The following is a 143,515-nucleotide window of genomic DNA, read 5'->3' as shown; positions in this document are numbered from 1 at the left end:
CACACACACACACACCAGTACAGCACACACACACACACACACACACACACACACACACCAGTACAACACACACACACACACACACACACCAATTCAGCACACACACACACACACACACCAGTACAACACACACACACACACACCAGTACAGCACACAAACACACACCAGTACAACACACACACACCAATACAGCACACACACACACACACACACCAGTACAGCACACACACACACACACACCAGTACAACACACACACACACACACACACACACACCAATACAGCACACACACACACACACACACACCAATACAGCACACACACACACACACACACACCAATACAGCACACAAACACACACCAGTACAACACACACACACACACACACACACACACACACACACACCAATACAGTACACACACACACCAATACAGCACACACACACACACACACACACACCAATACAGCACACACACACACACCAGTTCTACACACACACACACACACACACACACACCAGTACAGCACACAAACACACACCAGTACAACACACACACACACACACACACACACACACACCAGTACAACACACACACACACACACACACACACACACACACACCAGTACAACACACACACACACACACACACACACACACACACACACACCAGTACAACACACACACACACACACACACACCAGTACAACACACACACACACACACACACACACACACACACACACACACCAGTACAACACACACACATACACACACCAGTACAACACACACACACACACACACACACCACTACAACACACACACACACACACACACACACACACCAGTACAACAAACACACACACACACACACACACACACCAGTACTACACACACACACACACACACACACACACACACACCAGTACAACACACACACACACACACACACACACCAGTACAACACACACACACACACACACCAGTACAACACACACACACACACACACACACACACCAATTCAGCGAACACACACACACACACACACACAAGTACAACACACACACACACACACACCAGTACAACACACACACACACACACACATACACACCAGTACAACACACACACACACACATACACACCAGTACAACACACACACACACACACACACCAGTACAACACACACACACACACACACACACACCAATACAGCACACACACACACACACCAGTACAACACACACACACACACACACACACACCAACACAGCACACACACACACGAGTACACCACACACACACACCAATACAGCACACACACACACCAGTACAACACACACACACACACACACACACACACACCAATAGAGCACACACACACACACCAGTACAACACACACAAACACACACCAATACAGCACACACACACACACACACACCAGTACAACACACAAACACACACCAGTACAACACACACACACCAATACAGCACACACACACACACCAGTACAAAACACACACACACACACACACACACACACCAGTACAGCACACACACACACACCAGTACAGCACACACACACACACACACCAATACAGCACACACACACACACACACACACACCAGTACAGCACACACACACACACACACACACACACACCAGTACAACACACACACACACACACACACACACACACCAGTACAACACACACACACACACCAATACAGCACACACACACACCAGTACAACACACACACACACACACACACACACACACCAGTACAGCACACACACACACCAGTACAGCACACAAACACACACCAGTACAACACACACACACACACACCAATACAGCACACACACACACACACACACACCAATACAGCACACACACACACCAGTACAAAACACACACACACACACACACACACACACACCAATACAGCACACACACACACACACACACACCAATACAGCACACACACACACCAGTACAAAACACACACACACACACACACACACACACACCAATACAGCACACACACACACACACACACACACACCAGTACAACACACACACACACACACACACACACACACACACCAGTACAATACACACACACACACACACACACATTCACACCAGTACTACACACACACACACACGCACACACACACCAGTACAACACACACACACACACACACCAGTACAACACACACACACACACACACACACACACACACCAGTACAACACACACACACACACACACACCAGTACAACACACACACACACACACACACACACACACCAGTACAACACACACACACACACACACACCAGTACAACACACACACACACACACACACCAGTACAACACACACACACACACACACCAGTACAACACACACACACACACAAACACACACACACACACACACACACCAGTACAACGCACACACACACACACACACACACACACACACCAGTACAACACACACACACCAGTACAACACACACACACACACACACCAGTACAACACACACACACACACACACACACACACCAGTACAACACACACACACACACACACACACACACACACACTCACACACACCAGTACAACACACACACACACACACACACACACCAGTACAACACACACACACACACACACACACACCAGTACAACACACACACACACACACACACCAGTACAACACACACACACACACACACACACACACCAGTACAACACACACACACACACAAACACACACACACACACACACACACCAGTACAACGCACACACACACACACACACACACACACACACCAGTACAACACACACACACACACACACACACACACACACCAGTACAACACACACACACACACACACACACACACACCAGTACAACACACACACACACACACACACACACCAGTACAACACACACACACACACACACACCAGTACAACACACACACACACACACACACACACACCAGTACTACACACACACACACACACACACACACACACACACACACCAGTACAACACACACACACCAGTACAACACACACACACACACACACACACCAGTACAACACACACACACACACACACACACACACACACACCAGTACAACACACACACACACACGCACACACACACACACACACACACAAGTAAAACACACACACACACACCAGTACAACACACACACACACACACACACACCAGTACAACACACACACACACACACACACACACACACACACACCAGTACAACACACACACACACACGCACACACACACACACACACACAAGTACAACACACACACACACACCAGTACAACACACACACACACACACACACACACCAGTACAACACACACACACACACACACACACACACCAGTACAACACACACACACACACACACACATACACACCAGTACAACACACACACACACACACACACACACACACACCAGTACAACACACACACACACACACACACACACACACACACACACCAGTACAACACACACACACACACACACACCAATTCAGCACACACACACACACACACACACCAGTACAACACACACACACACACACCAGTACAGCACACAAACACACACCAGTACAACACACACACACCAATACAGCACACACACACACACACACCAGTACAACACACACACACACACCAGTACAGCACACACACACACCAGTACAACACACACACACACACACACACACACACACACACCAATACAGCACACACACACACCAATACAGTACACACACACACCAATACAGCACACACACACACACCAGTTCTACACACACACACACACACACACACACACCAGTACAGCACACAAACACACACCAGTACAACACACACACACACACACACACACACACACACACACCAATACAGCACACACAAACAGATTATGGCCTGTTTGGCCCCCCGTACACATCCAATTGCCATGTCTCATTAGACTTCAATGAGAACGAATGGGCGCACATTGTGTGGTTTACATGCAAGGCTACACATTACACGGCTGTGCATGAGGATGGTGTGTGATACGTTGTTGCCAATTAACCACAGCAGTAGCAAGAGCAGCTCTAGCAGAAGGAGTTCATTCATTTTTAGCTTTAAATTATTTTCAGAGCAATCAATATTTGTAGAACAATTAACAGAAATGTTGATGGTAATGCTTTATTTACAGTTTTTTTCATTGATTTCATGTAATTTTCACAAGCAAGTAGTACATTTTCAAAACTCTTAATACTAATATCACAACAGATAATTAAAAATGCACCTTTTTCAAACATTTCAGCATATTTTCAATTATGTTAGTACAAAACACAAAATCACAAAGTATTCCTTTCACTACAAATAATAAGTGTTTCCTCTATGTAAATGTTTCATTCAGGGTAACTGTCTTTCATAATACTATTACTATCAAACTTTTCATTTGCATCTCTTCTTGTTCAGTATAATACATTTATCTATCATTTAATCCAACTGAACTTAATTGTTAATCAGTTAATCATTTGGTATGTCTACAGATTTTCAACTGGTCTGATCATTGTGTGTTGGTAAGGTATAAACTACAAATTGCTTTAAGAGCTTTCAATCAGGACAGACCAATCATAATAAATCCTAATTATTACAAATTTCTTTCACCTGCTGATTACAGCTGAATACCACATAAGTAGAACTGTGTGTGAGCATTTGAAATGGGCAAACATAGTGTCACGGTCTCCCCTGCTTCTACCTTAGTTCACCACCAGAGGTCTCCCTCTCCTGAAGACTAACTCTAGTGCTTCTCCTTTCCTTTGTCCAGTTCAACCAGTTCTTCCACATTCTTTCCTTCCAGGTGCACCTGTTCTGTCCTCCTCTCCTGTCATTGGTTAGTCATTCATTCACCTAGTTCAAACCCCTCTGTTTCCTAGCTTCTTTGCGAAGTCTTGCATTCTCGCCCAGATCAATTCTGAGCCTTGTTTCTTGGTTGCGTAACTGTGTATTTGACCTTTTGCTACCCTCTCTCGTTTACCCCTTTTTGGATCTCCCTACTAGCCTGTTCGCCTGATCGATTGACCTTGGACTGTTCTTGTTAACTCTCTCTCGTTTTGCCCTTATTGGATTATCTGCTCCATATCTAAGCCTGCACTTGGATCCTTTCCTTTGGTCCTTGAGGACGTCACACATAGAGCAGGATTGAGTGGAAGAGAGAGAGGGATCAAAGAGGTGAGCCTGGGCCTAGACAAAGAGGTGGTCATCAGAGCAATGTAAGCAGAAGTTTTTTTTTTTTCAAAACTCTAGACACAAAACTCAAGACAGTCATCCCTTATAACACAGGCTGTCCAATGTTCAAAACATTGCATTGTGCATTCATATCTTTAAAGAAACCTTGCACTTGCAGACTTGGTTCAAATAACTCCTTTATCATGAAATGCCATAGGGACACACAAGATACCGATAGTTTCACTGTGTAGTTGTTCGTACAATCATTTAAGTATTGTAGTACACAATATGTTCAATTATGGTACTACACGTAAATACATCACTGTAAAAGGACAAGTAGAGCGAACACAAATCACAACATAGGAGTCTTTGAATCAAAGCACAAATAATTAGCTATAAAAGTGCGGGAAAAACAAAACAAAAAAAAAAACTGCAGTGTTCCTCACCTGGCTTACTGTAAAAAGCAAAGCAAAGGATTGATTACTGTACTTCTATATCTCATCACCCCTGTTTTGTGGATTTGGCCATAGGTTCTCCTCCACATCACGATGGATGTGTTCATTAGCCAAGCATCTTGGGAAGCGTCTTCGGGCACGGCGCATCCAGGCCTGACACTGGTCTGCCGTGATGTCATTGCATGTGTCATCCATGGCCTGGAGAAAGGTGACTTGTTCGTGAGGGCACCTGTCATATACCTTCCACCTCCATGTGGAGAAAAAATCCTCAACTGGGTTAAGGAAAGGAGAGTGTGGGGGTAAGTAAGTACAGGGTGCTAAATTGTGGATGGGCCTGACACCATGCTTGCACCATTTGAGCATGGTGGAACCTGACATTATCCTACATGATGACATCGGTCACGCCATCAGCTCTACAGACCTGATTTAGCTCATCAAGGAAGGTTACAAGGAGAGCTGCATCATATAATCCAATACGAGGTCTGCGTCCCACCACACCATCTTCCAATAGACGCACACATGGTGATGTTGGCCCCACGTTGTCCAGGGACTTGGACGATTGCCCGCTGGCCAATGAAATTCCGACCTCTTCTCCTTGTCTTGGCCAGGGTGAAGCCTGCCTCATCCAAAATGATGAATTTGTGATGGTTCTCATCAGCATCCAGCTCCATCACCCTCTAAAGACATTTTGGAAAGAGAATTACTGATTTACACTGATGTAGAATTTTGGGGGAATTTTTCACAACAAGCATCTTGAAACTGAACATACCTGAACATACTCCGTGCTCAGCTGCTTCACTCTGTCTGCATGTCTTTCAAAAAGCACACAGTATCGCTATTTTAGAGACACCTGCTGCCTTCTCAGCAAGCGTGCAATAGTCAGCACACTGATGGCTTCCACATTGTTGAACATGTCGTCATTGTCCAAGATGTGCTGACGAATGTCCGTAAGGCGAATACCATTTCTGGCCCAAACCAAATTGACAACAGCCTGCAGGTTGATCTTCTGAGGTTTGGGTGAATCATTGTAGCTGCCTCAGTCAGTGTCATGCCATGATTTACGACATGGTCTACAACTATTGCTCGGGTTTCATTGGACACTCTTTGCTGTTGCTGCCGCTGTCTTGGTCCGTGGCCTTGTCCTCTACCATGTTCCCCCAACACCTCTCAAACAAGGCCCATGGCTGCCTCTCAGAAGGGGTGCTTGTCCCCAGCCATTCCTTTGACGACCACGTCTTCCTCCTCCCACTGCTTGACCTGGATCACCTGCCGGCTCCTTGTTATCGCTGTGTTTTGAGCTCCATCATCCGAACATTTCGCCAAGAAAACTGGGAAGTCTGCTAACTATTCACTATATATCTATATTCTTATATATTTCACTTTTATGGTACAGTAAATTGCATTACTATATAGAATATTTATCTCACAATTATTGTAATTTACAGTAGTAAACTATTGACCGTACTCTGTTTTACACTCAGAATTGGCAGGAAACCAACTGGTGGTGGTCGCACACGTATACTGACTGACCAGCAAGGGTTGGCTGTGGTGGAAATGGTCAGGGCAAGGAATGACGTAAGGCTGTCTGAAATAAAGCCAGTTATTGAGGAGAGCAATGACCCCTTTGCCAATGTGGCATTGATCAGCCTTCCAACTATCGCCCGCCTTTTGAAGAAGCACCAGGTTTCTATGAAACAAATTTACCTGGTGCCTTTTGAGAGAAACTATGCCCGGGTGAAACGACTGCGTGCAGAATATGTTCAGGTACAGCACATGGTGTACTTTATGTTCAGATTTTATGTATGATACTCACAGTACTGTACTACAGACTAACAATGTCAACTATTCTTTGTAAAAGAGCTAACCAAATTATCTTTTTTTAGAGGGTGATGGAGCTGGATGCTGCTGTGAATCATCACAAGTATATTTTTGTTGACAAGGCGGGCTTTAATCTGGCAAAAAACAGATGCCATGGACATAACCTTATTGGCCAACGGGCAACCATCCAAGTGCCTGGACAACATGGGGGACACATCTCAATGTGTGCGGCTATATGTGAAGATGGTGTGGGAGACCATAGACCAGTTCTTGGATCATACAACACTGAACACCTTATGGCTTTTCTAAATGAACTTGAGCAGGCCTGTCAGGGTGAAGATATCGGGTATGTTGTTGTGTGGGACAATGTTGGCTTCCATCCTGCAGAGCTGGTTTGGGAATGGTTTCAGGCTCATCCTCGGTTCATGACCGTATATCTCCCACCATATTCCCCTTTCCTCAACCCAGATGAGGAATTATTCTCTACTTGGAGGTGGAAGGTGTATGATCGCTATCCCCATGAGCATGTCACCCTTCTTCAAGCCATGGATGAGGCTTGCGATGACATAACTGCAGAGCAATGTCAAGCCTGGATACGTCATGCCAGAAGGTTTGTCCCACGGTGCATGAACAACGAGGATATTCACTGTGATTTTGATGAAAATGTATGACCAAATGTTGAAAACAGGCTTGATGTTAGTTAATCTGAGATTATCTCCATTTACAGTAAATTGTTTACATTTTGTTTCACAATGCAACCACAGTATTGTTGTAAAATAAAATATTGTTCCTGCATAAGTGACTTTTGATGTGTTCTTTGATCATATTTTACTTGCTGTATAAATGTGTTTATTATGGCTTTTGTAAGTTTGGTTGGATAATGTGAGTGTAATATCTATTGTGATGACTGTGTACACTGTATTACAGTACAGTAACATTCATTCAGAACCAAAGGTGATTTTGAAATGTGTATCTTGCATTGTTTTCTGTTGAATTAACTGATTACTTAAAAGTAAATTGAAAGATCATACTGTTGTGTTTTGGTGATTACAATAAATGTTCTCATTACATGTTACAATAATCTTGTTTTGAAACAATTTTGTGGAAAGAAAGTATGTAGAACTGTAATGAAAGCACGAGATCAGGTTTTGAAAGAATGACTAGCTGTGTTACATGTGTGATCAGTTTGGAGTTTTGTACTAAGAGTTTTGAAAAATTACCACTTGTGAAAATAGTACCAAAGCAAATTAAAAACTGTAATTATGTAAATCAAAATAAAAAAGACCCAATGATCTTTTGACTATCACACCTGTATCCCCGGGTGTACTTTCTCTTTTCCCTGCAGGGGTGTTCAGGCAGCTGTGTACAGCCGCCCCTTATTAAAACTGGGCGATCCAGTGTTTTTGCATAATGTGATTACCTTTTAATTGTCTTATTAAGGAATATAGGCTACATATGCATATATCACAGAAGCCCTGATGAATAGGTGTAGGGACTCCAGGGATGAAGCGCTAAGTGGACATTGTCTGCCCCTGAGACACCACTGATTTACAAAATACATTGAATGGCCCCACTGGCAGTATGGGACTCCCAGGCCCTCGGCACAGAGACTCCAATTCTGTCACTAAAGCACAGGGAGGAATAGAAAAGGAAATACTATCTATCAACAGTGAGGGAAAAAAGTATTTGATCCCCTGCTGATTTTGTACGTTTGCCCACTGACAAAGAAATGATCAGTCTATAATTTTAATGGTAGGTGTATTTTAACAGTGAGAGACAGAATAACAACAAAAAAATCCAGAAAAACGCATTTCAAAAAAGTTATAAATTGATTTGCATGTTAATGAGGGAAATAAGTATTTGATCCCCTATCAATCAGCAAGATTTCTGGCTCCCAGGTGTCTTTTATACAGGTAACGAGCTGAGACTCTCTTAAAGGGACTCTCCTAATCTCAGCTCGTTACCTGTATAAAAGACACCTGTCCACAGAAGCAAGCAATCAGATTCCAAACTCTCCACCATGGCCAAGACCAAAGAGCTGTCCAAGGATGTCAGGGACAAGATTGTAGACCTACACAAGGCTGGAATGGGCTACAAGACCATCGCCAAGCAGCTTGGTGAGAAGGTGACAACAGTTGGTGCGATTATTCGCAAATGGAAGAAACACAAAATAACTGTCAGTCTCCCTCGGTCTGGGGCTCCATGCAAGATCTCACCTCGTGGAGTTTCAATGATCATGAGAACGGTGAGGAATCAGCCCAGAACTACACGGGAGGATCTTGTTAATGACCAAAATCGAGCTCTTTGGCTTCAACTCAACTCGCCGTATTTGGAGGAGGAGGAATGACCCCAAGAACACCATCCCCACCGTCAAACATGGAGGTGGAAACATTATGCTTTGGGGGTGTTTTTCTGCTAAGGGGACAGGACAACTGCACCGCATCAAAGGGACGATGGACGGGGCCATGTACCATCAAATCTTGGGTGAGAACCTCCTTCCCTCAGCCAGGGCATTGAAAATGGGTCGTGGATGGGTATTCCAGCATGACAATGACCCAAAACACACAGCCAAGGCAACAAAGGAGTGGCTCAAGAAGAAGCACATTAAGGTCCTGGAGTGGCCTAGCCAGTCTCCAGACCTTAATCCCATAGAAAATCTGTGGAGGGAGCTGAAGGTTCGAGTTGCCAAACGTCAGCCTCGAAACCTTAATGACTTGGAGAGGATCTGCAAAGAGGAGTGGGACAAAATCCCTCCTGAGATGTGTGCAAACCTGGTGGCCAACTACAAGAAACGTCTGACCTCTGTGATTGCCAACAAGGGTTTTGCCACCAAGTACTAAGTCGAAGGGGTCAAATACTTATTTCCCTAATTAACATGCAAATCAATTTATAACTTTTTTGAAATGCGTTTTTCTGGATTTTTTTGTTGTTATTCTGTCTCTCACTGTTAAAATTCACCTACCATTAAAATTATAGACTGATCATTTCTTTGTCAGTGGGCAAACGTACAAAATCAGCAGGGGATCAAATACTTTTTCCCCTCACTGTATCTATCTATCTATATCTTTAACAGCATTTTCTATTAACTTTCTGTAGTTGGAGAAAACTGGTGGAAATGAATTCTGTGAGGGACATTTTCAATGTTAAGCATGTATGCTCTCATTTGCGCACAAACTGAGCTTGTCATGTTATAACCTCTTGTAATGTTGAGTACATTACAATGTAAATTGTGTAGTAAATTGTATGTTAGTGTTTGAAGGAAAAAACTAACAAGTCACCATGGATAAAAGTGTCAGCTACACAGACACACGCTCACACACCCACTCTCTCTCTCTCACACACACAATCTTGCAAACCTCACAAGTGGAGGACAGATGATGTGAGTTAGACGCCTCCCCACATGAGGAGCGGAGCTGTAATAATGTCCTGATCAGATCCAGACAGACTCTCCTCCAGGGACCCCGCTGACACGTCTCAGGCAGGGTGTGAACCGTCTGACACTGGAGCTCAGCAAGAGAAATGGAAACTGAAGATTCAAAAGGCTGAGAGAGGCTGACTCTCCCTAAACAAACCAAACACACACCAGGGACCATGGGCCAGAGTGGCAGTGCCCTTATTTCATTAGAGCAAGCTGCTTTATCTGTGAACATTGTCTTTCCCCAGTGAAGGCTACACTGTCAATGACAAAGGATACATTGTGACGCGTCTGGCTGGGCTTAAAGAAGCTTCAATAAGATCTGACTGTTATTGACATCTGTGAAGAAGGCAGTGATTGAAGTCGATGATGGTGAGGCAGCGATTCCTGTCAGACTGAGGTTTGACAATGGATCCCGAGGTATAACAGTCCTGAACTCAGACACTCCCGGGGAAGCAGTGTTTTTTCAGCAAAGTGTGCGCTGCCATCGAGCACAGAGGGGACAACACACACACACACACGCTACGAAGATGAAAGTTTTCACACAGTAGCTGTGAATAGATGGGTCTGTGTTGAGGGGAATTGTGTGGGCCTCAATTCCCGCTCATCACCACCAGGTGCGGGTGGAGTGCAGTACATAAGACAAAGAGCTGAGCTGTGAAGAGACCCGTGTAATAATGACCCACTGAGGGGGTTATGACACCCATATTACCTGGGTGGGGAGTCGATTCTGCAATTCCTGAACTCTGATTCGATTCTGATTCCGAAAATCAACAACAAAATACATTTTTGAAATATCTCTGTCCGTTGAGATCCAAGACAGTATCAATTTGGACAAACAGAATTCAGTCCTGAACGCATCAAAGAATAGTGCTTCATTACCTGTATTTATGTTATTTAGGGAGCTGACAGTAATGGACACATTTGTTCAATGTATACAATCATTATAAAGACAGTTATAACAACTCTGAACAACCAGAACATTGTACAAGATCACACCCAACCAAGAAGTGTCAGCGAAGGGAACCGGGTTGGTGTAATAATGGTGATGGTCAGAAAGGAGAAGCTGTGTGCCCTCTCTGTGTGCAGAGGCCTCTGCGTCTCTGTGTGGGGAATATCATCTGCTCAAGAATAAATACAGTCGGAGAGAAAACACCGGAAATAACGAGACCTAGCGAGTGACCGAGAGGGTCCAGTGGAAGGTGCTTTGCCAAGCCTTTTGGACAGAAATACACAGGCACTTCCTGAACTCATGTCCAGCGTCTTTGAATACAGACACAGCTTGTCCGATTCATGAATCGCCTCTAGAGACAGTCCAGGGCTGTAACTCATCGCATGTGTGCTTTGGCTTTTGCACTGTGTGGGACTCCTGTCCAGTGAGGCTGCTGGCCGGCCTGATTCTGCAGCTCCTCACAGCGCGGGGGTGAACAGGGATCTGCATCGAGGATCTGCCGGCCGTGTTGTACAATGGCAGAAGAGAAATAGTGTAATTAGTAGTGACCATTAAGGTACAACGCTTCAGTTGAAGCAACCCTTCGGATCCCAGTGAATCAGGCAGTCAGGCCAGTCAGCGTTTCAGCTACAGGGGAGACCTTTCAGCTGGAGAGACAAGCGCTCGGGAAGAAAAATGCACAGACACAGTAGTCCGTTCTTTTATCTTCAGTTTATTGAAAGTTTCACACAGCCTTATACAGTCTAACAAACAAGTTCAGTGACAGTTACGGGGCAGTCCCGATACCTAGTTACACAACATAATAGTAATGATTCATTGGCTAAGGCATTTGGGAAAGAAAAAGTTTTGCAGTGTCCCACAAGCAGGTGCACGTCATGCCTCGTGGGAATGTTATTGTCCGAGGATGTGGAACACATAATATATTTGCGTTTCGGGAAGGGGAAAGTGTAGCACATAGTGTACGAACAACACGTCTACACTGATGATGCCCAGATCTTCCTGTCTTTTCCCTCTTCTGACCCTCTCATCCCCTCACGCATCTCTTCCTGCTTGTCTGCTATTTCCGCCTGGATGCACTCGCACCACCTCAAGCTCAACCTCTCCAAATCGGATCCCCTGTTTTTCCCCCACTCTTCCTCACCTTCTGCTGACCTCCCCATCTCGATCCCCTTGGAATCCACCACACTCTCTCCTTCTTCTTCTGCTAAAAATCTAGGAGTCATCCTCGATCCTGTGCTCTCCTACCCCCAGCACATCACCACGCTGACGCGCACCTGTAGATTCTTCCTGAGCAACATACGCCGGATCCGTCCCTTCCTCACCGACTACTCGACTCAGCTGCTCGTCCAGTCACTGGTCCTCTCCCGCCTGGATACTGCAACTCCCTCCTGGCCGGCCTGCCTGCGTCCACTACCCGCCGCTCCAGCTCATCCAGAGCTCTGCGGCTCGTCTGATGTCTCTCTCCCCGATTCACACACACTACTCCACTGCTCCGCTCCCTCCACTGGCTCCCGATACCGGCACGCATTCAGTTCAAGACACTGATCCTCACCTACCGCTGTCTCGACCACACTGCACCAAGATACCTTCAGACACTCGTCTCTCCATACATCCCCTCCAGACCACTGTGCTCCTCCAGTGCCAGAAGACTAACTCTGCCTCCTCTCCACTCTCCTTCCTCCAGAGCCGCTCCTTCTCATCCCTGGCCCCTAAGTGGTGGAACGACCTGCCCACTGAAGTCAAAACAGCCGAGTCCTTGACCTCATTCCGGCGCTTATCAAGACGCATCTCTTCCCACAGCACTTGTAATATTAGTCCTCTATCCCTGCTAGATGCACTTCAGCTTATTATGCTCCTCGCGTTCTTGATTGTTCTCCTCCTTGCTCCCTTTCCCGTAGCCCATGTCTGTAACCCGACATCTTGACAGCACTTAGCTTTCACCGTCCAGGATGTAGGAAGTCTCTTACTGTACTTGTGTACATTGTAAATTGGAATTTGTAAAATGTATTTTGAATTGCTATGTTTTAGTTAAATTGAATTTGTAATGATTGATGCCTTGTACTTCTCTGTATTTTTGCACTTTGTTTGCACTTATGTTGTAAGTCACCCTGGATAAGGGCGTCTGCTAAGAAATAAAAATAATAAAAATAATAATAATGTTTTGTGTCTGCCACAGCTGCAGGGATTACAAGCAGTTCTGTAAGCTATTTCAGCAGTGCGCATAAGACATAGATAATAAGTAAAGTTATGAATAACTCACAGTTAGTAACTTACTGGCAAGTTTCCTATATTTTCTAACAGTTATACAGTGGGTATATACAATACTTAGGAGGCAATTTTACTAGATACCACTAGATTAACTCTGAATCTGGACACACCCCTCTGAGCTCAGATCACATGTTTAACCCTGATCCCAAACCCAGTCAGTAGCCCTGACCCTTAACCTGACCTGAACCCTGTTAAACACGAGATCACCATCAGCGTTCAGAAGAATTCAGGTTTTATCCCTGTGGTCATCAAACATCAATTAACTCATTAGGAATTGGTAACCATAAGCTTATTTTAATGGTCATCAATAGGTTAATTTGGAAGGTGGGGGGAGCTGGATTTGGTTTGGTACAGTAAAAGTAACTGAATTTCTCCCCGCAGTTGACAGCTTGAGTGTTGAGGGGGTGAAGGGGACGGATCCTCACTACTGGACCAAATCATAATGTTTCCACCCATAAAACTCCTGGATTATTCCCTCACTGATGCTTTTCATATAGGCAACTTTGAAGATTTAAATAACCGCGGATTACGGGGGACACACTGCAAACTCTACATGAACACTGATGGACACGAGGAAATGTATAAATAAGCATCACCTGCAACACAGATCACAAATGACTGGAGTCACTGTAAGACACGCACTGCGCACACAGGCATCGGGACAATTCGGGATTCGACACACAAATATATTAAATATATATAAAGCGGTTGTATTTACCAGCTCCACTGTATGAGAAGGAGACGTAGAATCCGGTTGTGTGAGGGTGAGGCTGATCAGTACAGAAACGCCTACTGTATAAAGTGATACTCTCTCTCCACTTGATTGGCTTCTGAATGTGACAGGCCATTACCTCGTTATAAACCACAGTTCAATTGTTAAGTTAAATGCTTTGTTGCTTCTTCAAAAGCTACATAAAATCAGTTGTAACTTTCCTGACCCTCTCTTTCCCCCACAGAAACTGAAAAGCGATGCAGCTCTTCTGCTGAAGGGCCACTGGCTGTTAACAAGGAGACACAAGACAACAAGATCTTTAGGTTTGCACACATACACTCACCTAAAGGATTATTAGGAACACCTGTTCAATTTCTCATTAATGCAATTATCTAACCAACCAATCACATGGCAGTTGCTTCAATGCATTTAGGGGTGTGGTCCTGGTCAAGACAATCTCCTGAACTCCAAACTGAATGTCTGAATGGGAAAGAAAGGTGATTTAAGCAATTTTGAGCGTGGCATGGTTGTTGGTGCCAGACGGGCCGGTCTGAGTATTTCACAATCTGCTCAGTTACTGGGATTTTCACGCACAACCATTTCTAGGGTTTACAAAGAATGATGTGAAAAGGGAAAAACATCCAGTATGCGGCAGTCCTGTGGGCGAAAATGCCTTGTTGATGCTAGAGGTCAGAGGAGAATGGGCCGACTGATTCAAGCTGATAGAAGAGCAACTTTGACTGAAATAACCACTCGTTACAACCGAGGTATGCAGCAAAGCATTTGTGAAGCCACAACATGTACAACCTTGAGGCGGATGGGCTACAACAGCAGAAGACCCCACCGGGTACCACTCATCTCCACTACAAATAGGAAAAAGAGGCTACAATTTGCACAAGCTCACCAAAATTGGACAGTTGAAGACTGGAAAAATGTTGCCTGGTCTGATGAGTCTCGATTTCTGTTGAGACATTCAGATGGTAGAGTCAGAATTTGGCGTAAACAGAATGAGAACATGGATCCATCATGCCTTGTTACCACTGTGCAGGCTGGTGGTGGTGGTGTAATGGTGTGGGGGATGTTTTCTTGGCACACTTTAGGCCCCTTAGTGCCAATTGGGCATCGTTTAAATGCCACAGCCTACCTGAGCATTGTTTCTGACCATGTCCATCCCTTTATGACCACCATGTACCCATCCTCTGATGGCTACTTCCAGCAGGATAATGCACCATGTCACAAAGGTCGAATCATTTCAAATTGGTTTCTTGAACATGACAATGAGTTCACTGTACTAAACTGGCCCCCACAGTCACCAGATCTCAACCCAATAGAGCATCTTTGGGATGTGGTGGAACGGGAGCTTCGTGCCCTGGATGTGCATCCCACAAATCTCCATCAACTGCAAGATGCTATCCTATCAATATGGGCCAACATTTCTAAAGAATGCTTTCAGCACCTTGTTGAATCAATGCCACGTAGAATTAAGGCAGTTCTGAAGGCGAAAGGGGGTCAAACACAGTATTAGTATGGTGTTCCTAATAATCCTTTAGGTGAGTGTATATAGCCACACCAGTGAACAGTTCACAACACATCCCCAGTTCCCCACTAGATGTCACCATCACCCTTCCAGTCACTTCTCCCAGCTCCCTTCAATTAATCAATCAACATTCCTGAACACCATGTGCACTTGTTCAATCACCCTCTGCTCCCATTCACCCTGCACCTCCAAACTTGGTTCCTTGCTTCCCTCTGCTCCACATATAAACCCCTCACTCACTGCAAGGTTTTGTCAGTGTTAGCTACATCGCCGAGCAGTCTCCCCATGCCTTGTTATAGCCTTGTATCCTTGACCTCCTGATTTACCCCTTGACCACAACCTTGGACTTTCTTTGATTCCGTTAGAATGATCGCCTGATCGCCCGACCCTTGCCTGTGACCACGACCACGTTTTTGCCTTCCCTTTGATTGCCCTGTCCTGCCACGCCTGTCTGACCACCTCTATCACGCACGACAACTGGGCCCACTGTTCCATGGTGGTACATGACACATGGAATCTGCAGGAGAATACAGCCAAGATCCCAAAACAAGAGCTCATTTCATTGGCTCCGACTCTGTACTGAGAGACAGAGGTTCAAACAACTAAACGTGTCTCTTAGAAGTCAACATTTAAAACCTGTACAAATATCTGTCCGACTCAATACTGTGACAATTACAATGACACTGAGTCACTGATCTTTCTATTCCTCCTAAATGAGTAATTTATATTGTGTTGCAGTGCCACTGTGTGGTGGGAGTGTGTATTGCAGCGTGGCATCCCTTGTCAAACCCACAGATAAGAACATAAGAACATAAAATGTCCAATCGAGAGGAGCCCATCCGCCCCATCGTGCTGGTTTGGTGTCCATTAATAACTAAGTGATCAAGTCTGTTTTTGAATGTTCCCAAATTGTCTCTTCAGCCACATCGCTGGGGAGTTTGTTCAGATTGTGACGCCTCTCTGTGTGAAGAAGTGTCTCCTGTTTTCTGTCTTGAATGCCTTGAAGCCCAATTTCCATTTGTGTCCCCGGGTGCGCGTGTCCCTGCTGATCTGGAAAAGCTCCTCTGGTTTGATGTGCTCGATGCCTTTCATGATTTTGAAGACTTGAATCAAGTCCCCACGTAGTCTCCTCTGTTCCAGGCGGAGGACGGAAGGCCATCAACTCCAGTGGCGAGTTGACATGGAAGGGGGAAAGGGCCTGGTGTTCAAAAGGCGAACGCGGGGGCGCCGGGTCCTCCGGCCATGGGACCTGCAGATGCTGGGCTGCACGCTAGACTATATCAATAACGTCCTGTGGTGGTGGTGGTGGTGAGGGGACCATCTCAGCTGTGGTGGCGGATGGGGCCGGGGAGTGTCTGGCCTTCTATGAAAGTTGGGGGCTCTTTGTGCCCAGAGGGCGGAGCCGACTGTCCTACAGCCGGTCGAGGTGGTCATTGAGCGCTCAACATCAGCATGGCGGCTCTGAGGCCGGGCGGAGCATTGTTGTCTCCTGCTAGGGGGGCAGCCCGAAGCAGGGGAGGACGGCCGGTGAGGACGTCAGAGAAACACATGACCGATGACAAACCAGGGCTCTCTTTCTGTAGAACCACATGATCGGTTTGTGCTGAGTTTTGGGTTGTATATAAGGAAGCGAAACCTCGCTTACTTCGGGGGCTGTCGTTGGTTGGTTGTTGCAGAGAGAGTGCCGAGTGCTGTTATTGCTTAAAAGAGGTCAGAGCCGCCTCAGATCTGAGGGATATAGAGAGGAGACAGACTTGCAGATGCTACAGACTACATTTATTGAGAGAGAGACAGAGAGAGATAGAGAGAGATACTTAGACATACAGATAGCAAGTTAGATAGAGACAGAATTAGCAATAGATATTGTGGTAGAGTCAGCCCCAGCAGTGTAGAAACTATTCCTATTTCAAATAAAAATCTTTAAATTACACCAGTTCTCCAGTTGCAAAATCATGTCCCTCCAACACATTTGCCTCTTCAGCACAGTCACTGTTCTTGTTTATAGAAGCACACAGGTCTCTCTCCACTTCCCAATATAAAGTCTTCTTTCGCCCTGTTATATAAACCATCACTGTCCCTGTTGCACAAGCATATCTGTCTGATAAACACAATGTAGGCTTTACTCTATATCAGCATCACTTGGATCATTATTACACAACCACATGCCTAGATATATGAATAGGAAATGCATATAGATGTTGACGATATCTAGGCTATTTGAAATGTAGACTACACAAAGTTAATTGCATTTATTTGATGTTGCTACTTTGTATGACATACGACAATCACATACAAATGACTGTCTTCTATAAATTCAACATCCAGTCTTGAATTATTATTATTATTATTATTTCTTAATAATAATGCAGAACAGGATTGATTAAAAACGCCGGGGGGAAAAATGTCATGCAAAGCCCGTTTCATCAAGCCTGAATTGTGACAATGAGAGCCGAAGGGAGTCGGTGCGGGTCGCTTCTGGACGCATTATATCCGTCTGTCTATGCTGATGCCCCGCCCTGTTATGAATTCAGATGTGTGAAGGGAAACAGCTGGATGAGAAGATTGTGTAGCGATCACTGATGCGTCTCGCTGGGCTCAGACAACTGGTTAATTCGCCACGTTTAGAAACAATGAAGTGAAGTGCATGTTAGCGACGCCCTGAAATGTGTGTTTAGAGGCTCACTAATGACTATCTCAAGACCGTCATCTTGAAGCCACAGCTTTTGTTTTCTTTATCTTTGGAGCTCTTTGTGCTCCTTCATTTTCTTTCATAATCACACAATTAATTGCCACTCAACCCCTGGCCACAACAGGGACCCACAGGGCACGGCGAGATCATTTACCCAGATGTTTCAATTGTTTCGTGCATCTCCACTGGACACACACACTAATGCAATGCAGGAATCTTGACACAAATACAGGGTTAGTGACAGGGCCTAAATCACGCTTTGATTAAATCTCTCACAATGGGGTGTATTGTGCTTATGCATTAGATTTCTATTGACAATAACTCAAATTAATAAAATCTCAACCAGAACCTCGTACTGATGTGGACTCCTGCTGCCTGATCATTGAAACCTGGAGGCAACAGGACACTTACCTGACAGTGGACTGTGAAGTCAGGGAGAAAAATCATCTGGACTGCACAGGTCATGTCATTGCTGTGTCACCGACTCCTGCACTACATGGGCCGAGACACACGGGGGCATCAGAGCTCCGCTTCTACAACTTGTCAACACCGAAGGGGAGAAGACATTTGTTTCCATAGATGTTTTTCTGTTTTTGGATACACACACGTGTGTCTTTTTAGTGCAGCTGACATTCGAATATTTCACTTATACACAATTCACGCATTCACAAAGGTAAGGTTTTCCCCAAAGACTTTTATTTTTAATCCTCCGCCTGTAGCACTGATCAGTGTCTCTGTTGTTTCTGTTTTGTGAAGAGCGAGGGTCTCTTGGGGGGCTGGCAGCTCTATATTTGACCTGACCTGCAGCTGATGCAAGACAGCCACAATGTCAGACGGCGCTGGTATACCGGCTACTGCCGTGAAAAACAACAGAGAGCGCCCTGGCAGTGCTCTGCACGGCTGCTGCCCCCGCGGGAAACCCCACGACCAGAGCGGGAAACCAATGACAGCAGAGCCCCCGGGGAACAGCCGGGGTGATAAAGTGGACACCTTTCACTCCTTATTTCTGGAATCACTCTGGACTCTTTTTCAACTGCTACGGAGAATGAAGACAATCGTCCTGTGGTGGTGGTGGTGGTCTCTTGCCCTTCTGAGAACAGGCGTGGTCCAACACCGTCTCTCACAAGTCTCTCAGTTCTGCAGAAATAGACTCCATTGTTAGATGAGTACCTGACCTCTTTTCAGTTTTGAATGTCAAGACTATACATGCACCAGTGAAGTGGCTCAAATTTGAAGTGGTTCTGCCCAGCTCCTCTCATTGTCACACCATGGACAAGAACATGGTCAACCAATCTCACGTGAGATCATTGTTTTTGCTCATCCATCTCCTCTCATTCACACCATTCCTCTCCCTCTCTACATTGTTGGCATCCATCATTCCAAAGCCCAGGGGAGCTCACCTGCAGGTCTTTGATTCGTGCCCGAGTTCAGATTGCTCGTTAAACAATTCCGTTTGATAGTGTTGGCAGCTGGAGGACGGTGTGTTAATGGTCTTAGTGATTGGAGTTCGGTGTACTGAATGGCACTGTTTTCTACATGAACACGAGGTGGTGAAGGCTGTGCTTTATGAAGAGAACGGTGTTGGGTTCAGTAGAAACTGAAATCGTTCCTATTGGCACCTAAACTCATGGTCTGGGATATCGCGTTCACAGAAAAAGCTTCTGTGGGTAAATGATTGCAAGAAACTGAAAGAAGCATCTGGAATTGGCACTGGCATCCATGCTGTGTAAAAAGATCTGAGGAGATTGTGGAGCTACAGAAAGGAGTGGCTTTGGTTTACAAGGATAGTCAAGGGGTTTTCAGCTTTGTCTCCCCTCTACGAGGTGGTCCCAGAGGCGCTGGCCCAGTCAGATTCCAGGTTCCCCAAATGTAGGGGTCCCAGTTGTACGTGTCCGAGCGAAGAGCTTCTGCTGCCATTGTCTTACCTTGTTTCAGTCATGCCAGAACACTAACAGCTGAGCCAAAGTGCATGGAGAGAGCACAGAAAGTGAAGCTTTATTCATCCTCTCATTGTGGGGAATGTGACTACGGTTTCAGGGCCCGTTCTATCAGATACCGTGATGACCTGCGAGTTTAGCATATTTACTGTGCCCCCTCCTTGCCTGGTGACTTTCCTCTAAGTTTTCTGAAATCGCACCCGTTTCAGAAGCCCGTGGGGCAGGTTTTGCACGCAGGGATCTGACGTGGCAGCGACTCCAGAGTCTGTACGCATCATGGACGGCACGTCCCCACTCTGCACACAGAAGCCTGCTGGCCGTGTCCTGCGGTCCCACGCGCTGGCCGGCCCGCTCTGCCCGCTCTGCCCTCGTGGACGCTAAGCGGTTCGGCTCTCACTGCTCAATGTTTCCTTTCACTCCGTTCATCTCAGATCAGTACTAATGCAGGGAGTGCAAAAGGATTATCGGTTCTAAGTCCCTGAAGTATGGAAACTGGCTAGAATGCACAGCCTGGATCAACCGCTGCAAACGCACGTCAAGGGATGCGGAAAGAAACGACACGTAGCTGCAGCGCGGCGGACACGGCTGCACCGAGCGGCCGGCGCCGACTTTCCCTCCGAGCGCTCCCTGATGGACAGCTGAAAGGCTTGTGCCAGTAGGGAGACCTGATGAATGACAAACTGAAGGACTGGAGGCATGCGCGTCCTGGGTGATGCGATGGGTCGCACAACTCCCAGAAAAACAGGATTCATCAGAAGAACAGGACGGGGCAGCCGAGTGAACTCTGAGGAAACGGCCACACTGATTTTTCATAATATTTATTGATTCCCAGTTTCATATCAACTGGATGTTGAGGCATAAACATAGTACATTTCTACGATTTTCAACAAAAATATAACCAATATTTACAATTATTGTATTAAAAATACAAAAAAAGGGATACAGACTTCACCGGTGTCTTTCTAAAAGACATACAGGTACAAGCAGTATCAAAAGTATGAGGAAATCACCAGTTAAATGTACATTTTGCACTTGACATCACAGATTGAACTGGAATTAGCAGTTCTATGTACTACAATTACCTAATGCTTATACATTGTTTTGTGCAACTTGTTATTAGAAGTAGGACTCCGCCTGCCTATACACACACGATCGCCATGGACTATGAAGACTGATTAATGCAGATTACCCATCAATTACAAACGCAGAACTGACCATCTGATATCTGTAACAAGGAAGAGAAAGAAAAGAAAAGAAAAAACAGGATTTTTCTTCTCGGAAAGCAAGATATTAAATAAAGCACTGATGTTACACAATACAGTGAAAAAACACTGCAATCTCAATCTATCATTTTCACCTACTGATCAATGTGATCAGCTCAACGCAATCAATAAGAATAATAACAGTAACAGTAATGATCATAAAAAATAAACCGAACACTGGCAGCTCCTCGGGCGGAGGGCCGCAGGGTCGGCAGCCTTCAGGGTCGTCCCCCGGAGTCTCGGGAACACAAGCGGACCACGTCTCTCGTCCTTCTTTGTTCTTCAGTCAGTAAATAGCAGCAGCGCAGAGTGCAGGTGTTACAGGCGAGCCTTTGTGAGACATGCAGCAGAGTCTACGAGCGCAGCGGGCGGGCGGCCGGGTCTGGGGTCGCCACCGCCCGTCCTCCGTGCGGTCAGACAGGACCGCTGTCCGGCTGGCTGTCGGCGGGAGATCTGGAGTCGCCTGCAGCCATCCAGTGGAGTTAAAACATTACAAAAATGTCTAAAAATTAAAAAATCTAAAAATATTATATATATATATATATATATATATATATATATTATATGTAACATAAATAAAGTAAAATAATACTGTCATCAGGCGAGATGCCCGTTAGCCGTGTAGGCGCTCGTCCAGGGCCCCGCGGCGGCGCAGGCTGCAGGTCGGGCCGAGGAGCGCAGGGCAGCTGCGGGGTAAAAGAGTCGGCCGCGTTCCAAAGAAAAAGGTACAAAGTGTAAGAACAGTGCAGCCGGAGCTCAGTCTCGACGCGCGTGTAAACGGGGCTGGAATGGGAGGTGCCGGGAATGGGGGGCCGCGGCGGCAGAGTCACTGAGCCATTGCGGGGGTCTCCGAGCGACGGTCCGTCCAAAGTGCCAAGGCGTCTCTCGTGTGTGTGTGAGTGAGTGAGAGTGTGTTGTGTGTGTATGTGTTGTGTGTTCTTCACAGTATTTCACATGCGGGGGCCACGGGGCCCCATGCTGATGCTGCTGCTGCTGTTTTAAGGCGGAGGGGGGGGTTGAAGACCCGTCCGTCGAGCACTAAACGATAACGAAGTGGAAGTCCAGGTGTGGGGGGGCGGAGCTGTGCTTGTTCTCTCTCCAGTCAGGGGGCGTCGCACCCTCTAGGGTAACAGCCTGAGAGGAGAGCTGCGTCTCACACAGCGGACACCTGCTCGTCTTCTGAGAGAGAGAGGGAGAGAGGGAGGACAGTCAGTCTATACACCAAAAACAAAACGAAAACATAAATCATAGGTGGCATGCCGAGCTGATACTATGACACGTATGACACTGACACGGGTGGGATGAGAGCAGTGTAGCTCTGCCTTACAAGCTGCAGATGCTGTACTCCTGCGCTACTCCTGCACTACTCCAGCTCTAGTGGCGAGGCGGGATCGCTGCGTACGTCATTTCTCGATTGTTTGACGCACCGGCGACTCGCTGGTCTGACACCCCCTCACACTCACTAGCCTCTCTGGGGGGGGTCTGTACAGGAGCGGCTGCAGCTTGTAACGCAGCCAGAGAGGAGGAACTGCCATGAGAACAGGAGGCGCTGTGCCAATCCGCCGTGACGCGCTGACTCGAGTGCCGGAGACTAAAGTGCGTCGTCTGGGGCGCAGGGCAGCGTGTGACGGGTCTTGGCTTCAACGCAGAGGTGCGAGGGGCAGGCATTACACTCCTACACAGCAGCTCCTGGGCTCCTCTCTGCTGCACTGTGTGATGAAGGTGGCGGTCTTGGACAGACAGGATGTTGGTGATCACATGACTTCTCCGTGGGGGTGGAGAGGCGGGAGGGTGTGCTCAGACCGGTGATGTCATGGGGACACTGATCGGCTCCGGGGGGCCGCGGGGTCGGACCGCAGCCATCACTACAGGGACGCATGCGTGATGGGCCGCCGGCACGGCGTTAACAAAGGTCCAGAGTGCGGTGGACGTCTGTGGGTGCGGTCTGGAGGTCTGTGTGGTTCGGTGTGCATGCCGGGCAGCGCCGCGCGCACTTTACCTGCCTCGTCCTGCCTGCTACTCAAGGTCTGGGGGTCTCAGGTGTAAAAGCCACCGTCTTCCTCAGAGGAATAAGTTTTGGAGACAAGGACTCACCCTCACCCTCCTCCAACTCCTCCCCCCCGCCCGCCTCCTCCCCATCGGCCGCCGGCCCCTGCGCGTGGAGGTGGTGCAGCCGGGGGTCTCCGTTGGGGGGCCGGTGCCACTGCGGGCGGCCGCCGGCGGGCCGGGGGGGCCCCTGCGCGTGGGGCTGTGGGGAGTCGCAGGTGCGGGCCATCCGGGAGCGCTGCAGGGCCACGCTGTAGTCGGGGGGCTTGCGTCCCGGGTGCGACTGACGCTCTTCACCGAAATCCGGGATGGTCAGCGCCGTGTAGCCCGGGGGTGTTGGGGGTGGCTCTCGGAAACGGCCCTCCTTGCGGGCTGCAGGGAGGCAGCAGAGGAAAGGAAAACGGTTTAGGTTTTTAAATTCACTGCTGGTGGGGCGCAATATATTAATGTGTGGGCAGTGTGGCGGTGCCAGAGCGAGGAGCAGTGGAGGCGACAGAGCATGAGACACGGCCGCCGCCACGCTGAGGATGATGAACACGGGCAGCAGACCAGACCAGGCACCACGACAGGGAGGGCCCGAGCCCCTGGCACTCACCGATAAGCCCCTTGGCGCCGCCCGAGGGCATGGGGATGTGCGCAGGCCGCGAGTGCTGCTTGGACTCCTCGGAGGCGCTGGAAGCGATGCTGCTGGCGTCGGCGTCCGCGCTCACATCCTTGCCGCCCCGGCGCTTGATGGTCCCGGTGTCTCCCTCGGAGTCCTCGCCCCAGTAGCCCGTGGAGGAGGTGGAGGAGGCCCAGCTGCCCCGCGTCTGCCCGTGGTCCTGCCCCGCACGCAGCAGCCGGGCCCCGGGGTCGCCGTACAGCTGGGGGTCCATGGGGCAGCCGGCGGCCCACAGGCCCGGCCCGTCCGCGGAGGAGCTGTCGAAGTGCGGGTGCCCGAGAATGAGCGTCTCCCAGCTGCGCTGGTGCTGGATGGTCTGGATGTTGTCGTGGGAGCCACTGGAGCAGGAGGTCCAGCTTCCTCTGCCGCTGTCCGCCGCGTCCAGAGACACGCGGTCCCCGTGGTCCTGCGTCAGCTCCTCCGAGCTCGGGGACGACAGCACCGTGGCACCGGCGTACAGGGCCCGGCCCTCGTGCATCGAGGCGTACGAGCTGCGGAGAGACGGGGTGCGGAATCATTCACAGGCTCTGCTGACAGGGCCGTGGCGATGGGGTCCGCGGGCACAGTCCACATCCGCAGTGCCAGGCCACTGCACAGCGGCATCTGCACTCCTCCATCGGGTGCCCCAAAGCAGGTGCGAACAGCACCAGTGTCCCCCTGCGCCAAGGTGTGGCAGGTTTACGCCCACCCCGTCCCTCCCTCCCCTCTCGCCCACCCCATCCCTCCCTCCCTCCCTCCCTCTCCCACCCTGTCCTTCTCGGCTCAGCACACATGATCGAGGGCTGTTATTGTTATTTACTATAGCTGTGGCGATTCCCACCCTTCTGAATTTCCTCTGACTGTTGCGGATCTCTAAAAGCATCAATAACGCCCCCCCACCGCAGCCACGCCCTGTCCTACCCCAGGCTGTACTGGTCCGGGTCCAGCGTGGCCCGGCGCTCCATCCTGCCACCCCCGAGGCTGGAGTCGCCGGCGCTGACCGAGTGGCGCTGCCGGCGGCCGTCGTGCGCCAGGTCGAAGGACGAGTTGCTGACGATGCTGGAGCGCGAGGAGACGTCGCTGTGGCCCGAGTCGGAGAAGTTGTCCACGGTGCCGCTCGGGGCCAGAGGGTAACCTGGGCGATAGAGAGGAGACACGGGCAGGAGGGAGAGCGTGAGCTGCGGGTCTGAGTGCAGATGCCCTCACAGACCCTGACAGCTCAGTTTATTTTATTTGTTCGTGTTTCTTCCAGGCACACTGGGGGACACGGGGCAGCAGTGCAGCCGCCGTTGCCCCCGACTCCAGAGTGGGGGTTAATAGCATATTAGATATATATAATTGAAATCATATTCCTATTCCCAGTGTGATACCGAGCTTTGGCCTGTTCTGCCGCCACAAACTGACAGCCCTAAAACCCAACTGAAGCAGCCCAGGTCCTGCAGCTTAAGACAGGCTGAGTCCAGCGCAGGGACAGAGATCTCCCAACACGCTTCTCCACTCGACACCCCCAGCCTCCCGGGAGGTCTCTCCCTCCTCGTCGATCACCAGAACAGAAAAACAAAAACCCCGAAAAATAAACCCAATCCGGTGGCGCTGGGGGATGGGGGGTGGTGGTGTAGTGGTGTGACAGTGCGTGAGTAATGGGGGTCCCCGAGTAAAGGGAGTCCTGAGTGACGCTGTGGACAGCGGCGTGGGGGGTGTGCTCTGGTCCGACTAGTGAAACCCCACCTATCCCACAGGTCCGCGCCGCGCCATTGTTATTCCTGTTACAGTTCTCACTTCCCAGGGGGGCGGCTGGGCCGGGGGGGCCGCACAGCTCTGAGTGCCGGCAGGTGCGAGTTCTCAGCTGACTGCCACCTGACAAACGGGACAAGAAAACAGTTTAGCCCACGCCGCACTGCTCGGCCCCACGCCAACTCCGCCGGCATCGCTGTGCCACGGCCGCTGGGTCCGGTGCCAAGTGGCTGACAGGCAAGCGGGGTGGGGGTTGGGGAAAGCGGCTGGTTTGTCGATTTCCTGATCCAGTTTGTCGGCTTTTTTTATTTAATTAATCAGCGATATGTTTTTTTGGGGGGGCAGCTGAACACTGTCAAAGGAAGAAAATGGAGACCAGGACACAGACAGACACGCGGTCCTGGGCAGATCAGAGACACAGACGCCGAGACTCGCCCGGCTCCACGACTCAGTCCTGGCTGGGCTGATGCGCAACAGGAATAAACACACTAGACTATTCAGAAAGATCCAGCATGTGCTTAAAGGCATGACTGTGTATCATGCGAGCGGGAGACAGTCGTGTAGCGTCCTGTGATACAGGGGCAGTTTTACCCAGACTGTTCCAGTGTCCATCAATCAAATAACATAAGCAAAACAGCATGTGCCAAACACATCATAGTGGATCACAATTAGATCGCTGTCCCCAGAACAACACGGACACTCCGGAATCACATGCAGTCAGTAGAAACCCAAGTCATCAAGCACTTAATGTCATAAGCAAGTAGCCAAATCACACGACAGCGCCATCTACCAATCTACAGTCACCACGGCTAGTCAAACACAGGCACAGCTCCTAGGCAGCAGCAGGATTTACCGGTGCACAATTTCCTAAAGTGAAAAGCCGAGTTTCTAAGGGCGTGACTCCTCTGTGACGCGCGTCCTGTGTGCAGGGCAACAAGAAAACAGAGACAACACACAGTGAAACGACAACACACACATCGTTTTGCACATGACAGACAGGATGGGGGAACACGACACAAACACGTCAAGACAAGTGTGAGGTCGGGGCTTCAGAAGACAGAGAATCAAACAGGAAGTGCACAGAAGGCTCATCCAGAGGTTTTCGATAGACCACGCCCTCCTCCAGGAACACAGCAAGGACAACAACACTTCGGCACACAAGCAAGTGGGATAAAAATGTATACAAAAATCCCACTTAGGATTTCAGAGACCTCTGGATCAAAACTGAGACATTCTCGCAAAGGGATCTGGCATTTCTGGACAGAGCTGGGGGCACACAACGCCTAGCAATGACATCATCAGCATGGGACAAGAACCACAGAGTAGAGTAGGAGGCCTGGCTGAAACCTGGCATTTCACACGACCCGCAGTGTGTCAATATATCCTCTGAGGAAAAGAGTATTTCCTTATTTTTAGTAGCTGCACATTTTTATCGAAACCACAGGAAAATGAATGCCAGTCTGGCGATAACCTGCTGGGGAGATGAGAAGCGGACGGGCGCTCCAGATCTCTCTCACACCCGCTCGGTGACATATAATCCGACTGAAATACTTGGCAGCAGAGCTTTATCCTGCGTAACGCACATAATCCTGTACTGTGCTGAGATTAAACTTCCTGAGCATAAAAAAAAATACTAAAAAACTTGCTACACAGAAACATTTGCAAAGTAGCAAAAGATAAGCTGGTTGTAAAATTGTATTTATTATATAAATGAAGAAGCTGGTATTTCTCACACAGGAACACAAGCTGCTTTGCAGAAATCCATCAAGTTTAAAGAACTGCGGGGGGGGCGATGGATTTCCAAACCAACCGAACAGAAAGTGTCAAGATAGTATACTATGTTTATAGAGAAGGAGGGGTTAAAGGTCAATAAAAGCTCGCTGGAGGATAAGAATGCGTTTGAAGGAACGGAGGGAGTGAGATCGTACAGCGATCGCCCCGCCCACCCCTTGGCCCGGCGCTTACCTTTGCGGGGGGAGCTCTGGGGGGAGGTGGGCGGTGAGGACAGCTGGGACGAGGCGTTGGACACTGTGTCCTCCGTCGGCTTTTTGTGTCTCTCGCTCGCTTCCTCCGACAGCGACAGGATTTTCTTTAAGGCCTGAGGTGAGCTCGTACCTGGAGCAGCAGGAGAACGAGAAGGAAGGAAGGAAGTCACAGAGGCAGATCCAAACTCGACAAAACCAGAAGCACAGAACGCCTGACGACACAACAGCCCAGGACCAGGGGGCTCTGCTCACCGAAGGGGGGCAGATCTTTGACGGGGACCCTCTTGCGAGATGGGTAGAGCGACACGGCCGGGACCTGGAGCGCCTGGCCGCCCTTCTGCGGCTGCGGCTGCTTCTGCCCGGCGGCGCGGGGCACCACGGGGGACGTGTCCGCCTTGCTGCCCTTCTTGTCTCCCGTGTTCTTGGGCACTGTCGGAGAGGACAACACGAGCGGTCAGTGGCCCGAACTCTAGATGGGCTCGGCGGCCTCCGGACCGGCGGCGGAGGAGACTCACGGGTGTTGGTGGACGGCTCGCACTGCAGGGAGATGGTCTGCAGCGTCTCCTCGCTCGTGTCTAGCGTCAGGTTGGACAGGTACTGCTTCACCTTGCGCGCCATCTGTGCGTCCTCGTACAGCTTCTTGGCATTGAGGAAGGAGCTGCGGCGCACGCGCTTCTTGTGCCCCCCCGACTGCACCACGTCCAGCACCGCCGCGTTGGCGCTGCCCTGGCTCAGGGACCTGGGGGCACGGAGAGGGGGAGAGAGAGGGAGAGAGAGGAGATGGGAGGTGAGTTCTGTAGGAGCTGTCGGAGGGCAGTTGGGGGGTCTGGCAGAGGGGAGGGGGGTGCCCTGTTCGAAGCAGAGGCACATGGAAGTGTGGGGGGGGGCTCGCACGCAAAACAGCTTAAGAAAAAAACAACCAGAACATGCACCAGGGCGCATTCACTGCAGCTCACACCGTCGCATGCCGCATTCCAGGAAACAGCATGGGGACAAAATCATAATCAATGTGTCAAAGTAAATAAACGATACAGGACCGGTGGGAGGGAGGGGCCGGGGCCGATTCACCTGAGCTCTGCGTGTAAGCAGAGCGTCTGTGAGAGTGTGTTTGTATGCGAGTGCCATTCTCCATCTTCAGTGGCGTCACTGGTGGTGGGGGTGGATTTTAATAATACATTATTTTGACTGGGAGGCCCCCCCTTGTGTCCAGACAACCCCGTTCTTATTCAAGAAGTGACTGAGGAAAGCTAGTCCTTAATAACCACGTTGGCTGTCCCGTGTTGTGGCAGAGAGCGTGTCGGAGGTCTGTGGGTGTTGTGTAGAAGCCCCACCCCCCCCACCAAAATGAAGTTAATGAAGGGTTAAAGGCCGATGGAGCAGGTCTGTGGGAACATGGAGGACGGGGCATGGCCGGGGGCGTGGCCGGGGGGTCACGGGACGCAGTGCAGGGTGTTAGAGATTAAACTGGTTCAATTGAGATGAGCTGGTATGGAGTCAAGGGCCAGGTTTAATGATTCTCAGCAGGACTGAGGGTTAGTGTTTAATGGATGCTGTAGACTCCCACCCCCCGCCCTAGTGAGGTCAACATACACAGAGCATGTATGTAGCTTGGCGGCGGGCTTGATTTTGCTCACAAGCTGCGTGACCCAGAAGCGAGTGGGGAACTCGCGCTGGACACACGTGTGGCCGGCAAACGCCCTGCAGTAGCAAGAGTACCAGTTTCACTCACTTCTCCAGTAAATACGTTGTTGCAGTCTTTGTCTTTTTGGCGGGAGCAGAAGCGGGTTAAAAAATGAAATCCAAATCAAATCAATACAAATAATAAATGTAAATTAATCAATAGCCGGAAGCGTCAGAAAAATTAAGAGGCAGAATGAGGGAGAGCAAACGAACGGAGCGACACACACGATGCAAAATGAGCGGAACAGAAAAAAGGGGCGCCGGGAGAGAAGCGCCACACTTACCCCAGACTCCTCCACTTCTTCTTCCTGTGTGAGTGAGAACCATGAACAGAGAAGCATGGGCACAGGAGGAAGAGAGACAGAGAGAAGAGAGACAAGCTTAGACAGGAGAGACCAGATCCCCCGATGAGAAGTCACCCGAATCGCAGACACGCACCTCACACGCACATCACATGCAGCCTAGGATCACAGTACTCTAACACCAGACACTAACTCCGAGAGGCCTGCGGCGATGGATGTACGAGAGGGAGGAGTGAGGGAAGCGTGATGATCCACCACCAAGGAAGAGCTTTCGCCAGCGTCAAGCACACAGAGAAACACGGGACATACAAATAAAATAAGACTATCAATGCTCACTGAGGCCCCCATGTTTAGGGGGTTTAGAGGGAAAACTGGCGAACCTGCGAGACAAAGTGTGCATCTGGGGATTTCCACCAAAGTTAGAAATAAAATGAGAGAAAAAAGTACATCTTTCATCAAAGGACGCGTTAATCTAGTGTCGGGAACCTGTTCTCATCACTGGCAACTAAAACGGTCTCTCTCTCTTCTCTCATCATCTCAGAGTGTAAACTCCGCACACGTGATGCCAAGGGGACAGAGACGCCCCCCCGGCCCGACACACGCGTGGGCCCACTCAAAACGCCGGGACCGAGCCTCCTACCTCGTCCTGAACATCAGCGCCGGGTCCATGTTGATGGAGGCCATGCGGCCCACGTGCCTGATCTCCTTGGCGATCATGCGCAGCTTCTCGAAGTTGACCAGGCCGTCCACCTTGGAGTCGTTGCCTGGGGGGAGGAGGGAGACACGATCAAAATAAAAACCGGCCACGTCCACCTCTAGTGCTCACCCAACGCTATCGCGGGCCCGGACCCTGGCGCCGCACCCCGCCCCTCCACGCCGGCCCCCACCGCTCACCTTCGTGGAGGAAGGTGAGGTCCTTCTTGATCACCGGGAACAGGGGGATGATGGGCGGCTGCAGGGTCTGGCTGTTGAGGACGTTGCGGTACTTGGCCATGTTGCGGGACGGGTCGAAGAGGTCCTGCAGGTCCTGGAAGAGCTTCTCGTACTTGCTGGGCAGCTTCTCCCACGTCCCGCGCAGCCGCGACACCGGGGCCAGGTTCAGCCCACTGCCAGACAAACCATCATCTCATACACCACACTGCCTATACACCACACCACACCGCCTATACACGATACCACACCACACCACACGGCCTATACATTACACCACACCACACCACAGTCGAGGGACCCAAGGTTTAGCTGCCCATCTCACGAATGAACCGAGCAGCTAATCACGCCAATCTCCCCCCATTACCTGATGATGGCGAACATGGAGTTGAAATTCTTGCACTCGCGGCAGTGCAGCGCGATCTTGATGAAGTGCTTGATGATCTTCATCCTCTTCAGCTGGTTCTGCTCCCGCACGATCTCCGACGCCACCCAGAAGGTCTCCTGGTTGATGACCTCCTCGAACTTCTTCAGGTTGGCCGCGCCCGTCTTGGACTTGATCTTGAACAGGTCGTCAATGTACTCCGTGGGCTCGATGCCGCAGAACAGCTCAAAGTTGCGCATGGACAGCTGGGTGGCCACCTCCACCGTGCTGAGCTGCAGCAGGCTGATCTGGCTCTCGCGCAGCAGGTCCTGCGCATCCTCGTCCGAGCACAGCGTCTCTGTCTCCATATTGTTCTTCAGGTAGTACCTGGACCGGGGGACAGGGCAGGGGGAGACGTTGAGACGAGACACCGAGACGGACGGACAGAGAGAGAGAGACACCGAGACGGACAGAGCAGCGTTAACAGACATTAAACCAAGACAGAAGGGCTGGATGTCCCCTGGAGGACAGACGGAGTGAAATCTGTCTGGGAATGGGTGTGTATATATTTTTTATACAATGTATAGATGTATATACTTATATATGTGGGCAAAATATGTTTTATTTTACACACAGACACACCTCTCTTCATTGTGGCAGACATTTAAGTGCGTCCATCACAGGGGACTTACACAAACCCAGACAAGAAACGATCTGCCAATGCTTGCTACACACACCAGAGGGCACTGTGATCTCTCACTGCCCCGGGAAGCCGACGACACAAAGGCCCAGACAGGCATACAGTCAGGCCGGTGGAAAGCCGGGCCGGGCCTGGACTCACCTCCCGCTGAGCTGGATGCGGTCGGCCAGTTTGGAGAGCTGGTCGGGCAGCCGGCGCTGCTTGATGACGCCCTCGGGGGTGACGGACACCTCACACAGGGAGTAGGCGTCGGGCGCTGCGGTCAGCGCGAACTCGCGGATGGCCTGGACCACCACCTCCTTGGCCGTGGTGTCCTTGCTGATCATGATGTAGCGGCTCTGCTGGTCGGCCTTGAAGACGCGCAGGACCTGGTCTGGCAGGTCTAACGGGGAAGGGGGAGAGAGGGACCGAGGGAGGAGGAGAGAGGGGGAGGAGAGAAGTGAGTGATGGCAGGGGGAGGATGGGTGGGAGAGTGAGTGAGTGAGTGAGTGAGTGAGTGTGAGCATGTGTTTGAGTGGATGTTAACGTGTGAGTGTGTGCAAATGAGTGTATGAGAATGAGAGCTTATCTCAATTGTGCTTGTGTAAGTGTTTCTCCCCAAATAAGAGAAAAGCACAAAAGCAGCAAAGCGATTGATTGGAACATGTAGCACAGGCTCGTGTACATTTCTCGTGCTGGATCAGAAAGATCAAATGTTTTTGGACAATCAGATGACGCCCTGAATGACTGACAGGCAAAAAGCCAGAAGGTTTAGATCATCGTCAAGGATTCTGCTTCGCGGCACAATCAGGCAGCGGAAAAACAAATCAAATAATCAGGAAGCTGGGGCTGTGGATTTCAGCAGCAATTATGAACGACAACGGCGTGCAACACAGATGCACACTTCTTGCACAATCTCACATGCTTTTCAAAACTCCCATTAAAACAATCTCCTCCAGCTTCTCTCATTTTCACACGATTCAGTTTTCTACACTCCACCCTCCAACTCAAGCAGTTACACTCTGACCCATATCTGTGCCCTCCCCACTGCAGAGCGAACATCACCTGGCAAGGCCGCTGCCACAGCCCCCGGGCAGAACACAGAACCACGCTGCTCCGGTGGAGCAGAGCGTCCCAACACGCCCGGGGAAAAAGCGCTCCCACAATGCAGCTCACTTCCTGTCAACAGCACAGCCTTACTCTACGGAAGCCTGCAGGTTAAATAATTATAGGGAGCAGCTTGATGTCTAAAAAATAGTTCATGACTAGGGGATGTTCTATCATGGTGGGGAGAAGAGACCAGCTCAAAAATGGCAAGAAGTGCAACACGGACACCTCGACTGTCATCCGAGACCGTTGTTCAGTGCTGTCTGACGGCCACAATGGGGAGGGCGCTCAAAACGGCGTCCTGAAGTTCTGCTGAGGGACAGGACCCACTCAGACGTGGGTGTGTGTGTGTGTGTGTGTGTGTGTGTGTGTGTGTGTGTGTGTGTGTGGATTCACTTTGCTTTCTGGAAGTCTCTTCTCCTGTGAGACCGGGACAGGACTAATGCTAAACTGAAGGGTTTTCCTCGACACCGATTCAGATTATCGCTGAATAAAAGTGGACCGAGTTTGTGTGTGTAAGCTTGGCATCTCTGTGGTTGCTCCCAGTTGTAGAGTTCGAATGGGGCAACATTACACAGGTTGAGCCACATCCGAGCGGAGGAATCGGGCAACTCTACATCACAGAGAGCTCCCAACAGGGAAGAGGGTGCAGGCATTCACGACTGGACTGAAAACCCCAAAACCCCAAAGACGCCCATGATTCACAGTGCCGCCCTGGTGCCACCCAGACAGAGGAAAGAGCTTGGCTTTAGAGCAGCGCACAGACACCCAGAGGAGAGGACAGAGCTCAGATACTCACTACAACTGCCCGGGGCTGCAAAGAGGAGAGACACACACTTTAGAGCAGAAATCACGAGCCATTAACATGATCTCACTGCTTTAGTCTCACACTGTCAGTACAGATCCGTTTTTATTTCACATTCGATGACATCGGTACGTCTCCTCGGATCCTCGGCTCCAGCCCGGACACCTGCCACCGACAGGAAGGGCGTGGCCTGTGCTCCTGTCCGTCTCTCTGTCTCTCCCACCTTCATACCTCCTTCCCTACCCCTTTCTCCATCCCTCCCCACCCTCTCCATCCCTCCCCCACCCTCTCCATCCCTCCCCCACCCTCTCTCCATCCTTCCACCTCTCCATGTCTCCCTCCCTCCCTCCCCTCCATCCCTCTCTCCATCCTTCAACCTCTCCATGTATCCCTCCCCTCCCTCTCCCCACCCCTCACCTGGCGCGTTGTTGAAGTCCAGGATGCGGTGGTGCGACTGCAGCAGGTCGGGGTTGCTGGAGGAGAGGGTGCCGCTGACCGGCAGGGCGGGGGGGATGTGCTTGGACTGCCGCAGCCCCACGATGCTGTCGTCCTGGGACTGGCCGATACCCACGTCGCTGCGGGGGGGAAGCACAGAGAGGAGGCGTGAGAGGGGGAGTGCAAAGTCAGTCCACCCGGCCCCCTCAGCGGTGAGTGGAAACAGGGGATGGGCATCAGGCCCTGTGATATGGTTGGTCGAGGAGAGGATGAGTTCTGGCCCCTTCAGCTTCACCAGTGTGCCAACCACACACAAATGCACACATTTCACAGCGAGCGGCTTTAACACTGTGTGTGTGTGTGAGAGAGAGAGAGTATGAGTGTGTGTGTGCATAAGACAAGGATACTGCACTGACTCCTTCAGCTTTTATCTGGATTATGCCATAAGCACACCACATATCATGCATATATATCTATGGGCTTAACGTGTGCGTCTGTGTGAGCGTGTGTCTGCACCGAAGCACAGTAGCCTGAGCTCTGCAGCTTTAAGCAGGATTACAGCACATCGGACCACCACGTCCTGCATTGCGCACATCTGGAGCGTAACGAGATTAATGCTGTGTGTGGGGGAGTACGTTTGTGATGGCGCAGCGTCGTGTGTACAGATCTCGCATATCTAGGTCAGATGCGCAGGTCTCGGGAAACAAGAGTGACGCGTGATCAGGCGTGGGGGTGCAGAGCGGAGCTGGTGACCTGACACGAGGGGTCAGCCCACGCGGTCCCCTCGGAGAGATCAGGTTCTAGCCCAGGTATGAGCACCTTAGTGCAGGACACACACATGCCTGTTCACCTGTCATGGGATTAAAAACGGCACTTTATTCTAACCGGGGGGATATATATAGAACTAACAAACATCAGGGCATCTCACACACTCTCACACACGCAGACTTGCAGACTCGCGCACACGCAGACTCACTTGTAGGGCTTCTGGGGCAGGATGCTGATGCGGGTCTTGTCGAGGATCTTCTTCAGCTTGTTGCGGCCGCCCACTGTGTTGGCCTTGCCCTTCTTGCTGGCCTTGTCCAGCCCCATGACCTGCTCCACATCCACTGCCAGGTCAGGGATGGAGTAGCGGCTGGCCTTCTTGATGTCTCCGATCTTGGGCAGGTGCGGCGCCCCGTTCTTCTTGGCCTCCGCCGGCCGGGCCAGCAGCTCCTTGAATACTGGAGGGGAGGATCGAAACAGCAGGGATGAAACCGCAGACGTGTGGAGAGGAAAGAGGTGTCTGAGTCTGTGTGTGTCAGTGTGTGAGCATCTGTGGACACGTACAGAGTTGTTTACACTCACCTAATAAGTTGGTTTTCACAGTGATAGACAGGTGAGTGTTGTTCTTCAAGATCTCGGTGGCTTTCGACAGCGGGACGTTCTCGAAGTTCTGCCCATTGACCTCCAGTATCTGGACAGGACAGAGACCCACAACGAGCCGGTCAGACACCGAGTCACCTCGAACAATAGTCGTGGGGGGTTCATTATTATTATTGCTGCTGCAATCCACTGCCGGAGCCGAAAGAACCCCGGGCTCAAACCCCGGCCCTGCTCTCACCTGGTCTCCGCGCTTCAGCCCCGCCTCCGAGGCCTTGCTGCCGACCTCCACGCTGTCAATGAAGATGCGGAAGCCCTTCTCGGAGCCGCCCAGCAGGGTGAAGGGCAGCGGCGCCTCCCGCGAGGGCTTGGTCAGCGTGACGAGGCGCAGCTTGGCCTTAGCAGCACAGGCGATGTTTAACAGTCTGAGGTGGCCGCACATTTTCTGTGGAGGAAAGAGACGGAGTGGCGCGTCAACCCTCAGAGAAGACCACTCCCCCAGACGATGTGATGAGTCCATTGGCTTTGGCACCACAGCCCAGTAACACCAGCCAACCAAACGCCTCGAGGGGGCTCAGGGACGGTGGCCAATAAAGAGAGACCACAATTGGTGCCAGAAGGGCAGTACTTGTATGAACATGGCTGCCATTTATTATGTGTTCACATCATACAAGCCCCTCAACATGGCCGAGGCTCCTCTGTGAAGCTCAGCCCACCTCTCTCTCCAGGTTGTTCTCAAACTCCTCCAGGAAGTGGGTCATGGCGGGGTCCCCCTCGAAATCGTTGAAGTGGTTGTTCACCCACAGCAGCACGACCCGCGTCACCTGCACAGGACGCATAAGCGCACATGGTTAGAGAGGCAGGGGCGGCAGTCCTGCGTTTGATCTGACTGGACGAGGGCGTGGCCCCGTATCCAACGTCGCACAGGGGCTCCGTACCTTATCCCTGAGGCTCGGGTCGTTGAACCACTCCAGCAGCCTCTTGCCCACGATCATGGGGCTGGAGAGGAAGGTCCTGTAGGTGAGCAGGAAGTCCTCGATAAAGGTGGGATCGACCACCGAGTGCTCCTCCACCAGGTGCATCGTCAGCCGCTCCGTCGTGCCCTGGGGAGACAGCCATGACACTGAAAACGCACAGAGACACAAGCACACTGCCCCCCACTCACACAATACTATAATACAGTGTCTTATCATCACATTTGTACTTTAAAGACCAATACATAGTTCAAAAACATAACCCATCCTCTCGCTCCCACAGGCCCAGGGGCCCCACCTTGATGACGATGTGGCCCTTGCGCGTCCCCGTGCGGTCCAGCTCGCGGTGCTCCTTGACCATGACGATCTCGCCCTCCTCCTCCACCTTCTGCATGTTCTTCTCCACCTGGTTCAGGATGCAGCAGTAGTCCTGCTGGGCTATACACACAAACTACAGGACAGAGACAGAGGGACCGAGAGTCAGAGAGAGAGAAAGACCATGGGGACCAAGAGAGATGGAGAAACGGGGACACAGAGAGAGAGAGAGAGAGACCCCCACCTGGCAGTCGTCCACCTTGGTCTTCATCACTCCCTTCATGTACTCTTTGTCCATGGTGGGGGAGACCCCAAAGCTGTTGCCCATGCACAGGATCTCTGTACGCCCGTCGGGGTAGGTCACCTCCACCGAGCCGTTCAGGATCACCGACCAGGAGTCCAGCTGCAGGGCAACGACACGGGTCAGCGGCACAGCCACACACCAGCAACACGCAGCGCAGCGCACCGCACCCACAACCCTGCGCTCAGCTCCGCACACGGCATGGACGGGACACGTTTATTATAATGAGCAGGAGTGATGTCATTATTATTGGCAGTAATATTTACATCATCATCAGCAGCAGAGATGTTGTTTTGTGTTTTTGTACGGGAGCAAGATCTAGGGAGTCACGAACCCCAACACAAGTGTCGGCCATGGAGCGTTTAACAGTGCGGTGCCATTAAAGACACATCGAGGAACAAGAAACCTGACCTCCTCTCCGTCATTGAGCACCGTGGTCCCGGCGCGCTCCACCACCGCGAACACCATGACGGCACACAGCTCCCGGCGCACTGACATCGTCATGTTCGCGAAGGCCGGCAGCTGGTGCATGAACTCCAGCAATTGTTCTGAGAGAGAGAGAGGAGAGAGATGGAGAAAAGGTGAATCACTTTTTTATTACCAACACTGGCTACTCAGTAAACATGACCAATGGACCAGGGGATGGTCACTCGCGTGCCTGCACACAGAACCTGACAGACATGAACCACAGAAAACCAGTCATGAAAAATTGATAAAAATAATACAGTATCTACAATGTCTCCATCTTGATGTGCCTCAATGCTGATCTACAGGCGTAGAAATCCCTCGATCGAGAAGCATTACCGAGCGAAGGGCGAAGGTGCAGGCGTTACAGGCTGCATGACAGAAGCTGACTGACGAGCCCAGACGGGCGAGGCACCGCAAACCAGAACAGCGGCTCCGGCGCTGATTGAAATCACGTGCAGCCAAGGAGCTCCGGCGTCGGTTCAATAATGCAGATTGCTCAGTATGCATCCATGCCCGTCAGTCAGGGCGTCCGTCAGTCACTATGTAAATCTATGTCAATATTACAGCATCACCTTCCACAGATAAACTGCAGTCTGGGAGGATCAGGGCTGCTTTCTACTCTTTTCTCCGGCTGCCCGTGCAGGACAAAGAGCCGCTGTCTGCAGATGTGAAGCAGGGACGAGATGAACAAGGCGTCCCGGCCAAGACACCACACTGACGGCACACAGTGCCCGTCCCCGAGTAACCGGCCGGGCCGCCGTCCTTTCACCGAGACGCTAACGAGGCGGACGCGCTTCCTCCCCGGAACAATCGCGCATCTCTCCGCAGCTGCACAGATTAGACTGAACTAATACATAAACGAACCAGCGGATTCAAACGGGGCAGTGTTCACAGGCCGCTGTGCATTCACAGGCAGGGAGGGAGAGGAGGCGTGCGTTTTCAAAAGAGCTTATCAAGACAAAGCAGCCCTTTTTACACTCGACAGAACTGTGCTTTTAAACCCGATATAAGAGTGGGACGACAGGAAGCGCGGTCTGCAGCAGCTGTCCACCACCCAGGGGAATGAGAGACCGCTCAGAGACGTCTCTCTGCTGGGGACCAGCCCCGCCCCGTCCCGTCCCGCCAGCTCACCGATGTCGTCGTCCGTGCGGTCCATGGGGTCCTTCTCCAGACAGTCACGGACGATGTCTCTGCTCATGAGCGGGTCGGAGGCTCTCTCGATGTCCTCCTCGTCGTCGTCCTCCTCGGAGTCCACCGCGGTCTCCGGCAGCCCGCTCAAGTCCATGTCCCCGGCCTCGCTCTCTGTGGCCTGGGGGGGGCGGAGTGAGGAGAGAGGAGAAGGAGAGAAAGGAGGAAAGGAGGAGAGCAGTCAGTAAGGGTAGGACAACCTGATTTCTCTGCACCTGTGAGAAGCCGGGCTTTCGCCAACAAACATCACACAGAGTCTGGACCAATCATGATGATAATATAAAAAAAGGTATTAAAAAAAAAGTAGATGGACGTCAAAGTGAACCTGAAGGGGAAACGCTGTCTCTGCAACACACTGTGACAAGAGAAAGGAGCCACATTCTCCTTGGTGGGATGTGTGACACCATGAGTGTCTTATTAAAATACAGCCGGGATCACAGCGAGGGAAGGATCAGAGTCTGGGCTGAACCACAGGACAGCGGCCCTGGGTTAAACCAACAGAACGCGTCAGACAGGGGGGACCGTATGCCGCTACATTACTTTGGGCTCAGGCTGCCAACACAGGAGCTGCCAAATCCCCCTGAGCAGGGAGAGAGGGAAGAGGAGGAGAGAAGGACAGAAGATAGAGAGAGAGCAGAAGAGAAGAGGGCAGGAGGCAAGGCAGAGGAGGACAGGAGAGATGAGAGACGAGTGAAAGGGCACTCAAATAGAAAGCTAGACCCGCAACACACACTAATAAGAAACCAGACAAATCATCCAGAGCTAAACTGAGAGGGGGCGTGTGAATATCCCGCTGCCGCTAATCGCTATCCTTCAGCTGAGGCGCTCAGACGGATGCGGTGCCTCCGGAAAGGGCAGAGCGGTTCGGTACCAGAGCCTCCTGATGTTCACTGCCAGGCAAGTACAAGAAGAAAATGAAATGGTCTTTCCTCTTTCAATGACAAGCTTATAAAAAACTAAAAAACATGAATGATTCAGTGCCCGTGTCCGACTCGCGCCAGTCAAGCGTCACATCACACGAGCACTCTGACAATCTGACGGAGACATTAGAGACTCAAAGAGGACACCGGGGGGTGGGGAGCCTTTTTTCACCTGAACTTTTCACTTTTCACACACACACACACACACACACATCCGAAGCCTTGGCCTGAGTCCACGGACGATGCGCTTTACTTACTCTCCCCTTCCTTTGTCCTTCTTCTACAGTAACTCTTATTTGAAATATGGGGACCAGACTACAAAGAAATGCGTCTAAAATGTGCCAAGTGCAGCGAGAGAGAGAGAGCGAAAGAGAGAGAGCGAGTGTGAAAAGGATCCGGATCACAGTGAAGACAACGCAGTGTTTCTCACACTGACTCAAATTAATTAGTGCAGCGAAGCAATGGGGGGGCAAGTGTTAAAGCACCTCCATCACACAGAGCCCTATAGTTTCTTACGCCTCTTCCTCGCCCTGGAGGGATGATCTTAACGTGCATCACGGCGCACAGACCGGCCCATTAATAATTCAGCGGTGCTATTCTGGGATCGGTGCCGACAGCCATTGGAAGAGAACCGGGTACCAGGATGGAAAATAAATATATACACACATAAAACAAAGGCACGGAAAGGCTAGACGAGACAGTGAATTTGAAATGGCTGGGACTGGGGCGGGATCATGTCGTTCCACAGAAGGGTTTCTCCTGCACCCAGTTTCACTTCAAACCCCACTTCGATGCCCTCACGTCCCAATAACAAACACCTGCAAGACTCTGGAGTCCAGACGTGAAGCAGGCAACAATCTTTTGACTGTGCATCTGTTTTCCCAGGTTTCCCAAGATTTTCCATTAGAAATAAAACTGATATATTAATAATTGACATACTGGACACACTCCTGAAGACTGAACACTCCTCAAGAGCAAACTAGACCCAAGTTCCTCTGAAACACACATTGGAGTCCCTGCGCTCATCACAGACACTGATATTTTTATTTTGACTGCCTGGACAGCAGTCAGTACCGAGCAGAGCCATGCACACACGTCTGACACACCAAGCCTGCACCACCGTCCTTGCGCAGCCCCTGCGCACCTCTGCTCAATGTCCCTGAATCCTTGGGTCTCTCTCGCGTGTTACAGGGTCTCACAGGCTCCGAACTAGCCCCCCCAGGACACTGCAGTCAATACACCGATTAATTAGCTAGACCAAACACTAGAATCATTCAACACCAGCGCTGTGTTAATGCCAGCCGGCCCTGTGGGCGGAGCAGCTCCCGTCTTCTTCAGTGCGACGTGGAGCTCTGGGTTCTGATCTAGACACCACTTCCTCACAGCCCCACGGCCCGGCAGCGCAGAGCCTTGGAGGAACAGCCGAGTACTGGCAGGGAGTCGCATTTCATGAGTTGATACAAAGGGAATCTGAATGTACACAGCATTTGGAAACAGAGTGGAACCTGAGTAGCAGCTTGACAGAGTAGAGTAGGTCTTCTATAGAGCAGAGTAGGGTAGAGTAGTAGGAGTTCAGTAGCCTAGAGTAGGCGTAGTTTAGAGTAGGAATAGAGTAAGACAGGTGTAGAGTAGGCGTGGAGCAGGCGCAGATGCGGTCAGACGAGCTCACCTGGTAGATGTCTGACAGGCTGCTGCTCCCCGAGTCACTGGTGATGCTACATCCTGAGTGGCTGGAGGAGACGTGGGTCACCTGTGGGTGCAGGCTGTCTGTGAGGTGGATCTTGGTAAAGTCTGCGGGAAGCTGCGGCAAACCAAACGACACACCATCAGCCACGGGCAGCACAGCGCAGTGAGAGAGCGCACAGACACACACAACACAACACAGACTGCACACTACAGTTAGTGTAGCACAGAACAGTACGAGACAGTATTACACAACAGTATAGCACGGTACAGACACGCGCAGCACAGCGAGTTAGCACACACTCCGAACACAGCGCCGAACACACAGCCATCTGAACGGACCCCCAGAAGGACCGTCCGCCCAGAGCGTCAACAAACACAAGGAGCCCCGGGAGGGCCCGTACGGAGCAGCACGAGACTGGGAATTACTCGTCCCGCACAATTATCAGAGTGAAGCGTTTTGATTCCCCCACGCGTCCGACTTATTCTTTTAAACAAAATGAAAACCACTCAAAATGTTTTTGGACATTGAATCGGTCAACCTATCCACCTCAAACAGCGGCGAATATAGAGAGCAGACGCACGCGGCGGCAGCACGTTCCTCAGCCCAAAACAGTCACCCGGCTGTATCCGCTCTCCAAGTGGTAATCAAGTGAGAGACAATTAAAGCTGCTTAATTAAAAACCTTCCTCTCTCAGCATCCCTTGTGGGAAGAGCAGACGTGGAAACACAGAGAGCTGCATTTCCTACAGAAGCCCTGTCTACCAAAAAAGTAGTAAAAATAAAGGAATTTTCTGTCTACTGGTACATAAAATCAACATCCTGTATACATCAGTTTCCTGCAGCTATATTCAGGCACGGTTCACTCTCGCTCCCCCATCACACTGCCATGTTATTTTCTGGGGGAAACACTGTGCACTATGAGTAATAAGTCACACGGCATGGCAAAACTGGGATTTTGGTTTGACCCATAAAATGTAGGGTGAATATGCGACCCCTGCATCCAAATCTGACAGCATTGTTCTTCTCACAGAATTAGCACCAGCGCTCGAGCGCTGTCCGCCCACCTGCCTCCACCCTGGCACGAAGCCTGGCACAGTTTAAATACAGAAATCAATCAATCAAGCCATCAGTCAATAACACAGAGAACTCGAGAGCAATGCTGGCAGGTGGGTGTGGTGCCGTGTGCCGTCGAGTCACACTGACAGGACGACACATCTACTACAAACACACAACTGTGGAATAATAATAATATAACCCTGCCTGGGAGAAATGAGCCACTATAGCTTTAATCCAGTGCAGCAGTCCAGCAGAGGCAAACACTTCTCCAGTCCTCCCTCCCCGGCCCAGACACAAATCATCTTTGGGGGCAATAAAGCACGGAGATGCCGACACCACACCACCACGCACATCTCCGGTATATCACACTATATATAGGTAAACATCCCGGCAATCAGCGCTACACAATACAGATACACAAATACGTCAGTAGCTCAAATCCCAGGTGAATAATAAAACCAGGACCCTGCCGACGCACAGCATTGAGAGAAGCTGCCTCGGAGTATCACAACACCACGCTTTTCCAGTCCTGATTAGCTGGAGATGGCAGCGATTCTCCGGTGGCTGCCGACACCGGGGGATAAAACGGCCCACGAGGAATGGAGACCGTGAAGCTCGCCCCATGTGTAGAGGAGGAAGATGTATTTTACAGACACAGTGACGGTAAAACCAGAATAAAAAAAATAACAAAAGGTTTGAGAGTACAATAGGAGCGTCTTTAGCATTCCTTGCAAATAAACCCATCAGTGGAAATCAAACCTAGGCCACACGAATCAATTGCCACCCTCTCTGCGCCAGCCTCGTTAAGATATTCACGTTTGCAGGCTGTAATAGCTCATGAATATGCAAAAGAATGCTATAATGACTGAGAAAAAAAAAAAAACGAAAACAACAAAAAACTGTTACACTGGAAGGCAATTAACACTATCAAAGAATAAATGCAAAATATGAAGAATGCACTGATGGGCTACAACACAACGATACCATGATCCGAATTACACAGGGGAGGCGAATGAAGCAGTCTGGGAAAGAACAGTCTGGTCCCACTGATGTCTGCCTCCTCCAGATGAGAACATCTCCTACCACACAGCGCCGCGCATCTCCTACCACACAATACTAAGAGGCTGTAAACATCACAGCACTGCAGAAGACAGCTCAGCACAATACTTTGTTGTGGACTGATCAAAAGTATCATCAAGAACTGACTGATTGATACAATAACGGACTAACTGACTAATACACCAGCTCACTGACTGACTGACTGACTGACACACTGACCGACTCACCCACTGATTTCATCTGCGCTCGATGTTTGCGGAGGAGAGGTCGGCCGACTGCGGTTGTGCGATGGTTTTGTATCCAGTCAATGTGTTCAGCTCAGTGGAAAAACACAGAACACTACAACTGTAAAGGACTTCAATGGACGCTGAGTGCGCGTCTACGATGGCTGTATCTGTATGAAAACATGATGAATGCCTGCCACATTAAACCTGCCATCCAGAGAGTCTATTAAGATATTCATAGAGCTGACAGTCTGGTCGTTCATCTATAATTAGATTGTATTATTACAGGCGGGCTGTCATTGACTGCGTACTGGCCGGCTGAAACACAGATACGGCTCTGTCAGCTGAGGCCCGGCACATTACAGTCTGCTAATCCGAGTCTCTGTGGGGTAGACCCCGTCTCCGAGACACGCCACGCCATCACACGCGTCCCGGGAGGAAGCCTTGCAGCCACACACACGGCTCCATGAAATGTCTGGATCCATTAACCTCCGCATACCATTTACTCCAGCTAATTTGCACCCAGAGACCAATCAGCCGGAGAGGTGGCTCTGCGCAGGGCCTGGTGTGCGGACGCGGGGTGGACAGGGTCCGGCCAGCACAGTACAGGGTAACGGCAGGTTTGGTGAGGTTCACTCAAGAGCTCTGCACTGTCGGGAGACATTCAAGTGAACTCGGATGCAGGGGCTCAGAGTCTGCTGCTCTACAAGCTCTAAAACCTGTGACTAATGGGGAACCAGAACCACACCGGGCCAGCAGGCTGAAATGCTGTGAGAAGACAGTTCTCAGTCACTGGACACCCTAGAGAAGCTCGCTTGGCACTCTCACCCACTCACAGTGCGGAGGCCCTGGAGAGACTCTGAACGACGGCCGAGATCTCAGCCCTTCTCGGACCACACCGGAGAACAACCACCCAGGCCAAGGCCAGAGGACACATTACAGCCCATACAGCCCACAGGCGAGAACGGGAACTGAGGCGCTGCTGGAAGCATCGAGGGAGGCCTTCATCCAGCAGGGGATCGACTAAGGATGAGGATATAGACTGGATGTTTTTTTTTTTTTTTTTCTTTTCTTCTTCTCATTCTTCTTCTGTTCCAAACTGAACATCTTATTTTCTCCCTGACCTAATTTCCAGCTTCACCAAGGAGTGCGGCACAAAGCCTCACAGCACACCCTCTCGCTCCCTCTCACACTGATGCACACAAACTCTCACATATATACACACACACAAACACCCGGTCACTCTCCCCCTGCTACACCCACACTCTCGCACTACAACCGAAACCCTTTGGTGCAGCTCCAGGGTTGACTACTGTATTGGGATGTGAGCTCCCACACTAAAGGCATGCCGCCGACATCCCTGAGAACGGCTCGTCTGCACGTGCGTGTGGAGTGGCGAGTCCCTGCGCCTTGTGCTGAACTGTGCTGGGGGCCCAGCGGTGTGAGGGGGATGGACAACAGCCATGTGGTTTATAAATAAACATCAGAGCCACAGCGGTACTTGTGAAAGAAACGCCTAACAAAAATAGATCCTTCGCAAGGTCACGGTGGGTATTATTACCTGCTTTACTGCTAATGAGTTCTGGTAGCATGAACTACTCAAGACGCACGTAGTAAATTGTTCTAGCAAAAGATTACATCCCGGGTTCGAAACTCTGCTGTTCAAACTCCCCAATGATTGATGTAAAAGTGGTCAGCTTATTGCCACTTTATTCTAGATCATGTAAAATGTTTACAGGTCTATATTTTATTTTATTGTATTTATGAATTTTATTTTACTGTACGTTTGTTGTATGTTTACCAGTCTGTAAAGCTCTCTGTGGCTACCATGCGAAGGGCACTATACAAATGATCGATTGATAGATTGATTGATTGATAAGAAGCACCTGAGCTGGCCGTCAGCTGTAGTACCAGAACGCTCGGGGCACAGTCCAGGGTTCGAGAGCTTTTTTTAAGTGCATTTAAAGAGCACCTTTGACGTTCTGCAGCGACAAGAACATTCACAGAAGCCTCCGACATTGTGAACGGTTATCCAAACCCCGACGACACGTCTCTAAGCCATCCCAGCATGCCCTCGCCTCCCCAGCGCCCCAGCCCCACTACCACACTCGCTCCGCCCGGCCCTGCGGCGCTGGCCTCGGCAATAAATGATGCATCTGCACTGCAGGATCCGTCCTGTCACTTCTATTTAGGCCAGCTGTCAATCACTCGCAGACCAAGGCCGCAGCCAAAAGAGAGCTCGTTCAAGTGGATTAATGTATTTATTTATTTATTTGTCTGCCGCTTCGCCCCCTCTTTGCTTCTGTCACAGCCAATCAAAAGCCACCACCCTCACCTCTCGGTGCTGCCTTAACCGCTTGTGAAAAGGAAGCCCCCCAGATAGATTAATCTTCATGAGCGGACCCCAATTCCCCAGCCTCGTCCCCGGGGGGCCGGCGTGGAGGAGCAGAAAGATGCATAAACCCGTCCGTACATACATCACTGAGACAGGCCGCCATTCACTGCAAAAGCCTGTGGCCACGTGTACCGGGTCGTTTAAAACAATCACAGCATGGAAACTACAAAGGCAGACATCGCCTATAGAAAAAAATGAAATATAGGCCACTGCAATACAGCACACTTCACTGCACAGTCACTGGCAGGTAACGTCTTTCTCCCTTTGTATTGGAGTCCGGCCCAGCTGGCCGGACGGGCATGTGGTCTCACTGTAATCACCGCAGAGGTGCGCTGTCCTCTCTGACACACTTCCACAACAGAACAGGATCGGGGGCAGAGAAAGGAAACCGAACATCACAATCTCAGCTCTCCAGCCGTCCGCTATCTCTAATCGGATAGGATGGATCAACCCACGGTGGATTAAACATATGGCAACCTTTATATAAATAATCATATACATATAGAAAGTGCACCCGGCCCGATGCCTGCGCTACCCTGGCCATGGCATCCCGCACTGCCATGTCTCCCAGCAGTTTCTCACCGGTTGAACCCCAGCGGAGTGCACCAGGGAGCACGGAGATCCACAGAGCAGATGGAGAGAGGACACGTCCGGGTGGAAATGTTTCGTGTGGAGCATCAGGTGCTCCACAGGACACATTCAATGAGAGTCTTAACCGTCGCCCAAGCCAGACCTCATTCGGGAGCGACGAGGGCTCTGCAGCCCTGGAGAAACCCAACGCAACAGCGCATCCCCACCATCGGCCCGCAGTGCTTCTCCAGCGACATTCGAAACACATGGTTTCCTTTAATGGCTTTTCAGCTCAGAAGATAATTCCTTATCTCATCAGAAACCACTAACAACAACTATCACACAGAGGAAGATCCCTATCGGCTTGTAGGATTAATATCCACAGAGCAATAACAATCCATAGCATTATTACAGAACTATACGAAGACAGAAACCTATCTGTGTGTAATCTTTGTGAGGGCGTGAGATGTCATCTCAGAAGCCCGGCCTTCCTTCCTGCACGCCTCTCAGTCTGTGGGGCATCTTGTGCGCACTGACAAAGCCTTCTCTCTGGAGGGGACCGAGGCTGAAGGTCCGTGAGCCCCTCAGTGTGGGGACGGTCCTGGCCCCAGCATCCTGCTCTCCCCTCCCGGACCACCGCGGGTGAGACGAGAAGGCCTCTATGTGCCCCCCTCCATCACGTCTCTCACAGGGCGCCGACACAGGCCTACCCTGCAGGCCGACACCGCGCTACACCGGCACCTGCGAGTTCCAGCCGACCGCAGGGAGAGCCCCCCAGGATCCACGGGACAGTCTGGACAGGCACCCGACCAGCCAGAGCAGGGCTTTGAGGAGAGTCGAAATGAACACCAGCAAGGTAAAATACAGCTCCAAGAACTCACACCGAAATTCCACTACAACGTGCCAAAGAGCCGAAACCTTCGGCAGCGCTCGGCTACACCTGAAATCTCTCGGCTGTGTATCCTACTGCTGGCACCACATCTGCACACTTTCAAACCCCCCCCCCGCCCCGTTTCCTGTCCGATTTCCTAGCTGGGGTTCCAAGTCTTATCGGCAGCGAGAATAAACCCTCTGTGCTGACGGCACCTGGCTGCAATAACACGCCGATGATGTACAGATGCAGAAAGAATACAAATTGCCTACTCGAGGGGGAGGGGGCTGTGTGAGAATCCTGCGTGTTCTGTCTGAGGACAGGAAATTAACGGTGTGTCCTGAGGGATTATTGTGACAACAGCGTGGCTGACAAACATCAAATCATCACAGCCTCGTAGGTATCACAGGAGATGCTCCTAATACCAGTCTGTCCGGCCCATCTACTCTATTTACTGCATCTATTGGACTTAACATCTGACACTATCTATCTGCCCATCTGATCGGCCACTTACGCATTGACAGATATTCTGCTACACTCCCCTTTCACTAAAAGCTCAAATGACATGTCCTTTAGTCAGAACTGTAATTTAGGATTGTATTTGTGTATTTAACACACTCACGCACACACACACACACACACACACACACACAGTATTTTACTCAGGAAAGCTGTGCTAAAAAACAAGAGGGCTGCAATTCTGCCTGTTTAGGACGCCCTGCATCCCAGAGACGCATCAATCCCCGTTCCCTGTCATTCACTCACTTGTAGACTGGGAAACAGGATGCATTTCAATTACCCCCTCCGTCACACAGTGTCAAGAAGCGGGGACTGGTCCATTTACAAATGGAGGCAACTCAGTCCAGAAGCACGGCGTTGCCACGAGCATACCAACGCACCGGCGCTTCAGGGCCACAAAACACGGCAAAACCCCGGACGTCCAGCGGCAAGTGCCTGGCAGTCCTAACAGACCTCCTCCCAGCCACAGCGCTGACACCCTGCCTGCAGCTCAGCTGTCATCAATTAATCCTCTAACTGAGGGAAGGAGTCAGTCGCCAAGCGTTACGCACTCCCCCCAACACCCCCTTTCCTTTTTTTAATACAACACCTCGTTAGATTAATGGCTCATAAATAAAGCCGGCAGTTCAATACTTACAAGAATCTTATCTGGGGGCCCCATGACTCCATGGCTGGCTGTAATTGCTAATGGTTTCATAATGAAAAAATGGAGGTCAGGCTGAATTCGCACATCCTGAGCAGCCGTCTCTCTCCCCCGTGTGCGTCTCCTCGCACTGGCTGGCTGCTGCCGTCTACAGCGGAGAGGAAGAGCTGCGGCTCAGTGTCACCAAGCAGCACCGAGCTCCACGCACAGACACGGCACAACGCTCCCCCACGAGCAGAGGCCGCCTCCGCCGCATCACAAAAAGCACGACGGGAGGAGAGGGAGCTGCCAACGTGCCCACTGTGACATTTTACTCTCTCTCTCCCCAGGGGGGAGACACATATTTTGGGGAGGATCAGAAGATGAATAAATAAAACCGATACAGAGCATCCAAGAGATGTGAACTAGGGTCTCTAGTCACTGTCACTGAGGAGAGAGGTGGAAGGAGAAAAAAAAAAAAAAGCTAAAATGGCTGACCGCACTCTGAATCTCTCTCCCTCTCTCACACACTCCAGCGCGCGCATGCAACACGGGCACACGCGCACATACACACACGCAGACTGTGAACAAGGCTTTATCCAGCACGAGATTAGTCTGAGACTCCCGCGTTCGGACAGAGATCGCTAACACTCATTTAATTTGCAACCGGGGGGAGGGGAGAGGAGAGAAGAGGAGAGGAGAGGGGTGGGGGGAGGTATGAAACGAATAGCGAGCGAGAGAGCAGGAGGATAAAGATGTCTCCTTCAAGTGCTGCCGATGCCCCCGCTGCCCACTGAGCCCATGCTGCGTGCGAGCACCCCCCATCCCCAACCCCCCCTAACGCTGGCAATAATGAGAGAAGACATGCAAGAGAGAGACACACACACCCCCGCCCCACACGCTCAGACACGCACACTCTCGATCACACCCTCTCACACAAGCAAAGCCGTGCGAAAGTAATTCCATTATCACGCTTACTTTAGCGGAGGACCACGGCTGCAGGCAGTTGGCATAGCAACGGACCAGGAAAGCCATTTGCTGGAAGGGTGGTGAAAGAGAGAGCGAGAGAGAGAGAGACAGCGCGAGAGAGAGAGAGAGCTTCCCTTTTCACGAGCAACGAGGAAAGAGGGGGGGGAAATTCCTTCTCTCTTTTCCTCCCCCCCCCAGGCAGCTGTAGACCTGTAGACTGCAGTCCTCTGAGGATACACTCTCTCACTCTCTCACTCCCCGCCCCGTCGCCAGCGCTGCATCCGAGCAAACCTGCAGTGGCACGGCTCAGCGCAGTGCCAGTGATGTCATCGCACAGCGCTCACCCTGCCCCCTCACACACTCTGCCTCTGCCACCCCCTCCCTCTCTCTCCATCTCTCTGTGTTGTAAAATATTCAGCTCATGTGGGAAAACTCCTCTCCTCGCTGCGTCTCGCCCACTCAGATTCTGCCTTTCAGTGTGGGGGGGAATCAAAAATACCCTTCAGCACACACACACACAGATACGGACATGCATGGAGACGCGCATGCAGACGCGCATGCAGACGCGCATGCAGACACACAGGCAGGCACACAGGCAGGCACACACGCACACTCAGGCCAAGGCATGAACTTACGTACAGACACAAACACACGCACATACAGACATGAAGACACTCACACATACAGAGACGCACAGATGGTTTTCCATTGATCAGCAGCTTCCTGGACGGCACAAGAGCTCCTTCAGGCACAAGAGATAGACTCCATGAAGTTCAAACAAAAGGAAAAGACACGCGGGTGTCTCTAGAAAGATGAGGATTCTCAGGGGGGTCAAAGGTCAATGGTCAAAGTGACACGTTCTGGGAGAGTTATCCATGGAATCACCCGTATGGATAAACACTGTCCGTGTCCTCTCGTGTACAGCGTCTCGCCACCGGCCCTAGTTGGCCAACTGGAGACATCTTCATTACTGGTGTTATTACTACCATTACTACTACTAGTATACTATGAATGTTATATTCATTATTAGTACTAGTATTAATGACTAATGTCACTTATTACCACAGTTACTGATCTTGCTCTTGTCACTACAGTAAACAATGCTCGTGTGCGTTTACCGCACACACGCCTGGTTACCCGACACCAGATCCCTACGGGGGGGCACAACTCCACCGGGACGGCCCTGCACTCTGCGCTGACATCACCTCTCCCAGCCCCCAGATAATGTATCGGATAAACAAGTGCGAGTGCCAGTGACACCATCGCCAAACTGCGCTTATTGAGAGGGGGCTGGCGGAGACTGGTTTATTTCGGGTTCACGATGACATCACTTCGGCAGAGGTCCATCTGAGAGGTCACCCAAAGGCCCATCACACTTAACCGTGTCTCAGCCACGCTCACCTGCCATGAGACCTGACATGGAGTGTCATCATGACACTAACAGCAGGATTATTATGATTTCATCTTTTTCATGCTGTCATTCAAAATCAGACTGGATAGGATCCTTGGATCATTCAGTAATTAATGGACACCAAACAATCCCTTCTGGATAGAGTAAATAAAGCCAGCGGTGCGCAGCTCTGCATTCCCAGTCATCTGCATAGTGATATGTTCCTGCAGAAATGCGCTTTTCATCCGTAGTGCTGAGAAGAGCTCTTCACCGCAGCTGAAGATGCTTCCATTTACATCACAAAGGGCTAAGCTCTCCCCTGGCACACGTCGATAATCCCTGTGTGGGCTTCTCTACCCGTTTATTGTCATTATTGCACTGACATTCTCAAACACACACACAAACTCACACATTCTCACACACACACAAAAACCCTCTCCTGCAGATGAGCTGCAATTATCTAGTCTTCCACCTGAAAATGAGTCATTGACCTCTGGCAGGAACATGTGCGATTCGATTACAGCGACGGCATGATCACTCCCTCGTTGATTTCCTCGCAAAGTGAAGAGACTGACATCACCCTGCCCTGGAACGTATGCAATCTCCCCCACCCCGAGACTGGAGTGACACTGAGAAGTAAACGCACACACACACACGTGCGCGCGCACATACGCACGCACAGCGCTCTACATCTGTACTCGAGAGGCTGAGCACAGACTTCAATCACTCCTCGTCACCGGCAGTCCCTCCGTGGCAGCACATCTTCCCAGAAGCAATCACTTATATTGATATTGATGTTGAGCCCACAGGACACCACTGTAAGACTATAGGGTCCCAGGGTAGACTGACTGGACGAACTCACACTCGGGACCGAGACGAGCGCGGGGGGGCAGGAAGGAAACCACCAGCCCCCATTCGGTCCCCTCTGTTGCGGCTCCGGTGGCTCAGGAAGTGAGAGAGGCAGTTCCAGCCCCCCCGAGCCTGTGAAGCCGTGCTCTACTCTCCCGAGGAGGCTGCCCCCCCACCCGAGAGGGTCTTGTCCCTCCTCGGGAAAGGTTCCCACGCACAGGGCTGGGAGGCCAAGCTGACGGGGCGGGGCGGACTTCCTCTCGTACAGGGCCGAGGGAGGGAGGGAAGAGGAGGGATGAGGAGGAACCCCGCAGGACAAAAGAGTAGGAAGCCTGTAAAAATACCAGAGCGCGGGACAGGGCAGGAGAGTCGCAGAGAGGATGTGGAGAGACTGGGGGGGAAAGTCAAGAAGTCAATGAAGAAGGAGTGAGACGCAGGCCTTAATCAAGGGGGGGGGGGCGGTCAGGAGGAATGCCGTGTTATTTAACGTTCCTACAAAACGCTGACGTGCACGAGCGAAGGAAGGCCAGAGAGAAGCGCTGGCTGCCGCTGCACGATCACTTGCAGGTAAGAAACACGAAAAGTAGGCCAAGCTCAGCCGTCCGTCTCCTGAGCAGAGCGGTGACGGCAGCAGGAAGAAGGATTAATCAAGGGGGGCGCGCAGGACCTCGACTGAAGGAGAGGTAATGGGGGAGGTGGGGTAGAATGCCACAACACTAAAAGATTTAGTTTTTAAGGAAGCACAGCTAATTGCTCATTTGTTGCTTTTCACGGTGGGGGACACAGAATCTCGGTTAAGAGCCCAGTTCTGTTTCAGGACGAAGCTGCTGAGGGAGCATTGACCAGGTGTGCTTTGGCAGCTCCTGATAGGTGTCTGTGTCACTGCAGGGCTGCCACGCCCGCCGTCTCCCCTCCAGGTGAAGAGACTTGCCGACTAAAACCCTGACTCGCCAATATAGGCTACCACCGTCACCTCAGTCACCCTTCAGACATAAGGGCAGGACCCAAACATCTCCTCCTTTTCAACTGACACACTTACTCACCGAGCGGCGCACCGATTGACACGCTTAGCGAACGACTGGCGCATTGACTGACACACTAAGCGACCGACTGGAGCACCGAATCGGTTTTTCTTCACAGTCAACATGGCCACGCTAGCTTCTTCCTACACTCACATAAAATATCAACCACGAATAAAACCTGAACCCGCAGCTCTGTGCATGACCGAGCCGGCGGAAAACCAGGACACGCATAAACAAACCAGGGGCGCGAAATGACTGGTACCAGCCTCCACCTGCTCTTTCAGTGTATTAGGGGATAAACCTCCAAGACTGGTACACCCGAGCCCCTCACAAACGCTAATCCAGACTTAACCAGGCGGTTCTTGGCAGCCGCTCTGAATCCTTGTTTTGGGATCGTTTCTATTTCTTTCTCCTGGCTGGTGCGGAACTGTAATCTCTCCTCAGGGCTGCGCTGAGAGGTTGTACAAAAAAGACAAAACCCTTAACACGGCAGACGAGGTAATTAAGAGGAGTCTCCGCACCCCCCACCCCCTCTTATTTTTAATTTGCATTTGAATTTAATTGAAAGAGCTCACTTTTAAAGCTGCCTGCCGTCTCCAGCTGAGCGAGCAGAGGAGGCCGGTTCAGTCCTGTGATGGGTTTGAAGAGCGTGTGCAGAACAAACCGTCTTTGTGGCTTGACACCGGGCCAGAACAGCGGCGTGGCGCACTCCCCGGCCGCGACCGCGACGTTGGCACAACGATGACGGGCTCTTTGAATATCAGCAATTAGCCTAATGAAAATCGGCACACAGCACCTTCCTGCTTCTCTCGGTCGCAGGTGCCAACATCAATGGGCTCAGAAATGTCACTCCCCTGGCCGAGGGAGGGGGGCAAGAGGCAGAGAGAGCAAGCGAAAGAGAGAGAGATGGAGGCACAGCAGCAGAGAGATTCACTAAGAAACAGCTCCCTAGAAAACAGCACACTGTACTCATCCGTCAGGGTTCACTCAGTGAGCTGAATTACTGTGGTCACTGAGAGACAGGAGAGGTGGACACAGAGGAGCAGCACTGTGGTCACAGAGACAGGAGAGGTGGACACAGAGGAGTGGTGCTGTGGTCACTGAGAGACAGGAGAGGTGGACAAAGGAGACCGGTGCTGTGGTCACTGTGAGACAGGACAGGTGGACACAGAGGAGTGGCGCTGTGGACACAGAGACAGGAGAGGTGGACAGCGAAAGGACAGTGTGGTCACAGAGACAGGAGAGGTGGACACAGACGCACAGAACTCCCTGACCAGGACCGCGACCGATATAACAATCCACACCATACGTTTTTTTCAGTTTGTCTACTGTTGTTTATGACTGTTATTGGTATTGATTATTTATATTCCCCCTGAAGTATTATTATTATTCATGTTTAAATTTATCATTTGTATCTCGGTGTGCAATGCTTTGGCAATACATCATATATGGCATGCCAATAACACACTGAATTGAATTAGGAGAGAGAGAGAGAGAGAGAGAGAGAGAGAGAGAGAGAGAGAGAGAGAGAGAGAGAGAGAGAGAGAGAGAGATATCTCAGGCCTCCCACCCCCTTCCTGAGATCAGTTCAGCTGGCTATGTCCATTCAGACCAGCACAGAGACTCGCGGCACAAAGCCTGGTTCCCTGGCGTTAATCTGCTTATATCAAATCAAATCAGCGTTAATGCACACATCCTTATCGGCAGTAATGCGATCCCTGTGCTCCCCTCCCCCCTGTATAAAGGAAACTAGAGCAGGATCCGGCCACTTTCCTTTGTGAGAGGAAAATGAATGAATAAATCGGTTAAGGGGAGCCACTCTGGCCAAACCTGCAGTCCCATCCAGATCAGCGTTGTTATAAACGTTATCAGCAGCAGCACATATAGTGATCAACCTGATGAGGATCAATAACCAGAGCACGGACATTCCAGGTCTGAAGGGAATGTCCTACTGAGAGACTGAGGACCTGAACCTTTTCACCCTGGAACAGAGGAGACTACGTGGGGACTTGAATCAAATCTTCAAAATCATGAAAGGCATCGACCACATCAAACCAGAGGAGCTTTTCCAGATCAGCAGGGACACACGCACCCGGGACACAAATGGAAATTGGGCTTCAAGGCATTCAAGACAGAAAACAGGAGACACTTCTTCACACAGAGAGGCGTCACAATCTGAACAAACTCCCCAGCGATTAATGGACACCAAATGAGCACGATGGGGCGAATGGCCTCCTCTCAATTGGACACTGTCTTATGTACAAACTGGTGCTGCAGCTACAGAAACGGCAACTGTCCAGTAGAGGCCCGTTCCTTGGACAACAAAACTTATAGTTGTAGGTTCAGATCACGATAATAATTGTCCAGTTGGTACAATGTTTTTAAACTGTACCACCATGAGTGCCGCACAGAGGAGTCCAAACATACCCTCACGGCCCAGGCCTGTGGGGATGAGAGACGGCACTGAGTTTACCGCAGACGACCGGCGTGGCCAAGATTTACCTCACGCAGAACAATGCATCTCAGAACGAGTCACTTAACAAATGCTCCAACATGACATTAATATCCCATTTTTTTCCATGGTCGTTGTAAATCTCTCCCGCCATGATTTACTCCTCGGCAAAACGTTTGCAAATCTGCTCGAGCCGCAGCGTGAATCTCGGGTGCCGTAAATCAGCGTTTCCCATCGCCGGCCGACACGACACAGGAGGAGAGAACAGGAATTCAGATAATCAAACCGCTCACCGTGCTGCGGCTCATATACCCGTTTAAACCCAGTGAGCGCCGCACCCCTGCCACACGGCTCTCGAGTCCTGGCTCGGCTGAGTGAGCGCCATGACACGGTAGAGGACACGCCTAAAAATAGACCGGCTCCGATCGGAAATATGCGATGCCATGCGCCTGTGCAGCTTGGACTCCCACACCTCCAAAATCCAGAATCTAGGCTTCCATCCCTACGCCAGCTTCCTTTAAGTCTGTAACTATTCTGTTACTCTTGTACTGAATGATAAATGCAGCTCAATTTTGTTATTGATTATTAACGCTATTTAGACTCCTATAGGCAAGACATCCTATCCTCAAGTGTCACCACAGCGGGTAAGTTCGCCCATCTGGTTCCTCAAGAACACGGCCATCTCTGCATCTTTCTACTGAGTCCCAGAAAAGACAAAAACATTGCAAGGAGTCTAGAAACATTTGGGCATTTTTGCATGGAAACGATGCGGTGCCATCACAAGCCGATTGCCAACAGGAGAGAAAACACACACACACAACACTGCAGTGATAAGGAAAGCGTTCCCAGTGCGTTTCCTATAAAACCATCCCCTCTGAAGCATCCTTTCTTGCTTAAGCTTAGACCCTTTCATCATGCCCTCATTGCACACAAACATTTGAATCACATACGCTACTTAACAAAAGACACAGGGGCACACCGCTGTTCTCAAGCCAACAGAACACCCTTGGGATGCACTGGGCAGAGAGCTAAGGAAGTCACTGCAGGGACCAACCCTGGCAACCCCCTGCAGGTGGCTGTGCTACAACACTGTGGAAGAGGCTGCACAGACCTGTACGTCTCTCCACACTTTTGGTAAAATAAGCGTCTACAGAAAGAGTGAAAATACCCTAAACAAGACATAATAGTAATCATAAAATAAACACACACTGAAGACAGACGGCACAGACCCACAGAGAGGCAGACACGTTAAGCACGGGACACACGGACAGCACCATGTTAGCGGACATGAACACGTAACAGTTACAATACCTGAGGTTTAGTGCATTCCTGTGAGCCAAAATGAAATGAATGCCATAAAAGGAAAAGAAAAGATGAGAATTATCACACATGCCATTTCCTCAGTCCCAGATCATGAGAGCAGCACTGTGAGCTCGATCAGCTCCATCACAGCGCTGCGTGTCATGAGTCATGCAGCTCCACAGAGAGGAGGACCAAATGAGAAATCAACAGAGAAAAGCATTTTCATTCCTGGTCATGCTGATGCAGCCGTAATCATGCAATTAAACATGGAATTACTTTAAACGTCAAATAAACCACGTATGTTCTGACAACACCTTGCCACGATGGGCATAAATAAATACAAACATACACGAACAGACAAATAAGCACATTCTCCTGTAACAAAACAATTAAGCACCCCCCCTCCCCGGTGTAACCGATACGCCGTCACTGCTGGGGACGAGGAAAGTGCTACCAAGACCCCCATTAAGGAACGGCTCGCACAAATCCCACACGGACACCGGGAGTGCCAGATTAATTTAATAACGGTGAATTATTCGTCATTTGAGTTTACAAAGAGAGCTAGACCTGAAATAGGATGTCTAGGCCCCAATTTTGTGTTGGAACCGTGATGGAGAGATTGGTGTGCGGCTTAGGCTATTGCACACTGGCACCGGCACACGCACAGACACCGACACACAGACACACACGCACAGACCAATCCAACAGGCTTCTGATAATTGTGTGGATTAAAAGTGTGGCAGGAAGGCGCGAACACAGCGAGGCACTGGGGAGAGTGTATGCAGACGATGCCACTGCGTGACAATTAACAACGTCTGTTGATGAGACACCGGGCTGGACTCTGGTGTGAACCCGTCGCCTCGTCTCATTACTGGTCAAACGCCGGTGAATGTCTCTGGGCTCCTTCAGACAGTTCTTCTGCTCGTTAGTGAAAGCAAACGGCACAGAAGGGCATCTGAAGGTCTCAGGCTGTGGAGGATACTTCAGCTGCCCCACCTGAAGTGCAGAAGATTGTGTGTGTGTGTGTGTGTGTGTGGACAGCGTCAAAGACAGACTCTTGACAGTGCAGCTCTGTGCATCCACTCAATTAGGCAGATTCAGGCTGCAGGCGGCTGTTAAATTACTTAAGTCTTTTATTGATTTGTTGGTTTTAAATTGGGGTTGAAAAAAACAAAAAAACACAGACCTGAATTCAAGGAAGAACGATTTGGAGCTGGTTACGAATGCATATCTGGTCAGGAGTTAATCCGCATTTAAACTCTGGCCCTTCTGCGTGCGTTTCTCTATAAATCAGTGTGGTTATTAGCGGAGACATATGGCAGGCACACAAATAGCAGTGCGCGTGGGTGGGCTGTCGCTGAAACTCGTACCCTGGATTTTAAAGCGCCTCCTCTTCCCAGGGACAGGAGGTCCTCCGCGGCCGGGCGGAGACTATGTTGGTGTGGTCGGGACATTGGCTCTTTATGGGGCAGGGGGAACTATGCCTTACTGAACACTGTACCCAGGGGTGTTAATCTTACTGGTGGCCAGTGCGTTGTGTGAGTGCAGTGCGACGCCCGACTTTTGCCCCACACCCACCCAAGGCTGGCTTCTTGAAAAGGCCACCCGTCACCTGACCAGTGTATTCATTTATGTATTTATTGATGTATGAATGTAATCCTCGTCTCCGAGGCGCTGCGTTCAGGCGGCTCTCAGCCCCGCTGGGTCAAGTGCGCAGCCTCCCGAGGATTTTCGATTTCACACACTGTAGGACCTCGAGGAGGGTCGTCCAACCGAAGCGCCCTGTCCGACACCGAACGCCTTCAACGACGGAAGAGAAAACGGCTGTTATTAGAACTGGGTGTACAGAGCGGTTTATTGAAGGAGGCGTGGGCTGCGTGTCGGTACAGAGCCCCCCAGCGGGAGGGCCCCAGCTCCAACACGTCGAGAGATGGAGCACTTCCGTTTCTTTATAAAGCAAGAGGCTTTACTGTGAGAGTCTCTGCGAGTGGGGGACGGCCGCCCCGCGGGTGCGTGTGACACCAGCAGAGCCTCCCCAGAGCCTGCGGGAACTCGGCCCACCCCCCTACGCCGAGAGATGGGGATACGGAGGGGCAGTATGTAGGTCATTGTCAGCTGAGGGGCCACAACATACAAATGCATGACAACATACAATACAAATAAACAGTATTCTGTGTGGGGGGGGGTGAACAGATCAGTCTTGTGGGAAATCTCCCCCCACCCCCGTCCCCGTGTTGAGTGCGATCTCTGCTGGCTGCGGCGCTGTGTGTGGAGCTGTGAAAGCCGGGCTGTTAACACATCCACACAGAGTCAACGCAGCGCAGTCATGACACACTGCCCTTCTCCGCTCTGTGACGCAAGAGGAGCGACTAAACACCGGCCAGGACGGGACACTGCTCTCCACTGTGGCTGTGCAGTGTGTTATATGATTATTTATCACATATACACAGACGTTTTTTCATCCAGCTTCATTCTTGACAGCATATAAAAATCCATGCCGTTCTGAAAACCCTCTTCTCGGCTGCGAGGAATACACAACTGTGAGGGTGTTACAAATTAAATAAAAATACCATTTAAGTTTGTGAATGAAACACTCAAATGGGTAGGTGTAGACACAAACACACATCGTTACACACACACTGTGCTTTGGCCTTTAAACTGTAGTGGATTTTGCATCCCATCACATTGTTCTTTTCCAAACACTATATCGGATGAATAAAATGTACAGATGACGCGTGTGTTCATGCATTTCGGCGAGAACAGTTGTGTCCGCCTCCACCAATACATAAATAAGTAAAATATTAATAATCTTTCAACGTAATATTGTGTTATCACAACGTACCAGGCCGGGATGCAGTGTTAGTATGCAATTATTTTTGTGACGATTAAAACTGTGCTGAAGTCAGTGGTGTGTGAGAAAACACGCAGACAATGGTGGCTCTTTCATCTTCCGTGCTGTGTGCGTGTGTGTGTATCAGTGCGTCTCAGCATGTGAGAGTGTGCATCAGTGTGCGTGTGAGAGTGTGCATCAGTGTGCGTGTGTATCAGTGTGCGTGTGAGAGTGTGCATCAGTGTGCGTGTGAGAGTGTGCATCAGTGTGTGTGTGTACAGCGGGCTGGGATGCTGAGCGCTGACAGCGGCTGGTTCTCACGGCTCGGCACTGCTCGCCCCTGGACCCTGGGAAAGTTCACGACGCTATAAATAACCGGCCACAGCCCCTCCTCGGCCCGGCGCAGCACACGCAGAGGCACACAGGCGGGGCTCGTTTCCTCCGGCTTGGACCGACCGTGCGGATGTGAACACCGGCCACGATTTACTGCACTGATGGACAAGACGTGCATCCGGACACTCTGACCAGCGTGCCAAACACGCCAACCAACATACGCACACACATGGCTCCCATGGGGGGCCTTGGTTGGATGTGTGCGCGCGCACATGGGCGGGCTGGGACATTTTACGTTTCCCAGCCCAGTCAATAACTGCAGTGCACCTTTGCCACCTCCTTCTACTGTGAAGCAACTCATGTATACATGCATGCATGTGTGTGTCTGCACACTGGTAACATGCAGGCTCTGCGAGAGGCGCTGGAGACGGAAACCCCCGATCGGACCAGACTGTCCTGTCTCTACTATCTGAAACCTCGGCGAACACACACACACTCAGACACACAGACACACACTCACTCACTCAGACACACACTCACACTCGCACACTCACTGACTGACAGACACACACACACTTGCACACTCACTGACTGAGAGACACACACACTCACTCACTCACTCAGACACACTCACACACCCTGACTGACAGACACACACACTCACACACTCACTCAGACACACTCACACACCCTGACTGACAGACACACACACTCACACACTCACTCACTCACTCAGACACACTCACACTCGCACACACTGAGTGACAGACACACACACACTCACTGACTGACAGACACACACACACACACTCACTGACAGACAAACACACACACACACACACTCACTGACAGACACACACCCCCCGACAGACACACACTCACTGACAGACACACACTCACTGACTGACAGACACACACACACACACACTCACTGACTGACTGACACACACACACACACTCACTGACTGACTGACACACACACACACACTCACTGACTGACTGACTGACACACACACACTCACTGACTGACAGACACACACCCCCCGACAGACACACACACACACTGACAGACACACACTCACTGACAGACACACACTCACTGACAGACACACACTCACTGACAGACAAACACACACACACACACACTCACTGACAGACACACACCCCCCGACAGACACACACTCACTGACAGACACACACTCACTGACAGACAAACACACACACACACACTCACTGACTGACTGACACACACACACACACTCACTGACTGACTGACTGACACACACACACACACTCACTGACTGACAGACACACACACACACACACACTCACTGACAGACACACACTCACTGACAGACACACACTCACTGACAGACACACACTCACTGACAGACACACACCCCCCGACAGACACACACACACACTGACAGACACACACTCACTGACAGACACACACTCACTGACAGACACACACTCACTGACAGACAAACACACACACACACACACTCACTGACTGACTGACACACACACACACACTCACTGACTGACAGACACACACACACACACACACTCACTGACTGACTGACACACACACACACACTCACTGACTGACAGACACACACACACACACTCACTGACAGACACACACTCACTGACAGACAAACACACACACACACACACTCACTGACAGACACACACCCCCCGACAGACACACACTCACTGACAGACACACACTCACTGACAGACAAACACACACACACACACTCACTGACTGACTGACACACACACACACACTCACTGACTGACAGACACACACACACACACACACTCACTGACTGACTGACTGACACACACACACACACTCACTGACTGACAGACACACACACACACACACACTCACTGACTGACTGACTGACACACACACACACACTCACTGACTGACAGACACACACACACACACACACTCACTGACTGACTGACTGACACACACACACACACTCACTGACAGACACACACCCCCCGACAGACACACACTCACTGACAGACACACACTCACTGACAGACACACACTCACTGACAGACACACACACACACACTCACTGACTGACAGACACACACACACACACACACACACACACACATACACACACATACACTCACTGACAGACACACAGCCCCCGACAGACACACACACACTCACTGACAGACACACACACACACACACACACTCACTCACTCACTCACACAACCGCGATGCACGGCGGCATCAGGCGCGTTTTGCGGTGAACAGCAGCCGAGACCGGGCGGAGGGGCAGCCGCCCCGCCGGCACCCTTGCCACACAAAGCCGCGGCGATGGCACAGCACTCACCGTGTGGTATCCTCTGGGCAGGGGGGGCTTGCCAACAGGGTAGGGGTCCACCGTGTCGATGATGGTCTGTCTCTCTCCTTTCTGGTTAATCTTGCGGAATCTCCGTCGGGACTGGCGGTGAGAGGCTTGGCGCTGGAAGTATTCCTCATTTTCATCCATATAGTCCACCTGTGTGCGCGGAGACAGCGAGGCCAGTGGATCAGTAACACAAATGAGATCAGACACACAGGCGCAGCTCAGCCCGCAGTGATGGCAGCGGCGAGGCGGCGCTCAGACAGACGCACATTAGCGGGCTGAGGTCGATAACGCGTCCGCGGCGCGCACACACACAGCGGGCCCGGCCCCGGGATACACACAGCCGGAGACGGCGGCACAGACGCGGGCGAGCTGCGAGAGCAAGCCGCGCACACACACACGCACGCACGCAGTCACACACATGGACCCGCAATCCGGCGCATCCTCCTGCGCGGTCAGTGCGGCCGGTCCGGCGCAGAGGCTCCGAGCGGGCGGCAGGAGCTGCGCACTGCGGGCGCTAAACACGCAGAGCCGGGCAGCTGCACGGCAGAGCCGCCTCCACACACGACGCGGCGCGGCCGCCGGCGCACATCACAGCGGCAGGAACAGCAGTCCTTTGTCTGGCAGGTCAGCGGGGATGCACGCAGCGCGCACAGGCTCGAGCTCCGCTCCCGCACCCGCTGCCCGTCCCGCGCGCCTCCCGCACAGCCCCGCTGCCATGGCAACGGCCCGGGGAGCGGCGCGCGCTGTGCAACCGGCACTGCGATCGTGTGAGAGAGAGAGTGCGTGTGTGCGCGTCAGTGTGTGTGCATGTGTGAGAGAGTGCGTATGTATGCATGTGCGTGCGTGAGAGTGAGAGAGTGCGTGTGCGAGTGTGTGCGCGTCAGTGTGAGAGTGCCTGTATGTGTGTGAGTGCGTATGTATGCATGTGCGTGCGTGAGAGTGAGTGTGTGCATGTGTGAGTGTCTGTGTGAGAGAGTGTGCGTCAGTGAGAGTGCGTGTGTGAGTGTGCGTGTGTGAGAGAGTGAGAGAGCGTGTGCGAGTGTGTGCGTGTGTGTGTAAGAGAGAGAGTGCGTGTGTGAGAGAGAGTGCGTGTGAGAGAGTGCGTGTGTGCGTCAGTGTGAGTGCGTGTGTGCGTGAGAGAGAGAGTGAGAGAGCGTGTGCGAGAGTGCATGAGTACGCGTGTGTGAGTGCGTGTGTGCGCGTCAGTGTGTGCATGTGTGAGAGAGTGCGTATGTATGCATGTGCGTGAGTGAGAGTGTGCGCATGTGTGAGTGTGTCTGTGTGAGAGTGTGCGTCAGTGTGAGAGTGCGTGTGTGAGTGTGCGTGCGTGTGAGAGAGTGAGAGCGTGTGCAAGAGTGTGTGCGTGTGTGTAAGAGAGAGTGCGTGTGAGAGAGTGCGTATGTATGCATGTCCGTGCGTGAGAGTGAGAGAGTGTGTGAGAGTGTGTGTGCGTGTGAGAGTGTGTGTGTGTGAGAGAGAGTGAGAGCGTGTGCGAGAGTGTGTGTGTAAGAGAGTGCGTGAATGTGAGTGTGTGTGAGTGTGTACGTGTGTGAGAGTGTGTGTGAGTGTGAGAGTGTGCGTGCGTGTGTGAGAGAGTGTGTGTGAGTGCGTGTGTGCGCGTCAGTGTGTGTGCATGTGTGAGAGAGTGCGTATGTATGCATGTGCGTGCGTGAGTGAGAGAGTGCGTGTGCGAGTGTGTGCGCGTCAGTGTGAGAGTGCGTGTATGTGTGTGAGTGCGTATGTATGCATGTGCGTGCGTGAGAGTGAGTGTGTGCATGTGTGAGTGTGTCTGTGTGAGAGAGTGTGCGTCAGTGAGAGTGCGTGTGTGAGTGTGCGTGTGTGAGAGAGTGAGAGAGCGTGTGCGTGTAAGAGAGAGAGTGCGTGTGTGAGAGAGAGTGCGTGTGAGAGAGTGCGTGAGTGCGTGTGTGCGTCAGTGTGAGTGCGTGTGTGAGTGTGAGTGTGTGTGCGTGAGAGAGTGAGAGAGCGTGTGCGAGAGTGCATGAGTACGTGTGTGCGCGTCAGTGTGTGCATGTGTGAGAGTGCGTATGTATGCATGTGCGTGCGTGAGAGTGAGAGTGTGTGCATGTGTGAGTGTGTGTCTGTGTGAGAGAGTGTGCGTCAGTGTGAGAGTGCGTGTGTGAGTGTGCGTGCGTGAGAGTGAGAGCGTGTGCGAGAGTGTGTGCGTGTGTGTAAGAGAGAGTGCGTGTGAGAGAGTGCGTGAATGTGAGTGTGTACGTGTGAGTGTGAGAGAGTGTTTGTGCATGTGTGAGAGTGCGTATGTATGCATGTGCGTGCGTGAGAGTGAGAGAGTGTGCGTGCGTGTGAGAGTGTGTGTGTGAGAGAGAGTGAGAGCGTGTGCGAGAGTGTGTGTGTAAGAGAGTGCGTGTGTGAGAGAGTGCGTGAATGTGAGTGTGTGAGTGTGTACGTGTGTGAGAGTGTGTACGTGTTTGAGAGAGTGTGTGTGAGTGTGAGAGTGTGCGTGCGTGTGAGAGAGTGCATGTGTGCGCGTCAGTGTGTGCATGTGTGAGAGAGTGCGTATGTATGCATGTGCGTGCGTGAGAGTGAGAGAGTGTGTGTCTGTGTGAGAGAGTGCGTGTGCGAGTGTGTGCGCGTCAGTGTGAGAGTGCGTGTATGTGTGTGAGTGCGTATGTGTGAGTGTGAGAGAGTGTGTGTGTATGTGTGAGAGAGAGAGTGAGAGAGCGTGCGAGAGTGTGCGTGAGTGTGTGTAAGAGAGAGTGCGTGTGTGAGAGTGCGTGAGTGTGAGAGAGTGCATGTGTGCGTGAGTGCGTGCGTGTGTGTGCGTGAGAGACTACGTGTGTGCGCGTCTGTGTGCATGTGTGAGAGAGTGCGTATGTATGCATGTGCGTGCGTGAGAGTGAGAGTGTGTGCATGTGTGAATGTGCGTCTGTGTGAGAGAGTGTGCGTCAGTGTGAGAGTGCGTGTGTGAGAGTGTGCGTGCGTGAGTGTGAGAGTGTGTGTGTGTGAGTGTGTGTGTAAGAGAGTGCGTGTGTGAGAGAGTGCGTGAATGTGCATGTGAGTGTGTACGTGTGTGAGAGAGAGTGCGTGTGTGAGAGTGCGTGAGTGCGTGTGCGTCAGTGTGAGTGCGTGTGTGAGTGTAAGAGAGAGAGTGCGTGTGAGAGAGTGCGTGAGTGCGTCAGTGTGAGTGCGTGTGAGTGTGAGAGTGTGTGTGCGTGAGAGAGAGTGTGTGAGTGTGAGTGTGCGTGCGTGAGTGTGAGAGTGTGTGAGAGTGCGTGTGTGCGCGTCAGTGTGTGCATGTGTGAGAGAGTGCGTATGTATGCATGTGCGTGCGTGAGAGTGAGTCTGTGTGAGAGTGCGTGTGCGAGTGTGAGTGTGTGCGCGTCAGTGTGAGTGCGTGTATGTGTGAGTGCGTATGTGTGAGTGTGAGAGAGAGAGTGAGAGCGTGTGTGAGTGTGTGCGTGTAAGAGAGAGTGCGTGAATGTGAGTGTGTGAGAGAGTGCGTGTGTGCGAGAGAGAGTGCGTGTGTGAGTGCGTGAGTGTGAGAGAGTGCATGTGTGCGTGAGTGCGTGAGAGACTACGTGTGTGCGTGTCAGTGTGTGCGTGTGTGAGAGAGTGCGTATGTATGCATGTGCGTGCGTGAGAGTGTGCGTCAGTGTGAGTGCGTGTGTAAGAGTGTGCATGCGTGAGTGTGAGAGAGTGAGAGCGTGTGCGAGAGTGTGTGCGTGTGTGAGAGAGAGTGCGTGAGAGAGAGTGCGTGAGAGAGTGTGTGAATGTGAGTGTGTGTGAGTGTGTGCATGTGAGAGTGTGTATGTGTGTGAGAGAGAGTGCGTGTGTGAGAGTGCGTGTGTGCGTGAGTGCATGTGTGCGTGAGTGCGTGCGTCAGTGTGTGCGTGTGTGAGAGTGCGCATATGTATGCATGTGCGTGCATGAGAGTGTGTGCATGCGTGAGTGTGAGTGTGTGTCTGTGTGTGAGAGAGTGTGCGTGAGTGTGAGCGCGTCAGTGTGAGAGTGTGCGTGTGTGTGAGAGCGTGCACGCGTGCGTGCGTGAGTGTGTGCGTGTGTGTGCGTGGGTGCGTGAGAGTGTGTGTGTGCGAGCGTGTGTGCGTCTGTGTGTGTAAAAGAGAGAGTGCATGTGTATGCGTGTGTGCGTGTGTGAGAGAGAGAGAGAGTGTGTGTGCGCTTGTTTGTGAACCCAAGGACCACTCTGTCTGGGTGTAGGGGCTGTGCGGTTGTAGAGATGCTGTGGACCTGCAGACCAAGACAGGCGGTCCCTGCGTCAAGAAGCACGGCCCGCTCAGAGTAACAAACGGACAGGAAACGTTTCCCGAGACGCATAAAAAAATAAATGACCGAAGAGAACAACTGCAGATGAAAACTGAGAAGACTGCAGGAGCAGGAAGAGGAAAAAAACAAAGCGGTTGAAGTTTGGGACGGGCAAACCCCGAGCTCGAGGCCCGGTCCCAGGTCTCAAGAGATTTGGGTGAAAGCATTTGCGAACAGACCCTGCGATTCAATATTAAGAGTTGCTTCACTGCCTACTGCCATTTAAAATCAAATAAAGAAGTGAAGGCCTCGCCCGCCTCAGCGCATCACCGAGATCAGACTTCACAGGCAGGTTTGCATTACTGAGCCTCCTGCATTTTAGACAAATCTATTGTACAGAAAAATCCCCTGCTTACTCTCAAAAACAAATGCGCACACCCTCCTGTGTCCCTCCAGCACGGGAACGAGGCCACCTTTGGGTCATTTCTTCTGCACGGTCCACAGAACCACATCCAGCATCGAACAGCCCATGCATTGTAACAGAACACTAAGCCGCTCCGATTATCTTCCATTTGCATCTATTTGTCTATTTGACTGTCTCGTCTCTTCTTTTAATGTATATTCACATTTCTGCACAGGCCGACTATCCTTTCGTACTCCTCCAGAGCTTCAGTGTCAAAGAGGAAAATACATATAAATTGGGGGGAGGGGGAGAAAAAATTGAACAAATGTTTCCCCTCTGACTCAACCCTTCCATCCCAGGGATAACGCACACCTCTGAATTTATTACCGCCAAGATCGTGGAAATTGACACCGCCTGGTTCTATTCCTAGTCTACACAGCGTTTACTCACAGTTTACACGCACGCACGCACGCACTCGTCATTTATAAAATCGGCACCTCGCCCTGACCCTTCGCCTCCCTGGGTGCGGATCAGTGTGGTTTTGCACTTCTGTATTTCTCTCTTTCTCCCTTCCCCTCAGACTGTTACAGCGCCAAAGCTCAAGCTCAAGCCGGTGCTCGGACCCCGGATAGGGTGCCTGGCGGCCCCCCGAGGTCCCTGGGCACGCTGGGCGGGGCGATCCGCTTATAAACCATGCAGAGCTCCGAGCCTGGGCCACGGTGATCTCTGCCGATTGTTTAATGGGCTACGGAGCAGAGTCACGCGTGGTTTAGGGGTTTCATGAAATTATAGCTTTGAGCTGAAACAGATGCTGCTGCTGGATTCCTCAGCAAACAGCCGCACCGGTCCCCATAAAGCATGTGCTCAGAAACACCGCAGCAAAACTGTTCTTAAATCCCACGAGACTCCTATAAAGCGACATTTAAAACAGCCCAGAGCGGTGAGGGGTCGTGTACTCCTTTACAGCAGCAAAAACAAAGCCTTATAAAGAAAATAACAGAACAGAATCGATGTACAAAGTCCTGAATGTTCAAATCCAGAACAGCCGGTGTTGGCAGCGAGCTGGATCACACACACCGGCCCCGCTATTGGCTCAGACAGTACAAGTGGGTCGCCGTGCACCGGCACATGGAGAGCGAGAGGAGTGGCAGCGTGTTACTGTAAAAACAACGCCAACCAAAGGAGGGTGAAAGTCTCTCGCAACCGTGTCCGTACACCACTGTTGAGAAGTCGCCGCTGCCAATATGCCGTCAACAGTGACTCCATCGATGGTTTATAGCAGATCTGTGGTTTCAGCGACTCCAGTCCTTCGGGTCCTGCAGGATTTATAGGCGACTGACACAGAGCAGAGTCAACAGCTTGACTTCCCACCCTGACGACGACTGCCGCCGAGCCGGAGCACAACCCAGAAACCCCTCCAACCCTCAGGGATCGGACCTGCTTCCCTCGGGCCCCCAGGCTGAACCTGCCGACAGAGAGGACGGCTCCATGGCCCAGTGGGGCCGACACACAGGAACCGACACGCAGAGCCCACAGCGGCCGTGGTGTCGTCTGCCCTGCTGTCGCTATGGCTCCCTGCGCGCTCTGTCACCATCCTCTCTCGGCAATTGTGGCAGATTGGAAAATCAGTGTGTGTGTACATTACATAGATTCATATACACTGAAATGAAGCCTGCGCCCTGGGGGCGGAGCCACTGTCTGGGGGCGGAGCCAGAGCTCTGCAGGATTCCATTCCTGTTCCGATTCTTCCACAGCAGCGCTTTCCACTGGAGAGACCTGGGGCCAGTTGCACAAGCATAGACCAAGTCTTTGTCTTAGTATAATTATAACTCCTACTATCGATAGACACTCAGTTAAGACTGATGCATAAGACTGGTCTTACTGAGTCAATCGTGCATTGCATTCTGGGAATTTTAAGACACCTGAAGTAAAAAAAAAGGCAGACGTTTCTCTAACAGTGATGATCGCAGTTAACTGATAATCTATGCTAGTTATTGAAATATAATGCAGAGAACTGTATAATTTGGTCGCCATTTTCTGAAACTTTCACTAACGCATTCAAACACAAGCCGTGGGATAAAATGAAAAAAGTTAACAGCGTCAAGCCACTGTGTGCACACTGTGCAGTCTGTAAAAGACGGGAGAAACAATTAAATAATATGCTAATTTAAGAGGAAACATCCGCGTACTAAACTCAGCGCAGAGTTTATTATTTATTCCCTTGCCAAACGCCATTACTTAAGACTATAGGATACAATAGCAAAACAAAAGTGCTAAATATGGCACAAAATTACTAATCAAACATAATACAAATTAAAGTTTCGAAATGACAGAAGTGCAGGTAAATTATAGAGCTGGTTATTGCAGTGCGTGGGGAGCGATGGTGTTTGTGGGGATCGCCGTGTGCGGGGCAGAGGGGCAGAGGGAGCCTGCCTGTCCGCAGCAGTGACTGTCTGTAGACTCGGCCAGCGCTTTCAATTGAAAGATAGACTGAAGTTCCAAGTCAGCCTGGGGGTGAGGATGCTGACTTTTCAGGCCAAGTCTCAGTCTTAATTTTTATGCAACTGACTAACTTGCATAGACTAGTCTAACTGTCAAATTATGGTTTAGACCAGTCTAATATAGTTTTATGCAACCGGCCCCAGGGACAGCACTATGGAGGCATCGATGGGGCTCATGCTTGAGAGGTGGGTGGAATACCAGACCAGGCCATAGACATGTGCGCACCAGAAGGCCCCCCCGCGGCTCCCCAAGAAGGCACTACTCACCACAATCATCTCCGACGGCTCCAGCACGATGCACTCACAGCCCCGCCTCAAGCTCCCAGCCGAGCGCTTGCCAAAACTGCGGTGAGAAGAAAGGATGAAGAAAGAGGGTCAAGGGAAAACACAAACACGCACACACAGACAGACAGGATCTCTCGCTGCGCGGCTCCTTCCGGCCCCGCCCGTCTGTGTGCTGCTTTCTGAAAAACCAGTTCAGATGTGATGTCAGTATGGGTGCTGCACCGCTGCAATACATATATGTGACATAGGAGATGTATGCAATTCATCAAAAGGGAAACACACGCACATGTAAATCTTATAAGATACCAGGTAAATACCAGTGAGTAAAATGCATAATAAATAGTACCGGCACACTTAGACAAATCAGTGATTCAATCCACTAAAGACCTGCATGGGGAGTCTGAGACCCTATGGAAGCGGCTGCGACTTTAGTCTCACGCAGCAGTCGTCCATCTGCGTCTCAGAGCTCCTGATGAACGAGGGCGTGGCCCTCCCTCACCCTGCAGGGGCCGCCTCTCCCCTGGGGCTGTGCACTACAGATGCTCCCATGGGAACTGAGGGCCCAGGACAGGGTCCCTGAGAGACGAGCCCATTGAGAATTTCACGGCACAGTGATCCACATGGACAGCTGGCGCCACACTGAGAAAGCACTGCGCGAATCTCTGCGTATTTGATCCCATCTAAGGATGCCGTTTGAGTCGACCAATTGGTCGGCATCCTTAGATGGGATCAAATACATTACATTTCGGTTCTGCTATTATTTGTCCGCTGTATTGTCGTTCACAATCCCGTCACCTGACACACACACGCATATATACTGGGTCATTCTAACCGAGAGACCAATCACAGCCCAGCTCTGCTGAGAGGCAACATTGTGCTGCGAGTCCTGCCACAGACAAGTGGAGTCTCACAGCCGTCTCCTCACTCGCCAGCAAAGAACAAGACCCTCAAAGTCAGCCAAAAACATCAGACGTGCAGACTGTGGCACACTCTCTCTTCAGGGCATAGGTCCCTGGGCAGAGTGTGTAACACGCGCGCCCCTGGTGCGGACACGCTGTCCAGGAATAGACACACAGGCCGACACAGACAGGCCCCCACAGCGGGGGGGAGAGAGAGAGAGAGAGAAATAGGGAGAAATAGGAAGAAAAGGAGGAAGAGACAGGGGACAGTCTGAGGACAGTGAGAAGTGGAGGGCAGGGTTTGACAGTGCGTCCTGCAGTGACAGCCCTAGGCGCCTCCACACTCCTGCTCTTGACTGCAGACTCTCAATGCTCAATAATAGATGCGTCTCCTGGGGAGGGAGAACTGACGGCACAAGCAGCCAAACTGAGGACAAGTCTACAGCACTCTCCTCTTCAGGGCTCACGCAAATGCATGCATCTTTCCCTGCGTGCAAATCAATGTCACCTAAACCTTTCAAAATCACCCCGTGTTCCCTACATTTCTAAAAAGCCTGCGGCGATTTACTGAGTCAGATATACCAGCTTCCCTCACTGCACCACTGTGGGTCTTTTGTTTACAAAAGCTGGTGGCAGGACCCACTTCAACTGCTCGTGCCAGTAAAGCGCTGTATCGGCGGGGGGAAGGGATGATGAAGGTTAAAACAAAGTGAATTCGGTCACCTGACACCGAACTCGGCTCGGAATCCAGCACCATGATGGCTGTGCCACCATCAACAACAGATAAACTACAGCTGAAGAGCAAATCAAATTGAGAGATGAGACGCGACGTTACCCGACCTGCGTCTTAATCACAGTCAACCGGCTCCTCGGGTTTCGTTGACGGCAGCTCCTGCCCTTGTGCAGATGTTTCGCTCCTCTCTACACGCGACACCCTGACCTTTCTTAGGAAGCGGCTATCTGACACCGCCGCAGTGAGCTTCAGTGGCACACAGAGCCGCCGCTCCCCCGCTGCCAGGGAGCGCACAGCGCCGGTCTTTCCCTGCACGGCCGATGAGGCAGCAGATTCACGCTCGGGCCTCGGTGACCTATTTCCTACAACAACACAAAAGGGAAGAAAAAGGCCCGCAGCCTCATCCATCAGCTCCCAGAAGCACAGAGCGGGGCCGACAGGCCGGGACGCTGCATTCCTCCGATATTTCAAACCCACATTACAGCTCCAGCTCAGATTGGCTGTATCAGGACCACAGAGCTGCCAAAGCGCTCACACGGCGTAAACGCACAGAGTCAACTCACGAGTAAACACAGATGACTTTAACCTTCAAAAACAGCACCTCTGCTCTCTCTCTACACTAAACACCCCCCACCTCCGCTCTACAGTAACTTGAAGCCCAGACACACAAACTGGGAGGAGGAGACTAAGACGTATGACAATAAATAAATACATTCTATTTTTTAAAGAATAACTGCTGGACCTTCAGCTTCCCAAAGCAACTTCACGAGCAGAGACTTCACTTTGGTGTAGCATCTTAAGAGCCCTAACCCGCCATAAATGTTTTGGTTGGGATGAAAGGGTTTTGCCCCTAAATATACACACACACACCGTTTTCTTTCTCAGAGAAGCGGAGCCACGCAGGCGGCCCGGTGCTGATGGAGGGGTCCGGCGTGCCGCAGTGTCTGCGCAGTGCTATTGTGCGTGTGCGGTGAGCACGGACATGGACACTAACTGGCTAATGTGCAGTCGTAGCTCCTCCAGACCCGCCAATCCGTGGCCCTGGAAGCCCAACACACACAGACGTAGACGGCACAGACAGCCTCATTACCGCCGGGGGAAAGAAGACTAGAAAGATCAAACATGTCAAGGGCTCCCTGCTCCTATTCCATTACACATCATCATCGGTCGGGCACACAAGCCTGTAGAGGGACCGAAACAGCCTGGCAGCGCGACACACTGACAGGCATTCCAGTGTACGGTCACTGGACCAGCCCCATCCTAGGCAGAGGACAGCGCACTGTCCAGCCCGCAAGCACAGGACAGATACCGTCTCATTACCTCAGCAGAGGTCACCGCTGTCACGCGGTACTGCTGCGCACGCACACACGCACGCACGCACCCCCCTTGCAAACACAGATCATTGCAGAATGGAAGCAAATCAGATGCAACCAATGCAAAATAAAATTATTTATGTGGACCCTATATATTAAACTGCAACACAAGCTGATGAGAATTAAGCACCTTTAAGAAAAATACTTTGAAGGGAACAGTGCTCAATGAGTGCAGGCATGCAGATCACTATCTCACATCTGTACCACGTCCTTGCACATGGTAACCAAACTCCTTGTGACACAACAGGAAGTGACCACACCAGCTGTGTGGACATACAAGGAGGAAACCATTGAGAAGAGACAGGTCAGGGACACTGATGCTGTCAGGGAACTGGACTCTCGGGGAGCCGCAGCACACAGGCAAATAAGACCCTTGCCAACTAAATGTCCCCAACTCCAACAGCGAGGACATGCAGAAAGTCGTGCATTTTTCAGGGCTTCCTTCTGAGCCTCAGCGTCACGCTGCCCAAGATCAGGAAACGCACCGCTCCCACTTCCACATCTACTCGCACAACAGCAGCTGTGTGTCAAGAAGGCATTTTTCTTTACACAATATTATATATATATATATATATATATATATATATATATATATATATATATATATATATAAAAAAAAAAAAAAATCCTCAGATGGTCCCCCCCCCTCCAGGGCCTCTGCATTCCTGTTACACAAGCGCTTGGCCGGCCGCTGGAATGCCATTCCTCACTGCAGGAATGTAAACGCATTCATCACAAGCCCCTCTCATCAGCTCTGCGGGGCTGAAGCCACGAGCCCTGGGGAGAGGCGCACAGCTCCCACGAGCCTGGGGGACGGGGTGGATCGGCATGGCACAGGACTGCCCGGGAGCACAGAGCCCAGCCGGGAGCACAGAGCCCGGGAGCACACAGTTCTGAATTAAAGGTGGCTGGCAAGGCCTCTGAAAGGACACGCAGCTGTCAACTTCGCTGTTCAAGGCTGGATAAACCAACACAATGTAATTAAATACAGCTAAAACAAACTCATAACAGCAATAATCATCATCATCATCATCATATCATGGTTCAGCCCCACTGCAGGGCATTAAGCATCACTGCACATGACTGTGACCGTCCCCCGGAGAGGGCAGCAGACAGCGACTGCAGGGGGAGTGACCCGTGCGCTTGGTTGCCGCTGTCCCAGGGGGGCGGTCCACAACTGGGGCCTTTAGACAAGCGTCCCATCAGATCACTGCTCCCAGCAGCACTGGTCTGTCACACTGGAGACAACGACAGGAGGAGACGAGCCCCACAGCGGAGCTGTCCGGAGGGCAGGAGACTGGTCAGCCTCGTCCCCAGAGCGGCTCCCCAGCAGGTGTCCGCATATCAGGACTGGCGTGGGCTGCTCACTGCCTGCTACAGCTCATCACCTTGTTCATGGGAATAAATTCATCCACCACCCCCACCCCTCTGATTTACAGAGCAGAAACACTTTCTCCCTGCAGGACCAGGCCTGGGACCCCTGGACTGCAGCCATCAGCGCTTCTCCGACTTTAACGTGAGGAGGATTATACAAATAAAATGTAAAAGCCACACTAGAGATAAGAGCCCCCACAGTAATAGCTCCTCAGAGCAGCCCTGGCAGGAGCGCAGAGCCTCTATCGGGATCCGTTCTTAGCACATGAACTCATGCTGAACTAATCGACAGCTGACATGACTTTACTACCCAAAATACTCCACCAGGACCAGCAGACCTGCCCGCTTGACATTGCCGCGATCGTTACCCACTGTCAGTTTAACACCGATATGTCTCGAACACAACACAATACAACCCAATGAAACAGACGAGAGGGAAATGAACACACACACAAGAGCCATCTCCTCGCGTTTAAAAGCCCTTCTATCGGGATGCAGTCTATTTTCACTCCAGCATTAGCGCTTGCACTAGTTTATACAACCGCTCTGCTTAGAAGCGCTCTCCGTGGAAGCCGCTCTCACTCACCCTGTCAGCCCGGCTTACAGCGGCTCCGGGGCGGCTGCCTGTGCGCTCCTGGGAGAAGCAGGGCTCCGACGGATCATTGAAACGCAATTCCCACCCGTGTCCAGCAACTCCGGCTGCTGGCGGTACTGTAGCCGCTGACGCTGTCCCCCAATCCCGCTTTACTGTACTGCACTCCCTGCCGCGCTGGTTTCAATCCAAGGGTCTTTAAACAAGCATTCCCAGTGAGGCTCTCCTGAGTGTCTGTGCGCCCTCTCTCTCTCTCTCTCTCTCTCTCTCTCTCTCTCTCTCTCTCTCTCCTCCCTCCCTGTGCGTAAATCTCCAGCTCCCGCTGCTGTGTGTGTGTGTGTGTGTGTCTGTGGGAGTGCAGAGATGAAGGGGACTACTGCCAACATGCCGGCGGACGGATCATTTCCTGCCCGCAGTGACCTGTCCCCGTCAGTGGCCGCTGTGAGAGCCTGTCCCCTGGTGTCCTCCCCCTTCCGCATTCCTGCAGCACTAATACACTGCTGTCTCTCTGATGGGCTAATGCACTGCCCTTTACAGCAGTAATAATAAACAATAAAAAAAAAATAATAATAATAATAATAATATTGTTATTAACTGCCGAAGTGTAAAAGGGGATTCTTCACAGCGCTGTGGAGGAAGCAGCCCTGCGTTCTTGGTTTGTGAAAATAAACACACATAAAAACCATGCGTTTTAGTGAACTCTCCTGTCACAGCAGCACAAGGGCGTCCCTCACAGTCCTGCCCTTTTGTCGGAGTGCAACCCACATCAATAATTTGAACTACAGACACATCTGCATTATTTCTCCAAAACCGCTACAGTTAAACTATCAATTTGTGGGTAACTCGAAATGACGTCATTCAACCAGTGTGTTCTTATGAAAGTGCGTTTTATCGTATATGCATCATATTATTAATATTACTGATGCAATAAATATGTAGGCTATCATTTCACAGCTTGGCTTTGGCACAAGCTCAATATCAACACTTTAGCAGCTGAAAGTGTACAGGGGGACGCCAAACATAGGCTACAGACATACATAAACATGTATATTGATATAGATAAATGTAATTCCAGTGATGTGAACTACGATCCTAATTGAAATTAAAGTAATAATCATTAATCTGTGGCAATCGTGTGAACAGGACTATGAGTCAGACAAGCATGACACTTTCGGACAGTTGTGACAAATCGTAACCGAAAGTAATGGTTTCACTAGCACTAGTCTTGCTGACTATCTGAAGGAACGCAACGCCTAAAACATGCACAATGGCTGCTGACGAAACCAGTTTCAATGTAAGGCATCTCACAGTGACGTCACCGACGTTGAAAGGTGACAGTGTGCTCCCGTTTCCGCCGCTCTCCTGCAAAAGCGCCGCCTGAGGGCATCGGCCCAGAGGGTACAGGTATAATGTTTCGCCTTCAGCTTGAGAATTCAGCACTTTTAAATGTGCAAAATCATCCTCCCGAGCGCATTCACAGGGCTCGAGGTGGAGCCGGTTTGTCTAGTTTTTCTGGACAGATTCTACCTTTAATTGATATTTGGTTGAACAATAGAAATACTTTTATTTTCATTTCATCCTTTCTGCAGCAACACAATTATATAATTAAAATGGACTCCAGCTACACAAATTTTAACAATTGTACAGTTTTAAAAGGTTAATTGACACCATCTTGAAAACTGAACGCAACTGCAAGACAAATACATGTTCACAATAATACATACAGAATTTCTATATTTTACCACTGCAGTGCATTCCACAATGAAGTCTCGACAGCTTAATCTACATCAATGAGCGCAGGGGCTGCTCAAATTGACAACGTGGCTGATGCCTTAAAAACAGACGGAATATTCTGGCTTTGAACTCTATTTTCAGAACGAAAGGAGAAAAAGAAAGAAAGGGAAATCAATCCATTGTGCTGTGACTGGCTAAGTTATATCACTCATGGCCTCAATACTTCTATACCAAACAGGCGCTCTGGTGCACAAGGAAGCTCAGTGTGCCGCTGACGGGGAGAGCGCCACTGTTTCTCGTCAGGAAGCGAGACTAAACGAATCTCTGCGGTGCGGCCTGTGTGTGAAGGTAATTAGACACTTCTGCATGCCAGGAAATCCAGGGAAATATGCAGGAGACGAACCGGCCAATCACAACCTGCCTTACAGGCAGCATAACAGAGGCCTGCATTTCACATGGGACACTTTCTGCCCGAGCTTTTGTTTGGTCCCTTTGTCTGGTTATTTTCCTTTTCTTACAGATTTCGCACCTTCACGATTGACCCTCCTTTCGAGACAGAGAAACAGTCATCTTGCTGCGTTTTGAATTATTAAATGAAGGAGAAGTGGTAAAGCGAGTTCAGGAGACAAAGTAATGAAATAAGTCAGCCAGGTTTAACAGTGAATAGTCCTGAGTAGCAAGAGGGAGCTGAATACTGGAGCACAACATAGGGGGAAAAAAACTAAGGTTCCCGAGCTACTTTTAACGGTGTTTAACCTCGGCTGTGGAAATTGGATGCATCTCAGTCGTGTTCAGGAAAGGGAACATGAAGAGGTGCTATGTGTGTGCGCCTTACAGTGTGAATGGTTGTGTTCTTCAAAAAATACATATACAGCTCTGGAAAAAATCCAGAGCTGTATATCTTAAAATGGGGCGAGGAGGAGTGGAAGACAGTACAGGGGTAAGAATCTCAAATTTAAAAATACATTCATCCATAAATAAGTACAAGCTACACTTATACCTGACCCACAAAGAGGTCATTGTTGTACAGGTCAACACAAGGTCATGTGTGTTAGCTTCGGTTTGCTCGTCAAAGGGTTTCTGTTGTTTCCTGGCAGCCGAGACGTCCAGCTCCAGTTTGTATTCTGGGCTCTGGGACGAACCGAAGCTTAACCCAAGTGACGCCAGACAGCCTTGGAGACTCATTTCTACTCAGTTTCCCCACAAACGGAATCGTCTCCATCATCGGATTCGCAGCGCATCCCTCAGACAGCTGCCCGGCCGAAGAGACGCCTCCCCCACCCGGCCTTTCATGTTCTCGAAGGCCAGACTTGAAAGGAAGGCAGGGGACCGGAGAGTGCTTTATATAGCAACACCCCCCACCCCACTCAGACACTCCCCAGCACTTCACCCAGTGACTGACCGACACACGATGAGATCACTGGAGACACAACACACACTCGAGCAACAATCCCCCCTACTGGAGGACAGCACTGAGGAGACCTTAAGCCCCCAACAACACAGTGAGACGCACAGATACTCTGCTCCTCTCCAGACGTGTGCAGGTTAATTTTATCTGTTAGTTCAGAGAAGGTGTCCCTGTACCCCCCACCCAACCACAATGGCTTACAAATTCCTAGCATCGGCGAGACACCCTTACAGGCACAGATTCGTGGATAAACAGGGAGGAGACTAGGTGGACAAACACAAGGTATCCATGCAGACGGCATCTGTAAGCGGCTGACATACCTGCTCCTCGGCAAAAACATGGACTCTTTGATGAACACTGAACCAGACAGCAGGATATACCAACAGGCGCCAATGTCATCGGGGCTGGAATGGAAGGGGAAGAGAAACAATGAGAAAACACAGGAACACGCACTGACACACACACACACGCACACATGCACCAGGCAGGGAGGGTCAGTCAGGGCACAGGGTGGGAGAGGACACTCGGAGGACTTGGGGCACAAGTGCGTTTCTCTGGATTGTTTCTTTCTTGGCTGGTAGCAATTAACATGTGAAAAGGAATCTATAGATACAACAGGACAGAGAAACTGAGTGACACCATGTCGTCCACAAGCCCCCAGGGGCGCTGCGGGAGGCGACTCGACGTCAGCCGCAACACAGGGGCCGCTCACAGGCCCGCACCCCCGAGAGAAGGGTCCCTGCTGATCGAGAGGCTGAGAGTGCCTATATATTATTATACATCTTGCAATCCACTTCTATCTACATCTTCCATCTCGCTCTTGCCCCCTTTTCTCTGCTCCTCACCTGGCCAACCTGCCCCCATTTCCAGAGCCGAGAACAACTCGCAAAAGTCGTAATCGGACAATATTTAAAAGCTCAATTAAGGGTTCAATTAGGAGCCCAGCTGGAATGTAAATCAGCTGAGACGGGGGGCCCCTCCAGGACCACAGCAGACAACCATCGATGTCCCCCACTCTGAATTCATGTTTCAGAAAATCCTTTGCATAAAAAACCCAAAACAAGTTTTAACAAGTCTTGGACATGCGTCTGACACTGCCCACCCCTGCATCGCTGGTCAAGATGATGTCACTAACATATTCAGTGCGGCACAGCAAAGCCCTAGTGGTGTAATCCTGCTGGGAACTGCATTTATGTCAGATCTCATCTTCCTCATGGGCATCTCTTCCACAATTCAGTGGCATGCCTAACACTAGAATACGTCCCACACAGATTGTGAATATTGTTGTGTAGGTGAAAGTTGAATCAAATCATTCTCTGTATGACGATCATGATGTTAAAGGGAGTCCATTGACCTGCTGCTGTAATGGAGCAAGGTCCACCTACAGATCCACAAATATTTAGTGGCACATCAGTCTTTCCGCCAGGAACCTGCAGTCCAGGATTTAAATTCAAAGTGTAAATAGAGGTTTATTCTGCTCTGTAATTGGGTTTGAGCTCATGTGTGATTTTGCTCCCGTCTAAAGGCCCTGGCTGCTCCACACCACCCCACCCCACCCCTGTCAGGCTCCAGGCACACCCACTTCACTTTGCAATTCCCTCCAGGCGCTCCCTGCAGCTTCCCGTTATTCGACCGGACGGAGGCCGCAGCCCGAATACCATTAAGCACGGATTACAACTGACACCCCCCAACTCCCACATCTCCCTCCGCCTCCCCTGCACTTAATGGGCATCAGCTCTGGAGAGGAATGACACTCGACACCGCGGCGCGTCTTGGAAACCCGACACCCCCGAGCCGGGCATCAGGGGGTGCAGGCAAGGGCAGCGCCAGAGGCACCCTGAAATTCCCTTTTCAGATAACTGATTTAATTTGCAGGCCAGCAGGAAGGAGCTTCAGTCACAGAGGCCACACGAGCACCGGCCCACAGCTTCACACCGCTGGAGGAGAGCGGGGCTGGCCGTGCCTCGGCTCAGGGGCTGGGGTCCTGCTGGCTTTAAGGCCATCCGTCAGAAACTGCACATGAGGCAGAATACGCAGGTGACCCAATTCCTCATCCCAAAGGGGACTCGAATTACTTTTTATACTGAAGACCCCGAGGCGATGCGAACACTGGGGAACCCCGTGGCCTTGGAGGAGTGGAAAAGCCCAGTCCCTCAAGGGTCTCCTCTTTGCGGCTCCAGCTGCAGACTCGGCTCCATGTTTGAACCTCGATCCTCGAGATGCCAGTCAGAGAGGAGAGCAGGTAGAGGAGTGTTTAGATACGGAGAAGAGAGGGGAGGGAAAAGAAAGAGAACACAGGAGCGCTGTGTGAAGCGTTCTTGACTGAACTAGGTCTCTCTCTCTCTCTCTCTCCCTCCCTCCCAGCCGATGGAAATGTTTATGAGAGAGGTGTTGCGGCTGGAACACCCCGTGGGAGAAGCTCGGCACCGGCAGAGAGAGCGGGAGACAGTGAAGGGAGCAGAGAGAAAAGAGCAGCGAGGGAAAAGAAAAAAAAAAAAAAACAGGCAGACGACAACCCACTGCATATTTTATGGGTACTCTCTCGAGCGGAGAAATAAGAGGAATTGGGATGGAGCAGTGGGGTGGGGGGGAGGGGAGCAGAGGGCAGGAAGTAAAAGACGGGCAGACGGCAGCCTGAGGCATATTTGATGGGAACTTTTAAAATGTTTCATAACAAATACATGAGTAGATGCCAAAAAACACATTTGAGATGTGGGAAACAATAGGCATTCCTTGATTACAGACATTCCTGCATGATCGGTTTGTTAACAAATGTGCACCATTAATAACAGACTGCGATTGTTATAGCTCTGTATATAAAATGCTACTCTTCCTTCGAGCAAATACAACCTCAGCATTCATGGTTTCCAGTGCACTTCCAACTTCTGCAAAAACAATATACAGACTGAATGGATGAATGTGGGTGAAAGTCAGCTCCCCCACACATCTCGCAGGAGCAAACTCCCCGCATGCCACTCTCTGTCCCCAGACTGTCACGAGGAAGTGGATTACTGTCAAGACGCGTCTCGCAGGAGGGCGATCGGGGCTCTGGGCTCCACTACTGTACGGGAGTGACATGTATTATGCATGTAATCCGTACTGTAGCATTTCGCAGCTGGGGTGGCCTAGATGCGTTGAGCAGGTTGTTTTTTCAGTTTCTCCCCCCAGATGATCAATTATTACTAAGAAGCCCAAGCGGCGCAGCGTTCTGCCTCGTCACAAGTCATTAATCACCTCGTTCAGGCCACCGGATTCTCGGCGGGCGCGGGAGGTTTTTTTGTCCTGTGACTTAAAATACATTAATATAGATCCATCGCTCTGCACCACCTTTTGAACCGAACAGGGAAGACCTGGGCGACCGGTCAGATTGTGCAGGGCACCAGTGGGCAGCACTGAGCTCCGGCATGCAGGGTCCTGGTGCCAACACTGCAGCAGGGCATGCTGGGATTTCTACCTGGCTGGAGGCGACATCAGTGACAGCTCTCACATCGTTGGAATCGAGGTCCATAAGTGGCCCCACAATGACCAAGTGTGCACTGTGCTGTTTGGGAAATGATGATCTCCGTTCTCCGCCAGAGCACTTTAACCAGTCGCTCCCCTACACCGTCCCGGCATCAGAGAACCTGCACTTCCAGGTGACCCCGAGGGCCACAAACACACAATCTGTAAGACGGGACACCAAAAGAGGTTCTCTGAACAAGCGACCCTGGAGACCAATCCAGCCGTGACCTGTGCTGCGATAGTGGGTGCTCCCTGGCACACTTCCATAATTAACTTACTTAATTTACCAACATGTGAATTAACTACATCAATTGTGTTTCTCTAGTATGGAGCTTTGATTCCTTTTTAACAACTTTATGTAATAGAAATGTAAACATCCATACATTAGAGAGACAACACCTGACTGTCACACTGCATGGAAGAGGCCTGGATGGACGTGCCAACACAGGACTGGACTGGTGGATATGCATCGTTGCTTTCGCTGGGTTTCCTGTCCCCCATCGACGCAGATGGCAGAGGATGTCTGTGCGCTCAGAGGTCACCGAGTCCGCTAATGCAGTACAGCACTCTGGCTCTCCAGCAGAGCGCCGGGCAGAGGAGGATCTCGCCACGCTGCAGTGCGGAGCTGGCAGCAGCCCAGCGCTCCGATGCCAACAGACATCTGACAGGACCGCTGCACGGGGCGGCAGGGACAGACCCAGACCGATCCACCGAGCGAAACCACGCTCTGCATGATTGAATGGCAGGGCTGCTGAGGGAGAGGGAGAGGAGGCACTGAGGAGCAATGAACAACACTTTCTCCTGAAGTACCCCACCCACAGTGTTGGGCATCAGAGTTAGGTGCCGTGCAGGTCAGGAAAGGGAAGGCAGCACAATCGCTCCTGGGTCCGGGTTTGACTGCTTCTCAGGGGTCTGCCTGTGCAGAGCAGCCTGCTCTCCCTGTAGTCATGGGGGGCTTCCCGGGGAAGTTTGGCTTCCTCCAGCATGCTGAGGCTGACTGTGCGTTTGCCCTGTGATGGCCTGGCATCCCCTACAGGATTGTGCCTAGCAGGTTGGGCTCCAGCTCCCTGTGCCCTTGTACTGGATGAGACATTATTGAAAATGGACGGATGCATTCTATAATATAATGTGGGCATATGTCTTTACCTCCGCCACTCTCAGTGTGCAGACGCCTCCGCCATTTCATTTTTTTTTGTTTTTTTACATAGGCCTCATTAAGGTGCATCTTTGACAGTTTTCATCAAGAAACACCTTCACTGTTAACGTCCGCCCGCGGCCAGCACAAGTTTGTGCCTTGCCCCCACCCCCAAAAAAACCTGCTGAAATCCGAGGCTAAAAGGACAAATATTTGAACTCCTAAATTCCTGATGCAGTTTGTGTGCTTTATATTCAGGAAGCGGACTTCCAGCCTAATCCCTGTTTTCACTCACTGCGCCGGAGACCCCGAAGGGAGAGCGCGGCTCCGCGGTTAAAGGCACAGCGCCCTGGTGTAGGGCCCAGACTCCGACTGTGCCGGACAGGAGGACGAGGAGATTGACAGAAGTCGGGGGAGGGAGGAGAGATGAAAGGAGGAAGAAAATGGAGAAAAAGACCAAATGGAGCAGAGGAGGAGAGCGGGATGCTGGCTGCAGTGAGGGGGCTTCAGCACAAGAGAATGAAGGGAGAGAAAGAAAAGAACTCTGCTAGTTGTAAATTAGGTCACCTCATCTCTCTGTACACTGCGATAAAAACCTGTCAACACAGAACCGCACCGACGCCCTGCTGGGATAAAGACCCGTGTCAGACTCGACGCCAACGGAAAACAGGGCGCTTTGAGCCAGTGGTGAACACATAAGCTCATTTTATGCATACTGTGTGTATGTATTTATGTTTCCATCTACCTCTTCATGTACACATGTGTCTGTGTGAGAGAGATATTTATATAAATAAATCAGGGTTGTTTGGAGATTTACATTTCCAAATTTTAACAACCAGGATGACAGTTTCACACATAAGCAGCTTAGAGCGATTGGGAGAAAAGGAGGGGAGGGAAAAACTGCAGCCAAAGACCCTCAGCTTTGGAAAATCTCGGGCCCAGGCCTACAGTGCGGGGCACAGGGGCGTCAGTGTGCGCCGCGGTGGATAAGAGCTTGGGACACCTCACATGACCTGGCGTGTGGTTTTATTAACTCGTTTCTATTAAAAGCGTAAGTGTCAAGGAGGGGACCCGAGCGCCGACGGAACACACACGCTTTGAAACCGGGTCACATGAGTGTGGCTGGTGCATTTCTCCAGGCTCTGGGCCTGCATAAATTAATACATGAAAACACTGAGACCTTTCACGGTGGAGACATTTTCCTGCTTGGGGAAGGTGTCCGAGGAGTGGAAGCTCTTTAATGGACTTCAGACTGGCCAAGGAAGGCGTCGGCCGACTGCGTGCCACTGCCCGAAGCAGCCTTTAGAAGAACTTTGCCCTGCAGTCATCCGCTTGGAGCGCTGTACCGCCACATTAAGGGCTACCAGAGACCGGTGGCACCAGAACCAGATACAAAGTGGAGGCAGGACCGCCACGAAATTGAGTGACGCCAAATATGTCTGCTTGGAAAAGTCCATGGCAGGGATCCACACTGACCGTGAGCCCGAGGGCTCTGACTGGGTCTCCCTTCATCTCCTGCAAGAGCTGTGAACTGTGCTCCCATGGGGGGCGGGGGGGAGGAAGGAACTAGCCAAAAAGGCTTAGAGGGGAAACCTTCCAAGGCCCAACGTAAACAAGAATCCACAGAGCTCCTGGAGGTGAGTGGCAGCCAATGGTGTCAGTCAGGAGGAGCCCTGAGGGTCTCCACTAAACTGGGTACAGACTGTGCAAATAGAGGGGAGAGAGAGAGCTAGAGAGAAGGTGAGAATCAGGGCTACACCTGGGCTACACATTGTACCGGACTAACAGAGTCAACATCAGGGGAAAGTCAGTCAGTTAGTGAACCGAGAATTGTCAGATCGTGACACGTGCGAGATCGGTGCTCTCTCTCTCTCTAGCAGTTCTTTTCGGATTAAAATAGTTACGGCGCTGAAACTCAAGTCACTGGGGGCTTGGCGCTGGGACAAATAAAATAAACGAGCAAAAATATATAAACTTCGAAGAAATTAGCAAAAAATGAGGAGGGAGAAATTCTGTGAGCCTTATTTAAAACACTAAGCTGCTTTCTGTTGCAAAGAGGGAAACACAGCCGAGCTGGCGATGCATAATTCATAGCATTCGAGTCCAAACACGTGTCTTCTTCTCCACTCCTGCGACATCAAAAAAGGCACGTAGTCGTAGTATCTTCTAAAATGAACTGCCGTGAGAGAACCTCAGGTCCGACTTGCGAGGGTAGACAACATGGCGTCTGGAGTCGGGGAGACGGCCGGCTGTGAGAGTGACATGCCGGGAAGCATTGTCTGAATGGACAGTGTCAACAGCGACGGGACACCGACCGTCTCTGATGGACGGGCGTTAAGTTGCCTCACTGATCTGTCCGCTGCGGCTCAGGACAGCGGTGCACGGCAGAGCAGCAATGAAAGGAAAGTCCGCCTGATTGGAAAGACACGAACAGAGTGTCGGGGAGCACTGAGAGCCCGTCCGAGACACACAGCCCCGTCTGCCCAAGTGTACACATTTAATTTAAAACAAAGCATTAATGTGGGTGTCTGCCTGTCCCCCTCTCCCTCTCCCCAACCCCAAACCCAAACCCAAACCCAGCCCGTCCCCTTCTCCCTGACACCAACCCCAGCCCATCCCCGCTCCCTGACCTTGTTATTCACGTGTATAACATGAGAACTCAGATGAAGAGCACGAGGTTTTCCTGTGATATTCCTGCGGGATTCACACCTCAGGTGAGTGTGATTGTCAATCTACCGACACACACGAGACAGACGGGAGGAAGATGCGTTCTGTGACTCGTCTCTTGTAAACCTCACACAAGCTGTCAGACGCTGTCCCATCACCAGCTGCACCATCTGTCTAAAGTGAGCAACACCAAGAGGGAGCAGAACAAAGCAGCCGAGAAGAAGGCATCTGAGCAGAGCGGTGACACACGACGCACTGCTTCAGCACTTGAATATCGCACAGCGCTGGGGGTGGGGGCTGCGACAGTTTTGAAACAATGATAATTAATATATCAGCTGCACAAGGCTTGAGGAACGCTGTCACAGGCAGTTCACAAGGCCGAGCAGAACCTGGAAACGCAACCGTCAGGGAGATTCACACAAGAGGGAAACGCGCAGATCACTGTGCTGATATACAACGGAGAAGATACTTACTAGTACAGGACTTCGTTGGCCTCGTGCCGCTCGTAGCGCACGGTCTCACACATTAACCTGCGGACAGAAGAGACAGGGCCGTGAGAGCAGGGCAGTAACACAACAGACACACCCCGGCTGGCAGGGTAACGACTCACTCAGGCATTCGAGAGACAAACAGCGTGTGTATTTATATCACGCCCTGAAAACCCAGGTGTTTGGTTTGACTACTCGTCTCGCATTTTCAGTTATTTTCAATGTATTTGACTTTTTTTTGTTGGTAGCAGTTTTCTTTAATCACGTTTGTTTTGTTGTTTTGTGCACTTGTTTATGTATTTTGTTTATGTTAAATCACTAAGATTTTAAAAATCTTAAGTGATTTTAAGAATTGATTTCTAAAAATTTTAATCACGAGTATTAAAATTTGTTTTGATTGTTTTTATTATTTGAAATGTAAAATACTTCACCAAATAAAACAGTATTTTACTCGTCTCTTTGGAATGGGATTCGTGAGTAAATCTGTATGTTTTGGCCCAGACGGCTGTGGGGCATCGATAGACGTCTTTACTGCTTTCGTGTCTTCCCTCTGCCTGGGCATCGAGCTGCAGCACAGCCTCGGTCTCAACCCGGAGACGCACGGCTGGCTCGGCAATCGTGTCTGCAGAGATAATGGCTTAAGCGGCCAAAACAAAAGCGTCTTCAGTGCCAGAGGCGTTTAAAGCTCGGGTATAAAAGACAGCCAGCGCAAGGATCACAAAATGTAAGGTGAGGTCAATTTGTACGACATTTTCAACCTATAGAATAAATATATAGATTTATATGTCAAATGCAGCACGTCTAGGCAGTTAGTTTTCGTCTCCACACAGAGAAGAGTGATGCTCTCGATGCTGCGGGACACTAGAGGAGATGTCTTTATCCGAATCTGGGTCACTGCAGCTGCAGGGTGCCAGTGGACTCCAGTGCAAAAGACCCCGCTGCGGTTCTGGCCGCTCGAATACACCCCAAACGCCCACCCATCCGGCACCGTCCCCATCCCCTTCTCCATTAGCCGGCGCAGACTGAACCCCAGGGGGAATTATAACACACCGAGCTCAGAGAGACGCTGCATCGCCCGTAAACGCAGAAGAAAAGAGGGAAGCGGATTGTTTTTCCGCACCGCTCGTCTGGCGGACGTGATGCCACAGAGCGACTCTGCGTTTTCACCTCTGCAGTCACCGTCAGCGCAGGAATCGCTCTCAGCTCGAGTAATTAAACCTCCCAGCCACCCCAGAGAGGACACAGCTGAGGGCCACGTTGTACCATCTTTACAATCCCTGGGAGGAGGTGTGTAGTTAACACAGAACTGGGGTGCGTCGGTGAGGTGCTCAGCATCACAACACTCACCCCCCCATCCCCAGTGATGTCAGGCGTTTGCTCTTACCTTAACTGGTGCTCCCTCAGGTTAGACAGGGCTTCCATGCCATGCAGATACGAATACACAATCTCCAAATCCTGTCAAATCAGAGAGAGAGAAACGTCAGAATAAAAGCACACAACAGAAACGCTCACAACATCTGAGATGGGTCCTCTCTAGTCTAGACCAAGACACGGTCAGTATTCCTAAACTACCTCACCGGCCACACGCAGTCACTCACACATCGGATTGAAGGTTCTAGGTTCGCTTATCCATAAACGGTAACTAAAAGCACTGTGCCCAGTGGGTTTGGGTAGACGCAAATCCCTTTACTACAGAAGAGAAGCTAGGAAACGCTCAGGGCAGCAGAACGAATGAACACATGTGAAAGTGCAGCCATCCTCGAGAAGGGAGGAGGAGAGCCGGGCCAGACAGACACACCCTTGTGCCCGTGCAGGCGACTGCAACAAGAGCCACTTTCAGAGGCGGGCGTCCAGACGTGCTGGACCCAGAGCCGAGGAACAGACACCTCGCTGTGGGACCAAGATAAACACCATTAAAATAGCCCCTCGTTAGTAGTGCCACACCCACGGCAGGGGGGCAGGGCCGGGGAGACGAGACGTTCGTTTGGAAAGCAGCGACGCTGCACAGATGTGCGGGACAAGCTCTGATCTGTAAGTGGACAGAAGTCTTTTCATAGCTGCTCCCCTCCGAAACGCAGCCCCTTGCCAAGACACACAAGTGACCCAGGCCGGCCCCCCAGCACAGGGCCTGAAGTCGAGAGAGCAGATTGTGAGGAAGAAACCGGGTGGGGGGTTAGAACTGCACCCACTAGGATGCCAGTGATGTCTTCCTGCCCGACGGGCTCGGTGTTTGCCCGCCCCCTCCTGGAACACAGTCCATGCATGTATTTATTAATGCAGGAGCTGCTCTGACTCTGCTCTGGCAGGAATAAGACAGGGGGGTGAGTGAAGCCGGCTGTGTGTTTATCGAGTATTCACACACAGGGCGGGCGGCGCTCAATGCCCAGATTGTACCGGAGGAAGACGGAAAACCAGCTAAAAATATAATCCCCAATTCCCAGCCCAGCGCCAGGCATCACCTCCCCTCAAGCTGCAGCACCGGCGTCCATTTCTGCGGGTTCTCACTCCGCACTCGGGCTGCTCTAGAGGGAAGGGTTTTCTTGGCAACAATTCATTTTATCACGTGTTCCTAGAGGTGTCCCCCCACCCCTTCAGCTCAGTCCCCGTCTCACCACACAGCACAGGGCGCCCCCACAGGGAGGGACAGATGCACACAAGGAGGGAAGGTCAAGCACTGCTCAACCCGGAGCCCCGGCAGGGCAGGAGCAGAGTAGGCAGAGTTTCCTATTGTGACGGACTCTGGAAGAGCCTGTGAGGAGCAGGAGAGGTTTCACAAGGAAAGGAAAAGAGTGTGAGTGTGTCTTTGTGTGTGTGTGAAAGTCTGTGTGTTTGAGAGCGAGGGAGAGAGTGAGTGAGTGAGTGAGTGAATAAAGGGGGGTACTCTTTTCCTCTCCCTGTGTGTGTGTGTATAGTGAGTGTGGGCGTGTGCGTACAGTCTTAGTGGCTTGCGCTCATTGACACTGATATCTCTAAGCTCCCCTCCAGTGCAGCAGCTCTTATTGAGGGTGGCAGGCGCTGACCCAGAAGATCCCCTGCCCTCCTTCGGGTCGGCACACTTCAGCACAAAGAGCTCGGCTCGGCCCATTGGCCCTGAACCGCAGCCACAGGGGACCGGCCTCGATAGCAGGAGTGCATTGTCATTACTGCTGCTCCTGGCACTTATTCCTCAAACGCCTTTTACACACACAATGGACAGGCCAGTCTAATGCTCCAGTGCTGCAGGCAGAGTCTCAAGCATGAGCGCTGCACAACAACTGCACATTCACAAGAACACAAAAGAAAACGCTCGTCGCATCTCAGACTCATTACTGCGTTTACTCCAGCCTCGCGCTGCTGTCTAAGGGGGTCGATGAGATGAAGAGCCCTGCACTCACTCTGTACTCGGCGCTGCAGTGCCGCCTGTGGGAGCCAGTACTGAGACTCTGCCGCCGCCTGCTGTTCAGAGAGCACTACTGCACAAGTATGACGCTGTTGTGTGTGTTGGGGTGCGACGTGCGCAGTGGCCACTGGGTGGCGGTGGCGCTCTACCCCAGTGCCACAGCTGGGAGCACCGCCCGGCTTACGTAACCAGGAAAGTGGAGTGCGGGTGACGCAAGGCAGACTGGCCTTCACGCACGGAGAGGTGAAGTGCTTGGCCATTGTCAAACACACTCACACACAGAGACTGAGAGACAGAGCCACACAGACACACAGTGTGGAAAGGACTGGTTCCGACGGCTCTTGCAGAAATGTTATTGTTCTCGCGGAGGTACTGAGCGCATGACGTCACGCTCAGCAGGACAGTGGGTCTATTATCGATTCTAGGAGAATTCAGAGTGAGGGATCATTTAAAGTGCATCTCCAGGATCAATACAAGAGCTAAGAGACTTGCTTCCCTTCTAGAGGCTGAAGAATCAACACCTACACCACCACAGGGCTCGCTTTTCAACCTGCTGTAATGCACACACATGCCGAAACAGACGTGTATACAGGCTGGTGTTCAGCGTATGCATTAACCCTTGGTTGGCCCAGACTCAGCTGGGAGAAGAGCAGCGGCAGAGAAAGAGACGCAGAGATTTAAATTCCCCGGCTGATGCAGACACCCTCCCCCCCCAGTCGCTCTCTCACTTTTACTCTACCACAGGCCGGTGACTGAGCCAGTCTTTCACCTTCACACTGCTCTGCCTGATCCGGCCACAAAAATCCTTCGCGACACACTCTGGCAAGCAGGTGCGTTAACCCTTGATAACCTGTGATAACGGATGTATCGGTCATGGAGGCGCAGCCACCAGGAACAGCACATCTCTGCCAAGGCTGATCTATACCTCACACTGGGTTCACACGTTGTTTTAAGTATGTAATGTGGATTTAAGCTGCAGTAACTACAGGACAGACTACCTTTGGCTGCTGTTTATAAAGTTGGTGTGAATTGGAAGGCAGCAGTTTCCCCACAAAGACTTTGATTGCCAATAAACGTGGGATGTAACAGGGTTCTGCGTCACACCCGAGACATTAAACACCGTACATGTCAGTGGTTATCAATGCCTGACCTAGAACAGCTCGCCATGAATAATATCTCACCACACTTCCCCCGTCAGCAGCTCAGACGCTGCACTAAGTGGGTAACACTGCAGTAGCGGGGGGAAGCTGCTCTCGCCCAGATGACACAGTTTAAGATGCATCTCAGCCCCCATTAGTCACCGGAGAGAGCAGCGCCGCACAATTACAGTAATCGCTGCGAGGCCGGTGCGCAGGAGAGGGGGACGCTCGGCACAAATTGCAGGCTGCCGGGCCGCCTGTCAGGAGGACAACACCAGGGGAGGACAGATTGGGAGGTATAGGGCTCCACGGACAGACAGACAGACATGCTGACGAGCTCTCAGCTGCATGCCTTTGTTGCAGAGCACGGAACACACACACACACACACACACACACACACACAAAATCACACACACTTTCTCAGAGTGTTGATTGGTGCTCCAGTTGCATGCCAGAGAACCTGCATTTAGCCCGTGGTCTGCGCAGGCATTTCCTGTGGTGGTTTTGGGGCAGCACTCGAACAATGACAACATACTGTTCACATGGACCACTCTCAAATCGGGGGTTTGACAGAGACACAGAGAATGAGTTTCACCACTCTGGAAATGCATCACTGTTAAGGGAGTATGTTTTAACGATCATTGATCAGACTGATCAGATCTCAGAGCGGTTTTGAGTCACATGAACAGTTCTGACTCGAACCTGCAGAGCGATCCAGGGCTGCGCCGCCTCTACCAGCCCTCACAGCAGGACAGGGGCCGGGTGTGTGCAAGGTCATCTTCACACCGCACTCCCAGCAGGAAGTCCCCCCGGCATCCATCGACGGCCTGAGCGACACACAGCACCACAGACAGCAGGCCCTTCATCTCCCGCCACTCGATACGCGTCTGATTCACACCAGCTGCTGACCAGCTGACCCAGAAAAACAGGACCAGCACGCTACTCCCCCTGGGCCGCCGCACGGCCCCGGGTCAGAGGCCAAACGTTGCTGTTCTCGTGCCCCCCCCACCCCGAAACTTGAGTAGAAACTGCACGCGCCATTACAAACACCCCCCCTCCAAATACATAAATACAAATCATCATGTCAAGGCAGTGTTAGAGCCACTCAGACTGAGCAACAGCCGAATCCCTGCTGAGACGGTGTGTAGATGCAGAACAACTGATTGACCGACGAGATTAGGAACTGACCAATCAGGATTTACAATCCTTTACAAATGAAAATACGCAGCAGTGAATCTGCGTGACTTCTGCATCACTGCGATGTTTCAAAGCGGAGTTCAGATCTACCAAGGACAGTACAGAAAAGACACATGATCCCATAGACGGCTGGAGGAAGCAAAATAAATAAATACAAAGTTTAAGCTCCACCCCCGAGCACAACCAGATGCAAACTGACCCAACAAGCCTGTTGCTCCTCCAAAGTCGTGCGCCGCTCCCTGCGCACCCGAGGCGTTATGCCCATTAATAGCACAGCTACACACATGGCTTCCTTGTCGATTTAAAAATACGCGCATTTCTGCCATACCTGAACGCAAGACATTTAACAGTCTGACGCACCGTTACACATTCTCATGAAGAGCAGCTGGTTAGAGGATACGGGCTGGTGTCGCATTACTGCAGCCACACAGACACGCAAACACACACAAACAAACAAACAAACTCACCCCTTCGGCCATAAACCGTTGGCCACCTGCGAACACAGTGAAGCCCAAGCACTTCAATATAGCAGTTTGACCCCTGGGCCGATTCGGTGTTACTAACACGGTCTGTGGAGTGGAGATCTCAAGTGTGCCATCCTGCCATATAAAGAACATGAGAGCAGGCCATTCGCCCCATCGTGCTCGTTTGGTGTCCATTAATAACTGAGTGATCCAAGGATCCTATCCAGTGTGTTTTTGAATGTTCCCAAATTGTCTCTTCAGCCACATCGCTGGGAGTTTGTTCAGATTGTGACGCCTCTCTGTGTGAAGAAGTGTCTCCTGTTTTCTGTCTTGAATGCCTTGAAGCCCAATTTCCATTTGTGTCCCCGGGTGCGTGTGTCCCTGATCTGGAAAAGCTCCTCCGGTTTGATGTGGTCGATGCCTTTCATGATTCAATGCCATCCTGCCACCGCACCCTGCTGACTGGCCCACTGCCTCGAGGATCAGATCGCTCACCAGTCACTAAGTTACGACAATCTCTATTTAGGCAGGCATTGACTTCAAGCACTAACACTCTGGGAATGAGTTATGATTGTGCGTGGGGCCACAGGCACTGCTTAGGGCTGTAATAAATGACAGACATTAAATCAATAAGAGCTCGGACGCTGCTTCCCACGCCAGGGCGCGCTCCTGTCGCTGCAGAGGAGAGGAAACGCGATTTATACGGCATGTGGGAAATAAAGACTGAAGGCCTGATACACACACACACTCCATCCAGGAATGTTCCATTTACATTAATGCACATTTTCGGAATGGCAGTCTTTGTTATTCAATCAATACAAAAGGATTTCCCCGCCCGGTGCACTCATACTTCTGTTCATGTAGAGCAGGTGGTGAAACTCATCTATTTCCTTCCCAAGTTGTTGGCAAACGTTACGGCAATTTGGAAACGTATCAATGCCCAACAAAACAGGAGCCTCGTACACAATCTACAAACACACTGCCAACAGTCCGAAAGGGTTAAAAACACAAGAAAACAATGACTGCGGGACTACGTTTGTTCAACATGTAAATCTGACCGGTGCTGCAACGACAAACGCACTGCACCCAAAACATTTAACTAAATCTTCTCATCGCTCTTTTCCCCAATCAGTGCCTCAGTCATTTACAAATGGTTTGGCTCAAGAGAAAGAAGAAACAACGCAACATCAGATTGTATTTCATTACTGATGGTCTTTCAATGGAAGAAATAACTGCATTAATCCTTTGCCACACAAAATGTTATCAGTCGAGTAGCTTTTTTAGACCACTTGAATCCCCAAGTGTCAAGACTGGGACCCGTCTGTCATCCGTGTTCACATACAGTATAAATCCGTTCATTGATATTCAGATCTCCGGGTGGGGTAATGGACTGGGGAGGGGGATACAGTGGTTGTTATTCTCATTTTGGGATCTGTGGGAAGGGGGCGGGGGGTGCAGTGTGTGCACGTGAGGGAGAGAGTCCGTTTTCCCTCCTCTCCCCTCCAATCAAACCTTAATTACACAGAGGGGCAGACAGACTAAGCTGGAATAAAGGCCTCTCTATACGGCCGAACAAAAGCCCCTGCCAGCCTCTCATTACTGCGGATTATATCCTTTCACTGCAGTACAGGGGCAGGCCAGGGTGGTGGGGGGGGGACACAAGTTTCCATACAAGCCTCGAGCTGAAGAGAAACACAGGCGCTGACAGGAGCAAGAGAACGAGCGAAACTCCTCTCCGTCTCACCGTTTTACTACAGCTGGGGATATGAATTCTTCCCCCCCACTCTCTCACTGCGCATCTCTCTCTCTCTCTGTTAAGTTTATGTTAATACTGGGGGGAGGGGTGGCACACATTTCTGCGTCATCCACCGAGAGAGAGAGAGAGAGAGAAGAAAATGAAAGAAAAAAAACTGTATGACTGCAAAATCTTTGAGAGAGTGGCCCAGTTTATTTCTTCTAGCACTACAGGAAAAGCCGGTTACCCAGCACAGCTGGCACAATTCTGCAAGCGCCTGGTGGAGTTGTGTGTGTGGGGGGGGGGGGGGGGGGGGGGGGGTTACGGATGACGTTACCAGCCAAAGGACGACAGCAGCAACACAGACCCAGAGATACTCTTATCTCGCGCTTAGAAACAAGCGAACCTCAGATGGCATCATGGCAGCTCTGCCTGCCATGCCCAACGCTTTCCTGTTATTGTCTCTCCGCTGTGGGTTGTGGTTCGTGTCTTTCCTTCTTGCTGAGATTGTGTAGTTCACTATTCCAGCGGTCATTAGCACAGCGTCAGAAACAGCATTTTAAAACCTAAGAAGAGTGCGTGTGAGTGACTGGGTGTGTGTGTGTGTGTTTGTCAACAGCCGGACACACTGCATTCACATCTGTAACTCTCAGGCGCTGGGCTTTCTGCCAGGCTGACACCCTCTAGGTTTCATCTCTATCGCACTGCAGTATTAGACAGGAGGGGAAGAAAAGCGCTCAGGGACACAGACAGGCCGGGAGCTCCGTATCCAGGATGTACAAGATCTGCCAGGTTCTCGTGCAGGAAAAAGAGAGCAGACGACCCGTCAATACAATCAAACGAGCTCCGTCTGAAAGATGCCTTTTAACTGGCTTCCTGATAAACATAGCAATTTTATTACAAACCGAACTGCAAAGAGCACACCTACATGATCGTTATAAGAGAAAGAATAATCGGCGTGAAACACTGCGTTCATTGGGGGGTATTTTTGCTCCACAACTGATCTGCAGAAAATGATCCAACTTGGTCCAGGTCAGGGCCAATTTATAAGACTTTGACTCAACAGAGTAGAGGTGGAAAGAAAGAAAAAGTAATAATCTGACACTAAGCAAGCCTCTGCTGTCAACAGCTGTTGTCTGGGCTCTGCTCTGACTGCTCGAAGTGAGCTTGCAGGTTTTAATTTCTGCTCGCTTCAGCTGTCACACGTCAGCCAAGAAACACTGGCTCCCGTTCTGGGCTTCCTGCTGCCTCCACCGTTTCCCAACTCCGCATTCCTGCAGACGGTGCGAATGAAGTGCCACAGCCCCCCTGATGACTCAAAACAAAAGCAAGGAAAGGGGAAAGCTTGCACCACTGAGGTCAGGGGCAATATCTGCAAATGAGAAGTGTCAGCCCGAGTTATTTATATATTTTTCCCAATATCGGTTTCACAATAAGTCACACCAAGAGAAACCACAAAGCCACGTCTATTTCCAGTCAGCGGCCGGCGGCACACATTCCACGGGTCCTGTACGGGAACTGGCATCCGCCCAGCGTCGGGTCGAGATGCGAGCCATCGCCTGCGTGTCAGAGGCCACACCTGACTCCATTCCTTCCCCTTTCCCCCCGACTGTCACTCAGGCCTTTCACAATTGTTTCCAGGAGTAGGAGGAGCTTCAGTTTTCCGTTTTGAGTGAAGACCTTTACAGTTCCTGCTGCCATTCTCGTAGTGAGCAATGGGAGGATTCGTTAGCACATCTAAATGGTATTTTCTCAGCTCCTGCCGTTGCCTGCCCCAAGGTAGGCTCTGCCTGCAAGGGGCACTAATGTCAGTCTTTCCCCAAATGCTTGCTGACCAGACTAAATCGCTGCCCCCCCCATAAAAGCCACCTAGCCAGCATTTTGAATTAAGCTGCCCAGCCATGTGAACAAAAAAAAAAACACCTGTACACACCCGTATGCACCTAAAAAAAATGAAATGTTTAAGAAACCAGGGACAAACCGCTCCAGTGAAAGACCTGAGAAGCAGGTCACGTGTGTCTGCAGTCATGGCTACAGCAGTGTGCGCCCAGCAGAGGCCCCGACCCAGCGGAGAGGTGGGAGTAGCCGGGTGGTAGATGAATGTTTGCAGTCAGCGTAAGAAAGAAACCTCCCTGCAGTTTTTAATAAATCGCCGGCTCCTTCCATGGATCCCACCCACGCTTGGCATTTGCAAGCCACTGCACTTCTGTCCATCACACGGCCTGAATGTCTCCAGCCCCCGGCCCCCAACGCTTACACACTCACTCTAGTAACTACACACATGAACACACACACACACACACACACACACACACACTGAGGAGAGGAAACGCACATTCCTGTCTGCTCCCACAGAGCTGTGCTCGAGCCGCACTTTATCTCCAGAACATCTTGTTACCGTGCCTCCTCTACAGAACCCCCCTATATCAATCTGCACAGGAAATGCCAGAGGTGCGGAGGACACACATGGCACCGCCCCCCCACACTCGCCAGCCTGCAGGGAGCGTTGTGCCGCGTCAATGAGTGAATGCGTCCATTCATGGATGGATGGATGAAAAAGTGAATACATGAACAGAAACCTTTACACAGCATGCAGGAATCCTACTGGAACATACTCTTTCATGTAGTATTATTATTACTACAAGTACGACTAATGCAGACCAGACGGCTGCTCCGTGACAGAACGCTACACACCGACAGGAGCGCCGTCCTTACAGCACCGTCCTGCTGCCCTCAGTGCCCTCGCCAGCCTGTCACCACATGATGGATGTCGGGCACCAAAACACCACATCTCCAGCTACAGCCTCCACATAACCTTGCACAAACCCCATTCAGCCCTCTGAGATTCACCTCACCTCGACTGTAAAGTGACGGGCCCCTAGAAACTCTCAGAAGCTCAATCAAAGCATCTAAAATAAATCAAAACACATTAAATGCACAAATAAATCAATCAACTAAGGCCATAAAGTTTGATGATGATGTAAATGTATGATTGGTTTGATCATTAAACCCCAGCAGCAAAATTAAATCTACTTTTCAAATCTACTTTCAAAACTTTTAAAATCTTCCTGCAGCATCAGTGTTGCCACATGTGCGATAACATTCCTCCCTGGTTATCTGGCTTTTAATTCAACACTCAAATCGGACACGGATACAAACAAATTCCAAGAGGGACACAATGTGAAGGGCAATCGGTCATAAGGGATGTCAAGTAAACCAATCTATAAAATACATACCTTTGCTACCTTATCCAAGTCATATCTGTGTTGAATATTTTGCAATGCAAATTTGATCGTTTTCTGAATATTGGTCAATCTGGGCGAGTGATGTAAACTTAAACACACCCCTGCTATTTCGGAGGCAGTCAAAATCCACTCATCATGAATTGACGAGCGCCTCGCAGAAAGTGACCTTGTGACCCCTGGCACAGACACAGCAACGGTTTAGCTACTAATACCAATCACAGACACAATAATAACAGACATTTATATTGGGAATGTATATTTTCCTAAAGGGCTGTAGAATTAAATTGGTCGCATCTACTGGGTTGATAAACAGTCGTCACAGACCACAGCGCCACATTGAGCCGAAGCAACCGCCAAATCACACCCTCGGCTCAGGGGTGGAGGCAGACACCGATATTGGCATCTGAAGCTGCCATTTCATTCCCGTGTCCCGCTACGCTAACGATCACTGTGTCTTACTGTCCTAAACAAGGACGATCGCCCGTCACGAGCACAGCGCGCACCTCCGCCCTCAGTTAGTTCAATCAAACGTGCCTTTCCCTAATGAAGGACGTCCCTTCCCTGCCTCGCTTGTCCCCTCTCTGCCAGTCTCTCCTGCTTCACACGGACCGGAGATCTGGCTTCACCGCGGAGAGGGAGCGCGCTTGCTAGGGACAACAGGGCAAACCGCTCGACTCCTGACCGCTTCGATGAGTTTTAATATTTCGAGACCGCAGGCCGCCCTCTTCCCTGAGCAGGAATGAGAGGAATGACACGGAGTTTTGCCAGGAATGAGGCTCTTTTTCTGTGTTATTTTTATAACACTCTCTGGCGGAGGAGAAAGGCACAAGTGATAAAGGGTCCCGTGCAATATATCGCCCTTCACACGAGCGGCAGTTCTCTTTTTTGGGGTTGTGAGCGTGTGACACACTCTCTCTATGACAAGCATGAGGAAGCAGGAAGGGAGACAAATGACTGAGCGCAGAGAGAATGCGGTAGTTCCTGCGACTAAAACAAGACTAAAAAAGAAAAATGCCATTCACAGCTTCAAGACTCAGGAGGCTGATGTTCTCCTGCCAGTTTTACTTCAAACATCCATCATCGTTTCAAGAGGCCGTGCACACAGCATACCAACACGGTTACTATCGAATGGGGCTGGGGTTTGAATCCCCGGTGAACTCTGACCTCTGGCAGGTCGGGCTCCTGTTCTCGATGGGTTAACTCCCACTCCCAGAGGTTCGGTTGTTTTTGTTTGCTGGTCATTATTTTCTGCAGGTGAGGCTTAATTGGATGGAATTAAAAATGACAAACCTTTTCAGTTCCTTCTGGTCCCTACCATGCCTTTAGTGTGTTAAAATAGAAACCCACCCTATAGTTGTGTTTGTTTTGACGAGCTTTGTTTAGGTCTGTGATTCTGGACTTTAAACAGACTCCCGTTTGGCACGCAACCCAAGCCGATGATGTCAGAGACTCCAGTGGCACTTGATTACAGCTAATTATCCTCGCTATACAGCCTAAACATCCCTCACAGAACAGCAGTGTTACCTTTAGTTAGATCGAGGGGGGGGGGGGGGGAACGGCATGCTCCCGTCAATATTGTGTTTTGTGTAGATGGCCAGTGGAGTGGGGGGGGGGCCAGTGGATGAGAACAGCACTAATTGTGATCCCCTCCCCCTCCATCAGCCCGGAGTAGAAATCAATAGGTTTGTGTATCAGCAGCTCCCAGCTTCACTTTCCCATTTTCTGATTGACTTCAATATCCCACCGAAAGGACTGGGGGGTGGGGGGAGGTCGGCTCCATTTATACGGCGATCAAGCCTTGACCTGCACCCCCAGCCCATCCTGGACAGTTTCCACTTCCAGGAGAGTGGGTTCCCTGCTCCACATCTCCTGTGGGGCGTTTGAAACAAACCAATCAAAAAAACTGCAGCCAAGAACTACAAAGCTGTAACTGAACTGTAAAAATCAGTCACCTGACGAGGGCCACGGCCAAACCGCACTGCAGAGACCATCGCCACTGCGCGGGTGTGGCAAGGGAGAGGGGGCACTGCGACGCAACTGCCATCACAGGGTCCGCAAACACACGACCTCCTGCACAGTTACACCTTAACGGCCGCCTCCGGGTCTCGAGCCGTCCTGAAGCTCTTGCAGCTGGGGATATATTTTCCACTACAGCTGTACAGGGCATGTTGTTTCAGCAGCCGCTTACTCCCCAGACTGTTTTTTTTCCCCCTCTATCTAACTCCAGCTCTGCCTGCAAATCACATGTGAAGACGGACATGATGAGCAGGAGGAATTGTGCCGACAGAGAAACACAGAGCATCCATCGGAGGATGAGCCAATTCAGCAGGAAAAAGAAAAACAAACAAAATACAGACCGCAGTCTGTCTGAGACACCAATCACAAGGAACTCGCTCAAAGTTATAAGGTGAAATAAACATACTGCTCACTATACATCCTCTCTCGCTTTCCACATAGTTTTGATACTGGTAAGGTTATGTTCATTTTCTCTGCATTGCGTGTGCATTTCTTAAAGACTGGCGAGTTTATTTTTAACGCCGACAGGTTTCACATCTCTGTAACGCATTACTCTAGAGGTCTCGTTCCCCGAGTCCCAAACGCTTGGTTCTCATGCGATGAAAGCCTGTTTCCTGGCCTGTTTCTATTCCCCTGCCGGGCACAAACACCAGGCCGCGATGCTTTGCTCCCCTGTCCTTCCATCCATCGGCTCCCGAGTCTCGGCGATCACGTGATCCTGATATGAGGCAGAAAAACGTACAAACAAGCGGGAAAAGGGATAAATGTTGCTTCTGCCCATTACCTCAAAAGACAGACTTGCGCTCGTCTGCCTTGATTCCCTTTGTGTCTGGATAGGGGAGCCAATCAGGTTGCATACAGCCAGTATAGCTATTAACTGAAGTGTGTGTCTGTCTGTGTGTATACTGGGGATGGAGCTGAAACCTAATGAAAAGCCAGGCAGGCGTGCGGCTCGGTGGATCCATTATTACATTACCGGATGATCAGATTATTATAATAATGCACTCGGGGCGGCGGCAGTGCCTGCCGAACAGAGCGCCAAGTCAACTAAAGCAGAGACAGCCAAGACAAACGCGAGCGCACGGGGGGGGGGGGGGGTCGAGACGCTGCTGATAAGTGACATTTCTGACACAAAAACCAACCCCCGCCACAAAAAAATTAACCATGCAATTAGCGATGCACAAGACATCTTCAGACAGGCCCCCGGGGGTCTCTCTTCAGAGCTCGGCGTGCACGTGGGAGGGGCTTCCAATTGTCACACTGTCAGGCCAGACCCCTCCAGGATAGCTTTCATATCAACATTAATCTGCACCAATACCTCCTTCTCTTGACCACCTGTGCTTGTGCAGGACAGATACACAGCCTGCTCCGGCCACCTGCACACACCCAGGCACTGACTACGCCTTGTTCTGCTCTTGGTTTCAGTTCACGTCTCCACACGGAGGTTTACTGAGTTTTGCTCTGTACGTTTCACCGCATTATGAGTTTGAGAAGTGTGCATCTGTATCAGCAAAGCGCGTCTGATAATATGAATATCCCCCCCAATAACTCGCACAGAATAATCCCGGCTTCACACAAGATTGGTTACGGGCCATTTTCACAGACCCCGATTATCACCAGTTCGTCCAAGACTGGTACTGTTTTAGGTGGAGTAGTCCAAGACCAGGGGTAATCTGGGTCTGTGAAAACAGCTCACAGTCTTCTCAAAGATTAAGTTGAGCGTTTCATACAAGGACTTCCATTTCAGGTTAGCGAATGACCTTTTCGTGATCAGACTTGGCATATTCTTGTTTCTTAGGATTTGTTTTTGGATGGGAGGGTCAGCTCCCACGGTGGAGCAGGTTCAAGAAATGAGAAATGAGTCTGAAAGCAGGCAAGTCCAGGATGACTCTCGTCAATGCCTTTGTGACGAACAAATACAAAGAAAAAACAAAAGGGCGACTAAAATCAAGGCGCCACCGTGATTCCACTTCCGGTTTACAACCTTATCTCCTCCTCTCGCGGCCGGCAGGAGCTGGGCTATTTCAGGAGCTCGCTGCACTTCCAGGGGAAGTTGGTCTCTAGAGCTCACCGCACAGGACACTTCATTTCCCCTGTTGCGCCTCAAGTCCAGCCTCGGCCACACTATTCAAAGCCGGCCACACCGCTGTCTGCCGTGCACTTCCCCAGCGCGGCCGCTTCTGTCCTGCCTTCGCTCCCCAACAGAAGGGAAAGGGGAGGAAGAGACTGCGGCCATGAAGAGGGACAGCATTAGAAACAACAGGAAGTCTGGTCGAGCATCAGAGACTAAAATAAACAAACAATACAACAAAAGCTAAATATTTCCTTCCAGCATCCCTCACCCCGATTCCAGAAAAGCATGATGTCATGTCAAGCTCCATCTCAAGACAAGACTGATCTTTTTCCCCGTCTTGGAAAATCCACAACCTATGATTTCACTGTCTGGATGTTTCTGGCTGCTCAAAGATGTGCATAAAAACACGACCCAATGCCAAAGAGTGCTTGCAGGGAGTCAAAATATGCGAAAAGATTTACTGCTGTAAATGAAACTCTTCCACAAATATACAGAGCACGACTCAAGAGACCAGAAACTGTGCGTCACAATTAGCACCAATGAAACGAGTAAACTGACTGCTTGCCTGCAGTCCCACGGGATTTCACACCACAGAGCCGTGCTCTCGGACCAGCGGGCTTGTGACTGGGCTGAGTCATCAGCCTAAAGCCCATTTCACACAGAAAAACACCTGAGAAAGTTTAAAATAACAAAGGGAAAGAGGAAGCAAGCGAAATAGGCCAATCAAAAGCAGAGGTTTATTCTGAGTAAAGTAAAAAAAACTAAAACTGCAGCTGTATCACATGGTTAATTATATTTGACAAGCCTTGGCTTTTCAGAACAATTACTGTAATTCTGCACAAAGCTGAAAGGTAAATTGTGTGTGTTTATCTTTATATCCCTTTGCTGACAAACTGAAGTCATTTCCTGGCGCGGTACGTGCTCAGAGAGGGCCAGGGGGGCGACTAGCTGTGCAACAGCAATTAAGACCCTTCAACACAAACAAACTGTGAAGAAGTCATAGGTATGAATGTTGCCCCCCCCTACCTTAATGCAATGCAGAGATGGACAGGAGCTAGAAAGAGAAAGTTTGCATTTCTCTCACTTGCCATACAGCCGTGATTGCAAACACAACCCTGCTTTTTTTTGTTGTTTTTAAGAGGCCTCTGCAAACAGGCCTAGGAAGGGGTGAAGAATTATCTCAATTAACTAATTAGGAGCTCAGAGTGCATTGAAATGACTGGGTTTGATGACTACAGAGAAAAATTAAGAAAAATCAAACAAATAAAACAAGTGTGTTCATCAGGAGGAGTACTGTGCCCATCAGCACTGCTGGGGTCTCGAGCAGCCCCTCGGCCTCAAGCGCCATGAAGGCTGAACAGATACTTTTCTCCTCCAAAACTATCACAGGTCTTCCCAGTAAATTAATGTTCAGAACAGCCTATCCTGGGGCTGTGAATCACGTGTTGAGACGGCCTCGACGTAGGCAACTCATGCGATCAGACGTTGGCGTCAGTCACATGAGCGTCGGTCAGAGGGCGTAGCAGCCAAGGGGGCATCAAAGTCACACCTGAAATACCAAGCTTCCATGAGCTCCCCCCTTCAGTCCATAAACTGCTTTGTAAGCACTGCCGCTGCATCAAGGTTAATTGTCCCGCTGCGTGCCAACCCCCGGTCACGTCCTCCCGCAGCACGCTGGCCAAGGAATCGCTCGGATACAATACCCATTTGCTTTCACTGCAAAATATGGCCTGACATTTGGAACGAAGCCAGTGGAAAAACTTGGAAACCGCTCTTCGACGGACAAGATTCATAGGGTAAACAATATTAACCTGCACATTAAATTATCTCGTTTACAGCCGCGGTGGCTTCCAGTCGATATCTATACAGCATTATGTACCTGGCTGCCTGCCCCTTCCTCCTTGCCGAGAGAATTGTGATGGGGAGGATAACCAAGCATTTGAGGTGCGAATGGTGAAGATGCACCAGGACATTTCCGACTCTGGCTTACAGGAGAGAGCACTTTTTCAGCGTTCAGTTTCTGTGCGTTTGTCCACTTTGGCTCACTGCCGGCTGGCTGGGATCGGCATGCAGTAGAACTAGGCCACCCTGAGCACACCGCATAGAAACTGCAACAGGGAAAAGAAACTCTCTGTACTGGGACGCGTTCAAATTAAGCTACACATGAGGAAGCCGGCGGCCTCCAGCACAAGTGTATTTAAAATTCATTTCAAGCTGCAGAGAGAGAACACAGCAAGCAGGAGCAGACAACAGCACCACGGCGGTGGGCTGAGCTGCCCGTGAGGACTGAGCGTCTTTATCACTTTAGATCAGTGCTGCAGACCACTGTGACCTTCTCTTCGGCCTCAATCGCAATGGCTTTTTAACAGCGACACGGTCACCCAGTAGCTCAGCTCCCCCACAAGCGTGCAAATCACCCTGGATGACGGCACAATAATTCCATACTACTATTAATCATATTAATAGTAATACTTCTGCTAATCATATTAATAATAACAACTACAACATGACAGCCGGCAGAGACAGAATGAGATGCAATGCCAGCTGGGGGATCTCTGAAAACCTGTTTCACTCACACTTTTGTTCTCTCGGGCAGGATGCGTACCTGCACAAAAACCACTTCCCCTGACAGATGAACCCGAGGCTGCAACGCTGGCTCTGCGTGGGGGCAGACGCTGTGGCAGATGCTGGAGGTTGCTAGAAGCCCAGCAAGGTGCATGCGGCGCCCGAAGAGAACGAGAGGAAGGAGCACAGCCACCCCGTGCGAAGGGCACAACTGCAGACAGATACTCAATTCTTACGAGTATCAGGACCTGCGCTGCGAACTGTAGGATCCTGCTCGTGCTGTACGGTTTCCTGGCATGTTTATATATTGTGATGCTATGGGTAAGGACATCTGCTAAGAACAGAGTAATCACCATCATTATCATCATCGTCGTTAATAATAATAAATGAACATTCATGAGTTTCACTCTTCAAGTGTTACACAAAGTCCCAGCACACACTGAAGTCAACGTGCTATTTAAGGAAGCTTGTTGGGGTCAGCCAACGCTTCAGGCGTTTTATCCACACTCTTGCTTCACCTTCACCGATCAGGGCCTCTCGCTGGGCTGTGGCTCCATAGGTTCAGCCTTGTCGCTACAGACGGCACAACCACAGCGCTGCCCTCATGTGTGGCGTAACGAGGGAAAGCGTCAGATCTGATCCATGCCTGCCTGCATGCACGAGCAGAGCAGTGCATTGTGGGTAGGGTAATGTGGAGAACAGTCATGAAGTTTAAAATCAATTAAGGAAGAAAGTTTGGAGCGGCACAGAGCAGTCATTTCAAAGCCCTTGCTGCCTCCTGATTGTTTTCATACCTTTGATAGTTTTTGCACAGTTTAGCAATATCAGTGCATTATACCGGGGGCCTCACGAGCTGCAGGGGAATGAAGGTGGGGTAAAGGAGCTGTTCCGGCGTCGTTCTGGATACCGAACCGAACCAGAACAGCAAACCTGACGAAACTTTGTATCCAGCAAAAACAAAAAAACACACACACAAAATGCAGTACTGTTTGTAAACAAAGAGCAAACGCTTGTATTGAAAGAAAATAGTTCTGGCGATTAACAATACATGCATAAATACAGTAATCCATGAAATATATGTTACACACTTCACAGTGCAATCGAGATACGCATTCTTGAATTGAACAATACTCCAAAAGCCAAGAGAGATTTCCCTTCCTCTGCACAGTAGCGCACAACAACACTCCCTGCCAACCAAAATAATATATAATAAAACACCTTTTGTTTTTCCCTCCTTAATTGTTTTTGCATACTCCGGGCACGGCCCATTACAAGCACACAAACGGACTGAAGGGGAAAACACGAGCCCGTTAGGAGCCCTCTGGGGTCGCCCTGGGGCACACTGGGCTCGCCCATCTGCAGACTGAGAGATGGAAGTGAGCTCAGCTTTAAAAAGAGGGAATCCACCAGGGAGGGAGGCGTATGAATAAACATCCAAGTAAATTAAATGAAAGAAAGGCAGCCTTGGTGATCGAAGGAGGGGCAGGCTGCTGGCGGAGCTGCTTTGTAATGAGCCTCTCCTCCACATACAACCAAAAGCATAAAGTGAAAGTCACGCGTGAGCAAGCAAGGGGGCTGCGATGGGCCGGGCTCTCCATCGCTGGGGTCTCAAAGGGAGGTCCACCCCCGTCCCCACCCATCTCTCAGTAACTTCACTGGTCTGCTGCGTCAATTAACTAGATGAATTCTCCACTTCTTCTACAAGCTGCAAATTATGTCAGAAGGAGTGTACCACGAACTAACACACGTCTATACAAACACGTGCGATGCGGGGATGGGTAAGTCCCTGAGGAACACAGGCTCCACTGGTCTTTGTTCCACCCCAGACCTTCGTTATGTAAACAGGAAGTCCAGTCACCTATCACCTATCAGGCGGTCGTGGGTTGCTAAGTGACAAAGGTATTTAAAATCCTTCAGCAATCTGTTCTGTGAGGACGGGAGCTGCCAGCTCACCAGTTTAACATCTACCTGATGCTGACGGGGGGAGGGAGAACCTGTGCAGGACTCAAGAATACGCAGTACTAACCACCCAGGCACAGCGAAATGACACAGTGACACCGGCACACATCTCACATTCAGACACCTGACCCGAGAGGAGCAGCAACCCCAGAAAGCCAATCTCCTAGGGAAGCAGTGGGGGGGTTTCACGTCACCTGTCCGTCACACTCCTCCTGTGCTCTCTCGACAGCGCAGACACTGCACGATCAGCAGAGTGGAGGACAACCGCATGGCCACTGCATTGGAGCGCAAGCGTCCAGTCCAGTCGGCATTTCTGCTGCAGTAAACGCACCACCTGTGCTGTTACATAAGGCCGGTGCTCACACGAGAGCACAAACCCCGGGACAGACTCGCCCAACCCTACAACATGTGTGCCCTGCCACCCCGGCACACCACAATCCCTGGGAAACACGTCTCGCAGGCAGCGCAGGCATTAATAACTAAGCTGATGTGCTGTGGTATGGAGCTGGTGTGGAGGCAGTGGTGTAGGGGAGGTGCTGTACTGTGTATAGCCTTAGCTATACGGTGTATGGTATACAGCCCACTGCACTCCGGAACGGGCCTGTGCCAGGTCAACAGGCAAGGCCTCGGTGGAGACCAGAATTAGCACTCCTCAGAGCTGCTGCAGGTAGATTAACCATCTCTAATCTGTCAATTAACAAGCTCAACGGTATTACCCATCATGGGTCTGAGGTATGCAGGAGAGGGGGATTACGAGGGGGCCACGCACAGGTTATTATTACATTGTGAGCAGGGCTTTGAAGAGCGCGGCGGCCCTGGCAGCCCAGCCCGGCTGCGCCTGCCTGCGCACCACGCTTCCACTTTGTACTTTTTCTGCTGAGCGAGAAAAAGCCCAGGATGATTCGTCAGCAGCACAACGCAAACAAAGGTCTCAGCAGGGGCAACAGAATAAAAAAAGACAAGTCAACCATTTTCAGTTTTCTCTCCCTCTCAAGCCTGCGCGGCGGCTGAGAGACGGATTTCCAATACGGGGAGGAAAAGTGACCTAAGGAAAGGGAGGGAGAGAGAGAGAGAGAGAGAGAGAGAGAGAGAGAGAGAGAGAGAGAGAGAGAAGCAGAGAGAGAGAGAAAGAGAGGAGAGAGATGGCATCAGGTTATTAAAACAAGCACAGACAAAAGGAAGCCAACACTAGCTCTGTCCGTGCAGTAGTCTGTGTGGAGGCGTTGCCCTTCTCCCGCCCTGCCCAGCGCCGGGCCGCGATCACAGCCACTCCAGCATTCCTCTACTAACTCCCCCTATGAGAAAGAAGAGGGGAAAAAGCCCAGACTCCTGCTGAAATGTTGCCAAGCCGAGGTTTAATTTCCTGTCTTTTTCTTCTATATTATTTTTTTGCAGTAGACAGTTAGATGGGGGGGATTGATTGCTTTCCATTGAAATATATTTACTTATGTGATTTTTTTGGAACCAAGATCAAACTTTATTTTGGCCCGTCATAGCTGAGGGCATTGAGCTCAAGTGTGGAGATTAAACCGCGATCAATCCTATGTTCTGCTGTTGTGTGGCATCTGACCGCCTGTGAGGAAAAGCTCCACATTTCTGCCTCAATAAGGAACAATAGAGTGGGGGGGGGAGCTTTGACATAAATGAATGATACATTAATTAATTCATAACCCAGAATTAACCCTTCGTTGAGCAGAATCAGTCCCAGACAACATTTTTATCATCAGAGTTTATATGGGGTTTCCAGGTTCTCGCCCAAGGGACCGGCCTATCACAGAGCAGTCACAAAGATGGTCAGGCACAACATGCCGAATAATATTCTTTAACCGCCGCCAAGGAGGCGTGCAGTAACTCGGGAAATGTATCTGAATGTATCTGAAGGGGCCCAAAAAAAAAGACCAAACAACCAGCATCTTCAGGATCCAGGAAGGAATTGTTACATCGGCCTCAGTGCCCGTACAGACGGAGACGGGAAAACAACACAAACACAGATGTGCGATCGGTACGCACAGGAAGTGCCACCCCACACTTCTCCTCGTATCAAGGCCAGATTAAAACTAAACACTAACAACAACAGTGGAGTTTCACACGCCCGGGCCCCAGCATTGTCTAAAAGTGATCGCCTGTTACCGAAAACAAAACCATCAGTGTTGTTTTAGATCTCCTCTGCCTCCGAGACAGAGGGAGTCACCGCTGCTTTCCCACACACTGCACGGTCCGACAAGCAGCCAGAGCATCTCCGAACGGGAACGCCAGTCCCTGTGACTCTGACACAGTAAGAGTGTCGAGAGAAACCTGCTAACCCCCTGCTTTCGTTAGGTCGGTCCTCGGCTCGAGTCTCTCCTGCCACGCTATAAAAAGGCCGACTCTCACCCCCATTTGGTCAGTCACCACCTGCCCACAGAACAGCCCGAAAACAGAGAAACGGAGAAAGAGGAACAGAGAGGGAGAGAGAGATCAAGAGAGAGTGTTCAGCGGTCACCCCTCTCCCTCCCCCAGCACCGCATCGCCACAGGTTATAATTAGCTGGCTTTAATCCCAAGACCCGTCTCCTTTGGACATAGCGGAGTAAACCGGGGGCGGCACCCGGCTCTCAGAGGACACCCATTAGAAAGTTAGTGACCACCCACCCCTCCCCCACCCCCTGCCAAACTGGATTTTCCCTGAAACGCAAAAGAGCAGGATTACGGTAGCTACTTAGATGGCTAAATCCAGACTTCTCCAGCAGGGATGGGAGTGACAGCTCCCCAGTTTAGAAATATGGCAGAGAAAACTTGGTCTTAATCCCTCGAGGCCAGGAAAGCTACCTGCCAGCTCCCATCGGATTAGCATGACAACCGTCAGCACAGAAGGGGAGAAGTGCAAACTTCAAAGCATTTACAATCAAAGCCAGCGACCTGACAGACTGTATGTGTTTATTTTATTTATTTTCCTCCACCATTTTAAACCGCTAGGAAGAGCTGGGCTTCATCTGCTGCCGAACACTTTGTCACGACTCACATTCACAGCCCAGCAGGACCTCCAGCTGCGGTCTGGGCTCAGAAACACCCACGTTGTGCATGTTCTGGGTGTGCGGAGCCAGCATTGTGGCAACCTGGCACTGGAGGGCCACAGGCGGACCTCAAGGTCTTTATAGCGCGCTGTCCATCCCCAGCCTGCTCTGCTTGTGTGTTTAATTGTGAGCGTTTCTGCACGAGCATGTGTGAGAGCAATTTTACAGGCGTTTGTGTGTTTTTTATGTATTCATGTCAGTCAAGTCATTTATGACTCCAGTATCCATTATTAATATTACAAGACCTTCTCAGTCAGGGATTGAAAGTGCACTCAGAGCACTCTGACCACCTGAGACCTCCTCCCACAGTGACCCCAGAGCAGCTGAGTGGAGATGCTCTCTGTGGGCTAAGATCTCCCATCAGCAAGGCCGCCACTAAAAGCCCCTCTTGAACTGTGCTGTCAAACTCCATCAAATACACACACTGACACACACGGCTGGAGCGACTCCAGCAGGGCTGCACGCCTAAATCAAGCCTGTATGACATGAGGCCTTTATCGTTATTGAGATCATTCCCACCCTGGCACCCCTTAACCACATCTTATTGACTGATGCAAAATGCTGTGTTAATGATTGGTAAGCCATGCTAATCACCAGGGTCAAGTCATCATTAACTTATTGAGCAGAAGCCTTTATTCACGGGGACTAAAGTGGATCCCACGTGTGCTCAATAGTATAGCGGCTGCAATCTCCCTCCTGCACCTGACACCCATGAACACAACGGGGAGTAAGACAAGACCAGAGCACTCTATAGGTGTAACTCGAGACCCTCCGCTGTCATCGGCTAAAAGTTCAAGTCTAGAGCTGTTGCCAAGGTAGACTTTGCACAATGTGAATGTCAGGGCAGCAGAACTATAAAAACATCCAGAACAATACAAATAAATGCATCAAAGAACTCGCTCTCTCTCCTCGCTCAGCCGTGCTGCTTCAGATGCCGGGAAGAACGCCATAAATATCTGAAGACGAAATTAAAACACAGTGAAGCATCACTTAGCGTGATTGCTGACCTGCAGCCAAGACATCCCCCCCCCACCAAGCCATGCAAGATTTAGAGGCCTGCCGTGTGCGCTCGAACAGAGCTCCGGAAACCACGCAATCACTGGAAAATGCAAAGATGAACTCAAAACGGTTGCAACTCATTTGCCAATGAATAACATACCGAAAATCTGGAGGGGTTTCAACAAACCATCACCCATTTTTCATTCCTCGTTGCTCTTTAAAAGAAGATAAAAAAAAAAAAAATCTGACTAAGGGAAAAAATACATCGCCGACGGATTTGCCTTGAGAGCCTGAAAATGTGCAAATATTCCTCAAGGAGGAGAGGAAGCTGTCTGAGCAACAGACCGTGCAGTGCTTAAAGAAACACCGTTCAGGATACAGCAGAGCAGACAGAGGTCCAATACAAGAAGACCGAACCCTGCAATTACCCGTCTCCTTAATAAAGGTCTTAATAGACTTTATTCAGCCGGGCCCTGCTCTCTGCTGTACACGTCTAAACATTAGAGCTTCTACACGGGCTGCTCTTGACCCGGCTCATCTCAGTTTCTTCTCTGTGCTTTTACACTGATAGTCTCTGACAGTCAGAACCCAGGCTTCTGAAACATGGGTCAGAACCCAGATCGGGGGGCCGGCTAGAGGGAAATGGCCTTTACACAACTCCAGATAGGTGACCAGGCAGTGACGCACAGGAAACAGAGCCCGCCCGGTTATCAAATCACTCTGATCACAGCCAATCACCAGGATGCACAGGCTGCGTGTTATCTGGGGCGATGGCAGAAACAGACCCACGCGGTTTCAAATGCGAAATCAAACCTGCAGCCGGACCGCAGGGCTCTGTCAGCCGAAGCGATAAAGGGATCAGTTCAGACAGAGGCACGCAGATGGGTGGAGGAGAACCGAGAAAAAGACGACGTACAGGCACTGCATGCGCTGTGTGTCGGGTTCAGATAAAAGCACTGATTTTTATCACGTCCCTGCCTGGTTAACCAGTTGTTTTTGCTTGGTTTTTGAACTCGCCTATTGTTGTGCTTATCAAGGGTGTTTGCTTGTTTTTCATTGCAGTATGAATAAGTAAAAAAACTCTCTCTCTCTCTCTCTCTCTCTCTCTCTCTCTCTCTCTCTCTCTCTCTCTCTCTCTCTCTCTCTCTCTGAGTTAAACCAATGTATTCTGTTTATACTGGGTATGCGTCAACTTTTTGTGCAAACTGAAACTGCTTTTGTTGCAACTTTTTCTTTCCTCTATTCAACACATTGTTCGGGCGGCTTGCATCACTCTTCAGGAATGCCTGAAGGGAGAATTTATTCACAAACTCTGTGGGAACATGGTTGTTTTCCACTTGGGCTTGTTTTCTGGCACTTGAAAGGCACAAACATCTTGACACAAACTGGCGACAGAAAGCTCAACTGCGTTCACCGGCACAGCCGCAGATGCGCTCGCTGTCTATAGCTTTGTATTTAGAGGCCAGGTCGATCACAAAAACACCTTAAGTGAATGGCGCATGCCCAGCTATATAAAACAAGCACAGCACACAAACTGCAGGGTGACTGGTTGATTACACCAACGCTTTATCTGTCCGGATCCTTAGGGACAGCACCCAGAGCTCTCTTCAAGTCACAAAAACACAGGAGCTGGAGGCTGGTGCCGAGCTTAAAATATCCAAACTACTGACCGGTCACACTGTGTGCAGGAATTATTTATAGACTGGGGTCAAGTCTTTTGACATTAAAACTTTATGAGCTTGCAGTAGAGAGAAAGAGGAAAAAAAAAACCACAAAAACCCTTCTATAGGTCACCTAAACATGTAAATAATGATCTTATTGGTAATTGTAGCAGTTTACAGCACACACGTCTGGTCCTGTTCCACAGCACTGAAGTGCTGCACTCTGCTTTGAGGGCCCATAAATAACATGTGCAGAGGTGTAGAGCGGGGGCGAGTGCAGGCCCATCAATATGCGTCGGGCCCTGTGCAGGCTCAGAGAACAGCCAGCTATTCATTACTCCTGCAGCCTGACTCATCAGCACACACTATCATGCAGCGATTCAGAGACTAACATTATCAAAGCCTGTCCCTTTGCGAGGCCGCAGGGCACCGCTCTGCCCTCCACCGCTGCAGAGGAACAAAGGCTGTGCATCACGTCCTTGGTAACAGAACAAGCTCCCAGTACTTACATTTCAATACTGTTTGAGGGCCAAACATGAAGGCCTATCCTTCAACAACACTCTATCCATCCGCAATACATATGAAAAGCTACAGAAACTGGTGATATCTGACGTTTACAGCTGTAACCAGTGCAATCCATAAACTCCTGCGCATGGTGATATTTCATGGATTATTTCTGTGAAAACACACGCCCAGACAGCACTGTAGTGTGAGGACACTATGGACGTGAATGGCGTGGGTTGTAAAGCATGCAGGGCGCTCAGGTCACTCAAGCATTACAGAAAAGCCAGGCACGTCAATTGACAGCAGCAGCCTGTGAAATCATGTGCTGCACATTAGAGCAGGGAGTCTGTTCACTTCACTGATGGTGCCATTTTAACAGCACCAGTGGAGAATGGAAACGCTTTAGACAACCAACATTGCAAAACAGACAAGCCCAGACAATGGCATTAGCCATTTCATATTGACAGCAGCAGTGAAGTGCGCTTCCAGGCTATTCCAGGCTATTCCCAGGCTATTCCCCACGCGTTCATTCAATGCACTCAGCTAATCAAACTGCAGCGCCATCACTAGAGTCACTTCTGCGCAATTAGTCTGCAACCATTAACCGTTAAAGAATAAAAAGCAGAGCGTTTATCCGAGCAGACAGCCCAGCTCCCAGTAACCTGCGTAATAGGCTTACTTTGCCTACATTAGGCTAAAGAGGATTGCCACAGGTTCCCAGAAATGTCACTGTGCTCGTCAGCTGAGTGGATCCGTCTGATTGTGCCCCCCATCCCCCCGCCTGGCCTAAGACGGACCACAACTGAATGAATACATTACAAGAGAAGAGAGCGAGGCTATCAAATTAAGAGGTGGCCCCGGGGGCAGCCTGTGTTTATTTTGCATACTGATAAGGCTCCCGTTATAATATAGCACAGGACGAGCCCCGACCGGGTTATTCGCACTAACAGGAGCAGGGCACTGGGGTGCAGGTGACCCTGGCCGGCGGCCCGCAGCTCCCCGCTGGCTCAGGGAACCGAGCTGAACAAAAGCACAGACACCGTCACACATCTGCATTAAAGCCCGTCTGCAGACTGCAGCGCCTAAACCGCACGCCTGGCGCCTTGATTTAAAAGCTCTTGCGTTCATCGCTACGTGACGGACCGCAGAGCGGGGGTCCTGCGCCCAGAGGCCGCTGCGCAGCTCCGCACCGGGGCACGGGCCAGCGCTAAAGACAGGGGCCAGGCTCGCATGCATTGTAACACACACAAGAAGGCTGACTGTCGCTATTTTCCGGAGATCCTCACGCACAGGGGATTAACAGGTCAGCGTGCTGCTCTTGCCAGCATCCCGATACCCCGGCACCACCCTGTGCCCCTGTCATCTCCACAATGAACCCGCTGCAGAGCCCGCCTCGGAGAGTAGGTGTTGCAGGAGCTCATCCACACGGGCCAGCACTACAGTGGACGCACATTTCCATATGAAAATGGCTTGCAAAGCGGCGCTCACGGCAGCGCGGCCCGCTATCCGGGGAGGCCGGCGTGAGCAGCGGCTGCAGCGGGAATGAAGGGGGTGTTTACTGACCTGTTGCGTCCGCTCGGCCGGGTTCTTAATCACAGCCTGGCGGAAACTGTTATCCACGTAAGACGCCATTCCGGCTTCAGCAAAACAACCTATTCAAAACAAATAAAAGCCCACGGCACACAAGCGTGTCCAGTTACTATAAAAACACGTCTCCTGTCCCTTTCCTCCCGGTTTATTGTGTAAAAGTCTTTTAAAATCCCCCAGCAGAAGAAGCACCGTCCCCAGGCCAGACTCCAAGCCCCGGGGTCGATTTCCTCTTCGATGCCCGCTCCCAGAGGACCGCCTCGGGATTGGCAGAGAGCTCTGCGCTGGCCCGCGGTACTCCCTGAGCCGGCTGTCCTTGGCGGGGTGTCTCTCGCAGGGTGTCCGGAGACGAGGAGGGTCGACCCGAGAAACCACAAAGGGAAAGGGTGGGGAAAATCCGCCGCTTCTCGCTCCCGGCGCAGCGTGGAAAGCCTGGCTAGTTCTCCCCGCTCGGCGCGTCCACCATCCCCGGACTCAGACCTTTAAAACCCCGAGAGGCAGCAGCGCGGTGAGGGCCCATGGGCTGGGCGGGCAGGGCAGTTAAAACGCCGGCGCGGCGCGCTCAGTCGCTGGGGCAGAAAGCGGCCACGGATCGCTCCTTTGTGCCACCATGGTGACTGACACGGCGCAGGGCTGGTGGGCGAGTCCACTGACAGCAGGCCATTCATAGGAGGTCGGAGGAAGCGCGGCGAGAGCCTGCGTCGCCCCCTGCCTAACGCAACGGGAACAGCAGAGCAAGCACCGGCGCAGGACTCCCTGTGTACCTGTACATGTGTGCGTGTGTGCTGACACCCATGTATCTGTGTATCTATACATGTATCTATCTACAGTGGGGGGAAAGGTATTTGACCCCCTGCTGATTTTGTACGTTTGCCCACTGACAAAGAAATGATCAGTCTATAATTTTAATGGTAGGTGTATTTTAACAGTGAGAGACAGAATAACAACAAAAAAATCCAGAAAAACGCATTTCAAAAAAGTTATAAATTGATTTGCATGTTAATGAGGGAAATAAGTATTTGACCCCTTCGACTTAGTACTTGGTGGCAAAACCCTTGTTGGCAATCACAGAGGTCAGACGTTTCTTGTAGTTGGCCACCAGGTTTGCACACATCTCAGGAGGGATTTTGTCCCACTCCTCTTTGCAGATCCTCTCCAAGTCATTAAGGTTTCGAGGCTGACGTTTGGCAACTCGAACCTTCAGCTCCCTCCACAGATTTTCTATGGGATTTAGGTCTGGAGACTGGCTAGGCCACTCCAGGACCTCAATGTGCTTCTTCTTGAGCCACTCCTTTGTTGCCTTGGCTGTGTGTTTTGGGTCATTGTCATGCTGGAATACCCATCCACGACCCATTTTCAATGCCCTGGCTGAGGGAAGGAGGTTCTCACCCAAGATTTGACGGTACATGGCCCCGTCCATCGTCCCTTTGATGCGGTGCAGTTGTCCTGTCCCCTTAGCAGAAAAACACCCCCAAAGCATAATGTTTCCACCTCCATGTTTGACGGTGGGGATGGTGTTCTTGGGGTCATTCCTCCTCCTCCAAACACGGTGAGTTGAGTTGATGCCAAAGAGCTCGATTTTGGTCTCATCTGACCACAACACTTTCACCCAGTTCTCCTCTGAATCATTCAGATGTTCATTGGCAAACTTCAGACGGGCCTGTACATGTGCTTTCTTGAGCAGGGGGACCTTGCGGGCGCTGCAGGATTTCAGTCCTTCACGGCGTAGTGTGTTACCAATTGTTTTCTTGGTGACTCTGGTCCCAGCTGCCTTGAGATCATTAACAAGATCCTCCCGTGTAGTTCTGGGCTGATTCCTCACCGTTCTCATGATCATTGAAACTCCACGAGGTGAGATCTTGCATGGCGCCCCAGACCGAGGGAGACTGACAGTTATTTTGTGTTTCTTCCATTTGCGAATAATCGCACCAACTGTTGTCACCTTCTCACCAAGCTGCTTGGCGATGGTCTTGTAGCCCATTCCAGCCTTGTGTAGGTCTACAATCTTGTCCCTGACATCCTTGGACAGCTCTTTGGTCTTGGCCATGGTGGAGAGTTTGGAATTTGATTGATTGATTGCTTCTGTGGACAGGTGTCTTTTATACAGGTAACGAGCTGAGATTAGGAGAGTCCCTTTAAGAGAGTCTCAGCTCGTTACCTGTATAAAAGACACCTGGGAGCCAGAAATCTTGCTGATTGATAGGGGATCAAATACTTATTTCCCTCATTAACATGCAAATCAATTTATAACTTTTTTGAAATGCGTTTTTCTGGATTTTTTTGTTGTTATTCTGTCTCTCACTGTTAAAATACACCTACCATTAAAATTATAGACTGATCATTTCTTTGTCAGTGGGCAAACGTACAAAATCAGCAGGAGATCAAATACTTTTTTCCCTCACTGTATATATATATATATATATATATATGTGTATCTATATGCAGACCAGCCGCCTATTGAAGGAGATGAATCAAGCTGAGATCGAAGAAAGAAATCGATACAGTGGCTTAGAAACATTGTAATATAAGCTGTCTGCTTTCAAACCCACCTCGCCTACATCATTAATATTATTATTTTGTATTATTTATTTCTCCGGAATTGCCCGTATGCAGGGTGACTCACAGGACACCAGAGCAATACAAAGTGCAATAATAAGCTTGTTTGTCTGCATGTGACAGGTCTGCAGTGTTTATTATACTAATTTTACTAATATACTAATTATACTAGCTTCATGGTAGTATCCAGGTTAATATCAGGAATAGTGTGTAATCGCAGTAGTAGTAGTATAATTCAGTTTTGGTGTAGTGTGCATCAGTAATAGTGTGTAAAAGAAGAACAGTAGCTGTCATGTAATAGCAGGTGTGATCATGTCCATGATAAGTATATGAGAGCATATTATTATTATTATTATTATTATTATTATTATTATTATTATTGATCCCAAGCCCCAACTACCCTGTTTTACATCATAACCCCTTTAAAATACACATATAAGAGCCCAATAAGGAAAACACAGTGTGGTAGAGGGCAGCTGAGCAGTGTCACAAGGGAATAAGACGTGATGCGGGACCGGGGGTCAAATATGAGGCTGTGACACATTTCTCCCCTACAACAGTAAGTGTGGTAAAAATACAGTAAGGTGTAGTGTGGTGTAGCATGATAAACACAATATATAGCTTACCATGTTAAACATAATAATTAATAATAATACTGTATGTTAATGTGTATGGTGTAGCATGGTAAAATCATGTTACAAAATGTGGTAAAATCACAGTACAATAATGGTACAATCGTGGTAAAACCAGGGTAAAATCATGTACAGTACCCTGTGCCATCAATCTGTCGGTCAGGGCCGGAGTGGGGGGCGCCTCACCAATGGCATGGAGAACTATGACTCCAGGGCACACCGCTGGGTGCAGGAGAGCCCGCTGCTCAGCCACGGGGCTGGGTGCACTGTGCGTGTCTCAGAGCAGGGGTGACACACTCGGGTCCAGGGCGCTGCTGCGTCAGAGCTCTGTTGCTCAGTCATCTCATTTGCTCTACCTGGCTTCTTCAGGAGAATCACTGTGTCTGATGCTGTGCTCTGTGTCTCTCACTCGGCTGCAGTAGTGTGTGTGAGGACTGAAACAGTTCACATAAACCAATGATCAACATTATTTAAAAATAATGCCTCCGAGAGTGTCCTCAGCACGCCCTCCACTGGGTCCACGGAGAGGACTGGTCTGGGCTGAGTCTTAGGGATCAGCGGGCCCTGGGGGTGGTAACAGGGTACCTCACCATGATACAGATCGGCTGCCCCAGTCTCTGCCCGAGACCCGGGCGGGACAGGGAACCCAGCGGCTACTGTTGTCCATGCGGGACACCGGGCGATGGTCGGACACGCTCTGCCCGACCTCAGCGTTGGTCAGCAGGGCCGGGGCAGAGGTCAAGATGTGGTGGGCAAGAAGACTGTCACTGGCCTCAGTGAGGGTCACCCTGTCCACGGCGGTGTCACTGTCCCCCTCCATCCGCCCCCTGATGCCCTGGAAACCCATATTATATTTATTGCCAAATGTTTTTCTTATATTCTGTATAAACAGGTATTTAAGTATATGTTATTGCTGTTGTTCCAGTCGCACAGTGCACTCCTGTGTTTTTGTGTAAAACACGTTGGAATTTGCAGTTTTCGGGTGATTGATACGAGATGGCAGTTTATTTAATATATTGGTCCATTTGACCAATTTAACTAATTTGAAATGTCGGCACTTTAAACCATCCCAGCTGACATTGAATGAAAAGACAACCAAAGCACTACTTGTATGCGTGCAATTGTTTTCTGTAATAACACAACAGATCAGCCTCCCGCCTCCTCATCAATTATACATCCAGCTGTGAGAGCCGGGTTCATCGGTGTGCGATGTGATGCAATGCGGCGCTTTAATGTGTCCGCGGTGACGTCAGCGCGCTCATTTAAATACAATGTGGCGGCGCTGCGCTCTGTGGTTGCCCGGCAACAGCTGCTCCCGGATCAGCAGCGATGACACAGAGAGGCCCGTGTGCAGGTAGAGCCCGCACCCCCACCCCGCATCCTGCTCCCCCACCCCCACCCCGCACCCCGCACCCCGCTCCCCGCACCCCCACCCCGCACCCCGCTCCCCGCACCCCCACCCCGCACCCTGCTCCCCCACCCCGCACCCCGCTCCCCGCACCCTGCTCCCCCACCCCGCACCCCCACCCCGCACCCCGCTCCCCGCACCCCGCACCCCGCTCCCCGCTCCCCGCACCCCGCACCCCGCTCCCCGCACCCCCACCCCGCACCCTGCTCCCCCACCCCGCACCCCCACCCCGCACCCCGCACCCCGCTCCCCGCACCCTGCTCCCCCACCCCGCACCCCCACCCCGCACCCCGCTCCCCGCACCCCGCACCCCGCTCCCCGCACCCTGCTCCCCCACCCCGCACCCTGCTCCCCGCACCCTGCTCCCCCACCCCGCACCCCGCACCCTGCTCCCCGCACCCTGCTCCCCCACCCCGCACCCTGCTCCCCGCACCCTGCTCCCCCACCCCGCACCCCGCACCCCGCACCCCCACCCCGCACCCTGCTCCCCCACCCCGCACCCTGCTCCCCGCACCCTGCTCCCCCACCCCGCACCCTGCTCCCCGCACCCTGCTCCCCCACCCCGCACCCCGCACCCTGCTCCCCCACCCCGCACCCTGCTCCCCGCACCCTGCTCCCCCACCCCGCACCCTGCTCCCCGCACCCCCACCCCGCACCCTGCTCCCCGCACCCTGCTCCCCCACCCCGCACCCTGCTCCCCGCACCCTGCTCCCCGCACCCCGCTCCCCGCACCCTGCTCCCCCACCCCGCACCCTGCTCCCCGCACCCTGCTCCCCCACCCCGCACCCCCACCCCGCACCCTGCTCCCCGCACCCCGCTCCCCGCACCCTGCTCCCCCACCCCGCACCCCGCTCCCCGCACCCTGCTCCCCCACCCCGCACCCCGCTCCCCGCACCCTGCTCCCCCACCCCGCACCCTGCTCCCCGCACCCCGCTCTGTCACGGCTTATTTGCGGTCGCGGCGTGAGGGGCTGTGGACGCGGAGGCACAGGGCAGCTCTGCGGGGCGCCGCGTTCATCCGGGTCCTGCTGCAGTGCTAGTGATGCGGCGTGTATCTCGCTATACTTTTATTCATTTATTTGACCTCCTTTCAGTTTATGCGAATGCCAAGTAAATCTCGATTACTGATGCATAATCTCTGCTATCTGGAAGGATACAGTTATTTTTATTTAAGGGTGTTTCATTGATTGATTTCTGCTGTCTAATGTCAGTGTCTTTGCCATATGTGTCTGAAGGGGGAGGATGTGTGCATTTATTAAACAACAAGGTGGCGATTAATTCATCCATCACTATTGCATTTAAATACAATATTGTAATGAACCGGGGGTTCCGGACATTAATTACTTAATTTAACCTTAATTGAAGTAACAATCTGATTCGATTTTTAAAAAAATTGTAATAAAAGAGTTGGTTCTTGAATGTATAAGTTATTTATACAATTCTATACTTACTTATTAAACCCCAACTGTTTAAAATAATTAAAAGGCTCTGATTTAGAACAAGTATTACTTAAATTAAGTAATTGAGAGTTCAGTTGGGACACAAACCAGCAGGGTGGGGGGGCTACAGGATCAGGGTTGGGAACCCCTGGCCTATAGGGCTGTGTCTCTCCCACACCAGCGCTGGACACCCCTGAGGTCCCAGTTAATTCTCCTTTGCCGTTTATTCGCTCTGCTCATTCTCCCGCAGGTCCAGATGGCGTGCAGGACTACAGACCCCGGGCAGTGGACTTCCCTCACTATATAGGAGAGGGCAGCCTGTCTGGGGAGCGCACCAGTGACCTGAGCTACCTGCAGAGGGCCGCCCCAGGAACCCCGGCCCCCGGGGCCAAGCACGACTACGTGGGCGGGGTGGGCTGGGGGGTGATGGAGCACAGCGAGTTGAACAGCAGGGCCCTTCAGAGCAACATGCAGATCAAGGTGGGTGAGGGACACGGCCCAGCTGGCACACAGGTCCTGGCAGCTCTGTGTGAGCCAGTATTCTGGTCAAGACCAATGTGGCGGGACAAAGGGTCTGCAGAATCGTCTCACCCTGGACATTTTATCTGTGATCTTCTCTGATGTCACGCAGCAACGTCCGCCTCTGGAATTACAATACATATCCAGCCAATTGTATTATTTCACATGCATGTTTCATTAATGATCTTTTTCGTTGTACTAAATTTGCGCGATCAATCGATCAGTCTTTATCTGGTTAGCCGAGTGGCCCAGCATTTCAATCCCAAGTTCCTGTGGCAAGATCTCCGCCATGTCCCCAGACATTTGTATCTGCACCTGAGGCATGAGAGTTAGCATTCGGCCTGGGCATCAAACACAACCAGCACTTGACACCGGCTTTTTTTCCTGCTGGGTAGATAAACACAGGAAGTCTCCGAATGACAGGAAGTGGCCTCGGACGACCCTTCACTTATTCAATAGAGGTGTTGTTTTGTCTTCACCGGACATCCAAAGCACTGAAGAGTACTATTGCTTTTTGTTATATAAATATCCAGAGAGGTACAATAACTTTATAAAGCATTTTTTTATTTTTCTTCTTCATGTGAGTTTGTTTTTTAATACTTTGATACTGTGGTTGGCAAACACCTTTAAGAAACAAGGTTGAATTTAAGAAATACACACCAAAAATGCAAATACATGCTTCCCCACAACCTCAGGACTGAAGCAGGAAACTGTGCTGTGTGAGAGATTGCAAATATGGAAGTTATTCGCTTATCAAACAGCTTTTTTGATTGTTTGTCTTGTTTCATGTGATGCGACGCCATGATGTCATAGCTGGGAGAATTCCGACAGGCGTGTGAAGACAAAGTGACTCACAGATATCAGAATCCATGGTATGTATGTGTACATATATCTGTTTGTCCATTACTTGGTTACCGTGCAAAAATAAATATGTACTTTTAGTGGACACTTTACACACCCTTCACTTGAATTCGTGATATTCGGTGCCTCAGTCAGTCCAGTAAACTTTGTTCACAATAACATGCGTGTGTCATCGATCCCTTTGGGTTCCACTGCTGACAATTGTATGATTTACTGTGAACCAGGCAGCTGCCTCCCTGTGTCCTCAATGCCCAGCCGAGGGGATCCCGGGGGAGACTGGCCTGGACACAGCACGGGTCTGAAGACCAGCCCAGACAGAGCCCAGAGCGCCGGCGCTGCAGGGAGACCCCGACCCAGCACAGCCTCGCCCGGCCCAGCACAGTGGGACTAGCGCCCTTTGCTTTTTCCACAGATCTGAACACCTTGGATGCTGGTGCTGGAAGTAATCAGGAGCTCACAAAATAAATAATTTTCATTGAGAACTAGTAGAAAGTGGCTTCCGACAATTTGTGGGTCAGTCAAATGCCCGGGCTGTGTGTGAGATCTGGCACATTGTATAGCTAACACCACCTTTGACAGTGAATTTGCTCCGTCTACAGTGTGGGAAGCTTTCAGGCCATAGTGAGCAGCACGCATGCAGTATTTACATTCGTTTTCACTGTTTCACGTCAATCCTTCCCTTTCACTTTTATTGTGGAACACCAAAACGCAAACAATTGCAACTGTTGTCAAAAATAATAGTTCATAGCAAGTGTGGTCCAGAAGTTGCTCTTACAAACTGGAAACGGGTGGATCTGTGTGCTGTGGACACATGGGACGAAAAGACTTAAATGGGGTTTGGAAAACAGCCTACACTGTTTTAAAGCAGCATACTGAGCTCGTTCACAGGGAGGAGCGGCAGCTCGTGTGACCTCTCTGTGTATCTGGCCTGTTGTCTCAGGGACCAAACATAGCAGCACTTGCAGTGTTTCAGTCAAAGTGAGAGGCCCAGTTACCAGCAATCCTCCCGTGACAGGAAGGAGCTCCGGGGTTAACTTTACTGCTCTTAGAGTGACTGTAAAAAAGGCCCAACGGATGGCAGTTAGTAGTAAATAACTAAGTAGATACATACAGAGACACGCAGATACTGAGGCTGTTGTTGTGGAAGCAGCTGCACAGAACAAGCCCGGCGCTGTGAGGCGAGGGCTGGGGCACCAGGGGCACCAGGGGGAGCGTTGGCTCATTGTTGGAGGAGAACACAGCGGGGTTTATCCTGCAGCTGCCCCAGCAGAGCCACAATGAGGGACAAATACTCGGAGCCAAGGCAATCCGACTGGGAAGAGAGGAACTGGACTGTTGCACAGCTCTGGAGGGACACGGGTCTAAAAGATCACCTGTGAGTGTCTGTGCCCAATCCGACTCCTGTGCCACAGCCCCGGCCCAGTGCAGCTCCAGGGCGCGGACGGAGTTTGAGTGAGAGACTAATCTGTGTCTGTGTTCGGCTGAATTATACATATGGGTCGAGGTCAGGAGAGGCCTTCCAGTCACAGTCTGAACAAACACACAGAAACATCGCACTGTATTATCTGCACTTTATTAAACCTGGGAATTGGTCTTAAAAAACGACATGAACCAATACTGAACGAGACAAACACAAAGAATGACAATCGCAGGAGCCACGGGCCCCCAGGGGACACGGCCCTCAGCTTCCTCAGACGCAGCACAGCGCTAAGCTCTCGCCGGGGTGTGCATCGGGGAACCACACACACCTGACAGCCAGCACAATGTCCTGCTACACACACACCCGGTCAGAGGCTTTCGCTCGCTTCTCGGTCAGGACATGATCAGTATCTGAGCTGATCTGTCACAGAATGACGGGTAAGGAAAAAACTGACAAAACAGTCCCTACTGGGTTAAATCCTGCCAACTGAGGTAGTGTTTAGTATAAAAACAAACAAGAGAATCTTCAGTCGATTTAGAACTGTCATCAGAACACAAGCACGGCCGTTTATTCTGTTACTGTGTGATAAAAAAAAAGTTAAATATTCATTAAAGCTTCATTCTACAATCACTGCAAATCTGTAAAAGAGTTAGTGTTGGAAATCTGACGGGAACGAGTCCGTAGCAAACGATACAAAAGGCTTGCTTGGTAGTTTCACTGTGTGTAGTAAGCATCAACGCCCGAAAGCACGTCTCTCTCACCTGCCTTAAAAACAAACGCACGCACGCACACACGGGCAACGAACAGCAGCGCAGTTACAGTGGGGGCAGGTCAGTAGCCGTCAAACACCGCTGAGGACGTCCGTTAATCAAACGTCCCGGGATGGTGGGATGTGGCAGTTCTTTCCTCCAAACGACCAAAAACAGCCTCCAAAACACCTGAATAGGATAATCAAGGGTTTTTGTTTCCCCTTTTGGTTTGGTTTCTCCTCCTCTTCCTCTGGCTGGTGTCACTCCTGAACGCCGGGCACAACACCGCAGCTCCACCGGCACGGGGGATCCAAATGCCCGGACCCCGAGGACACCGTCACCCTCCTGTAAACTTGAACTCCAGACCGAATAAGGCTTCCCTTTGAAACGAGAACTTCTCCACCTACTTCTTGTGTCCCTTTTATATAAACACTGCGGGGAAGAACAACAAACAAATGGGTCCCCCCCAAAACAAAACGAAACAAAACACACATTTAAGCGATCGAGCTGGCTATGCACTGTACGTCCACAGCGAGCTTTAAGACGTGTCCTTCATCTCACGAGTCAGTATTTCTGCCTCAGACAGTCGGCAGCGGCTTGGCGTCGCTGTGCTTTTCCTCCCGGGACGACTCCACGGCTGGACTGCGTGTTCCGTGTTCATCCACAGATCAACGAGGCTCTGACTGCAGGACCCCCGTGTCTCGAGGTCCCTCACGGGAAGATGTTTCCTGACTCGACAGCACCAGCCACTTCCTCTCGCTTGCAGCCTGGGAGCGGTTACATCCTGGGGGGGTTTGAGCACTTACAGACCCCCCCCCCGCACACTGCAGGGTCCCGTCCCGCTGCGGGGGGGGTTGGGACGGTGCCGCGCGGAGAGACGCTACAGCAGTATCTGGGCGACGTATGGGGAGTGGGTGCTCGCCACGGCCGCCAGCAGGGGCAGGTCATTGGACTCGATCCTGGGGACGGAAAACAAACACAAACTTAATTAGCACTGATAGACAGCAGGGTAGAGAGACAGACAATCCTTAAAGGGCTGTATTAATTAACATCCGCCCCATCGTGCTCGTTTGGTGTCCATTAATAACTAAGTGATCAAGGATCCTATCCAGTCTGTTTTTGAATGTTCCCAAATTGTCTCTTCAGCCACATCGCTGGGGAGTTTGTTCAGATTGTGACGCCTCTCTGTGTGAAGAAGTGTCTCCTGTTTTCTGTCTTGAATGCCTTGAAGCCCAATTTCCATTTGTGTCCCCGGGTGCGTGTGTCCCTGCTGATCTGGAAAAGCTCCTCTGGGTTGATGTGGTCGATGCCTTTCATGATTTTGAGCTTTTGAGCTCTAACTAGTGCATTGTACAGTCTGAACATCACTGCCCTTGCTCTCAATTCTACACTATTGACAATATACCCTAACACTGTTTGTCTTTTTTATTGCTTCCCCACATTGTTTTGGATGGAGAAAGTGAGGAGTCCACATAGACTCCTATTACTCCTCCTTTTACTGTTGCTATTATTCTTCTTAAGTGCAGAATTCCTGAGCACTTCCCGTGGGGGTCCCACGGGTCCACACCTCTGAGGCCCTCAAGCTCCTCCTCCGAGCTCTGATGTCACTCAAGTGTTAGTCGGGGCGTGGCTCAGCGACGGGGGCGGGGCTCAGAGATCCACAGAGAGAGATCTTTGTTCTTCCTGTGGCTTCCACACATTCATTTGTGCAATTTGTGCCCGTTACTGTACAGCGTGTCAGATAAAAAAAAACACAATACGTCATTTAAAAGCGTCCTACGAAAGGACCAGACTGACACTCACCCCAGGACGACACCTAGCTCCCGCACGTGCACGCGGGTCTGGCCCTTCAGGTACTCTGACAGCATCTTGCTCTTGAAGTAGATTTCCTGCAGCCGGTCCTCCAGGTGCATGATGACCTGAGACACAGAGGGACAGAGACAGGACGAGGATGGCATCAGAACAGGTCTCAAAAGAGAGACAAACAATTACCTAGTAAGAAAATGAATAGTGTTAAATTAGGGAACAATAAAAACTGCTGGGCATTGTCATTTCAAACATCTGTGCAGTGGAGAAATGCAGGTCTGGCGTGTGGGGACGCTGCTTCTCTGCACGGGATTCCCACCGTGCCCAGTGTGTGCGCAGTGAGGAGTGCGGATTTGGGGGGTACGTACGAAGTCGGGGGACAGGCCGAGCTTGGACAGCTGCAGGATGGACAGCAGCAGGCCGGAGACCAGGCTGGACACCAGCACGTCCTTCCCCAGCTTGCTGGAGTCCATCACCCTCCTCTGGCTGGTGGCCACCTGCACCGTCCACTTGTCTGTGTCGGCGACGATGCACACGGCCTCCGCGATGGGCTCGTCCAGTGCCGGGTGCTGCGAAAACATGGACACGGACGTCAGACACGCCACAGGGCTCGCAACACGCTACATCTTTATCTTGACTCGGTTAAAGCAGACTTCTCAATTTGGGAAGCAATATCACAATTCTCAATGTTATCATTCCCCCCAACGGACTGTGAGGTGTGTGTCCGGCGTGCCGTGGGCCGGGCGCTCACCAGCATGGCGTGGTCAAGGTCGGCGGTGAGGCGCTGTCTGAGCCGCTCGTCCGACGCGGCACCATGCAGGACGAAGTCAGGCAGGTACTGCGGACAGTAGCCACCCAGCAGGGAGTGGCCGAAGTTGGTGACGTGTGGCTTACTGACCGTCTCCATCCTGGAGGGGAGAGAGGGGAGGTCTGAGACGCGGCACAAACACACACTCGGGCGGGATAGAGGCCTTCTTTATTTATTTTTTGTGTAACTACTAGGAGTTTGTGAACAGAGGGTGCAGAACATTTCTTTGACAGACCGATACCGGTGCCAGAGATCAGGGGCGGTACCTGGGCAGCGGCAGCTCGTACTCCTCCTGCCGGTGCTCCCCGTGCGATGCTCCCGTCTGGCTGTGCGACCCGCCCTCGTCCCCGCTGTCTCCCAGCGCGCTGTCCGAGCTCTTGTTGCGGGGAATGTCCCCCAGCACCCCTGTGATGGACGCCATCCTCTTGCCATGTCCCATCGCCTCCCTCTCGGCTGGAGACGCCCCCCCGCCCGCAGGCCATGGTCTCTCCCCTCCCTCACCTCGCTGTCCCCCCTGTTCCACCGCCCGTCTCCTCCGTGTCTGCGCAGGGGAGGCCGCATTCCTGTCTGCCCGGCTCGAGGGCGTGTCTCGACCCTGCGCCAGGAGGGCCCCGGGGGGTTCCCCACAACAGGGGGCGCTGGGGGAGGCAAGGCAACAGGGAGATGGAAACACACCGTCAGGGACGCTGTGGGCGTCGTCTGAGTGGAGTCTGACATCACTTCCTTCCCTGTCCAGCTCGTCCCGGATTCGCCGGTAGCTCCGGTCCAAGTCCCTGTGCCGGCTCTCCAGGTCCGAGTCCGGAGACTCTGAGCTGCCGATGCGGAACTTGACCCGGTGCAGCAGGGGGCTGTGCTGAGCGGCTGGTCCAAGCAGAGGCACGGCTTGGGGGGACGACACGGACGCCTCCCGCCCCAACAGGCGGGCGTCCGCGGGCGTGGCCAAGGACAGGCCGAGCAGGAAGTCTCTCTGTGCCGCCACTGGCTGAGACACCGCCGCCTCTCGGCACGGTGCTGGACTCGGCTCGGCAGCAGCCGGCGGAGAGATGGGGCGTGTGTCGGGGGAGTCCGAGCAGGAGTCTGCCCGAGGGGCGTCCGACGGCCCATCTGGCTCGGCCCGGTCGCTGCGCACTGACACCACCACGTACTCCGACTCCTCCACCTCGCCCCTCTCCAGCGTGGTGTGGAACACTGGAGAACCTGGCATCGGCCTCGCCTCACACCCCACCATGGGCCCTGCCGCCGGCGCCGCCCCGGGGGTCGGCATGTTCTCCTGCAGGTGGGAGCAGCGGATGAAGTAGGTGAGCACGTAGAGCACGCGCTGCACCAGCTCCCGGCGCCGGCCCAACACCACGGTCCGGGACAGCCGCACCGGCGAGCCGATGGCGCCGTACAGGTCACCTGCAGCACAGACACAAAGACAGCGGGCGTTACTTCAGTCCTGGAGGTACCCCCATAAATAAAATAAACTCAGCACTGAATTGGGGCTGTTCAAAAACACCAACCAGCGTTCTTCACAAATAAAAACCTAAATAGAAAACTGTTCTTAGAGAAGAACTCAGCTCAACGAATACATTGGGAGCATTTCCACAGACAGCCACACGGTGGCAGTATGCATTCAGCACAAAAGATCTCCACCCACACTCACCCAGCTGGGCCCAGAGGGGGTTGTATGGGTGGGACTTGGCCAGCAGGTCCACGGATCGGGAGGTGTGCTTCTCGGAGAAGACCCTGACAGGGCTGTGGTCGCTGGGCATGACGGTGGGCACCCAAGCCAGGTGGTAGGTCAGGATGGCGGTCAGCAGGGCGGACAGGAACCTGCGGATGAACGAGGTGCTCACGAGAGGCAAGAGCCAAAACACAACACACAAGAAACCCTGTGCCCGTTCACCTTCACCCAGTCTCTCGACCGCAACACCAGGTTTACAAACAGCAACCCGGGGTCTCGACCAACAGCAGCTCTATTAGTGTTAATAACGCACCATTAAAGAACAAACCTGAAATGCCCTAAAAAATAAATCAAACCGGTGCTGGGACGGGACAGGGTGGAGGCAGAGACTCACTGGTTCCTGGAGGCCTGCTCCGCCAGCGCAGTGAGCTCCCCGATGAAACGCCGGCACAGTTGGGCCCGCCCGGCGCTCTGCGACGTCATGGTCAGCCACACCGGCTCCGGCACACGCGGCGCCCTGTACAGGCTGCAGATGGTCATCCTGCCCCGGGGAGAAGAGCAGACACAGCGCAGAACAATATTAATCCTACTGACGTCCTGCCTGGTCCAGGGAGAGAGAAGACATTGCAAACACGGAATAGTATTTCAATTATTGTGATCATCTCTATTGCCACTGGCTCTTTTTCATTGCGTTTCAGGGAGACCGGATCCATGACCAAACTAAGCGGAGAAAACATCCCGGGGGGGCAGGGAGGACACCTGTGGCAGTGAAGACAACTCGCTAGATCGTGTGAAGTGAATGAGCTTCACTAGAGACTGTGAAACCCCTGAGTGAGGTCAGGTAGACCAGACACAGAGAAGTCTGTCTCAAACCCCGTTCACTCTGCAGCGTCTAATCGCAGCCCCTTCGAGATTTCGGCACCAGAGGCCCTTCCTGACGGGGCCAAGAGCCCGGTGATCTGAAACCTCAGCACCACTGGAGCGCTACTCAGCACTCACACCCTCCCTGGAAATGGACAACCAGCAAGCTCGAGTTACCTGGAATGATCCCGGCCCCGCACCTCGCTGAAATATCCTGGCAACTGCGGAAACCGCCCCAGACACTGGAGATGGTGACTGCGGACGGCCTCGGCACTTTAAATGCAGGGTTTCACCAGGGTAACAAGCCAGCTCAGGTTACCCCCCAGGTTTAAGATATACATCGACCAGCCATATTGTATCCATGAACACAAAAAAACATAAATAAATAATGAAAGGATCAAAGGGCAGAAGGAGGGACCCCAGTGAGGCAGGGAGGGCAGGAGAGCAGACCGGTGAGCACGCCCCACCCTGACTGGCTATTTAACTAACAGGGTTGCCTGGAGGTCATCAGGAGCCCAGTGACCAGGGAGGGGTCCAGTACTAAAGCACAGCGATCATGCCAGGGGCCTCTGGCGTATTTATAGCGCCTCGCAAAACCAGTGTAGCATCCCCCCCCGAGAACATCAGAGACTTTACAAATGAGAGGAGGAAATGCGAGCCATCGCCAGTTTAAGATTTCCACGGCCCCTCTCCGCCCCTCCACTCGTCCCTCTCTCGGCGAGGACACAATCTCGTCCCTCACCTGAACTCCCCGAGAGCGTCCATCACCCGACACAAGTACAGCTGGACCCGCTGGCTGGACTCCGCCACCTTCCGGCACGAAATCATCGCCTGCGACACAAAAGACAAGCAGGGGGATTACACCAGAACGGCACAATGACAAAACATCCCCCGTGTTACACAACCGCTCTCATGAATGGGCGTCTGTCACGGACACTTGGCTTCTGGCCGCTTCCAATGTTTAAACTCAAACAAAGGCCGACACTGGAGATAACCTGTTACCAGAAACTAGGTCACCCGACTGAATCTGCCACTTAAACGGGTCAAAAGGGCAAGAATGCCAGGTTCTCTCAGATCTCCTCCAACCGGTTCTCTCTGCAAGACTCCGCTGCAGTGTGTGTGTGTGGGGTGTGTGTGTTGGGGGTGTGTGTGGGGGTGTAAGTTCTTCATTTGATTGGTTCTGCTTGCAATTGTACCTCTGGGCTTAAAGACAAGACGAAAAAGACAACCGACCACTAAATAAATACACAGGCGCAAACGCACAAGCACCCGCCTGGACCGTACCTTCTCGATTGCGGTCTTCAGCTTGTTCATGTGTGACTCAAAGAGCGGGAAGTGGGAGAAGAAGAAGTCCTGGAAGACGCAGCTCTCCTCGTCCGTCTCCGGGAGAGAGAAAATGGTGCTGACGGCGATCTTCTTCCTGCGCACCATGGCCGGGTTCGAGCCACACGTCTCGTCCGACAGGCTGAAGGTCTCCTCGTTACACCTGGGTGGAGGAGGGAACGTTAGGTCTGCGGGACTGTGGTCAAGTTAGTGGCGCATGGTTTTCCCAATGTGATCATGAACTGATGTGACGTTAGGAGTCTGTTGCTAGATGTTAAAATGCAAGTCTGAGCACCTGAGGACGTGGGCGGGGCTTAATTCTAGTCCACCGGTAGCAATAGTTTTCATTCATTTATTGATTGATTTTATGTTGCCCTTCTCTCTTGTTGCTTGCAAGTCACTGTGCATGTGTGTGTGTGTGTGTGTGTTTGCGTGTACAGTGCAGTTCTCACCCACGGGGCACGGGCCCGTTCTCCAGGCTGGTGGTCTGGCTGCGCAGCCAGCGCCTCTGGTAGCTGCTGGCACAACTGCTGGAGAAGGAGCTGTTGGGCGAGGGCAGCGGGGTGACCAGCAGGCTGCTGAGAGAGGCTGCGGCACAGGAGACACACGGTTAACACACAGAGACAGAGAGACACACAGTTAAGACAGAGAGAGAGAGAGAGACAGAGACACAGACACAGACAGACGCACACTGCCACCCTACCACTCCCCCCCAGCCCCTCACATGAATCTCTCCAGTGCTGATGCTAACTCACTCTCTCACCTGAGCGGGCGATGCCGCTGTCTCCGTCCTCATTGTGTCCTCGACTGGGCATGTCCACAGGCGTACTGTGAGCTGAGAGGAAGAAAGAGAGAGAGAGAGAGAAATGACAACCTGTCTTTACTCGTTTGTCTTTTCCTGTCAACACTTTGCCCCACCAACACCCCCCGGCAAACGACAACACGAGCCAAAAGCCACAGCACTCCCTGCGCCACTACAACAACAATCACGACAACGACAACAACAACAAACCATTCCTGCTTCCAACACAGAGGATAAGATGAGTGCAGATCAGAAAAGGCCCCGATCAAGAGGCAGTGAGAGCAGCAGCCATGAAGGGACAGGATGATTGTTTATTTTATTCCCCATGGATGATCTCTGGACAATGAAACTGTGAACAGGAACACACACTCACGCACACGCATGCAGGGGTCTCTGTTTGTAGGAAACTTTGAATTTGTTTTTGAACAGCCATCTCCACAGTGGACGTGACAATGGGGAGACACAGGCAGTGTGTGGGCGATGTGCAGACGTGACACACAGCTCAGGGGACGGGGACACAACTGTGAACCTGCATGTGCAGCCAGCCCCCGACTCAGGACAGGGTAGACAGAGCTGTCGTTTTTGTTCGTTTATTAATTATTTTATTGTGGTTTCCTTTTCCTCAAATTGAGTTTGAGCCCCATCATATTAAACTGCAAACCTCTGTCTCAGGCTCACAAACCGCCGGGGCCGAAGAATAGAAAACTACCACCACTAATAATCAAAATCATCATCATGGTTTCAGGTTAAACAGCAGGGCTTCCCCAGTCTGTCTCTAAGATGCCGTCAGGTGCGTCTCACACCAGACTCTGCCTGGGCACTATGCACTCAATTATTTATTTTTTAAATGAAAATTCAGAGTTTGTAGAGCTTGAACAAACACACATAACACATAATGAACAAATCCAGCACTGTGAGAGCGCCGAGTAGCAAGGGGAACACATACACACGCACAGACACGCATGCACAGACACGCACACAGACACAGTAGTGCGCGCCAGGTGTCAACCCCCCTCCCCCTCAGTTTCGACTGCACCTCAATAAAAGGTTTACCCTCCTCCCCGCACCAGGGTTCAGAGCAGATAGCAGCCAGAGCTGAGTAAACACCACTCTGTTTGTTCTTCCAGGAACAGGGCGATCAGATAAAGACACGAACCCCAGCGGTGCACGACACTGACATCCCAGAGGCCGGAGCACTGAGAGCCCTGGGGGCCCAGGCCTCACACTGAGGACAAGACAGTGTCCTGGTGAACAGAGCTGTGTTTATACTGCGCTCTAGTCAGCGTGATAAAGGCATCGACCGAGTTAATAACTCATGACGTGAAACTGCAGTGTTTTATTTGCATATATGTTTTGCCGTGCAGTAGGATCGCAAAATAAGCAAAACAAAGGTCTGTACAATGGGGGTGGGGGCATGCAGTCAATAGGGGTGCTGTGCTGTACTACAGCGGGCTCTGCACTCCACACACAAACCAAACCTGCAAAGAAAGAGGCGCTGCGGACGAGCCGGAGCGGGGGTGCGTCGGGGGGGGGCGGCCGCCCGCCGTACAGCTGCACGAGTCCTGAAAGAGGCACGGGGGGGGTCACATGGTCACACGGCATGGCCGGGAGCCAGCGAGAGCACAGACACCGGAGCAGAGACACACGGCAACTCACACACAGACAACACTGACGGGAGAGAGGCAGCCCGGCAAAGGTGGGCTCGGTCAGTCTCACCTATGCTGCTCCCGCTCCTGTACCCCCCCAGGCCGCTGTGGCTCGGGCACGATTTCCCCGACACCGCGTCCTGGCTGATGTACTCGAAGCTGTCCTGCAACCTGCGGAGGCAGAACATCAACACTGACTTCACATCACTCCACAGGCCAGGAAAACGTCCAGGAGTTCGATCAAGACGGGGGACAGAGGCGCTCTTACGTGTTTGTGCTTCCGGTCGAGCCACCCACTCTGGCGGAGAACACTTTACTGATCATCAGCTGGGGGGGGGAGCTGTGAAGCAAAAAACAACAAATAAACCAGTCAAAATAAAATGGCAAGAACAGAGGCACATCAGTGAACACGTGACTTTACAGACACGGGGCAGCCAACCCTGTACCCGAGGGAGAGGTGCACACAAACATGCAGGTTCACACGGGTCTCACGTCATGAAGCCACGGGCTTCGAACACAATGCACGACCCACTCAAGCCCTGTAAATGGTCGGCCGGCGGAGTGGTCCTCACCGGATGAAGTGGATCTTCAGCGTGGAGCCGCGGTAGCTCATGGCCACGGAGCCGAACATCATCTCCCCCAGCATGTTGACATCGGAGGCCGGCCTGGTGTACTGGGACAGAAACGAGACAGTGAGCACAGCACCCCCCCGTCACTCAGACAGGCTTTTTACTCTTGTTCAGTTTACAAGAACACAAAGTAATTCAGGATAAACAGTGTGAGGATGGAGAGACAGACAGAGAGAGACAGCAGCTCATAAAGACGACGACAGACTCTACCTGGAACCTGGGTTGAGCCTCCCTCTCGGCAGGCGTTGCCGGCGATGGCGAGCCCTGCGGTCTGATGGTGCAGGCGCCGCTGCGGTTCGCCTGACAGCACTTGGTGTAACTCGTCGGTTTAGTCTGACTGTCGCTCCCATTGTTCTACAGACAGGCACACACAGGAACAAGGCCGCAGAGTTAGTCTTCTGTGGTAGGTCACTACATGCCTTGGTAGGACACACTCCAGCAATGGAGAAGAATACAGTTACTATGGGCTGAGATGAAGCGAGAGATTGACCACTTAATCAGCTAAGAGACGCAGAGAAATGTCTGAGAGACTACAGATACAAGAAAAACACAAAAACACACAGATTACAAAAAATAAACAAAGACCTCCAGCTCCTCCCATCTCAAGACTGGCACCCACTGCCGCTGGGTGGCAACAGTGTGTACAGGTCTGCGGTGTCCCAGCTTATCACACTGCGCCGTATCTCACACCTGGCTGAAATAATCAACAGCTGATCTGGTGGGTGCAGGAACGACGCGTGACTCGATGGGACAGGATAAAACGTCTGCACGTCACATGTTCGCCACAACTTCCTTGATTTCCTTCCTCTACAAAGCCAATCAGATGCTGAGAATGAGGCGAGAGTTTGCCCCCCCTCCCCATTCATGTGATAATTACGATCCCTGTTACTCAAGACTGGCTGGAGCGCTTTTAACTGCCCCAGCTGTCATAATTCCCAGGGCAAAGGTCACACATGTACTTGCACTTTCCCAGGTCATAAATGATTTGCATCTCCCTCCCTCCCTCAGCACAGTATTTTTCCTAGCAATGTGTTTGTGTCGCCGGCTGTACGTCTCATTAATGCCACACGTGACTGTCTTCAGCGCACAATGGGCGCTGGAACAATGGCAGTCATGTGCCTGTGACACGCTGTTGACTAGAGGGCCCAGGCAGGCCGAGCGGAGTCTGGAAGAGGGTCCAGAGCTGGAGCAGAAGAGGAGGAGGGGGATTGTTGTAATGGGGAGTGTGTTTGCAATGTCCGTCTGACTGGGAAAGCTGACGCACACGCACAACAAATATTCTGCTGCAACCTCGGTCTCCGAGACAGAGCGACACCGAGGAGATCGGCACTTACACCTCAAGCACAGCTGTGTGTGTGGGCGTGTCCGTCTATATCAGCACATTCTGTCTCGGTGTGTGTGTGTGTGCACGCACAAATTAGAGAAATATAAAGAAAGTGTGAGAGAAGCTGCTCTCTCTCCCTCTCTCACAGGTGAACCCATCTCTCCCTCCTTCTCTGGACTCATCCACACTCCGATCTGCTCGATCTGCACCCCTCCCAGAAAGCCCCATGCCCAGCAGTGGAAGATTGCCCGGCCCTGGACGGCTGACACGAGCTGGCGTTAATCACTCCGACCCATTTATTCAGAGCAGCAGCTGATCAGTCTGGGCTGTCATGGGACCCGCACAGCGTGGATTACACAGCATGTGATATTTTGCACCTCAATGAGAAAGGGTGCTTGCACAGGCCAACTTCATTCAAGTGTTGCTTTTTTTTTATATAGTCACTACAATTTATTTTTACCCCTTAATAGTGTCTTACATGTGACTCTGCTCGCTGTCCTGCACTGCTGGGGAGGACACTGCTCAGGGGACAGGCTCAGATACACTGGTCCGGGTTCAACAGACACCTGATGATTATCAGCCCACACAGAGAGCTGCTCCGATGCATTGATCTTTAAATAAACAACTAAATCCATAAGAACTGGATCCAACGCGTCTTTCATGCACAGTTGTCGAGAGAGTGAGAGTGAGGAGAAAGGAGGACTAAGGACCCAGAAAACTGTCCTGAATCTGTTCTTGCATAGGATCTGATGCCACAGTGTCAAGTTTAAAAAAAACACCCACCAGCAGCAAGCGAAGCAGACACCGCATCCCAAACACAAACACAAACGCAACAGAGCGGCAAACCGCCACGCAGGGCTGCAGAGTTTACACAACAACGTGCGTCTGTTTGTTAAGGGAAACGTCCCTCAGTCCGAACAGTGGTTTGAACAAAGGAGCCATTCAGCGCCTCTGGCAAGAAAGGGGAACGTCGAAGAATCAACAAACATGCAGAACTGAAACGGAATTATGTGGCCTCATGAATCTGAGATGGACGTGAGAAAACACTGATGTTTGTCAGATGTAAATAAACAGGTATCATTGTGACCTGGTAGAGAGAGCACACATTTTCTGCACAAAATGTATTTTACAAAAACGCACACAAAAAACAACACAAACAACTAAAAATATGTATAAATATACAGTTACAAAAACAGCCCCTATGTACACATAGCAAACAACAACTAGATTTGTACCGAAACTCTCTGGGCTGGGGTGGGGGGTTATTAAAGGCAGCCAATGAGGTTGAGCTGGGGAAGCGGACCCAAACCGAGTCAGGGGGTATCTAGAACATCGTATAAAAGCGTATTATCAAGGTAAACATTGTTTATCTGAACACCACCGACACATGCAGGCGCCGGGCCGCAGCGGACTCTTACCTGAGCCGAGGCGTCGACGGGGCGGACGGCTTTGGAGTCGAACAGGACCTGTCGCCCGCGCTTCTCGCAGTCCTGATACACAATCAGACGGATCTGCTCTTGGGCCAAATCGGACGACACCCAGCTGAGGAAGACAGACATACAGATGCATCAGTTAAACTACAACAAGAGACCGGGCATATACCATTTTAAAAGGATATACTGACTAGACAGTTGACCATACATGACCAGAGTTACCCCAGCACTTTTCGCATGCACTGGACACTTGGGGCACTGAGGCAAACTGCAGTACCGTCACACATTCATCAGACACTCATATCTTGGACTGAACTTTCAGGCAGTCAGCCCGTGGGTTTGGATTGGATCATATACTTCTTGACCAAATGCCAAGCAATGAGGGATGAAACGCTGTCTTTGAATCCCATGGCCATGTCAGTGTGAGCCAAGAGCGAAACCCGACGCCAGCAGCACCGGTGCGCCAATGAAACATCGACTTCCACCTCAGCGTCCTAGACGGAGGTAAACATATATCTAGGAATTGCAATACGCACAATTCTGCGTGCAAATTGAATACAATCAAGGCTATCAGAGATAACAGCCGCCTGTTTTGTGTGAAATGCTTTTGATGTCATGTTTGATAAGCACAGATCAGTGTGAGATACAGGTACACTGTATCAGATCACTGTCCCATGCTTTCCACAGCTACTGGAGTAAAGGTCACATCAGACAGTGGTCAGATTTGAACCCCTTCAGGATCACATGAAACGAAATCATCTCTGTGTAACCCATCTGTAGACCCGGGAATATGAAACATTTAGTGCACACAAGCAAAATAAAAAGAAACTTGTCTAAATCCACGTGAATCGCTGGAACCAGCCACTTCCCCTTTTAAGATAAATACCCAAATCAAAGCAAGGACCTCGAGAGGGGAAATCACTTGTAAAACCATGAAAGCGCTGACATCTCAACAACGTGATTGCAACCCCAAGGCACACAAGTTCAGGCAAGCAGATGAATCAGCCCGAGGAGCTGGTCAGGAGCTACAGTGTGACAACGCAGCGTTTCGCAACACGCCTCATCCCAGCGGCAGACGATACTGTTCACACAACAGCACTACCTTCATTTCTCCCTACGACCCACGCTGCCACGGGCATGTGACACTGACTGACCAGGCCTCCGCCCCGGTGTCATCGTGTCCCAGACTCCTCAGTGTTGGCCTCGGGCACATCATGTGCCTCTGAGCTGTCCTGGGACGTGCGTGTCAGCCTGACAGTTCGGTTTCCTCCTCCTCCTCAGAGAGAGAGAGAGAGAGAGAGGGAGGGAGGGACCCCCATGCCGGCCGAGGGGTGGCCCAGCTCGGTTTCCTTCCCACGTCTTTACATCTTCAATAATGGAACAAAACGGTTTACGGCAAAAGAACGCCGCATTTATCAGAAGTGTCAGTAAAATACATGTTCAATGAACTCCTCCTGATCTACTTCAGAGGTTTTAATAGCACGATAGAATATTATTTGAATGAAATGATTATTTCACTAATTCAAGAAAAACTGGACACACCTATTTGCAACTAAGTGCAGCAGCGGCCGTGCAGCACAGTTAACGGGCGGCCCATCCCTTTAAATCGAGCTTCTGTGGACGAAACGCGGGGTTGAAAACGTAAACAGATCGTAAGATTATATCACACTCGGCGAGATACGGGAGATGTTGACAGAGTGTAAACTGAACCTGAGGAAACGCTGATGGATTGTATTGATCTTTTTATATGCAGGGCGAGAAGACAGTGATGCAAACAACGTAATTTAGAAATATAATAAGATCATAAGACAGTGTCCAGTCGAGAGGAGCCCATTCGCCCCATGGTGCTCGTTTGGTGTCCATTAATAACTAAGTGATCAAGGATCCTATCCAGTCTGTTTCTGAATGTTCCCAAATTGTCTCTTCAGCCACATCGCTGGGGAGTTTGTTCAGATTGTGACGCCTCTCTGCGACACAACAGTCTCTAATGACACAGCGGTCATATGCAGTATGTTTGTGTATAAAGCAATGCTTCCATACAAAGTGTTGCTTCCCCTCCACTCAGCTTCAGTTCCGGCCTCTGGTATCGGCCCAGACAGGGGCGTCTGTGACCGGCAAGCGACGGCAAGACAGCTGAGCCCCGACACTGCTGTCTGCAGGGTGGTGCCACAGAGTCTCTTTGCAAATCAGAAGTCCACACACACACACACACACACACACACACACACACACACACACCAGTGGTCTAGAGATCAAATAAGCAGGCGTACTACAGGGGCCAAAGGTAACGCTCCCACACTATTGCCCATAGGACACCCACCGCCCCCTGCTACACGTTACACAGTTCTTGCTGCCCTTAACATGTTCTTGCTCCCGTGTGACACTCTGATTCCGATAGACACCTTTTGGTCTTGCTTTGATATTGCTTTGTCCCACATGACACTTTTTGGTTGCGTAATACTTTGTTAACATACAACGGTTTGTGGTCAAATGACAGTTCAAAGGACTTCCTCCTCACCACACTTTGCATTGTTCCCTCACTGGGGTCGTATTTGCATATGATTTGGGTTATAACTCATGATGTGGAAACGGTAGAGTAGTGCAGGGTAGTGCTGTGAATGTTATATACTGTAGTACTGTTATAAACCTACACACTGCTGTATTATCAGTGCTTCTGACAGACACACATTTCTACATACATACAATCACGGACACTAACATGCCTGTTTATATACCACTAACGCTGTCCCCCACCATCACTCAAACTCTTCTGCTTTCCACTGCTACTACTTAGACAACGATCACACATTCAAACCTGCAAACCACCACACAAGATAACACACACAGTTCATTCTAATTTAAAATCCAATTAAGCAATTATATTTACAAAACAGTCATTGACTAAGTAATTCAGAAGACAGTCATTCAAACAAACAGATCTGCTGACACCCACATTCACAACTTCATATTTCACATTTCTGAATATAAACAATGTAGATGCAAAACAGTCATATCGCACTTCATGTCACACACGTCTTGCTCCGTCTGTGCGCACCCCCCGCCGCCCGGCTCAGCTGCACGACTGGCTGTCCTCCAGCAGCTCACACCCACAGCCCTGCCCCCCCGGGGCCCGGGGCGAGGTGCACTGCGATGCCAAGTCGTCTCAGACAAAGACACGGGTGCGACCGGCTGCATCATCATCGGCAGCTTCTCTACAAAACTCACGACCGCACTGTCACCAGCAACCTGGCAGGACCCACAACAGAAATGCTTCAGTATATCAGCTGCTGTACCTGGCGCGAGAGGACCCCCCCAGGGGCCCGGGAGCCAGGAGGGCCACCTTCCTGCTCCGCTTGATCTTCATGATGAAGAAGAGAAAACACGAACCACAGGAGAACACCTCCTGGGCCCCGGCGAGGTCCGAGCAGAAGACAGGGGACAGCGCTTCACAAACACAAGCGTTCCCCGTCGCCATTTAACGCTCAGGAGAATCACCGCACCCCCCCAGTGGCGTTCCTCGTGTCCGCGGAGGCACGGCGCTCCTCAGGGTCGGCCTGTGCCCGGGTCACTCCCATTGGATTCAGTCCTCTCTTCTCCGTTTGGTTTTCTTATCACCCCCCTCGACGGCGTTCTCTCTTGGCAGGGCTCGCTCAGTCAGGTGCTGGCTTGTGACGACGCGCCGCACCGAGGCGGGGGTGGGAGCTGGCAGCGTGCCGGGGGAGCGCGGCGCGGTGAGAGGAGCTCCCGTGGAGAGAAGGCCAGCGAACTCTTCTGCTGCCTCTTAGCAGAGTGCTGCCGAGCCGCCCCACACTGCAGGGTGTATTGATTCACAGGAACCACAGGCCCTCACGTGCTCCTTATGAGCAACAGCCACACTTTTTATGACTCTCTCTCTCTCTCTCCCTCCCTCCCTCCCTCCCTCCTCTGCAGGGAAGCAAAGTTGTGCAAACAGCAGACACAATGCCGCAGACAAACAGCTGGCATGCAGCCGGCCGTCACATGACGAGCTCACAGGAACCTTGCTGACATCGGCAGCTTTCGTGCCACGGAGCCCTTTCGCAGGGCGGCAGGAGGCTTCCAGCACAGCAGCCTCACTGACTGCACTTCATGCCACTCAGCCTGGACTCAGTCTCACCACCAACCCTCCCAGTGCAGCACAGACCAGGTTCCAAGCTGGTGCATTATTTATTAAACAAACTTCTTTCTTTTAATGAAAGCTGCACAAACCCCCCAGCCTGAGCGGGGTTGTGGAGTTGAAAGGGTTAAGAGAAGCAGCAGGACCAGGGGGAAGTTAGGGTCAGGGTTACCCTCCCAACGTCTACTCCTGGAGGGCGGGGGGACAGAGTGAACGAATTGGTTCAGTCAAGACAATGACAGGCTGCCCCAGGTAGACAGCAGCCGACGGCATCTGTTTTAGGATTCAAAGGCTCTCTCAGAAACGGCAGAAATAAAGCTCAGGCATCGGTCTGTGCAGCGTCACTGCGCACACGCTTGCCTCCCCACGGCCAGAAAAGTCGAAAGAGAAATAAGGAAGCAGTGAGTCAAGCTTTCGGGACAGACACATGCTTTTCCTTTCAATGCCACCCCGTGACCGGCTCTCAGCCCCGCCCAATCACAAGACTGAAGCGTTTCTTGTCCTTTCTTAAAATAAACAAACACAATGAGCTCCAGACAGACAGGCGTGTGGGTGGGTGTGGGTGCCGTCCAAAGTGCCACAAATCAACCACAGAACCGCAACGATTACACCCTGGCAAAGAACAAAAGTGTCTCAACTGAAACAATGATCATCAGCAACTTGTTGCTGGACAGAGAGAAGTATTTGTCTTAGTGGATTTACGCTGGACCTTAGAACTGAGCTGCCGAGCAACTTTGATTCTCGCAGGTTCAGATGACAGATAAAAACACACCAGAAAGACGGAAGGGAAGGGAAAGCTTGCCAGACTTGACAACGCAAGCTGTACATAGACAGGCCTCGGGTTCGACAGCCTCACGCGGTCAATACTGTGCAGACACGGCCAGTCGGTATTTAAGTAGGACACATTTTCCCTGAAAACGCCTGACCTGACATAAGCCAGTAGCCCTCAATTTGAGCACTTAAAAAAGCATTTGAGCATTTAACTGGTGCAGTGCCTCTCCGCGAGTCTGTGCGAGAGAGTGTGTCGGTGTGCGAGTGGGAGTGAGTGTGCGTTTGTCGGGGAGCCGCACCTTCACCCACAGACGTTCAGCAGTGCGGTCAGCGGGTCAGAGCTCAGGCCAAGCCTCTCTCAAATCCTATGGGTTGTGAGGAGGAGGAGGAGGGATAGGGGCACGACTTCTGTCCGAGAAATATTTTACCACCCACAATCGCAGCTCGGAACTGGAACGAGAAGAGCATGCTGTCTGTGCGACCTTTGAACCTCCGCCTCTTGCCAAACGGTTTACTGGAAAACAAAAGTGGCCTCCTCCTACTGACCTCCGACCAGAAGCAGAGCAGCCAGAGCACAGAGCCGCTGCGGGGGCAGGAGCGATGAGGCCGGAGCGTCTTTAAAAGCACTTTTTAAAGTGCTTTGCTTGCAAAACATTAGAGTTCAAGAGCCTGGCATCATTGTGTATTTAGCTTGAAACTCACAGATTAAAATAATAACAAAAGGCTCAGATTCGGCACACTGTGGGCCGTCTGTGGCTCCCAGCCCTCAGACCGGCGGGGCCGACCGCGCAGGTGTGCGGCGGACAACACCTCGAGAAGACGCGGCCGCGGGAGCTTGTGTTGGTTGGAACAGCTCTGTTTGTGTGAGAGCGCAGGGGCAGATCAGGGAAACAGAGAGACCTTATTCCCATGCCCTTTTTTTGGGGCACTCTCAGTCTCCCCCAGGGCAGTTTAGCGGGACACCCAGCTGCCCAGCCTTGTCCTTGGGCTCTGGTCGGGCCGCAGCTCCGAACGCAGCGCTGCAGTCTGTGCTCAGCTGTCTGACTCCACATCACCCGCCATGTTTTCCGCACACGTGCTTCCCTGCTGGCGTCCTTCAGCATGTGACCTCTTTCCCAGGCCCTGTGAAGTCAGGACACCCCCCCCCAGGTCAGCCTGGCACTTTCACAGCTACTGTACCGAGCGAGTGCACCTCAGGACACAGACAGTACAGTGTGGTAGAGTGCGGTATAGTGCAGTAGAGTGTGGTCATCAGCACCGTGTGGGGTGAGTGTCACCCAGTGAGGGAGGGATCCAGCCAACGAGGGGAGCCCCCGCCCTGAGAATGTGGTTGTGTGAGAAAGCGTCTAACCACACCATCGGGGTCGTGTTCATTAGCTCAGCGCGTCTGGGTCCAGTCTATTCCTGCTACAAACCACGATCGCTGTAAATCCTCACTGCAGCGAACACGTGTGCGTCAGCCGACAAGAAGCACGTAGGTGTCGAGTGCACTTCCCATGCTGTTCGCTCCAGAGGTCTGACCGGGAGCTCATTCATAGGGATCCACACCTTGGAGAGTAACTTTTAAAAAGATGGGACGGCATACAGTTAGTCATCAGTCCATCATCCCGGCACAACAGCTCATTTCCACCGCACTCACTCAATCTCCGGTCATTTCTCCACACGAGGGGCTCGTCACGCTAAAGGAATGTCGCCCGTGTCTAATTGCTCCGTAATGGAGAAGTTATACTCCACAATCAAAGTGCTTACGTTATCGGTCGTCAGCTCTGTTAGGACGCCCGCTAGTCAACTGAATCTCACATTGGGATGTTTAGCTGCGACAATGCGTTAACACGGAGGCTAAAGCACTCCCACACCTTTTAGAGACTCGCGAGCAAAAACTAAGAACATACGAACACAAACAAGAACTTATCATGTACAAGAATGTACGTACGCAGGGCTTCACTCTGTCACTCACCCAAAACAGGACATCTGATAATGACGCCTCCCACAATATCCAGTGATCATCGTGGGCTCACCTGTATTACACACTGCAGTCCTGCCTGGTTCTGGCCATTGCTTGTGAAGACATTTCTGCACCACGCTGGGCTGCAGTTTGCAATCTAGCGTCCTTCAGAGCATGCACTTCGTTGACAGACAATATGGGAATATAAAATAGTAGTAGTAATAATAACGGTACCACTGTGACAGCCTGGACCCGCAGAAGCAGCGTCATAATCAGCAACAGACATGAGACTGGTATTTAAATGATACATAGCTAGCATTTATTTCAGTTAAACAACACCGGCAGGTCTGGTGATCTGTACAGCAGCCTGTAGAGATACATGGCCAGCCCAGCTGTCCTATAGACACAGAGACACAGACACACAGAGACACAGGGACAGAGACACAGAGATAGAGACAGACAGACACACAGGGACAGAGACAGTCACAGACACACAGAGATAGAGACAGACACACAGGGACAGACACACACACGGACACACAGAGACACAGGGACAGACACACAGAGACACAGGGACAGACAGACACACAGGGACAGACAGACACACAGGGACAGGGACACACAGAGACACAGGGACAGACACACAAACACAGGGACACAGGGACAGACAGACACACAGACACACAGGGACACACAGACACAGGGTCACACAGGGACAGGGACACACAGACACACAGGGACACACAGACACACACAGGGACAGACAGACACACA

General features: G+C 51.2%; 3 protein-coding genes across 14 annotated transcripts in view; 1 reads left to right on the top strand and 2 right to left on the bottom strand.

Annotated features, from left to right (window-relative positions):
- Nucleotides 1-21,866: 21,866 nt before the first annotated feature.
- rapgef2b (Rap guanine nucleotide exchange factor 2b) lies at nt 21,867-114,653 on the bottom strand. Of its 9 annotated transcripts, none has more exons than XM_066718020.1 (32): nt 113,986-114,652; nt 87,817-87,887; nt 86,418-86,474; nt 78,962-79,045; nt 70,511-70,586; nt 63,080-63,247; nt 57,557-57,574; nt 42,231-42,362; nt 39,585-39,762; nt 38,397-38,533; nt 37,929-38,087; nt 37,668-37,820; nt 37,334-37,498; nt 37,112-37,219; nt 36,637-36,840; nt 36,381-36,489; nt 36,010-36,256; nt 35,016-35,173; nt 34,593-34,607; nt 32,849-33,089; nt 32,011-32,394; nt 31,608-31,819; nt 31,354-31,477; nt 30,696-30,719; nt 29,247-29,470; nt 28,984-29,160; nt 28,712-28,861; nt 26,741-26,869; nt 25,934-26,147; nt 24,968-25,524; nt 24,326-24,744; nt 21,867-23,505 (listed from the first exon to the last, which is right to left on the bottom strand). In XM_066718020.1, the coding sequence occupies exons 1-31, from the start codon at nt 114,052-114,054 to the stop codon at nt 24,347-24,349; spliced, it is 5,142 nt and encodes a 1,713-aa protein (XP_066574117.1). In that variant the 5' UTR covers nt 114,055-114,652; the 3' UTR covers nt 21,867-23,505; nt 24,326-24,346. The 9 variants fall into 9 exon arrangements, with proteins under 9 accessions (XP_066574117.1, XP_066574123.1, XP_066574122.1 ...); XM_066718026.1 differs by having other exon boundaries at nt 24,421-24,744; XM_066718025.1 differs by lacking the exon at nt 34,593-34,607 and having other exon boundaries at nt 32,849-33,080; nt 113,986-114,653.
- Nucleotides 114,654-118,502: 3,849 nt separating this feature from the next.
- spmip2 (sperm microtubule inner protein 2) lies at nt 118,503-122,026 on the top strand. 2 transcript variants are annotated; one of them, XM_066717805.1, is made up of 4 exons: nt 118,503-118,551; nt 120,294-120,523; nt 121,376-121,434; nt 121,648-122,026. In XM_066717805.1, the coding sequence occupies exons 1-4, from the start codon at nt 118,527-118,529 to the stop codon at nt 121,886-121,888; spliced, it is 555 nt and encodes a 184-aa protein (XP_066573902.1). In that variant the 5' UTR covers nt 118,503-118,526; the 3' UTR covers nt 121,889-122,026. The 2 variants fall into 2 exon arrangements, with proteins under 2 accessions (XP_066573902.1, XP_066573903.1); XM_066717806.1 differs by having other exon boundaries at nt 121,652-121,909.
- A 951-nt stretch (nt 122,027-122,977) lies between these two features.
- fnip2 (folliculin interacting protein 2) overlaps nt 122,978-143,515 on the bottom strand; it is a 21,344-nt gene continuing 806 nt past the window's right edge. Inside the window, exons 1-18 of one of the 3 annotated variants that reach the window (XM_066718017.1) lie at nt 139,184-139,794; nt 135,876-135,999; nt 133,344-133,487; nt 133,077-133,177; nt 132,773-132,844; nt 132,575-132,675; nt 132,337-132,420; nt 130,820-130,891; nt 130,509-130,644; nt 130,018-130,219; nt 129,476-129,564; nt 128,267-128,413; nt 127,852-128,021; nt 126,473-127,604; nt 126,150-126,306; nt 125,767-125,967; nt 125,396-125,511; nt 122,978-124,551 (exon numbers count right to left, since the gene is read on the bottom strand). In XM_066718017.1, coding sequence (XP_066574114.1) covers nt 124,473-124,551; nt 125,396-125,511; nt 125,767-125,967; nt 126,150-126,306; nt 126,473-127,604; nt 127,852-128,021; nt 128,267-128,413; nt 129,476-129,564; nt 130,018-130,219; nt 130,509-130,644; nt 130,820-130,891; nt 132,337-132,420; nt 132,575-132,675; nt 132,773-132,844; nt 133,077-133,177; nt 133,344-133,487; nt 135,876-135,999; nt 139,184-139,365 — 3,309 coding nt within the window. In that variant the 5' untranslated portion in view covers nt 139,366-139,794 and the 3' untranslated portion in view covers nt 122,978-124,472. Of the gene's footprint in view, nt 124,552-125,395; nt 125,512-125,766; nt 125,968-126,149; nt 126,307-126,472; nt 127,605-127,851; nt 128,022-128,266; nt 128,414-129,475; nt 129,565-130,017; nt 130,220-130,508; nt 130,645-130,819; nt 130,892-132,336; nt 132,421-132,574; nt 132,676-132,772; nt 132,845-133,076; nt 133,178-133,343; nt 133,488-135,875; nt 136,000-139,183; nt 139,795-143,515 lie in introns of those variants that run through there. The other 2 variants (XM_066718018.1, XM_066718019.1) reach the window with 2 other exon arrangements.

Source organism: Amia ocellicauda, chromosome 12 (assembly GCF_036373705.1).
Source record: "Amia ocellicauda isolate fAmiCal2 chromosome 12, fAmiCal2.hap1, whole genome shotgun sequence".
Lineage (NCBI taxonomy): Eukaryota > Metazoa > Chordata > Actinopteri > Amiiformes > Amiidae > Amia > Amia ocellicauda.
The sequence above is the reverse complement of the archived record's forward strand: the minus strand, read 5'-3'. Positions and strand labels throughout refer to the sequence as shown.

Excerpts from the sequence above, each read along its gene's own strand:
- spmip2 (XM_066717805.1), top strand. The coding sequence starts at position 118,527 with ATGACACAGAGAGGCCCGTGTGCAG. Across the intron at positions 118,552-120,293 it reads ACAGAGAGGCCCGTGTGCAG|GTCCAGATGGCGTGCAGGAC; the intron begins GTAGAGCCCGCA and ends ATTCTCCCGCAG. Across the intron at positions 120,524-121,375 it reads AGAGCAACATGCAGATCAAG|CTGGGAGAATTCCGACAGGC; the intron begins GTGGGTGAGGGA and ends ATGATGTCATAG.
- rapgef2b (XM_066718020.1), bottom strand. The coding sequence starts at position 114,054 with ATGGCGTCTTACGTGGATAACAGTTTCCGCCAGGCTGTGATTAAGAAC. Across the intron at positions 79,046-86,417 it reads GCCAACGAAGTCCTGTACTA|CCCCGATGACATTGGCGCCT; the intron begins GTAAGTATCTTC and ends CTTCCATTCCAG. Across the intron at positions 37,499-37,667 it reads AGGGCCACATCGTCATCAAG|GGCACGACGGAGCGGCTGAC; the intron begins GTGGGGCCCCTG and ends CTGTCTCCCCAG.